The following is a 120,871-nucleotide window of genomic DNA, read 5'->3' as shown; positions in this document are numbered from 1 at the left end:
ACTTCTTTATAAGTTATGTAGAACTTTAAGTTAAGTTAACTTAAAGGACAACTCCGGTGTAAAATTGACTTTTGTTGTAGTAAAACATGATAAAAAGTTCTTACTTTTGATGAACATCACACCTCTGTTCTCCTACAGCGTTCAGAGATCCAGAAATTTTAATAGTTTGTCTAAACACCCTTCAGACTGGGAAACGCGGGGCATAATTTGCTGAAGCTAGCGTTATGGGATGTAAACAGTGGTTTGTAATAAGCTTCTTGTGCACTTTTTAAGTTATTAATGCCTTGTTTTAAATGTCAGGGCCCTCTTTAGATTCTAGCAAGGAGGTGTGGAGCTACTTTGAGCTGGATAACGGTGGAAAAAGTGATTAATCAGAGCAAATTATTTCACGTGTCCCCCAGTCTGAAGGGTGTTTTGGACAAACTGTTAAAATTTCTGGATCTCAGAACGCTGTGGGAGAACGGAGGTGTGTTATTTATCAAAGATAATAAATTTTATCATGTTTTACTACAACAAAATTCCATTTTACACCAGAGTTCTCCTTTAACCTAAAAGTTATTATTCTGGACCACTCATAACTCTCTAAGACTTTAATGTGCAGTTCCACCTAAAACACAACAGGTGGCGCCAAAGTTCCTTTAATAAATTCAGAGACCGCTGATTCTGAGAAAGGTAATATTACCTTTAAATAAAAAAATACATATAAATAACACAGAACCATTACAGCTTTCACATTTTATACTATACTTTTTGGAAGATATTTTTATTTCTGTTTTGTTTCTTTTTATTTCAAATAATCAATTTGTTCCTTATCAAGATTCCAGAAATGTATTGTAATTGTAACTCTTTCCAACCACAGCTTTTAAACCTTCTATTTCAACCGCACTACCCCCATTCTACATTACACCCACACACTAAAGACTGTACTTTTATACTTTTATTTTATTGTATTTATATGTATATTTATATTTGATCTTTTTGTAACTTTGTGTACTATACATACCTGCTGCTGGATGTCTAGAATTTCCCCTCGGGGATCAATAAAGTATCTATCTATCTGTTTCTATCTATCTATCTACTCAGAATAAAACTCTCACCCTCTCTTCATAAAATTCTGAAGTCTGGTGGATTCAGCACCTTCCTCAGAGTCTTCATGCCTGATGTTAGAAGTCCTTAAAGGTCCTAATTTTAGATTAGTAAACTGAGTTAGCACTAACAGCCCAGGCCTCACAGCGCAGGCGACAAACACACAACCGTCTGACTGATCCTGAGTCGAGTCACGAGCTGCTGCATAAATGTGTTTTTATAAAGTGAGAAAAGAGGACAGAGGCCTGATTCTACATTCCTCTGATCCTCCCCTCTCTCCTCCACCGGCTGGAGCTCTTACACTCGTCCTGCAAGTGCAGGAGCACAGGCTGGGGCCTGAGCAGCGCTGGGGGATTATGGGGTCTGTCTGGACTCAGAGCTTCAGAGAGGAGCTGACTGTGAGGAAACTGAAGTTCTCTCTGACCAGACCTGAACTACTGCTGCAGCCACAGGTACCAAAACCAGCGGTGTGGGTAATTACTGATAGATAGATAGATAGATAGATAGATAGATAGATAGATAGATAGATAGATAGATAGATAGATAGATAGATAGATAGATAGATAGATAGATAGATAGATAGATAGATAGATAGATAGATAGATAGATAGATGTGGATGAATGGCTAAATAGATGCAAGGATAGATAAAAGTAAGAAAGGACAGATTGAATATATACTGATAGAGGGATGAACCTATGGAGATACAGATGGATTGATGAATGGAAGGAAGGAAGGACAGATATATAGAAAGAGAATTAGACACAGAAGCCAGACAGACAAAAACACAGACTGATGAATGTATACAGATGAACTGGGAATTAGCAGATATAAATGGCATACACTGACGGATAGATTGAGGCACAGATAGATAGATAGACAGATAGATAGATAGATAGATAGATAGATAGATAGATAGATAGATAGATAGATAGATAAATAATCGCAAAGATAGACAGACAACCAGACAGATAGATATAACAGTGAACTGCACAGATATGGAAGACTACATGGATGCACGAACAAGATAGACACATAGATTTTATTCATTTTATTATTTTAATTATTATTGTACTATTCAGATTTTATCACTGATTTTACTTTCAGTGGAGCATCTCTCCGCGGGTCTGGTTCCTGTACCGGCTCTTCATGCTGCTCTACACGTTCTCCTGGTGTTTATACTCAGCTCTGCTGTTCTCCACACCCAAATGGCTCCTGTTCCTCAGCCACATCGTCTACTGCATTATGGGAATTTATTACCTGCTGGCCTTCTGTAATCTGGTCTGGGCTGCAGTCCAGGTCAGGAGGTTCTACAGAAGCCAGAGCACTGCAAGTGAGGAGGGTGAGTCTGCAGGGCCACTTTACAAACAATGAAACTGAAACACCTGGTTTTAGAGCACAATAATTGATTGTGGTGACGGACAGTTCTGGAGGAAACAGGAGAGTTGAGGTGCACATTAAATTCTGCCGTGATTTGATCAGCCGTGGTTTTATGTTTTTTGGATACAATCCGGGTTAGCACCCGAACATCCCTTTCAGACAGCTTCCTCTCACAGCGTCCACAGTTAATCCTGTTGGATGTGGTTGGTTCTTCTTGGTGGTATGCTGACATTACCCTGGATACCGTGGCTCTTGATGCATCACAAAGACTTGCTGTCTTGGTCACAGATGCTCCAGCAAGACGTGCACCAACAATTTGTCCTCTTTTGAACTCTGGTATGTCACACATAATGTTGTGTGCATTGCAGTATTTAGAGCAGAACTGTGCTCTTACCCTGCTAATTGAACCTTCACACTCTGCTCTTACTGGTGCAATGTGCAGTTAATGAAAATTGGCCACCAGGCTGCTCCAATTTAGCCATGAAACCTCCCACACTAAAATGATGACAGGTGTTTCAGTTTCATTGTCCAACCCCTGTATATTAAAAAAGTAAAAAGGTTTTATGTTTAGGGTTTTTGTAGCAGTACTAAAATTGTGTTTTCTTCCTTTATACCAGTGGGCAGCAGTGGGTACGTAGTCAGGGGAGGATCCGTGGGCCCGTTTCCTTTGCCGCCTCTTCTCTCAGCTGCTTTGAGACTGCAGTGGTGCCTCCATAACCTGGTGGGCAGTTTCTCCGTCACTGTGAGCCTCCTGTACTGGATGTTGGTGTACCCCATAGAGAAGCACCCTCTATCCGCCTTCAACATCAACATGCACGTAGGAAACTCCATCCAGACCCTTCTGGACCTGGTTCTTTCCTCCACGCCCGTCCACCTCGCCCACTACGTCCACCTGTTCCTGGGAGCTTGCTTGTACATAGCCTTCACCCTGCTCTACTGGTTCTCTGGTGGCACCAACCTCAGCAACAAACCCTACATTTATAAGGTGCTGGATTACGGAGGGTGCCCCCTAGTGGCGGCCTTCAGTGTGCTTGGGGTTGTCTGCGTTTGCTTGCCAATTAGCCACTTTCTTGTTTGGAACGTATGTTACCTGAGGAGGTCTGTGGCCACGGGGGCTAGAGGGGGCTCTCTGGGGCTCTGCAGAGAAAGATGGTGGTGGAAAGTGGGTGGAGCTACAGGTGGAGTTGTGTCTCTCACAGGTATCCCTGCATCTATCTTCACACCTGCTTACTCTGGTACCTCGCAGCCTTTATTAGCCTCCAGGAACGGCCTTCAGGGGGCGATGTCTGTCTACCTCTGATGAACAGTGACTAAATTCTGACCACAGAAGGAAAGCAATGTGTAGCAAAATAAAACATAATTTTTTTAAAGGGCTCATATCATGAGAAATTATGAAATTTAAGAGAGTTTGATTTACAGTGTAAACATGGTACGATAAATTAAGTTGTAAAGTAATTAGGGTTGCATTGAAATGTAAATTTAGGCAGAAATAAAAACGAACAAAATGTAATATTTTGCGGCATTTTTTTGCTGCTTTTTCCACTAAAACAACATCTGCACACAGCACGTTACTAATCCTTGTGCAGTAGCTGTTGTGAATTTGTTGGTAAAAGATTGATTTAGCATATCTTGTGCAGTGCTCCATAGGGTCTTATGGGATAATTGTGAATTGATATAAATTTTTTTTAAACTATAATCACTTAGTGATTTTCCTGCTCACAAAATAATTTGGAAAATGTGCAGCAGGCAGGAGAGAGGAGTGAAACAAAACCTTTTTTGGGACAGTCACATGGCTTTTTCGTCTTGATACAGACTTTTAAAATGTAGCAAAACACTGTATTTTAAATGAATTTCAGGTTTGACAGCACTATCAGTCAGGTAGTTTATCTTGTTTCTTGTTAGTATCTGCTTGTGTTTGTTTTCTGTGTTTGGCTTTGTTTTCACTTTATTTTCTATTAAATGTATTAATTGACAGAACTGTCATATTTAAGCACTTGGCTGTCATCATTTTATTGTTAAAATTATTTGAAAGTTTTGGAAAAACCCACAACATTTTAAAGAACAGGTTTATTTTGTTTACTTCTTTTTTATATGCCTTTTATTTAAAAGAGCAACAAAAGAATAACAAAAGAAAAATAAAAGAATAACTCGCTTCCTTCCAGCAGTAAGCTTCTGCCCATCCACAGGCTTCTTTCTGCCCATTCACAGGCTTCTGCCCACTCACAGGCTTCTGCCCATTCACAGACTTCTGCCCAGCCCCAGGCTTATGCCCATCCACAGGCTTCTACACGTCCACAGGCTTCTGCCCATGCAAAAGCTTTTTTCTGCCCATTCACAGACTTCTGCCCATCCACAGGCTTTTGCCCATTTACAGACTTCTTTCTGCCTATTCACATGCTTCTGTCCATCCTCAGGCTTCTGCCCATCCACAGGCTTTTGCACATTCACAGGCTTCTGCCCATCCAAAGGCTTCTGCCCATCCACAGGCTTTTGCCCATTTACAGACTTCTTTCTGCCTATTCACATGCTTCTGTCCATTCACAGGCTTCTGCCCATCCACAGGCTTTTGCACATTCACAGGCTTCTGCCCATCCAAAGGCTTCTGCCCACTCACAGGCTTCTGCCAATCCACAGACTTTTTTTGCCTATTCACAGACTTCTTTTTCCCTATCCACAGGCTTCTTTCTGCCTATCCACAGACTTCTGCCCAGCCACAGGTTTTTGCCCATCCACTTATTTCTTTCAACCTATCTACAGGTTTTTGCCCATCCACAGACTTATTTCTGCCTATTCACAGGCTTCTGCCCATCTTTTACACTTTTATTAGATTTTATTTAGATAGTATATTTCTTGTTTTGTCTAATGAACTTCATTTACTTTACTAATGTACATACATTTCTGCAGTGTGGGACCATGACTTCTTAATGTGTGGGAATAAGATAATTAAGTTGTGGCCACTAAGGTGTGGAAAAATGTATTTTTTTTCCATAGCTAAGAAAGCAAGCAGCCTATTGAGCCTCTAAGGTGACATCCTGTATAAAAAATATAACTTTTGCTGTTATTAAGGCATGGGAACAAGATCCTAATGTTACATTCTGTTTATTTATGCAGGATGTTACCTTAGAGGTTCCGTAGAATAATAGTGAGAATAATAGTGTTGCATTTGGTGATTATCTTTGAAAATTTATCACAAGCCTGCAGAGGTTACATTTAGAAACTCTGAATGCTCAAAATCTTATTTACTGTAAATATAGTTTTATAGTTATGAAGAGTGGGTGATAGTGGGAAATATATACCAAATTCTCACTGCCAGCAGGGGGCGCCATGAACAGGCTTTTTAAGCATGTGGTTGGTTTTTAAAGGCTGGGGAGAGTTCCACAGTGCAGTGCAACTTCTGTAGCATTTTAATAAATTATATTATTCTCTTGTTTCAAATTATGGTGAATTCAGTGCAATTAAGGGCTATATAAATGGCAATGTGGATGGTAACAGGATCGCATATAATTGTGCTTTTCCTAACATAATAGCACATATATTATATTATATTATATTATATTATATTATATTATATTATATTATATTATATTATATTATATTACATTATATTATAATATATTATATTATATGTAACCACTACCCAGTTAATGCACATGGAGGCAGGATAGGTTTGTATCAGGTGAAAATGAGCAGCATTTCAGTGGTTAAATGTACAAATACGATAATAATAAAAAAAACGAGCCTCACTCTTCACTTTATAAATTAGAAATATAAGTCTAAATAAGCCACACTGTATTTTTATGTAAAAAAGCAAATAAGAAAAAAGAAAGATTAACTGGGAAATTTATATATATAAAATATATAAAATATATATATGTATATAGCTTATATATGGCATTTCGAGCCGCACAAATTGTACTTTTCCCGATTTTACAATAGCAAAGACACACTGACACACCTTAAATGAAGCTGCACAATATGTGTTTGATGACTCTCCTATAGATCGCTAAAATAGGGCACTACTGTTTTAAAATAATCTCAATCTAATGTAAATGGAACAAAGTATATCATATACATAGCAGTAATCAAACTTTGACTCTTAACTGACTCATATTTCTGAGGATTAAGTAATGCATGGTTCGGATGGCGGTAATTTTATTTATGGCTATATGGGTAAATATGTTGTATGTAGATATGGTTTATGTTTGGGTAAATATTGGTAATATAGCAGGGATTACAGAATTCTGCACGCTTTCAGTGATCTATTAGAGAATGTGTTGAAAGTGAGAGTCGCTGCATCTTCTTGTGCTCCTGCTTTAGTGTAGCTCAGATCTGGCTGCTGGCTTTCATCTCCTCGCTGTCAGACGCTGCTGTCTTTAAAGAAGGCGGTTTCATGCCCTCGATTAGGCTGATCACACGCTGGTGTTTGTTTCAGGTCCTGTAATCTCAGAGCAGAATAAAGCTGTGTCTCGCTCCTTTCAGGACTGGTTATGTAAGCTGCTCTGGAAACGGGAACACATGGAAATGAGTGATGATGCAATGAGGCCTGCTTTCTTTGACACTTTGGATGACGTTCGCAAGCGAGCGCTGTCTGATGTTGAAGCGAAGTGACAGCAGTAGGCATATTTGCATGTCTCCACCCCCTTACTACTAATGTGGCCATCAGAAAGACCTCCTTTTGTTAATTTAGCTAAATTAGCTAAAGGAAACTTAGCATAGTGCTAACTGCATGTCTGAATCTTCTCATATTGTGGTTTTGATGCTGTGACTCTGTGACTGTTATATACACTCCCATCCAAAAGCATTGAATAATTGAGGCCAAAAACATTGAAAACATTTGGTTTTGACAAAATATCAACATTTCAGCTTCTATTACTAGATATTTACACCTAAATATAATATACAGTTTAGAAGATAGCACCTTCTGTCAGATTCTGTCAATTTTTCTTTCTATGCATTGATTATTGAAACACTCAGTTTCAGATTTGAATTATTTTACCCATGCATTTATAGCGTAAGTGTAACCAATGTGAAAACCAGTACAAATAGTTTTGAATGTCCTGAAGAAGAAAGTCGTCACTGGTGTACTAAGTAACAGATGTCAAACAGGTAGACCAAAAAAATATATATATCAGTGGGAAAAAATAGGAGACCACTTAAAAAGTATGGGTTTCTTTGGTTTTACCAAATTGAAAACCTCTGGAATATAATATATAAGAAGAAGGTGGATGATCACAAGCCATCAAACCAAACTGAACAGCTTGAAATATTGCACCAGGAGTAAAGGCATAAAGTTACCCAAAAGCAGTGTGTAAGACTGGTGGAGGACAACATGATGCCAAAATGCATGAAAACTGTGATTAAAAACCAGGGTTATTTCACCAAATATTGATTACTGGACTCTTAAAACTTTATGAAAATGAACTTGTTTTCTTTGCATTATTTGAGGTCTGAAAGCTCTGCATCTTTTTTTGTTATTTCAGCCATTTCTCATTTTCTGCAAATAAATGCTCTAAATGTTGGTAGTTTATAGAATAAAACAACAATGTTCATTTTACTCAAACATAAACCTTTAAATAGCTAAATCAGAGAAACTGATTCAGAAAGTGAAGCTGTCTCTTAATGTACCGTAAACATGAATTAAAGTCTAGAAAAGTCTGGTTTAAAGACGACTGTTACTACTGAAACACCTGGACTACATCTACATTGAGCTGCAGTTACACTCATAGTTTCTGCAGTAACTGCTCTTGCTAGTTCTTTTAGCAATTAAACACGGTCTGTGCTGACTTTTAATATGCACAAATGCAAAACTGTTGGCCCCAAACCTTTATTTTTTTCATTACTGAAGAGGAAATATGAAGAAGGTGCCTTTTTCATGAAATGGTTGTGAGGGCAGCTGATGACGTGCATGAAATCCCTGAAGAGAGAGAGAAAGAGCTGTCAGGAGCTTTTAAATCACTCTCATCCTCGCTTGGTTTGGGAGGCTGTGTTAGTCATCCATGCTCTCCGTAGAGAAGCTCTAAAGCCTCTCTCTGTCCCTTTCTGAACTGATGTGGAGGAATTAGCAGGTTAGCTGACTCAAATGCCTGACTTAAACCAGCGTGAGTCAGTAAATCAGCTTCTTCTTAATTTACTTCTGTAAATGTTTACGTCATTAATTATTTATACATACATGAATCATGTTAATATTATTATGACTGAAACGACAGCAGTATTTTAACGATAATTAGTGAGAAAAATTATGTCTGATGTAGATTTCATGGTTTCTCATGTCTGCCATCTTAATTCATAATGAGTAAATGCAGTAGAGAACCCCTTTGACTTTATAATGACTCTCAGAGGAGTTCTGGTTGAAATTAGAGGTTCATGTTAGTCGTTCAGAATGAGGCTTTTTACTGTAGGTAAATTCTACTATGATAGGTAGATTCATCTAAGCAAGCTCTCCCATTGGTTTGCTTCAGTTATCTGACACATTTAACACAATTAACTTACAGAGAAAGAAACTGGTTTTATATAGATTTACAGTGATTTGGACAAGTAAAGCAGAGAAAACCAATCACTGTACACTAATAAAGCTACATTATACTAACTATATGTCCCTATACTCCCTATGCTATCCTCTACTATCCTATACTACCCTATACATCCCTATACTCCCTATGCTACCCTCTACTATCCTCTACTACCCTATACATCCCTATACTCCCTATGCTACCCTCTACTTTCCTCTACTACCCTATACATCCCTATACTCCCTATGCTACCCTCTACTTTCCTCTACTACCCGACACATCCCTATACTCCCTATGCTACCCTCTACTATCCTATACTACCCTACACATACTTATACATCCCTATGCTACCCTCTACTATCCTATACTACCCTATACATCCCTATACTCCCTATGCTACCCTCTACTATCCTATACTACCCTATACATCCCTATACTCCCTATGCTACCCTCTACTATCCTATACTACCCTATACATCCCTATACTCCCTATGCTACCCTCTACTATCCTATACTACCCTATACATCCCTATACTCCCTATGCTACCCTCTACTATCCTATACTACCCTATACATCCCTATACTCCCTATGCTACCCTCTACTATCCTATACTACCCTATACATCCCTATACTCCCTATGCTACCCTCTACTATCCTATACTACCCTATACATCCCTATACTCCCTATGCTACCCTCTACTATCCTATACTACCCTATACATCCCTATACTCCCTATGCTACCCTCTACTTTCCTCTACTACCCTATACATCCCTATACTCCCTATGCTACCCTCTACTATCCTATACTACCCTATACATCCCTATACTCCCTATGCTACCCTCTACTTTCCTCTACTACCCTATACATCCCTATACTCCCTATGCTACCCTCTACTATCCTATACTACCCTATACATCCCTATACTCCCTATGCTACCCTCTACTATCCTATACTACCCTATACATCCCTATACTCCCTATGCTACCCTCTACTATCCTATACTACCCTATACATCCCTATACTCCCTATGCTACCCTCTACTTTCCTCTACTACCCTATACATCCCTATACTCCCTATGCTACCCTCTACTATCCTATACTACCCTATACATCCCTATACTCCCTATGCTACCCTCTACTTTCCTCTACTACCCTATACATCCCTATACTCCCTATGCTACCCTCTACTATCCTATACTACCCTATACATCCCTATACTCCCTATGCTACCCTCTACTATCCTATACTACCCTATACATCCCTATACTCCCTATGCTACCCTCTACTTTCCTCTACAACACTATACATCCCTATACTCCCTATGCTACCCTCTACTTTCCTCTACTACCCTATACATCCCTATGCTACCCTCTACTTTCCTCTACTACCCTATACATCCCTATACTCCCTATGCTACCCTCTACTATCCTATACTACCCTATACATCCCAATACTCCCTATGACGCCCTCTACTATCCTATACTACCCTATACATCCCTATATATCCATATATTCCCTTAAACTACCTTAAAACTGTGCCATCACAATTATGTCCACCAAACATCTGGGAGTGCAAATGCACCAGACAGTTTCAGAGACATTTTTCAGAAAAGTTATGGGTTAAATTCTTCAGAATGTCCCCTATACTACCCTATAGTGCCTTAAACTACCATATACTCTCTTATATTACCCTATTCTCCCTTATACTACCCTATAGTGCCTTAAACTATCATATACTACCCTATACATTCCTATACTTCCTATGCTACCCTCTTCTTTTCTACACTTCCTATTCTACCCTCTTGTTCTTTGTACTCATTGCATATAGTACTCTATACTCCCTTAAACTACTCTATGTGGTCCTCTAGTACTTTATACTAAACTCCACATGCTACACTATACTCTCTATACTATGCTATAATACTGTATACTCTCTATACTACCTTATGCTCCACATACTAGCTGGTATAAAGCAATAGAAAATCAGCATCAGTTGGCATGACAGTTTTTACACAAGATTAAGACATTCTGAAAAATTTAAGCCAAAACCTGTCTGAAAAATGACTCTGCACTGCTTCCTCAGAACTGTCTGGTGCATTTGCACTCCCAGATGTTTGGCGGACATCATTGGGATGGCACAGTTTTATTCACTCTCGTTAGGTGGGCTATTCATCCTGCCAAGCAACACCAATAAAAAAGAAGATTTTGCTAAATGAAGCCCAGGTAAATCTCTTTTTTTTCTCTGGTTATAATCCTGGTAGCCTACGTTGCCCATCTAAAGTTGTTTTGTGTAACTGTAGTGGATTGGAACATTATTTCACATATTTTCTTAAGTAACGTTGTAATTGCGTATGTCTTTTGCAAAACATTTGGATGGAAACCTGGTTACTGAAGCCACATGTGCAGATTCTCACTGGGTTTTTCCACTGTTGCATATTTTGGGAAAAGCCCTCAGAAGTCCGGATTACCAAACCCTCTAAATGACCGGTGCTGGTGTGGTCTAAATCAGAGCGTTTGGGCTGTGGTGAGGCCTGTGGCTATCACAAGAACAAAGCAGCAGGAATGAGAAGATGAGTTAAAGATGAAGGAGCTAAAGATGTTAGCCTGTGTGTGGGGGAACAATAATAACAGAAAAGCAACCCTGCGCTCTCCTGTTATTATAAATTACTTTAATAACTGAACAGCCTTTAAACACAATGCTGTCTGCAAGCTATGTGTGTGTGTGTGTGTGTGTGTGTGTGTGTGTGTGTGTGTGTATGTGTGTGTGTGTGTTTGTGGGATCTTTCATTCCAGACAGACTGAGACAAACTGAGCTCAACAATCCCTGTATAAATCATACAGTTTATCCCAGGCAGAAAAAAACTACTAGAAGGGGGATTTTTATATATTTTATATGTTTTTTGTTCTTTTTCTTAGAAAGGTCTGCTTAATTTAGTAGATGAGACAGGCTAGACAGGGATGAGACTTATACAGGTATGTAAAAGAGCATTATTTAGAGAGTCTAAAATAGTAAGAGTCTAAAATAGTAAAAATAGACAGAATTTATAGTATTTATAGTGACTAGAGCAGGTGAAGACATTCAGTACTCTGGGGACCGTTCCCAGAGTTGAATCACATGAACTAGTGTCTGGTGCATTGTGGGTGTTGGAGTCCATTGACAGGAGTTTGCTTCCAGAGGCAGGAGCACGAGACCAGGAGGCTTACAAAGCAACAGGTGTGACAATTTTCCTAGAAATAGTTGCAATAGACAATTTTATAGTAATTTTATGCCACTGCTGAGGATCCTGTATATTCATATATTGTATGATATAATAATAATAATAATAATAATAATAGGATGTAAACTGTCTTTCAAAGTGGGATCAAACCTATGAGGCTATTGTAGCTAAGGATAGTAAATAAAATACTTTCCTCCATCAATTAGCATGATGCTAACCATTAAAAACAGGGTCTTATCTATCACAAACTCTCCACAAATCATGTGGAGGTGTTCAGTAATCTCTAATAGATGTAATTATGTAGTTTCCACAACTCTATAGCCATCTGTTATCTACATACATGAACCAAAGTACATTAGCATCACTAAACACAACACTTTGTGCTTTTTTTACTCAGTTTACTCAATGCTAATGCTAATAGTCATGTAAAATGTGTAGTAGTAATCAGTAATCAGTGACTATTCAGCTGTATGTTCCTTCCAGGTCTCTGAAGGCTTACCTGTAGAGAATATGAGACAGTGCAGGTAAAACAGACTGAGTCACATGAGTGCATTTGATCCCGTTAGCCTTCAGCGCAGATCGATTTACATGAGGGTGAGCTTTAGGCGATCAGGAGGGAGAAGGAACCTCAAGGTTGCAGCTCTTTGGCTGGAGCTGAGGAGGCTAAAGCAGAGGATTTCTGTATTAGCGCTATGCTAAAGATTAATTAATTAACAATTATAATGTAATAAAACAGTATTACTGTGAAAATTATACATTTTTGCGGCAGTTTTAGGTTTTGGGCTATAAACCCAGTGTTAAATGGGGCTGTATAGACCTTTGTCCACATTTTGAAAAACATTTCTCTTTATTAATGGCTAGAGCTTACCTAGATTTCTGATTTTCTCACAATTGCCTCAGTGTTGTTAATGATGATATATATTGTATTTTACAGACTTTTTTTATTTTAAGCACACCGGATTATAAGACGTATTTTAAGCAACACTAGCAAGGAACGAATCTAAGGGAATTGGGAAAACTGTAAAAAACGTGTAACGAGAGAAATCTACACAGTTTTCTCTCCTGAAAACTTAAAAAAAAAAATTAGTTTGAGAAAAGTGCTTCCATTTATCTACAGTAGGCTTAGATTTTCAATATATATGGCTGATATCCGTAATTTTTGGGATTTGGGGGATTTAAGGCTCTCTCTTGTGGCGTGCGTGGGAATCATTTTAAACTGGATCCGATTCCAGGTTATGTTCAGTCAGAGGGAGAGAGAGAGAGAGAGAGAGAGAGATCACTCAGTCTGAAACTTCACTCCTTCATTTATTTGGTTCACCTATGAGTGAATGAGCTACTGAGCTCTGAGTTTCCTCTTCTGAAGTCTCCATTGCTCCACCAGCCGCTCGCGTTCAGTAAAACTGAGCCGGGTTCTCTTTTAGAGGCTGTACGTGTGACGTAAGTATGTAAAGATGTGTGACGCTGACAGAAGAAGAACTCCCACAAAAAGTGACCCGTCACCCTAGTTTAGAATGAATATATTAGCAGGTTTAGCAGGGATGGATGTTTCAGCACACTGCTACCATTAAACACAATATTTTATCTATATACTTCTCCACTCAGAAATGCTTCTGCTTTCAGTTTACAAACAAAATAGTACAGACTGCCACTTTAATTCGGTTTAAATCTATCTATCTATCTAATGCTGAAGCTCCACGTCTCAAACTGACCCTGAGTGACCTGTGCAGCTTCAGGACACTGGCAGTGGTTCAGGAAGAAACGGCTGTAGGCCAGTGCAGGGTGGTGTAGAGTCAACACCAGACAGTGGAACTTTCCTTTTTGTGAGTGTGTGTGTGTGTGTGTGTATATGTGTGTGTGTGTTAAGCTCTTTGTGGGGTCAGATGCCGCCAGGATGCTGAAAACATGAAACATTTGAACACCGCGGGAACATTCGTCGGCTTCGACACAAACTAACAGCTTATATTTTTCTGAATTCTTACATTTCTGCGGTTAAGATGTAAACAAAGCTGGGTTTGGTGTGAAACATTCTGTTCTAGTGAACAGTGCCCTGTAAACATTGTTATTGTTGACATCTGAAGGAAGTTTTATCTCATAGACCCATATTTTATTCACAGTAGAGAAGATAGAACATGTAATGTGTACAATTTCATGTAATATTTTAGGATAAATTTAGATTTTTTGCTGGCAGCAACACATCTTCTTTAATTGCATTTGTTGATTGCATGGTGACAGTAATGATTTAGTTTTTAGTATATTTTAATTTTTAAATCCACGGTTAACTGCTATCTTTTGAGTTGTGTAACTTCTAATTTCACTGGATTTTGTATGATTTAAAGGTTTAAAATTCACTGGACGTGAAGGGCTTAAAGAAGCAGTAACTTCCCTGACTTTTTCTGACTCCACCATCAGCTCAATTTTCTAAAAAAGGCTACAAAATGGGAGGGGTGGAGCTCTGGGTGATGTATGGGTTTAGAGGAAGGGCAGTTGAACCTGAGAGGGCGCTGCAGAGGCGGAAATTACCACAATAAAAGCAATTTTAAAAGGTTAGGAAATGGTTATACACATTTTAAATAAGACCTGTATGTTTAATTACTTTAAAGGAACACATTTCAGCTATTAATGAAAAAATATGGTTTAGGGAAAATCCCTTGCAAAAATTAGATTTTGTAAAACTTTTTAATGCTAGTGTATATACAATTTTTTCATAAAAAAAGTTTACCATAACTTACCATATTTTAAACATACTGTAGGTACCCCCGATATTCCCAGCAGCTTCTGCAAACACAGAGCTGAGTGCAGTGTGTGAATGTGGCCTCAAAGCTGCATTAAAGGAAACTATCTGATGTGTAAATACCAGTGACACGGTTAGTGATGGTGCCAGCTTGGGAATAAAGCCAAAATCTACCCATTTGAAGCCCCTGTTGTAAATAAAGGCCTCATCAGCACTGGGTTCAGGATTTCTGTACAGCTGTAACTTTACGACTGTAAAACCCGTCTCATATACGACTTCAGCATGTCAACTGGACTTTTTTGTCCTTTTCAAGAGACACACTCAATTCTAGACAGCTAATTTTACACCCTCCTGCCAGTGCGTCTCTTCACCCACAGGTTCACCCAGTTCATTCAGCTCTTCCAGCAATTCCCTGAACTTAATGACCTTTAAATAAACAAGGTTACAGAATTAATTTGTGTAGGATTCAGTGTGGTTTGTTACGCTGAGAACATTTACAGCCTCAAAGTCCAGCCCCCATCCTCCCTCCTCACCCCCCCCACATCGAGGCTAAATAAACCTTTGGCTGTTTACGTTCGGCCTGCGTCACGTCTCTGACCTGTGAGATACATTTGGACTTTTTGGACCAAGAGTCAAGCAGGCAGTACATTGTAATCCATTTAGAAACAAACAAAAAAAATGGACTTACAGTGGGTTTCCATCCAAATTCTTCACATTTATGCGCAACTGTCCAATTTTACCAGAAAAAAGTGAAATAGGTCATGTTTCCATTCACTACAGTAATGTGATGACTCTAAAGATGATGTAGATTACTGTGGTAATTATTATTAGGATGTTAACGACAATCTTTGTAATACGGAGTTTTATGATCGGTCCATGTTTTTTCCAGTCCCCCAACTTCCAACTGAGAAGAGTAGTATAGGCAATGAAGAGAAGTATAGGGTAGTACAGTGTGGTATAGGAAGTATAGAATAGTATAGGGAGTATAGGGTAGCATTGAATAGTGTAGGGAATATATGTTCGTATTTATTTTATTTAATAGTTTATTTAACAGGGACAGTGTACATTAATTAACATTACTGTAAATTCACCAGAATCAGCCTAAAGGCTATTTTTAATCTGTTGTCCCTGGACAGATCTTGAAATTGTCCACCAACAACATGAAGATTACAATGAACAATGCAATTATAAAAGAGCAATAAAAGATATTTTGCAGTGTATAAGTTTGCTCAAATACAGCTGTAGCTGAAAAAACTCTCTGTACTTTTCCCAAGGGGGGGGGGGATGTATATATATATACTACTTCATGGAGTATAGAGTAGCATTGGATAATTTAGGGAATATATGTTAGTACATGGAGTATAGAGGAAGTGTAGAATAGTAAACGTTAGTAAAGATAGTATAGAGTAGTATCGGGGTATATGGTAGAATAAAAATATAGGAAATATAGGATAGAATAGGGGTCATAGGTAATATAAGGAGTACATGGCAAGAAAAGTTAGTAAACTATAGGGGGTATAGAGTATTATAGGGTAGTATAGGGAATATAGAGCAGTATAGCGTAGCATAGGGAGTACAGGAAATTTAGGGTAGTATAGAGAGTACAGGAAATATAGAGTAGTATAGGTTAGTATAGGGAATACAGAGTAGAATAGGGTAGTATAGGGAGTACAGGGAATATAGAGTAGTATAGAGTAGTATAGGAGATATGGAGTAGTAATGGGAATATAGAATAGTATAGTAAGTATATGGAAAATAGAGTAGTATAGGAAATATTGGGTTGTTTAGGAATATAAGGTAGTTTAAGGATCATACAGTAATGTAGGGAGTGTAGGGTGGTAGAGTAGCATCCTCACTTCTTCTCTCTTTTATTTCAGGAGACTAACAGTAGTTTTATAATACAGTTCTTACTCTGTGTCTCTTTTCAGAAACACTATTTTGAGCCTTAAACCTAAAAATACCATAATCCTAGAGGGGAATTGATGAGTAAGGGGTTTGGTTGCCAGGCCAGGCTCTGAATGTCAGCGTGCTCATTACCTACAGTACGCCTACTGTTACCAGACTTTACTTTCCCATCATTTACGTCCAGCCAGAGTCTGAGCTTAAAACAGCTCTGTTACTAACATGGGCGTCAGTACTGAGGGTGGGATGCATGAAAGCATCAGTGTTAAAATTGGCTCATTCAGCTTAGGCTGGTTTCCTGTAGAGGGATTACGTCTAGTCCTGGAACAGCCAAAACATTAAACCCACTGATGGGAAATAACATACTGATCCGGTTCCAAAATTAACTGTAAAGAGGTAGATATACAGTTCTTTAAGTCTGTCATCAGTCATTTTTTGTGTAACTATAAATAAGATGAGTATAATAGCTGTATAATAGGTAGTGTATATAAATAATATAATACATAAGCCCAGGGCTTAAAATAACTGTTTATTTGTTTGATTTATTTCCTTTATTGAGCCTGATAAGTTCATTAGAAACACATTCTCTTGGATATATTGTACAACCATTTCTCAGGACCACCAGCCTGAACATTATTGAACTCTCCCTGTGTGCTGTGAGGTGGGATCAAGCAAAAATGTGGACCGTCTGAGAGACCCCCAAGAACTGCCTTGGGAACCACTGGCCAAAACCCATACCCAAGTTAAAGCATTATTACTGCAGCGGCAGTAAAAATATACAACTCTGGAAATAAAAATGACCACACAAAAATGATGATTTGACCAAATTAAAAAAACTCTGGAATATAATCAGGAGGAAGATGGATGATCACAAGCGATCAAACCACCAAACTGAACTGCTTGAATTTTTGCACCAGGAGTAAAGCAGCATAAAGTTATCCAAAAGCAGTGTGTAAGACTGGTGGAGGAGAACATGCCAAAATGCATGAAAACATTCCTCTCCTGTCTCTCTGTTGCACTCGGTGTGACTTTTGTTTTTGCCTATTCTCGTTTTTCCACCTGTTCTTGGGCTATCTCCTTGTAAGGGCGTTTTTTCCCAGCCGTGTCTCAATTCACTAGCCGGGTCAGCGGTAGTGTTTTGGGCAGCGACCCTGACAACACGGATTCGATCCAGCGTGAGGAACGGTGTGTTTATTTGTGTTTATTTTATTTTTTTTTTCTTCTTGGGTTATACCTGCTTTGAGATCAACTGTTCTGCAATTGGGTTCAACAACCCTCTGGACTGGAGAGCTACTAATCTGTAGCACTACATTCCATTACACTCCATTTTTCGAAAGAGATTTATTTTTTTTTAACTGAAACACCTATCATTTTAGTGTGGGAGGTTTCATGGCCAAATTGGAGCAGCCTGGTGGCCAATCTTCATTAATTGCACATTGCACCAGTAAGAGCAGAGTGTGAAGGTTCAATTAGCGGGGTAAGAGCACAGTTTTACTCAAAATATTACAATGCACACAACATTATGGGTGACATACCAGAGTTCAAAAGAGGACAAATTGTTGGTGCACGTCTTGCTGGAGCATCTGTGACCAAGACAGCAAGCGTTTGTGATGTATCAAGAGCCACGGTATCCAGGGTAATGTCAGCATACCACCAACAAGGACCAACCACATCCAACAGGATTAACTGTGGATGCTGTAAGAGGAAGCTGTCTGAAAGGGATGTTCGGGTGCTAACCCGGATTGTATCCAAAAAACATAAAACCACGGCTGCTCAAATCACGGCAGAATTCAATGTGCACCTCAACTCTCCTGTTTCCACCAGAGCTGTCTGTCACCACAGGGCACACCTGTAATCATTTACATATCTGCCTGAGACCTAACTGCCTGCTGAGATTTAAAGCGATCTTTGAGACCGAAGCCCATCTGTTGAAGCACAGTTTGTATTAACTGTCCATTATCATACAGAGTATTTGTATTTCTTGCTATAGAAGGTCAGTGTCACAGAGTCAGTTCCTCCAGATTCTTCATCTTTACTCTCTCTGAACTCATTCAACTCCCTCCCGTCTATTCCAGTCTGTATAAACACTAGCAGGCCATCTATAGTGTCCCCCCGTCCCCGTCCCCCAGCTGCTGCACATGAAGTGCTGTACCATTCCTGCTCTTTCTTTAAACCTGTGTGTTCTTGAGGAACATCTTGAGGAACATGGGATGTTTTCATGTCCTGTTTGTGTGTTTTGTCCTGGAGAGCCTCCATAATCCTTTGAATTCAGAGTTATAAAAGTTTTCATTTGTGCTCCGTTTCAATCGAATTCCGCGACGTACTCTCTGGGGGCCCCCGGGGGCCCTCCTCCACATGTGTAATCCCAGACGGAGGAGCACCTGGCCGGCCTGCGGAATTCCTCTCACAGGGTGGAACAATGCTCCGCGGTTCTTTGTTCCTGGTGGTGCATTTGAAGACTGTGGCGTGGCCGGTGTGAAAACTCAGCGAAGGGTCAAGAACTGTCTGTGTGTTACTCTCAGTCTGAGGGTTCATATGTGTGTGAACATGCAAAACATAAGGTTGTATGTAATTCATACTGGATACGTTATTTAAACTTAGTTTAGCATATTACTACTTCATCCTGGATATTAATGTTGTATTAATAGAAATGTCATTACAACTAATATCAATATCAGCAGTGAATAGTAATGCTGCTAAAACCTCATACTGGATATTTATGGACTTTGGTGTTTTATTCATACTGGATATTAATGATATACTATTTTTATTCTATATCTATGAAGTCTAAGTATAACTTCATACTGGATATTTATAATACATGATCTTGATTTAGAATATCTACAAAGTCTAATTATAACTTCATACTGGATATTTATAATACTTGATCTTGATTTAGAATACCTATAAAGTCTAATTATAACTTCATACTGGATATTAATAATACTTGATCTTGATTTAGAATATCTATAAAGTCTAATTATAACTTCATACTGGATATTTATAATACTTGACCTTGATTTAGAATATATATGAAGTCTAAGTATTACTTCATACTGGATATTTATAATACTTGACCTTGATTTAGAATACCTATAAAGTCTAATTATAACTTCATACTGGATATTTATAATACCTGATCTTGACTCAAAATATCTATAAATTGTATTTAATACTTTATACTGGATATTCTGGATGCTATAGATTCATTCATAATATATTTAAAGTATAATAATAACTTCATACTGGATATAAATGATAATTTCGCTTTATTCTAAATATATATAAAGTGTAATTATAGCTTCAAAGCAGATATTAATGATACTTGATCTTGATTTAGAATATCTATGAAGTCTAATTATAACTTCATACTGGATATTAATGATACTTGATCTTGATTTCAAAAAAACTATAAAGTGTAATTCATACTGTATAATAATGATACTTGAGCTTTATTCTAAATATCTATAAACTTTAATTATAACTTCGTTCTAGATGTTAAAGATACTTGAGCTTTATTCTATATAACTATAATGTGGAATTATAACTTCATACTGGATATTAATGATACTTGATCTTAATTCAAAATGACTGTAAAATGTAATTATAACTTCATAGTGGATATTAATGATACTTGAGCATTATTCATAGTATCTACAAAGTTTAATTATAACTTCATACTGGATGTTAATGTTATTTTAACTCTATTATGGACATTAGTGTTACTAGAATTTTACACTGAATACTTAGAACATAAGTTTGTTATTATAGATAGAACATTGTACTGGATATTAATGATACTGTGTGTGTGTGTGTGTGTACAGTAGGGGTCAGAGGCGGGGGCTGCTCTCTGAACTCTTTCTGTGAAATTGTTGTCTGATGCTGAACGTGTGGAGAAGAACAACAAACAGCACTTCTGTACTGAGACAGATGTCCGGTGTTGATAATCCATCAAAGCACAGCCCGCTCTCCCCGCGGCATTATGTAATGTTTACAGTCAGCACACCTTCTCCTGCTGCCTCTGCGCCAGTTATTAGTCTGTTTAACCCAGACTCAGACCCAGACATCAGTGAGGAACTGGGGCTTCACACTGCCTGGAAACCCCGCCCTTGTAGCTCCACCTTGCTGGAGTACTGCTGGAGACTCCTGATCTCTTCCACTGGATATTTTTGGATGGTGGATGTTCTCGAAACCTAGCAGAGACACTGACTCTAGGAAAAAGGCCAAAGAGTGGAAGCAGAAGGTCAGGGGCTTTCAATAAAGTGGCCAGTAAAAGAAAGCACAAGGTGTATGTGTTTCTAATAAAGTGGCCACTGGTGAGTGAGTCAAATCTTAAGGTAGATAAGTGTTTTATCTAATAAACTTCTAAGCAACTAAAGGCCTTTCTCACATTGGCTAATGCTAATGTTCACCATCAGGAGAACACTTAACAACAGTGATGTATATGGCAGGGCTGCAAGGACAAAGCGTAATCCCATCTGTGAAACAGGGTGGTGGTAGTATCATGGTAGGTGTTTCACTGGCAAGTGAGTAGAAGCACAAATTGTAGTAGGTGTTTCTAATAAAGTGGCCAGAGAGTAGTAGAACAATGTGTATCAGGTGTTTCTGATAAAGTGGCCAGAGAGTGGAAGTACAAGATGAAGTAGGTGTTTCTAATATAGTGGCCAGAGAGTGGAAGTACAAGAGGTAGAAGGTGTTTCTAATAAAGTGGCCAGAGAGTGGAAGCACAAGTTTTGTAGGTGTTTCTAATAAAGTGGCCAGTGTGTGAAAGCACAGGGCAGGTGTAGGTGCTTCTGATAAAGAGGTGAGAGAGAGTGGAAGCACAATGTGTAGTAGGTGTTTCCAATAAAGTGGCCACTGGCTGGTGAGTGGAGGCACAGTATGTAGGTGTTTCTAAGAAATTGCCCATTCAGTGGACGCGATAGGTAGGCGTTTCTATTAAAGTGTCCAGAGAGTGAAAGCTCAATGTGTAGCAGGTGTTTCTGATAAAGTGGCCTGTGAGTAGAAGCACAAGGTCCATAAGTATTTCTGATAAATTGGCCAGTGAGTGGAAGCACAAATTGTAGCAGGTGTTTCTTATAAATGAGCGAGTGGAAGCACGGAATGTAGGTGTTTCTAATAAAGTGGCCAGTGAGTGAAAGTAATAGGTAGGTGTTTCTAATAAAGTGTCCAGTGAGTGTAAAGGTTTGTAATTGAGGAGCTGGTAGTGAGCTCTGCTGGTGTCAGGCTGTATGTAGTTTTTCTCTGCTTGCCCGAGGCTTCTACAGGCTCTCAGTGTGAGCAGCAACACAGTCTACAGCCTAGCCACTTAAAAATACAAGTACAGCTAACAGGCTAACGAATGAGGGCTAACAAGACATGGAAGCCAGCAGTTAGCAGAATTAATATTGATCTCAGATCGCAATATTGCATTAAATAAAAAAAAAAATTACATGTATCCCACTCCATCAGACCATGTGCTGCAGTGTATACTGTAGTATCAAAAAATAGTAAAAAACGACAGAACTGGTTGACTAGAGAATATCTGGTCAGTGTAAAGTTTAGTAGTTAAATTTTTTATTTCAAGCTAAATTAAAATAGAAAATAAAAAATTTGGTATAAAACTTAATAATTACTTTTTTCCATTTAGTAAAGTGAAGAAAAAGTGGGTTTTTATTCAATTTTTTTATTATTTTGTTTTACATTTCAGCCTTTGGCAAACAGAATAAAAAAAAAAAGAAAAGCTGAATCTTCTCTCGATTTTCAGATTTGTTCATTTTGTATCTCGTAACACAAATTTGATGGTATAATCCAACTTGCAAAATGCAAAAATGGAACAATCAAGATTATTTTTCCCCAAAACTTCCCAAAATTACGATTGTGAGGGGTAGAGATGAAAAAAATAAAAGTGGAAAAATTATGAAAACTTATTTTTTGTACATTGCAATACATTGCAAAAAAATAAAAAAAATAAAAAAATAAATGAGTTTTTACATCCAATTGTCTATTTTTGCGTTAAGCCTCAAATATATTAACAAACGTTAGACTGACCCTATTCCATTACTTTTTTTTTTCTTTTTAGCATTTCAGTGTATTTCTACCCTTTGACAGGTGCCATTATAACCAGGTTGGCGTTATTTATTTCACCTGGCAGTGGTTTTTATGTTACGGCAGTTCTAATAACATCACATGTTCAGTTTTAATGTGCGTTAATTTGAGTGTGAAATTCGATCTTGCGTTCCATCACTGCTTCATTCTTAAAACTGCACTCACGCTGAGATATCAGCAGGGTTTAGGCCAAACACAGTGACTGCTGATATTACGCAATCTCCTAGAGTTCACATAATTAACATTTCTCCCCCTTAAATTCACTACCGGACAGGTTTCTCCTGCGAGGTCAGCGTCTGCGTACACTGAGTTCTTATTGGACACAAAGGTTGAGTGGCAGCGTGGCAAAGTTCCCTCCCCCCAGCAGAAATTCGAGTGGCCCTTGAAAAGGTGACCTTAATTGAGTGTGATGGTTACATCTTACCACAGTGACTAGCAGAACACGTTCAATGGAGTTAATTATCCATAAGGAAACGGCCTCTGTCTGGCTCTGCTCATTAGGAGCTGAAGAGCTATGACCAGGCATCACACCGAGCACAGCCAGCTCTGGATCAGGCTGCCAGAACCGGCTGACAGCGGTTCAGTGGGATTTAGGGGTTTGGGAGATGCACCAGTCTGTTGGAACTTTCCGAGAGTGACGTCTGAAGCCCCCACCTTCCCAGAATCATCGGGAATCTGTCAGACTCCTCTGTGCTTCCAGCTGAATCCTGAAATAAACAGATCAGACACCTTAAAAATACAAAAAAGTACCAGTCAAAAGGTATTTTTCCACCCAAATTTACATTTTCTGAGGCTGAAAACTCTAATAAACTTATTCTGTGCAACAGAGGAAGCTCAGGTCTTCCTTTTATGGGATGGTCCTAATGAGAGCCAGTTTCATCATAACATTTGAATGGTCTTTTTCTTTGCACAACATTAAAACATTTTAAATATATTTTCTTAATCATATTTGAATCATGTTTTATTCATGCTTTAGTCTTATTTTATTTTTATTTCCAATTTCATGTTATTCTTTTACAGTACATGTTTTTAATTTGACTTCTCTTTGTTTTAATCGTGTTTGAATCATTCATGCTTTATTCTTATTTCATTTTTTTATTTCAATTTTTATTGTTATTCTTTTTAATTTGACTTCTTTGTATTTTCTAATTTGTAAAGCACTTTGAATGACTGTTGTGTATGAAAGGTTCTACATAAATAAACTTACCTTGCCTTGTCTTGTCTTGCCTTGTGGGTTCTTTTAAAGTTCTTTAAAATTTTCAGATTTATTGACCTTCATTTCTCCAGCACTAAGGCTAGGTGCATCAGCATTTAGCATTAGCATTAGCCGCTAACCACAGAGCTAGCTCTTTTGGCGTTCAGAGGTGAGTATATTGGAATGTGGTCTGCTGGTTCGCCACGTTAAAACAAGCTACGTGGGATAAACCGCTAGCTGATAGCTGATGGGTTACCAGAACACTCATGGAACATGCATTATGCAGCAGAATAAATATATCAGATTCCCCTTACATTCCTTTTATTACTGTTACAGTAGATATGGAAATCATTAGCATGCTAAGGGGAGTTGAATTTTAGCACAACGCTACTTCTGGAGATCTGTTAAACATGTTTTTTACACTACAACTCTCTCATACTGGCTACTGGATATTCAATATGGCACTTCATGGCAAATAACTCTCTGTGGATGTGAGAAATTGAATTGTTGCTCTCCACAAAGATGGACTATTGTAATAGATATGTATATATAGTGAAATTGTGTTTATATTCCAGCCTTTATGTACAATATGTGGGTGTACAAAAATGCTGCTGCTCATTTTTAGACATACTTTACTAAAAGTCCTACTTTCATGAGGACGGAGTCTCTAGAGAACATCCAGGCATATCTACTGCAGCTCTACATTTAATTAATTTCTGATTAAGTCTGGAGCTGCATGATTCTGCCAGCTCTCCTCTTCTAATTTGCTTCAAAATCCCAGCACTGAGCCTTTCAAAGATATATATTTCCTGAATCATGATCAGCACAGAGACCCTGGGACGCTTCATTGGGGTTCTCAGATGTGTGCTGACTCCTGGATCCTGCAGGATTTAATGTTCTCCATTTCCAGAGAACTACTGGATGTTTCAAGATATCTTCTTTCTTCTGCACTGCGTCAATAACAGTCTTTTAAAAGAACCACATGAGCAAGGAATTACTTTGTACTTTGGGCAAATGTTTGTATACAGCCTCTACAATACAGAGTGGCATTCATTAATACTGCTTAAAACTTTACTGTGCAAAAAAGAAGCCTTGTTTTAACCATGTCTGGAAGAAAATTGGATATTTTTAAAGAATACTCAACTATTTTGAGGTAGTTGAACTTTTGTGGGCAGACAAACTGTGATCTTTGAGTTGAACCAACTTATAATAACTGAGTTTAGTCGTTTGCCATTAACAGCTTCTTTTCTATTGGCTTCTGTCACAATCTATTTGCATACTGGGTGTGTCTAACAGTTTATGACAGACACACACCATCAGTGTGTAGTGATTCCCCCTGGGCTACCTCAGAAATAAATCAACTTTCCCTTTAGTTGTAATAACTTGATGTTTTAATTTATGCTAACTCAAGTTTTCATTCCTCATTACTTTGAGCAAAAATTTGAGCAAATCGGCTGACTTGTAGAGTACTAAAGAAGAAATCTACAAGATGCCTCCTTGTGTGGGTTCAGAGCACCTGTGCTGCCAGAACTGCTACAATCTTCTCCAGAGAATGACTGTTTTGGAAACAAATTTTCGGTCCTTGTTATCGGAGTTTAAGGACCGGCATTTCTGCGCCGTTCGAGGACCATCGGAGTGTGGGAGTGCTGCCAGCAGACAACGGGCAGGGATTTAAACAGAGCAGCGAGCAGTGGAGACGAACAGAACTGGACCAGCAGTTCATGTGGACATCCCTAATGTGAGTACAGCTGAAAGATATGGGCAAAACCAGCAATGGGTTCGCATTGGAGCTAAACCCAAACGGCATGTTGTAAAGTAACATATGACATTGCATTGCAAAAATGTCTTAATTTTAAAATGTTTTAAACTGTTGTCTCGCAGTTTTTACAAAAAACAGCTCACGTGACATTCGTTCATACTAGAGACCACAACTAGACATTTTAAAATGAATGAAAAACAATGGAATGAGACATTTAAACTCACGTGGGCCACAGTTTCAACTCCCTACTACCAAAAGCTCCACAGTAAAGTTAGAACAGGCGGTGAATATAGAAACATGGACTGGATTAATGTCCAGGGCTCTGGAGATCCCTTCCTTAAACTTTGCCCCAGTGCCTGAACATGGCCCAATGGGAACATGTGCACGGCTGGGACGGCCACAGCTGTAGCGGGACATCTGTGGGCAGTTCAGCAGGACCCTCAGGCCGGAGAGGCCTTCTCCTTTAAAACCCAGACTCCTCACGGGTTCAGCACCGGGTGATTTCTCAAACATGCTTTGAAGTTCTCAGGTTGTCGGGTTCTGCGGGCTGTAGTGTGTCTTTGTACTCGGGCTGGCAGGCGGATCACAGATCACACTTCGGGGTAAAATCAGGGGTGTCCGAAGGCTTTCCCTCCAAAAAGCAGCTGATTCAACTCGTCAGCTAATTATGAAGGGTTTTGTAATTTGGATCAGATGTCTGAGCAGAGGGGAACTCTAAATCCCACCACGATATCGAGGCCCTGGTTAACCCTTTAACTTCTGCTCGACCGTTTAGTAGAGCACATACTGTAGAAACCACTATATCTTATTAAAGATGGCATTGAACTTAACTCAACCTGATTGGGCCATCTCTACCAATCAAAAGAGGTGATAGAGGTGTATTTCTGTGTGTGGTCTTTACAAAGAAACAAACACTAATCATATATATTACTTTCCTAAATGAAAAATTTAATAATTATAAAAAATTAAAACCAAAAGACCATAAAATAATCTGATATAGAAATGAATAAAATAAAACTAAATTAATATAAAAATAACAGTAAAACAAATCAATATAAATAAATTAAATATATATAAAATAATATTGTATAAAATATATAAAAAATAATATTCACTTCATGTATTAATACACATCTCTTTCTGCATTTCAGACTTTCTACACATTAAAATTAGAGCACTTTAGGGCTAATAATGAGGTAAAAACAAACAGTTTACATAGATAACAGTTAACAGGTTTAGAGACAGAATAGTACTAATAATTACTAATAAACCTTTATTAAGAACTGCAATACAGAGATACATTGAGTAATATCTCTTATAACTGTACTTATCCTGCAGAACAGGAGCATTATATATTACCCATGTCTAAAGGTGGTGTAGATTTCTTTGGGCTCGGAAGAAATCCAGGATGGAACACCACACACAGTAGAAATGTGTATTGAGGTCAGTATATATAAATATATATTTATAGAGTGCTTTGGGTTAATATGTGTACTGCAGCCAGCCACCAGAGGGCGTAATCCCTGTTGTCCAGTACACTCTTGATAGTGTAGGGACCAGTGAGTCACCTGCAGAATAAGGCTGTATTCGGAATGGCATACTACATACTACTCGCGTACTAAATCTGCCTAAAGCCAGTATGCAGTACACAGTATGTGACCAAACTGAGGATCTGTAGTGCACTACAGGTACCCGGATGGTGTACTACTCCGCTCCGATTCCGCAGTGTGCATGGAGAGCTATCTTCGCGGTGTACTGCATCCCAACATGCATTGCGACTGGCTTCTCCAGCTCGCTTCAGAAAAAAACAAGATGGAGGCGAGTGCGAGAGATTTTTAAATTGTATAAATAAATATATTTTTAAATTAAGGGAATTATTTTGGAAAGTATTGGCTCACCGCTGTCGAGCCCCCTCCGCTGCCGCGGCCGAGCGCTGTCCGCCGCCGGGACTCTCCGCTGCCGCGCGTTCTCCGCGAGTGGGGACCCTCCGCTGCCGCGGCCGCGCGTTCTCCGCGGCGGGGACCCACCGCTGCCGCGACCGAGCGCTTTCCGCGGCCGGGACCCACCGCTGCCGCGACCGCGCGTTCTCCGCGGCGGGGACCCACCGCTGCCGCGACCGAGCGCTTTCCGCGGCCGGGACAGCGGAGGGTCTCGACAGCGGTGAGCCATTACTTTCCTTGATGCAGTAAATTATTCCCTCAGTTTTAATAAATTATTCTGTTATTTTAATAAATGATTCCCTCAGTTTTTAAAAATGATTCCCTCAGTTTTAATAAATTATTCTGTTATTTTAATAAATGATTCCCTCAGTTTTTAAAAATGATTCCCTCAGTTTTAATAAATTATTCTGTTATTTTAATAAATGATTCCCTCAGTTTTAATAAATTATTCTGTTACTTTAATAAAAAAATTCCCTCAGTTTTAATAAATCGTTCTGTTGATTTAATAAATAATTCCCTGTGTTTAAATACATATTTTTCTTTTAAATAAGGGAATTATTTGAATACAAATTAATAAAATTGTTTGATTTGTGTTGAGATTGTGTAAATATGAATGAGAGTTTGTTTAAATGTTTTCTTCTTGTTGGTACTTACATAGATGAAAATAGTAATCTACTAAAATAAATAGAAAAACATATTTAAATATAACTGGAACATACTTGGGTTGTGGGGGCTGCTGCTAATTGGTTGTTAGAATTGGGTTAGCTGCTAAACTCTAAAATAAAAGCAGCAATTGCTGTTCTGGACAGTATGCAGATCTCATTAGTTTTAATAATGAAAAGGTAGGACATTTTTCATGTTCTTTCTGTTTACAACTCACTCTAAGGAATTCGGAGCACTACAGAGCACTGACTGGTGTGTCACAGCAGGACCGCGTAGGGTACTACAATCAAAAGTGTTACAGTACCGAATACTAGATACTGGGCAGCGTGTAGTATGCAGTACATACTAGTGCAGTATGCAGTACGCAGTATAGTAGTATGCCATTCCGAATACAGCCAAAGGCTTACTAATGGTAAACATTCGTTAAACCTAACTGAGCAGTTCATTAAAATAGAACTGAATGAAAATTGCATTCGTTCCTTGTTAGCTTTAGTGTTTAGTGTTCACTGATGCATCATGTAATTATTTTCCTGAAAAAGCCAAAAGGTTCTGTCTGCTTCGAGTAATGAACAGTTAAACAACAGTGTGTGTAAATGAGTGTGTGTGTGTGTGTGTAAAAGGTGGTCTTTACTGGGTCCGCTGTTATTTATAGCACTATCATTAACTTCGTCACACCTCTTTTAGCCTCATTTAGCCCAAGCAACTGTGGAAAGTCACTGGTCTGAGACAGACTCAGGTGACAGGTGGAAGTGTAATACACCTGTTCCCCTTCTCAAATCACCTTTAAACTGCACGTACACACACACACACACACACACACTCACGAGCACACACACATAAGCACAGGCACACGTGCACATGCCGTCATGCATGCACATCGTTCACCAGCTGCCCGGCTAAGACTCCTGCAGGGAAGTGTCCCAGTGTCTCAATTAGCACCGGATGCTGCTCTTGCTGATTCATCGCTAAAGCTGCTTTAGATACAGAGATGCTTTTTGAAACAAAGGCACTGATTATGAATGGATAACACATTTATTAATACACCTTAATTCTGTACTCTCTTAATTCTGTAATCTCCCAACCAAAAAAAAAATACAAAGACAAATCAAATAAAGACAATTTCCTACATTTACTATGACTTTTATTTGATTGCATATACATTTTATTTAGTCTAATTAACTTAACTAAGAACTCTTACGCCGGCCGCACAATATTTTCATGTGATTTTCATTGTGTTGCTGCTGTCTGACCTGTGTGGGACTTTGGGGAGCTTCATTAATGCCAATAATGTTTTTGATGTGGTTGATTCTGTCCTCCCATCTGTGTTCAGGTGATTTGCATCTGACGTTAGTGATAGAGAGTACGATATTTTATGGGTGTTTATTATCTGATGTTGGTGTTTGTGTGTTTAAATCAGGTACTCACATGTCTCAGGAATGGGTGGACCAAAGACCAAGTTCCCAGCAGCAATATTTTTTTTTTTGTGAAGACATTACCTGTTAAGGATTATCTGATTTTACAATCACTTTTCTGTTTTTTTATAGGATCATCCATGGTGCATTTTTTATTTTATGTGTTGTTGTATGTTAAAAAAATTAAAGAAGGGTTCCAAAACTTATCCTACAGTGTATACCCAACGTTAGTGATGCTGTTACTAATTTTAACGTTAGTGTTCTATGGTAAATATGTTAATATACATCCATTCTTTCATTCATTAGTTCAGCCCTGTAATCCCTCAGTCTCACTGTATCAGGAACCATCATTTAACAATAGTTGATAGAACCATGTGAACAAGAGATTATTTTACACAGCTTTATCACCAACAAGCTCTACAATACAGAGTTACTATATTCACTAATACCACTTAAAACGTTACTGTATACAACACAAGCCTTATGTTCAGAATCTCTGGGATGATTCATTACCCAGTTGAAACTCAGTGTATTGTGGTGAAAGTAATCAGTATTTCAGACTGGTTTGAAGGGGGGGGGGGGGGGGGGGTAATGACAGTCAATTCTACAGAGTAATGATAGTGAATTCTTTTCACACTTTTGTTGTGAGGTAATTTAATAACACAGATACACAGAAGAATGTCTATCGCTCTTTGTTATTTCGAATATAAAGGTGGATCACGTTCAGTTCCACTGTTACATCTCCAGCCCCTCCACGTGCTGCACAGATAACTGAGACACTTCCGGCGTGCTGACATCACACGTCCTTCGTCACGAACGAATCCCGCCAAAATGACCCAGAAACACACAGGCACATACTCTCTCTCTCTCTCTCTCTCTCTCTCTCTCTCTCTCTTTCTCTCTCTCGCTCTCTCCCCCCTCTCCTTCACTCTCTCTCTCGCTCTCTCATTTTTCTTTGTCTCCTTTTTCTCGTACCCTCAGCCAGTGCTTCACCCCCTCCCTTTCTCTCTCTCTCTCTCTCTCTCTCTCTCTCTCTCTCTCTCTCTCTCTCTCTCTCTCTCTCTCTCTCTCTTCTTGAAGGACCAGCAATGACAATAATCATTGCTACTTTATTATAAATAAATGTCTTAAAATCCTGTGAGAATCTGTATATTTATACAGTATTTCACTATTACATATTATTCACATATATATTATTAAAATGTTGTGTTTACATTTTTAGTATGTTCTCTTTTTCAGTTTGTTTTAAAAGAACTAATATATAGATATTTGTATTTTTTAATTATTTATTTTTTGCGTTTATTTTTTTATCTTTTCTTTCTTTAATTTTTATTTTGCATTTCCTATTATTATTATTATTATTATTATTATTATTATTATTATTATTATTATTATTATCTATTTTCTCTTTCTAATAATGATATATATTTTTTTTACTTTATTTGTTTTTATATTCCTCTAGTTTATTTCTTTGTGCATTTCTGTTTGTCATTTTTTTTTTACATTTTTATTATTTTCTATTTTCTCTTTCTAATAATTATATACATTTTTATTTTATTTTTATATTCCTCTAGTTTTGTTTTTTATGCATTTCTGTTTGTCATTTTTTGTTTTAGTTTTTTTTGTTTTGCATTTTTTGTTTGTTTTCTATTTTCTCTTTCTAATAATCATATTATTATTATATTTGTTTTTATTTTTATTGTTTTTATATATTATTTTCTATTTTGTCTTTATATGAATTTTATTTTAATTTATTTATTTCTATATATCTTTCTAGTTTTTTTCCCCTTCCCCTTCTATTATAACCATACTCTCTCCTGTATAGTAAAGGTGAGTGTCCTCAGCGGCGCGCACAAACCGCGCTGCCCGCCTGGAGCGCTCGGGCCGCGGGGACGGGGGCTGGGGAGAGCCGGTGATTGGAGGGTTTGGGCGGAGGGGGGCGGTAGAGGGCGGGGGTAGCTGCATGGGAACGGGCTCATCATTTCGACCCAGTTTAAAATCGCGGGGCAGAACCGGAGAGAGAGATACAGAGAGAGAGAGAGAAAGGAGGAGAGAGTGAGTGAGAGAGAGAGAGAGAGAGAGAGATAAAAGAGAAGAGAGAGAGGGAGACAAAACGCGCGCGCGCCTGAGAGCTGTGTGAGGACATCTCTGATTAGTGCTTCAGCAGCGCGCGCTGTGTGCAGAGGGTGAGTCTTTATTCTCTATTATTCTGTGCTTTTTGTGTTTGGTGCGGTTCGTGTCTCGGTCTCGAGCCTCGTTAAGCTCCGTTTTCTCGGTAGCGCACGGCGCGCGAGCCTCCGTTACACGAGGCACGGGAGACACTCGGTTGGTTGGGGGGGAGTAGTGGTTGTTGGTTTGAGGGCTAGCTCGTGCTCGGTGCTGTGTCTGATGTGTGATGTGATGAAACACCTGGATGGCAGAAGCGCGCGCAGGTGCATGTCCAAAAGTATGCGGACACGCATTCTAAAAGGTGCATGCATTAATTTGCGCGTGCACGCATGTTTGTATTATTTGCATCATCTCTATAAAACGGCTTTGAGTAAGAATATGAGATGCTCAGAAGCAGCCGTGATCAAACCAGCCTACAGCATGTGAAGAGGGGGGTCAAGGGGGTGTATAGCCTCCCAGCACTAGGAGGTGAAACAGTGGAGCTGCGTTCCCTGTAGTGATGGAGCTCCATCCAGTACCATTGGAAAAATGGCTGTTTGTTTTTATAGTTTGTTTCCATATATATTTCATTTATAATCTGTATAGCATCAAACTAGTGTGCATTAAGGGTAATTTAGTGCTGTTTCTGAGCTTTCTGGCCATTAATGAAACAAAATAGCCAAACTGACAAGATAAAGAAAGAGAGAATTATTGAGGGAGAGAGGGGAGAAGCAGAGAGTGTCCATATTTAATCCATATTTCAATATAAATAAATTGTTATCATACTTCTGAACTTCTAAGCAGTAGCGACACCTTATTTGCATCACTAGAAACTGCTTTAAAAATAGGAAAACCACCAGGAACTGTAAAAAGACTGAATTGCCTAATGAACTAATATACAGTTTTAAAAGTTTGGAAACGTCTCTTCTCATTAAATTTTAACAAAACAATGAAAAAATATTAATTTTTATTTAAAGAATATACTACTGCAACAATATAAATATTAGACAAGTTTAATTTTATACAGGTATAGCAGATTCAGGTTCAAAACAATATTTTTGTCTATTTTTTAAATGACCAAAACTCTAATGATCAAAATACAATTGCTGGACATTAAAATCATGATATTATTGTGTAATGTATGTTATAATGTCTATGGAACAATATACCACACCTCTAACATGAATATGATATAATATGAGCCATATAGCCACCAGTAGACCCTAATTGGAAAGCAAATAAAGTGTCTACAAACTTTTGGACACATAGTTGAGCTTGTCCGTGTGCATGTGATAGCACGGGCCCTCTAATAAAAAGTGCACCCATTCATTCCTGCAGTCACAGTTGGTATAATCTCTATAATAAAGCACTGAGCAATATAATGGATGGGAGCATCTGAAGCCTGAACAGATTTATAGATTTACTGTCCTCTGAAAATAACTCAACACAGCAATTAATGTCTAAATATCTGGCAACACAAGTGAGTGGACCTCACAGTGAACATGTCCAAATTGTGCCCAGTTATGTCAGTGTCCCTCCCTGGTGTCGCTAATGTGATTTATTAGGATATTTAACAGGAATTCTCATGGCAAAGAACTCTCAGAGGATGCAAGAAATAGAATTATTGCTTTTTTGTTATAATTTCTAGAATAAAGCACTAAGCACTGGTAGTATGAGTGGACTAGAGGGGTGTCGGTGTAGTGCCGGACAGTGGAACTGCATTCTCTGGAGTAATGGAGCTCCATGCAGTACATGTGATGGCATGTGCATTTCTAATATGTGGCACTCGTTCATTTGTGGATTTACAGCTTGCATAATCTTTGAAGAAAAGCGTTGAGCAATAGAATGGGAGGATCTGAAGCCTGAGCTTAAGGTGCCCAATAGCAGGAGTGGACTAGAGGGGTGTACATCTTAGTTTCCATATATGAGAGCTATGTGCACATATAAATAACTGATGCTATATGTATTTTATTATTATGTGTATTTTTATGTATTTAAAAGGTGTGTACAGTCTTCCTTCACTCTACTGTGGTCCTAAACTCTGATACTGATACTCTTGTGCAAAACTAAATGCAATCAAATTCTTATCACAGCAGTGTTGAAATGAGCAGATCTGTAAAAAAACACAAAATGACATGGAAAAAGTCAATAATTATTTTTTCAGCCACTTTTTATTGTTTCTATTACTGTGCTTTAAGATTTTATTTTTACATTTAATGTAAAATGATTTAGAACATTTAATGTAGTAAAACACTCCTTATAACTTCTATGTTTTGTGAGTGGGCGGGGCTACACTGCTGTAGGCTGAATAGGAAGAAAATATTTTTTGATTTTGATCACAAAAACTATAAATGGGATTTTTGTGGCTTAGATTCTATATATGGACTGTATATACATATTGGTATAATGATTTAATAAATAATATTTTATTTCACATATGAAGCCATTTAATACCCTTAATTTTTTAATAACCACTGAATGAGCAGGAGTCTACAAACATTTGCACCTTACATATGGTGTTCCCATGTGCTTTGGCAAATTAAGATTATATAACAAATGTAAATGCATAAATATACAGTATCTTCAAGAAGTGAGTGAACCTTTTACATTTCTGCAAATATTTGACAGTATCTTTTCATGGGAAAACAGTATAGAATTGAAACTTGGATTTAACTCAAGTAGTCAGTGTGCAGCTTGTATAGCAGTATAGATTTACTGTCTTCTGAAAACAACTTAAAGCTATTAAAGTGTAACTAAATATCTGGCAACACAGGTCTGTGAACATGTCCAAATCGTGCACAATTTGGTGGCTTGTGTGACACATTAGTAGGGGTGTCACGATCTCGATATTTTATCGAAATCGAATCGAAATGAGGTCACGATCTCGAGTATCGAAGTCAAAAAGAGGATCGACGATCCCTCCCGCGCGCGCTACGCAAATAGCGCAGCGCGCTACGCAAATGGCGCGGCACCAACACAGCGCATCCTATTCATTTAAATAGAGAGCCACTGCATGAGCGCAGTCGGCGGGAGTGTGATCACCGTTTTTATCTGTCCAACGGGGGAGGGGGGGCGGGGGTTGGGCGCGCAGGTTTTGTATCTGTATCTAACGGAGGGGTGGGTGCGCGCAGGTGAGAGCGTGTGAACTCGCTGAAATGCGTGTGTCAGTGTGACTTGAGAACACTGACTATAGATCACAGTGAGGTGGATTAAAAATCTTAAACTTATAATTGACTACACCTGTTGCTTTCCATTGAATTAAAAAAACATCTTTCTCTCAGATAAAGTAAACACAAGCGTGTTTCTGACTAAAATAAAAGCTTTTCAGGAGAGATATAAGTTATGTGTAAATATTTATAAGACAATACCTGACAAAATCTGTTTTAATGACGTTAATAAACATCACTTATCTAACCAGCCTGTACTGATTTCTGCCCCCCAATAATGCTTTCAATAACCTCTAATAGCCTTTAATAGTCTTCAGTAGCCTTTAAAAGACTTACCCGGCGGCCGTGGTGTGTCCACTAAACTCCATAGTTATAAACATCCTGAGGTTAGCAGCGCGCTAACTGACCTGTTTATAATGTAATCCGAGCAGTGCCTCCGTGTCGGCTGTTCTAACCTGCTGCTGTTAGCTGCTTGGGCTGAAAGATGAACTGTAGTGAGCTGTATTATCCGGTTAGTGGGGTTAAAACCTTTATTTGTTTACAGAAACAGTAAAAACGGACTGGCTGAGCTCTGTAGCCCGTGGCTGGGCTGTACTGAAGTAGTGACTGAGTGAAGAGAGCGGGGTGCTGCTGCTGCTAGTGGTTGGATGAAGAACTGCAGCTTCATGTAATGAGCAGTTTCACCAGCCATCCACACACAGCTCTGATAAACTGCTTGTTTTAATAGTGCACACTGTTGCTACCAAAAAAAGTCACTAGATGGCATTACCATATATATCTTAATAAATAATAATAATAATAATAATAATATTTATAATATTTATAATAATAATAATAATAATAATAAATATATTATTTAAATTTTATGAGGCATAAAATAATAACAAGAAAAAAAAACAAGAAAATCGAGAATCGAATCGAATCGTGACCCTCAAATCGAAAATGAAATCGAATCGAGGATTTAGAGAATCGTGACACCCCTACACATTAGAGTTAAAAGATGTGAATGGGGAGCAAGGCTGTTAAATTAATTGTTTTGGGTAAAGGTTGCTTATACTAGCACTGGATATTCAGCATGGCGCCTCATGGCAAAGAACTCTCTGAGGATGTGAGAAATAGAATTGTTGCTCTCCACAAAGATGGCTTGTCTGTGCCCTTATGCCACTGTTAATAGGGGTAACAATTGATGAGGCTAAGGGTTGCCAGGGGGCTACAAACCCAGTAAATACTGCCCTTGATTATTGGATGTGTCTATAATTTTCACACAAATGAAATGGGCTAAGATACAGCTCTGGAAAAAAATAAGAGACCACTTAAAAATAATGAGTTTCTTTGATTTTACCAAATTGAAAAACTCTGGAATATAATCAAGAGGAAGATGGATGATCACAAGCCATCAAACCAAACTGAACTGAACTTATCCAAAAGCAGTGTGTAAGACTGGTGGAGGAGAACATGATGCCAAGATGCAAGAAAACTGTGATTAAAAACCAGAGTTATTCCACCAAATATTGATTTCATTTGCATTGTTTGAGATCTGAAAGCTCTGCATCTTCTTTTGTTATTTCATCCATTTCTCATTTTCTACAGATAAATGCTATAAATAACAATATTTTTATTTGGAATTTGGGAGAAATGTTGTCCATAGTTTATAGAATAAAATAATGATGTTCATTTTACACAAACATAAACCTACAAATAGCAAAATCAGAGAAACTGATTTTTTCAGAGCTATATTCATTTCCAAATGTAAGTGAACTCTCAGACAGAGCCCGCAGTGTTGATGTAATATACTGTGCAATATTTAATTCATGTGGAAATGTTGGACACTTTTCCCAGTGCCAGGTCTCCTGCAGCGTCAGTCGTTCAGCAGACTCTGTGTGGAGGAGACTGAGGAAAACTGAGGTGCTGTGATCATTCAGTATTGGTTACGGACTCTCTCTCTCTGTGAGGCAGGTGGTCTGGTTAAGTGCTGGGAGGAGTGAGAGTAAAAAACACTGAATCCAGGCTTAGTCGGTGAGTCATACGGTAGCTTTCAGCTGGTGGGATGGTGGTTGGTGACACTGAATCACTGGGATAAATATAGGCAGTCCGTTCTGCACTGGTTATAGTGAACTATTGTTTTAACTGCTGGTGGTCTTTAATGTGGTGCTTACTGTCATGCTTAGTGCCAGAACTCATGGTATATCAGTAATTATCACAGTAAGGTGATCTTAAAGCATTACCTCAGGGGGTGACTTGGGAAATCCCACATCTGCAGAAGTTGTGAGGTGCTACCTTGTTAGTGCTGCTAAACACTGATAGCATAGTGCTAAATTTCTCAATCCACAGTGTCACTTGTGTACTGGGAATATACAGCTCTGGAAAAAGTAAGAGACCACTTAAAAGGAGTGAAGGCATAAAGTTATCCAAAAGCAGTGTGCAAGACTGGTGGAGGAGAACATGTGAAAACTGTGATTCAAAACCAGGTTTATTCCACATTATTTCTGAGCTCTTAAAACTGTATGAATATGAACTTGATTTCTTTGCATTATTTGAGGTCTGAAAGCTCTGCATATTTTTTGCTTTTTTGTTATTTCAGCCATTTCTAATTTTCTGCAAATAAATGCTCTTAATGACAATATTTTTATTTGTAATTTGGGAGAAATTTGTCCATAGTTAAGTATAGAAAAAAACAAAAATGAACAATGTTCATTTTACTCAAACATATACCTATTTTTTGTTCCAGAGCTGTATCATAGAAAGTTTTTAGATCTGTTTTTTATATTGACAATACACAGAAAATATTTAATGCAGGAAACACCACCCACAATATTCCACAGGTCAGTGCAGCTCTTTCTTTGGCTTTTAAGGGACATGCCATAATAAATGTCAGAACTTTCCACATTGAATCACCTTCTGTGATGCTTAAATGGAATTTAAATTCGATATTTAGCTCTTTATTTTTTATTTTAAAGCTACAGAGCGCATGGCAGAAATATGTATAAATAGCTAATCAGAAAAATAATCATCAGATTAATCACCTACCAAAACATTCAGTAGTTGCAGTTCTAATGTACAGAGCAGCTGTAGGGTTCAAGCAGAGGCTAAAAGCTAAAAATGGTCAGAAATGAAGATGAAGATGATTTTCATTGGACGGTAATGGACTGTAACAGCATTGCTGGGGATTTGTAGCTCTTTCATAAATTGTGGACAGTCTGTTTGGATGCAGACTGACCCGGGCGGTCACACAGCGTCCTCACGGTCCCGCCAGCACCTGCGTCCCACTGGTGTGCAGGGTACTGCGCCTGCGCTGCAGGTGGCACAGGGGGACGAGTGGCCCAGTTACAGCTGCAGCAGCAGCAGCGCATTTCTGAAAGGCTTTTCTGACCGACACTGAGCTCCTGCCCACCGCACTGATCACTGAACCGACAGCAAGAACCGCGCTGGAAATCAGTGATTTGGGAATTAGAACTGTGAGCATGCACACTGTGTGTGTGTGTGTTTGTGTGTGTGTGTGCTGATCCTGCCAACTAAAGCAGGGTTGTTTGTGTACAAAATGTTTTTTTTCTGTCTTTCCATTTTCTGGAAGGGAAAGCTACAGGCGTCATGCTGACATTTTGGACTGTACTGGAGTAATATAATAATTTCCACTCGCCTGAACTCATATTTAACCCTTTAAGGTGTAAAGTTATGACTGTATTGCTCTGTTTGGCAATCGAGTATTCTTAAAAACTTAATAGTATTCTTAAAAATTAAATAGTATTCTTAAAAATGTAATATTTTGGGTGTTATGTTTGGTCTCAGTTGTACTTTTTATACACATGTTAAAGCTCTAATAACATATAACATATAATTCAGATAACAATTTTTTTAATAGAACATTTTCCAAACGTCAAAGTTAACATTCTTAGAATGTTCAATATTTTAATTTTCAGGATGTTCTTAGAACATTTTTAGCTGCAAACACGATAGATAGATAGATAGATAGATAGATAGATAGTAGGCCTGTAACGGTATAATGTATTCGTACCGAACCGTACCGAACAGACCTTCGGTACGGTACAGTGCTGTACCGAACGAATACAGTCAGTTTATATGTTCTACACAGCGCCTGTTCTACCCTAGGTCTGTGGCTGTCGCGACATGCGGCTATCTAATATTCATTAGATGCCAGTACGTGATTGTAGTAGTAAAGGGGAGGTTCTTTGATATGTTTAAAGCAACTCTTTCGTGATTCGTGCTCTTGTGACCATGTGGGGGCGACGTCGCACGGCGAACCAATCAGTCGAGCCTTTCCTAACCACTCTTCAAAACACATTTGCGAGGTGCACGCGTCTGCTGTATCAGAGAATGGTGGAGACTATTTTGACATTATGGCAGAAGCTAGCGACCAAACGGAGATAGAAAATCCTCCCCTGTCTTTAAAATCTCCCGTTTGGGAGCACTGCGGTTTCCCAGTGAAAACCTGCGACGGAAAAAGACAAGTGGATAAAACGAAAGCGGTATGTCGTTATTGTTTTGCTGAGGTCGGCTATGTTTCGGGCAACACTTCAAACATGCTAAGTCATCTGAGACAGAGCCACCCAAGTGCTAAAATTACCGCGACAAAAAAGAAGATCCCTGTGGTGCAAACACCATTGATATCTGCGTTCAGGCATCATTACAATCACAATTCAGATCGGGCTAAAGCCATTACAGCATCCATTGGGGCTTTTATAGCATCGAGGGTATATAGAGGGTATTTTCAAGCGCTGGGGACGTTATAACTGCCAGCAGATCTGCCCTCACTGCTGACAATGTGGACAAACTGATTTTCTTGGCAAAACATATGAAGATTGAGTAAAAATGAATACTGTAACACTAGAATTCTGGAACTGAGTGCTGCACTTTACATGTGGAAAGTTTTGTTTACTGTTTAAAGGGAATTCAATTTATTATTTTTAATTTTATTTTGTTTAATTTTTAACATTGGTTAATCATTTGAGAATATTTCATTTAAGTCAAGTCAAGTAGTTGTCAATACTGCATATGTACAGGACATACAGAGAATTGAAATTACGTTACTCTCCTTCCCAATTTTACAGCAAGTACAGATAATAGATATAATAAAAGAGAATGGGAGACACTATGAGTACAATACAGCAGGGACACAATAGACATACATTAGACAAAAACAAGGTGCAGTAGTGTGGGGAGAAATAGATATATAAATATAAGTAAAAAAAGAAAAAGATATATAATATAATAGAGTGGGAGACACTATATGTACAAAACAACAAGACACAATAAACATACGTAAGACAATAGTGCAATATTGATGGTGATTGAGATGGAATGACAGTATAAATAGTATATATCAGTAGTGCAAATATGGTATATAGCTTAAGGCTGGTAACTTAATGGTACCAAGCAGCACTTTATATTTATTTACTGTTTCAGTTTGTATATTGCCAATTTTTTGGTTAAATAAACAACATGCTGTGGAAGAAAATGGTTCTGCATTTTGTTCCTATACTGTACCGAAAATGTACCGAACCGTGACCCCAAAACCGAGGTACGTACCGAACCGTGATTTTTGCATACCGTTACACCCCTAATAGATAGATAGATAGATAGATAGATAGATAGATAGATAGATAGATAAACAGGAGAGTTGAGGTGCACATTGAATTCTGCCGTGATTTGTTCATCCGTGGTTTTATCTTTTTTGGATACAATCCGGTTAGAACCCGAACATTCCTTTCAGACAGCTTCCTCTTACAGTGTCCACAGTTAATCCTGTTGGATTTGGTTGGTCCTTCTTGGTGGTATGCTGACATTACCCTGGATACCGTGGCTCTTGATGCATCACAAAGACTTGCTGTCTTGGTCACAGATGCTCCAGCAAGACGTGCACCAACAATTTGTCCTCTTTTGAACTCTGGTGTGTCACCCATAATGTTGTGTGCATTGCAATATTTTGAGGAAAACTGTGCTCTTAACCCGCTAATTGAACCTTCACACTCTGATTGGCCACCGGGCTGCTCCAATTTAGCCATGAAACCTTCCACACTAAAATGACAGGTGTTTCAGTTTCATTGTCCAACCCCTGTAGATAGATAGATAGATAGATAGATAAGCTTCTGATAATTAATTTCTGTGGTATTGTAAATGTAATTCCTCACCTCTGAACTACAATTTTTCATATCTTTAATCATTTCACCTCAAGTTAACAAGTGCTTTCAAGACATGGGAGGAATGGATGGAAGCTGTTCTTGAGGACAGTAATCTAATATCAGTGGTGTCCGATGATCACAGGTCAGCCACAAAGCACCAACATCCTTCTAATTAGGTATAAGAGCATGCACCACAATAGACTTCACTTCTAGGTGATAATAACTTACCAATCCAATTCCAGCACTGTTATAAGCCAGCTTTTCATTCCTAGTGACCCATTTAGCAGAAAGCAGACCCATTTATTCATTTGGTTGAAGCAGATGGAGTAGACTACCTGTACATAGAATTGGGTATTTTGGGATGTTTCTTGATTCATGGGGGTGTGTGTGTGGGGGGGGTGTTCATTACTTTTAAGCATGTCCCAATCTCAGAAACCAGTCCATGCTAATAAATATCATCAAAGGATGCCCTCAGGGTGTCTCTCAGACAGTTTGGAAAACAGAAATGAACAGGAAATGCTGCTGGCAAGTGCCCACCTTAATCCAGGGTCTGGTCTGTAAGGTGATCGCTCTCTTATAATATACAGAATTCAATTTCGCATTACCACAGACCACTCTGATGGTCCACTGCTTCAATCTCTCCTGGATTTATTGGATCAAAGCTTTCATTCGTGTGTAATGTTCATGTCTGCTGCCCTCAGGTCTGATTTTTTTTACCTGATCAGAAATGAAAAGCAAACATGGCCGACTTGAGGCGGCTTAAAATGTATGAAAGGCAGATTCCAGTGAGATCCTGCTCCCAGTGATTGGATATTTGTTTGGGTAAAGAGAGTAAGAGTAAGAGTGGGCATTGGATATGGAGTTCCTCTGCAGGTTTCTAATGGCATTCTGGACTGGACTTAGCTGCCTAGAACACAGGGGTGGGACAATATGTAGATATTGTGATGTATCAAATCATATTGTATCGATAAATGGCAGCAAATATAGATTTATTTTTTAAACATAGGAGCTCTAAAACGCTCTAAATGCCCTAAAGTACCCGATGCCGTAGCTCGACGCTCACCTATTTTGGCGATAATATTATTCTTGGTGATTTATTTATTTAGTATGAATCTATAAAGATTTTAAAGATATTAACTTGTATGATGCGATATGGCACGTAACTAGTGGACAAAACAGTTGGGGTGGTAATGATCGTGGCTGGCAGCATTTGGCTAGAATTGTCCATGTGAAATTACACCAACATTTAATGCATATTATGGAGAGCAGTACAGCATTCTTTAGCTTGAATGACTTAAATGTCTTAAATTAAGGTCTTAAATTGTCTTAAATTTACTGTAAATTTGCTGTACTACACTAACCTTAGTGTTAGAGTTAGCTACGTTATCATCGAGGGAACTAAGGTTAGCAGTAAGCTAGCTAACGTTAGCAGTGAGCTAGCTAATGTTACAGAGGAGAGAACTAACGTTAGCAGTGAGCTAGCTAACATTAGCGGCATGCTAGCTAAATTTACTGGCGAGAGAACTAAGGTTAGTGTAGAGCTAGCTAACTTTAGCAGTAAGTTAGCTAAAGTAAACGAGGAGAGTACTGAGATTAGCAGAAAGCTAGCTTTTGTTAGCAGTGAGCTAGCTAAAGTTACCGGGAAGAGAACGAAGGTTAGCGGAGAGCTAGCTAACATTAGCAGTGAGCTAGCTAAGGTTACCGAGGAGAGAACTAAGGTTAGCGGAGAGCTAGCTAACATTAGCAGTGAGCTAGCTAACATTACTGAGGAGAGTACTAAGGTTAGTGGAAAGCTAGCTATTGTTAACAGTGAGCTAGCTAACATTACTGGGGAGAGAAATAAGGTTAGCGGAGAGCTAGCTAATGTTAGCAGCGTGCTAGCTAACATTACCGAGGAGAGAACTAAGATTAGCTGAAAGCTAGCTAACTTTATGTCGACTCTGTTCCGCATCACAATAGAACAAAATTGAAAAAAATTATAGCAAATGGGAAGCGTTATGTTTTAATTTCCAACACAATAAATTATTTTCTACCAAAGAAATTATGACTTTATTTATTGAGGCATTAAATTTTACTTTTAAAATGGTGCAAGAACCCTGAAAAGTCATGGAACCTGATTTTAACCGTCTTTCTTAATTAAGCCTGTTGTTTTGAGCTCATATTTCAGTAGATGTGTTTTAGCACCCGTTCATCAAAGGAAATAATCAGTAAAAAAACACTAATTGACAGAACGGAGCTCTCTAACTCTAGATGGAACCTGATTGGATGAGAGTGGATGGAGAGAAGGTTCTCTGGACTCGTCTGCAGACACAGTCGGGTACCGGGGAGAACACCAGCCTGATGTTTGGGTTTGCTGGTGTTTGCTGGAGAACGGTGAGTCGATGTGTTATTGACTTACCAGTGAATGAAGGCCAGTGTGGGCCACAGCCGTGACATCATGGCTCCAGGACATTACTGGACATGCTATTGCTTCTGTGTATTGTTCAACAGTTAGCTGGTTATTGTTTGCTATTGTTCAGCTGAACTGTTTTGGTAAGGGTCTCGCTTAGACTCATGATGACACACTGTCTGTAGTAAATAAAGGAAGGGCAGAGACCTCGGCTAATTGGCACAAAATATATCTCAAATATATCTTCAATGAATTGTTCTAATTACGGCCCAGCTGTTTTTTTTTTTCATTTTAGCAAACATTACTTCTAATAGTGATTTTTAAGTCTAACAATTTTGAAAATTGGATTAAAAAAGTAATCTTGATGAATGAATCTTACTTTTTCGTCTCCTTCAGACTATTATATATACTGAGATATACTGAGGATAAACTAAGAAAAAACACAAACCAAACAGTCGGAAAAACATACAAGAACCGACAAAGGAAACGCTAGGGTATAAATACACTTGGTGAGAACAGGAAACAGGTAACACCTGGGAATAGGTTATAAGGGGGAGGAGCTACAAATGAACACAGGTGGGAGCACTGAAGACATGGGTGGACACGAGGAGAACACAGAGAGCGCCATGTGCTAAGAAAGGTATATAAACTAACAGGAGTGCAGGAAAAACACAGAGACAGACATGAGCGACACAGAAGAGAACGAGAATGAAACAGTCGCTTAAAAATATGAAAGTGTTAATAAAAACAATATTCTCTGATTTAATCTTGACTCACTGTTTTAATTCCCAGTACTTCCCTGTATTTTTTGGAGGAGGACCAACATAATATTAGTGTAGTGTTTTTTAGGTCTGGCAGACTAATGTGTTTTTACAGTATTATAATATATAATATCTCAGAATAGTTTTTGAATGAAAACATTGTAATGTGCTGAGTTACTGAGCTTAACTGAGAGCTTTAATGGAGGAAATAAATGCTAGTGTAGCTCCATATTCCACATTTCGCAGCTTGGAATAAGCAAATGTACCATAAGCTAAATAATAAGTAATCTACCTTTTGAAATTGACAGTAAGCAAAGCTGTGTTATATTACTAAATATAATTGGTAATGCATTACCAGACTCTGTAAACTCTGTAAACACATGATTAATTTGTTCATTTAAAATAAAATACCAGTAAAAAGTTTCCGGTTTAATCACATGTATTAATATGTTATGGTTAGCTAATACCGGTTTTTGTGCTAATTTTGCTTTTAATGGGCTAACAATTAATAACAAAAAATATTAATCAAATCTGGCTACCCATCCTCAATAGCAATAGTGCAATAATATTCCATTAAAGGCTTTTTACTATGTAATACAGCCACTAATAGTGAGTAGGAAGACTCGACCTCAACAAGACCTCAAAAATGGTCAGTCCCGGGCCCTAATCCATCACAAACCATTAGCAATAATGCGCAGTTTGTGTGTTAGCCTAGCCCTCAGTGGGGTTGTTCAGTGTCATGAGGAGTGGGCAGTGAGTAATGCCTGGACTTCCAGTGCAGCTGACACAAAACAAAACCCACTCAAGGATATGTCCTTTCCCTGGTTAGACTTTACAAGCCTTTCTAGTGGGAGTTGTGTGCTGCCTTTCATTGAGATTTAGAGGTTTATTGTTAGCGCTCAGAGATCGTAAAATAGCAGGAAAGCTATCGGCGGCCCTTCGCATGACCCTAAACCGAGGCAGTGACACTGCGATTCGCTCAGTACTGGGAAATATACACTCATCTTCAAAGAGATATAATAAATATAGGGCTGTTTTTTCAAATAATAATAAATAAAATAAGTACACATTTTAAATAAACACGTTTTATATAAATTAATAAGATATACAGCTCTGGAAAAAAATAAGAGAGCAGTTCAGTTTCTGAATCAGTTTCTCTGATTTTGCTATTTATAGGTTTATGTTTGAGTAAAATTAACATTTTTGTTTTATTTAATGAAGTACGGACAACATTTCTCCCAAATTCCAAAGAAAAATATTGTCAATTAGAGCATTTATTTGAGAAATGGCTGAAATAACAAAAAAGATGCAGAGCTTCTTCAAACCTCAAATGACGCATAAAGTTTTAAAAGTTCAGAAATCAATATTTGGTGGAATAACCCTGGTTTTTAATCACAGTTTTCATGCGTCTTGGCAACATGTTGTCCTCCACCAGTCTTACACACTGCTTTTGGTTAACTTTATGCCTTTACTCCTGATGCAAAAATTCAAGCAGTTCAGTTTGGTGGTTTGATGGCTTGTGATCATCCATCTTCCTCTTGATTATATTCCAGAGGTTTTCAATTAGGTAAAATTAAAGAAAATCATCATTTTAAGTGCTCTCTTATTTTTTCCAGAGCTGTATATATGAAAATGAACACAACAAGTAAAGAATTTAGACCTGAGGCAGAACCAGTGTCTCAGTCTGTATTCGTTGGTTTGTAACTCCTGCTGTGAGTCATGTGCTGTCTCAGGACTGGATAAAGTAAAAGGTCAGGCTATACTGATTTCTGCATGGTATGTTGTCTTGTCCCATGGCGTGTTGGTGCATCCCTTGATCGTTGACCGAGTTAAAGAACAGTTTCCATCAAAGAATCAATTTTTTCAAACTTACCCTTTGTTAATATTATGTCTGTTTCTTGGATAAATACCTTTATTTATCAGCGGATTAATGGATAACAAAATTTCTGAGGCTAAAGTGGATTAAAACCCATTTCGCAATCCAAGCCGTCACTTTGGAAAAGCTCAAGTGTGGGTCACAAGTTAAGTCATTTGTTCAGTATTACCCAGAAGAGCTGTTTTAGCCTGGTGGGGAAAATTCCACTGCTGGCCTCAGTCTCATGGGCAGAAGGACGTTTATGGATGGAGGTCACGCTGGGTCCAGCGCCGCTAGATTATTGGCAGTAATCTGTGTAGCAGGCTGGTGCAGAACTAGGCCAGAGACCAGCTACTATATCGGTGTCATCTCGGGATTTTAGTGCGAGTGAATGAGGCAATATCATGAGCAAATCAGCGCGGGTTTCGGAAATGCGGCTGTCTGAATCTGACTGGCCGGCTGAAAGGACAGAAATCCTCAAGTTCTAAGTGTAAAAAAGAGACTAAAAAGTGTAAAAAGTATGACTTCCTTGAAAACCTCTGGAATATAATCAAGAGAAAGATGGATGATCACAACCATCAAACCAAACTGAACTACTTGAATTTTTGCACCAGGAGTAAAGGCATACAGTTATCCAAAAGCAGTGTGTAAGACTGGTGGAGGAGAACATGCCAATATGCGTGAAATCTGTAATTAAAAACCAGGGTTATTCCACCAAATATTGATTTCTGAACTCTTAAAACTTTATGAATATGAACTTGTTTTCTTTGCATTATTTGAGGTCTGAAAGCTCTGCATCTTTTTTAATTCAGCCATTTCTCATTTTCGTTTAAAGCAAATAAATGCTTTAAACGACAATATTTTTATTTGGAATTTGGGAGAAATGTTGTCTGTAGTTTATAGAATAAAACAACAATGTTAATTTTACTTAAACATAAACCTATAAATAGATGGCTCTCTTTCCCCTCATCACTCCTAGGGTGATGTCGATCAGCACAAGGCTGCGTCTGTGAGCTGATGTATCGGAACCTAGTCGCTGCGCTTTCCTCCGAGCGTTAGTGCTGTGACGATACTCGGCAATGCTGCATCAGCAGCAGTTTAAAAAGAGGAGGTGTCTGACTGGTGTTGTGGCATCACTATGGGTGAGATGGGTGATATACAATATATAACACATATATAAGACATTCTTACATGTTTACCCTATTCATTTTATTTAGCAACACCATGTGGAGTATTGAGTAGTAGCAGTAACTTTAGTTAGTCAAATAAATATAAATATTTGATGTCATAAAATTAATGCTAATGTATCACAAACAATACAATATATATCATGTTATGATATATATGATATTTTGTCCCAATGCCAATCATTATGTCTGTGGTGTAAAATTGTCTCATGTCAAATGACATTAGTATAGTTTATTCAATATTGGATATTGTGGCAGAATTAGTCTGATCAGTACATTTTTTACATTTTTACCTTTACGTTTAAATTTTGATAAGAATAGGCCACTCCAGTTAAATGGCCTAACAAGTGTTAACACAGAGGAAGTCAGTGCAGCAGTGTCTCAGCAAGCTCACCCTGTAGCACCATTGTCTTTGGGGAAATTAATTCAGGCTATCACTTCTCTCTCGTGACCTCAGTGCATTTTAATTGGTTATCTCCTGATGCCGCCGGCTGCGTGATTGGTCAGTCGAGTTCCTCTGCGGATCATGAGTAGAGTAATGTTTCCAGCTGGCCGGCGCTGCGCTCTGTTCCCATGATGCCATGTGACAGTGTGGAAGCTAGTTGCGGGGGACACCGGAGAAGTTGTCTCTTTGTTTTAGGGACGGGTCCAGCTCGGAAATGGCACCGAGTGGCTTGGTGGTGGGCGGAGGGCTGGGTGGAGAGGGCACAGAGGGCACAGAGGCGTTTGTTTGGTCACGAGTCACACTCTGCTTTTGATCCTGCTGGCGTTCCAACATCTGGAGGCTTTCCTCCATCATCAGTAGCGGAGCACCTGACCCGCCCGCCCTTTCTCGCCCTCAATATCTCCCTTTATGCTGTGAACCCAACACCAGATCTGTTCTCACACGACACGGAAACACAAAGAGCACCAGAGGAACCATGAAGTGCTCTCGAGGCTTCTGGAATTCCACCAAATTCTCTGCATTTTTACATGAATAAATAGTTGTAGTCGTAGTAAAGTGTAGCCCTTTTATCCTTTTATTGTGGGACCTTGTGAGATACAGGGGTTGGACAATGAAACTGAAACACCTGTCATTTTAGTGTGGGAAACCAGTAAGAGCAGAGTGTGAAGGTTCAATTAGCAGGGTAAGAGCACAGTTATGCTCAAATATTGCAATGCACACAACATTACGGGTGACAAACCAGAGTTCAAAAGAGGACAAATTGTTGGTGCACGTCTTGCTGGCGCATCTGTGAACAAGACAGCAAGTCTTTGTGATGCATCAAGAGCCACGGAATCCAGGGTAATGTCAGCATACCATCAAGAAGGACCAACCACATCCAACAGGATTTACTGTGGACGCGGTAAGAGGAAGCTGTCTGAAAGGGATGCTCGGGTGCTAACCCCTGTATATGTGTAGGGTCTCCTGCGTTGAATGTGGATGTGATCCCTGTGATCTGTTCACATGAACAGTTCTAGCCAGAACTGACCAGTCACCATCATTACCACCCAGTTTGCTGAATCGAGGAATGCTAAATGCCCACACAACTTTGGAAATGTAATGTAATGTCCCATTCATCTGACACCCCTATCACTATCAGGCCTAGCTTAAAATCAATCATTCACTAATTCATGGCACCTTGCCTTGCTGGCCACTCACAGGATAACACCTCATCACCTACACAAATATGGCCATTCCCAAGCCGTTCCCTTAGTTAAGACTATCGCTTCATTATTGCTTCATGATTTACATGTTACTGCTATCCCATGTCTTCTGGCTGAAACCTACGTAAAAAAAAAGTTATGCATATCCCACCTTAACCCCTACAGAGTAAATAAAATTAGCATAAAATCTGCAGCAGCTGGTGAGTTAGAGGGAGGTGTGATCAGTATGGAGCTCCACGCTCAGGTCAGGTCACACATATCCTTCAGAGAGGTCACCTGACTCACTACTGCCCACTGTGCCCTCAGCCTCTGTCTCTCTACAGGACCTGTGATGGAAAAGGCTCCTACTGTGTGTGTGGGTGTGTGTGTGGAACCTGAGCGGCCGTGACGGAATTGGGAGCACGGCTCTATAAATAAATCACATCACCACTGACTCACTCTACACACACCTCCGAACCATAGAGAGAGAGAGAGAGAGAGAGAGAGAGAGAGAGAGTAAAAAAAGGGTGACAAGTAAGTAAAGGACAAAAAGAGACAAACTCCATGTGAGAGATTTAGAGCGAGTCAAAATACATATCTATACTCGTCCTTTCCCATACCTGTCCATACCTATATCCATCTATTAACATACACTAACCCATCTATACCCATACCTGTTCATATCCATACCTTTACAAACAGATACCCATCTATTTCAGTATCCATACCCATCTATACTTATATCCATTAAGCTCCATAATCACAAATATCCATAATCATAGCCATACCCATCTATACCATCAATATCCAAAGCTATACTCATCAATATCCATTAATATCCACACTCATAATTGTCCATACCCATCAATATCCCTATTTATACCCATCCATTCTTATCCATACCCATACCCATCTATAATCATCTATATCCATCCTTAATCATACCCATACCCATCAATACTCATAACCAAAAATATTCAAAATCATACCCATACCAATCTATGTCCACCTTATTCATACCAATCTATACCATTAATATCCAAAGCTATACTCATCCATACCCATTAATATCCATACCTATACTAGGGCTGTCCCTAACGATTATTTTTTAAACGATTATTCTAACGATTATTTTTTTCGATTAGTCGACTAATCTATTCATTGAGAAACATATTTAAATAATTATTTTACGTTTTAAAGCAAACGATAAATTACTATATTTATATATAATAACAACAACAACAACAACACAAGCCTACTAAACCAAACCCCACACTTATAATCACTTACATGTACAGCACGTTGTTTAGATCTATAACGCTAAAAATGGATAAGCTCCCATACACCACAACCGTGTGTTGCACTGTTTTCTGTGACCGCTAGATTTTGTGACCACTGGCAAGTAGTTCTCAGCAGACCGGTGCACTGGCCGATTCGAAACGTGTTCGTTTCTAATGTTTACCCCGACTGGCCAAAACGGTTCAGTTTAGGGCTGAGGGTAAGGTGTAGGTATAGAAAGCTTCCGTTTTGCCAATGAACGCTCATAACCGTGAGCACTGGTCACAAAATTCCGACGGTGACAGAAAACGGTGTAACACCGCAGCGCCGACGGCGCTAGCTAAAATAACTTAAGGCAGCTAGCTTAGCTAAACACCTGAACTTATGAATAATGCTACTGTTTCTGGAAACTGCGAAATGCCATGCACAAATATAAACCAAAACTGTATCATTTCTGCCTGTGGCAGGTTTAAAACCTTTGGTAGACAGCCTTAAGTCTTTTTAAGGACACCCGCGGAGACCCTGATGTAAACGGTAACTTACTGTGTGACCCTGTTGACATAGTGCTCCTAGATGTTTGCGCTTCAAGTGCTCCTTTTGCACGTATGGCAGAGGACCACATTGTTGCCCTTTTGCGTGAAATGCTCCCAAACTTTAGATGCCCGCTGGCGTTTTTTTGTAGCTGGAGATTGCTCTCCGGAGTCCAAGCTCTCTAGAGCTTAGATTCTCTGCCCGAACCCGACATGACCCGAGGCCCGCCCGTAAATCCGACCCGGGCTCCAGAAAATAGTCCGAGATGTAGGCGTCTGTTTTTTAATTATATTTTTATTTTAAAAAAAAATAACGAAAACTGAAAGTGAAACTAAACTAATTTATTTATAAGCGCTGTTTTCACTACCGCAGTTCTACAGCGGGGGTGTTGTGCCGATTCTGTCCGCGAAGCGGGAGTCAGATTCAGCAGAGAGTCGGATTCGGCACAAACGCGGCGGCACCCCGCGGTCCGCGGTGTCAGTTGTAAGCGCTCGCGCTAGCCGCAAAATACGGCAGAAAACACTGAGGGAGCTGCAGAATTATGAATGGAGCTCTCACCAGAAAAAGCAAATCTCTCTCTCTCTCTCTCTCTCTCTCTCTCTCTCTGTCTCTCTCTGTGTCTCTCGCACGTGAACTCCTCCGCGTTTGACTTGCAGAACTGTGTTTAGCTGTTCTTAAAAATCATTTTAATTAAATAATAGTTCTATGCTTCTATGTTACCGTGTTAATTAACATAATTCTGATCATATTTCGCTCATTAAAACAGCCCGAAAACAGCCAGTTGGAATTTTTGGGCCCGATCTAACCTCTAATGCTCTCCACAGGCGCCGCCATGTTTACGACGCGCCGACGCACGTTATGCAAATCGATGTATTTTTGTAATCGATGACGTCGATTATGTCGACGCGTCGCCCCAGCCCTAACCTATACCCAACCCTATCCATTAATATCCAAAGCTATACTCATCCATACCCATCAGTATCCATAACTATATTTGTCCATACTATCAATATCCATACCTATAATCATCTTATACATACTCATACCCATCTATAACCATACTTGTCTATACCCATCAATTTCCATACCCATACTTGTCCATACTCCTCCATATTCGTCCATACCCATCCTTTCCAACCCATCAATATCTATACCCATCAATATCCATACCCATCCTTATCTATACCCATCAATATCCATACCCATCCTTATCCATACCCATTAATATCTGTACTGATTCATATCCATACCCATCCATCCTTATCCATACCCATTCCCATCTATAACCGTACTCGTCTATACCCATCAATACCCACAACCATCGATATCCATACCCATCAATATCCATACCCATCCTTATCCATCCCATCAATATCCATACCCTTCAATATCCATACCCATCCTTATCCATCCCATCAATATCCATACCCTTCAATATCCATACCCATCCTTATCCATCCCATCAATAACCATACCCTTCAATATCCATACCCTTCAATATCCATACCCATCCTTATCCATACCCATCATTATCCATACTCATCCGATCAAAATGTATATCCCTTTTATCCATACTTACATCCATAAATTACCATACTTATCTATATCAGTACATGAACTCATCCAAACCCAAACCTATTAATATCTATACTAATACTCACCCATACCTATTCATACTCAGCTACACCCCTACCCATCAAACGTATACCCATCTATACCCACACCCATTTCCATACCAATTTATACCCATACCCATCCCTATCTATGACCATACCCAACCGTAATACTTCATAAACAAACCTATACCCATCCATTTCCACATCATCCCTATCCATACTCATACTCACCCACACCCACTTTTATCTATACTCATACCCACCCACCCATACTATTCTATACACATCAGACACATCAGTATCCATACTGATGATTACCCGTCCATACTCATACCTGTCCATTCCATACCAAATCTGTACTCATGGAAAAGTTAGACAAACAAACACTGTGCTAAGTTTGTAGTCTGGATTCTGAATTATTTTGTTTGTGTTATTGGGGTCATGGTTAGAGAGTGAAGGCCTTTACAGTGCAGAACTGAAACTGTGAGACGTCTGTAAAACTGATCTACAGCCCTTCTGTCTGACAAGGCCGTCTCCCGGTGCCACAGCGCTTCTCATCCATCTCACGTCAAGCCTGCATAAAAAGAGAGAGAGAGACTGAGAGAGAGAGAGAGAGACTGAGAGAGAGAGAGAGAGAGAGACTGAGAGAGAGAGAGAGACTGAGAGAGAGAGAGACTGAGAGAGAGAGAGAGAGAGAGACTGAGAGAGAGAGAGAGAGAGAGAGACTGAGAGAGAGAGACTGAGAGAGAGAGAGAGAGAGAGAGAGTGAGCTTGACTAGAATAAATAAGGCATTCTTGAGCTCTTTATTCTTCTCCTGTGCTTGTGATGAGTGTGTGGAGGAAGAGCAGAGGTTTAGCCAGGAGCTCACACTGCTGTCTAAACACACACAAACACACACACACACACACATATACACACACACAGACACACACACACACACACACACACACACACACTCAAACTCTTCTGTTCCAGAGCAGCAGGATGAAGCCTCACTGTGCACATGTACTCGGGGTCACGTGCTCTATGTTACTATGAGAACGTTAAAGCAATTGTTTGACAAAAATATATTTTTATTTTCTTATTATATTTTTGTATATATATTTTTTCCCCACTCTGTAATACATTGAGGGTAACCCTCATTTTTAATGCAGCCGAGCATTTACAAAATTAAAAATTGTAAAATAAGTTTAAATTATAAAAACAAGCAAACGATATAAGATTTAAATAAGAGGAAATAAAATAATTCAGAATAAAAGGATATGCAGACAGGCTAAAATGTAAAGCAATAAAACAAAGAGACAAATAATTAGAATAATAAAATATAAACACAATTAAAGAAATAGAGGACAAAAATAACACCACACTTATAAGTAAAAGTTAAAAAGTGTAAAAAATAAAATAAATAAATAGATTAAATAAAAAGGTAAAAAGCCAAAATAAAAACCATTAATAAAATAAATAAATGGATAAATGAATAAAATAAATAAAATAAAAAGGCTATAAGGTAACATAAAATTAGATAAATAAAAAAGACAAAATAATTAAAATAAAATATATGCATGGTTATTATACCATGATGCTTGCTTGTTACCTGTATTGGTAAAAAAAAAAAAAAAAAAACTAGCAAATAGAAATTCTAGACATTTGCATCTTCTCTCCCTCTTAGGCACACAGCTGAGTAACACACTCAACACAGCTGAGAAACACACATAAACACACACAGCAGAGAAAATGACAAAGTGAGGAGAACAATCACTGAGAATTCCAGGAGAAGTACATTTATGAGTAAGTACAGAAAATATAATACATATTACTCCTTTAGAACTGAGTTTTTTATTGACTTCAATCAGTTGATTCAGTTGAAATTAAGAAGTTCGCACTGAACCGTACAAATCCGCACAAACCTGTGCATTCCTCTACAGCTCTGAATGTGTTTCAGATATTCAGGTTTCAGAAACAGAGCGCAGAACTCCTCGTTTTATAATGCGACTTAGAGGATTATGGCCTGCTGTGTGAAAGTCACACATCTGAAGCTACACTTTCATGCAGCAGCTCACAGTAAATCATTTTAAATTTAGAGTGAGAGTGGAGGAGGACTGAGACAGCTGGCGCTCATGATTACCTCTCTGTTTCTGTTTCTGAGTTCAAGAGTATACAGTAATACAGTATCCTCCAGCTCCAGAGCTCTTGTGTGGGATGGCATGTCTGTTTTTATGCGTACGTGATCTAAAAAAGAATATAACTTCATTTGTGTTGCAGCCAGAGGCATGTTACAGTATGGAAACATCCGGAAAAATCTAAGTAAGGATGATAACCGCTAGCAAACTAGCCCAAACTACTTGATATACTGTATATCTAGACATTTTTTTTACGATACTTCAGAGCACCTGTTCATGTTGAAGAGGATAGAAATTTCCTAAAAAAGTGCTAGCCGGGTTTAGCAGCAGGCAACAGTCCGATAATACTCAATTCTGCATGTCGAAAGAGCTAGCACTTAGTGCGGTTAGCGTCTAATGCTAAAGCTGCTCCAGCAGTGCTAGCCAGGGTTATTAGCAGGCAATAGTCCAATAATACTCACTTCTGAATGTCGAAAGAGCTAGCTTTAGCTTAGCACAGTTAGCAGCTACTGCTAAAGAAATCTTGGTTCAGATCTTCTGCAGACCAAGGTTGTCGTTTACGAACGAAATAATGAAAACTCAACGTGAAAAAAACATTTCCGTTACCTGAAACTACCCTATTCATTTGATTATCGCCACCATGTGAAGTAATAAAGCAGTAGCTTTATATTAAGTTAAATTTAGGGTGAATTTTAGGGAGTTTAGAGCGCCTATTTTCTTTTTTTTTTTTACAAAAAAATGATCCAGCAGCCATACAAAAATGATTATATACTTTTCATAAAAATTATTGTAATATAATTATAATATTGGAACATCCTTTCTATTACATCTGTCTATAGCCCCTTTCACTCCTATACATTTACTAAAGCAAGTTGGGCAGTTGTTAACTAAGTTAAGTAAAGCTAAGTTAAATAAACAAAACAGTAATTCTACACAGACTTATCTATGTTTATTTACAGTAAGCTTCCAGATTTCCACTAAGGCTGGGTGCAGCAGCATTAGCATTAGCTGCCTGACAGCGCTACACTAAGGAACCCTGAGTGTTCCGCCAGTAAGCCAGGGCGATAATAGCTAGCGGTTCGTCTCATGTAGCTTGTTTTAACACGGTAAATGCACAGGTTACAGTCCAATATACTCACCTATTAAAGGGAAAAGAGCTAGAGCTTAGCACGTCTAGCGGCTAATGCTAATACTGCTCCATTCATACACTTATCTATGATTATAAGGCGAACTGACGAATTCAAGCATTTTAATTGCGCCATATAATGTAGTAAACCTATACACACCAAAATGTGCCCCAACAAACAGGATGGAGTAGGAGTAAATATAGTAAATAATAGTAAATATATTAATATGGTTCCGTATTTGAGACCAGACTAAATAGCGCTAATATAAAAAAACCCTTAGACTACAACAAATAACCTTTTATATCCCCTCTGATTTCAACATGCAGTTAGCATCATGCTAACAAGTGACTTTCAAAAACTTACATTGCATGTTAGCTAGCTACATTAGCTTTCTAGCTGATTTTGAGGCTAAATTGATGCCTGGTGGAATTGTTAATTTATTATCTCATGATCTTTTATCATCATTTAAGAACATTTCCTATGATAACACAATGTGTGTGTGTGTGTGTTTAAAATATTAGTGTAGTGGGACACTGGATCTTTTAGCAGCCCTGATTAGAGCTTTCAGCGCAAGTGTGTGTAGGTGTGTGTGAGTGTGTGTAGCTGGTTCTGGTGTGTGGTAGGTGAAGACAGATGGCGTTGTGTGTTTACTGGTGTCTGATGTATAGCGTTGAGCTGCAGCCACGCGCCGCCGGTCACGTGACCGTACGCTGTGAATAGGCTATTTATAGCAGGAGATGGAGAGAGTGTGAAGAAGAGGGGCATCAGTTCAGTCTTTCTCTCTCTCTCTCTTTTCCTGTAGGTCTCTCTCTCATCATCCATCTTTCTCTGTCTCTTTTTTCTTCTTTATACTTTCGTCTCTCTTTTCCATTCTCTATTTATTTTTCTCACCTTCCCATTTCTCTCATCCCTTTTTCTTTTCTCTTGCTTTTTTCTTAATCTGTTTTTTTCTCTCACATTTCATCTCTTTTTCTTTCTCATATTCTCATTATTAATCTGTTTTTTCTCACCTTTCTCCTTTCTTTCCCTCTCTCTTTCTCACTTTCTCACAGTTCCTTTCTTTTCCTACTCATTCTCCTATGATGTCTCTCTTACTCACTCTCTCAGTCTGTTTGTGCACCTTCATTCTCCACTTTCTTTCTCACTCTTTACTCTCTCTCTCTCTCTCTCTCTCTCTCTCTCTGACTTTATGTCTCTTTCATTTATCTCTAGAGAATTATACACCTTTCTTTTTAACCATCTCTCTTTTTCACCCTTCATCTCTTTAGCTTTTCTCTTTAGTCTCCCTTTTCTCATTTGTTCACTCTTACTCAATATAAATCTCATCTTCCTTCATTTCATTGTCATTCATCATTTCTCTCTCTCTCTACATTTTTCTGTCTGTCTTATTCAATCTTTTTTTACTCATTTTTCTCTCTCTTACTCACACAATCTGTCCATGTCCACTCCTTTACTTTCTCCTCTCTTTCTCTCTCTCTCTCTCTCTCTCTCTCTCTCTTTCTAATTTCTTCCTTTTTTTGCATCTTTATCACAATGTCTGTCCATGTCTCACCTTTCATCTCTCTTTTTCTCTCCTCCTCTCTCTTAAACATTCTAGCTGCTTTGTGTCCTTCTATCTCTCTCTCTCTTTCTCTTGTTATATCTCTCTCTCTCTCTCTCTCTTCCTTTGCAATTTGTGTGAGTAGGTCTCTGGAGGCTGTGGTAAACCGCAGAGCGTGCCCTCAGTGTGTGTGAGTGTGTGTGTGTGTGTGTGATAGAGACAGATGTAAATATGGCCTCAGAGATAGTCAATCTCAAGTGATGTTCTTCTTATCTGATCTGAAGCGCTTTAGATTCTGATCTGGTGATTTCTGCTGGAGTCTGCTGCTTAAATCTGTGTTTTATTGCTTTTTTTAATAAAACTGATTAAATGTGCTGCATTTTTTTGCTCTGTGATGAATTGTGTTGGGTTTAAAAGCCAAGGGGTATAAAAAACTCACTATTAAACTGTGGAGCAGTGGATGGAGTTCACTGCCTGGACAAAAAAGTCTCCACCTGGATGTAAGTAGGTAAATGATGTGGAGTTTGTTGATGCTGCAGTTGGTCTGCAGGTTTAGGTTCAGCAGCAGTATGTGATGAAAGAAAGAGGTCAGCTGACCTCAATACCAGAATATACTGAATATAAACCAGATTATTCCATCAATGGATTTTTTATTCCCTGATGACACAAGCATATTCCAAGATAATAATGTCAGGATCCATGGGGCTGGAATTGTGAAAGAGTTCAGGGTTCAGGGAGCACGAGATCATCATTTATCATTTTCACACATGGATTGAGAGAGAGTTCACCACAGAGTCCAGACCTTAACCTCAGTGAGAATCTTTGGGATGTGCTGGATGGAGAAGAGCTGCTTTGTGCAGCGGTCAGACTCTACCATCATCAATGCTGCTGCAAGATCTTGGTGAATAATTAATCCAGCAACACTGGATTTAAATAAACCTTGTGACATTGCAGAAGCTTATTGAAACAATGCTACAGTGAATGTGTGCTGCAATCAAAGATAAAAGCGGACCAACCAAATATTAGAGTTTTTTGGTGGCGACTTTTTTTTTGGCCAGGCAGTGTATTTTATATTGTTCACCTCTCTTATGTATGTTAGAAAAAAATACTGAATGAAACGTTCACACACGCTTCAGATTAGACCCCTAGAAAAGCTTCTCAAACAGGCAAATATGAGAGATTGGAGGAAAATCCCTGGCATGTGATCATACCATATACAAATTCCCTTTATTCAGGGAGTTTTCAGGCTTTTAGCTGTCTGAGTTCAGATTTGGACAAAGAACAATGACTCCACACACACACACACACACACACACACTCACACACACTCACACACACAAAATCTCTTCCACAATACGCCTCTGTAAATATGCTGCTTACTGTACACCTGGCGTAATGAAGCTGAAGCGAGTGGTGCGTGAAATTGTTTTAATGAGAAGCAGCCGGGAATGTTTCCGCCGGAATCTGATGTGTGTGTGTGTGTGAGTGTGTGTGAGGCGGATTAATGCGGATTATATTCTGTGTTCTCTGCGGGTGTGTGGGTGGATGGCTGATGTCTAAATGAGATGCCATGGCTCTTGTATTTTTTTTATGGACAAATTATAAATCCGGTCCGTGTGTGTGTGTGTGTGTTATGGCTAGGGCAGGGCCTGAGGGCTGTGGCTGGGCAGAGTGAACACTAATTGAAAGGCAGGGGAGGAGAGAACACAGGGTGAAAAGGAGGACATTGGAAAGTGAGGGAGGAGTGCAAAATGTCCTTAGACTTCTGAAGTAATTAATTGGTACACAGCTTCTGACTTCTCTAACCTGATGTCAACAATTAGCAGCCATAGGCTCCTCTAAAAAGCTCCAAATAGGAAGACTGCCATAGATAAAACTCTCATTTCAGTTCAGCTTTTTTTGGTTTACTGCCTTTGAAAGACATCCCATTGTAGACTGTGTAATTTGAAGGATGCACAGAGCTTCTGAGTAGGGCTGCACGATATATCGTTTAAGCATTGTCACGATGAGATGTCACTTAAGGCAATTAAACACAATCAAACACGTCATGTTGCAATGGTTTGATTTTTGACACAAGAAGAAGATACACAGCGCTGTCTCTGTGTCTGTGTGAGTGAGGGGCTGCTGCTGCCTGAGAAGCACGAGGGGGGAGGGGGAGCTTAAAGAGGAGTGAACATGAGGTAACTGCATGGCCTCCATCCACATCCACTCCATCCACCTCAGTCCAGCACAGTTTCGCAGCGCAGTTATTTCCAGTTACAGCTGAATTTACTCTTAACTCTTATTTCACTTTTAAAAAGCCATTTAAATGCCTGATTAAAGGGCAGATTACTGTTATTTTGCTGTTTTCCTCTGTTTTTTAGAGACAGCATGGGTGGGGGCGGGGCTGGTGATGTCATGGACCCTGCATTGTTTAACATTGCAAAATATATATATCGCCGAAAAAAGAACATTTGAAATGTAAAATTTAAGCAGGAAATTCGCCATAGAGCGGACTCTCTTATCTTTGCAGTCTACACAGCCTTTGAAGGACATGCTTTTGTAGACTGTACCCTTGAAAGGGTGCATCCCCAGAATTAGGACACAGCTTCTGACTCCTCAAACCTGATATAACCTCAATAATCAGGACCCAAATGCTCTTTTAAGAAGCTCCAAACCATAAATCTGCCATAGATCAGTATGTCTTATTTCAGCCTACATGACCTATTATAGACTGTGTGCTTCAAAGGATGTAGCCCTTGAATTGGGACACAGCCTCTGACTTCTCAAGCCTGATTCCAACAGTCTTCAAACCAGAAATCTGCTGTAGATCAGACCAGTCTTCAGCCTTTGTGGTCTATGCTGTCTTTGAAGAATGCAGCCCTTGAATTAGGACACAGCCTGCATGCCTGAGAGCTGCTATGTGCAGAGCAGGCAGGGACTGTGGGAGAGAGCCATTAAACAGCAAGTTTAAGTTCATTTTTATGCTCTACTCCCATTAATTAAATCAAATAAAGTATTCAACATCACTCAGATTCTGACCTCGTCTCAAACAGCACTGGGGAATGTTCTCAAAAAGTAAATATAGTACAAAATACTATTAAAACAGTGATTTAGAATAAATCAGTCTCATTATTAATAGAGATACCCAGCATTAAAAGACTCTGATTGGATAAGGAGGATATAGAAATTGGAACAGTACATCCCCAGTACTTTTGCTCCATCACCCTCCTCTATGACAGGAGAAGGACTGTGATTAGAGTAGAGAGTGTTTAATTTCACTTCTTTAAGACTTGATTACTCTTCACACTCACTCACACACACACAAACTCACACACACACAAACTCACACACACACACACACACACACACACACACACACACACACCGCACACGCATCTGGCTTGGCCTGAATTAATCACAGTGGAAGGGTGATTGTTGGATCGGAGACTTAAAAGAGCACGACAGGCGTTTAGACACACACACACACACACACTCACACACACAAACACACACACACACACACTCACACACACAAACACACACACACACACACACACTCACATTGACACTTGCAGCACATCTGTGGTAAACAGGGCACTGCTGAGTAAACCTCTGTCTTCAGTGACGTCCGGCAGCAGCTGAACCAACGTCACTGAGAGCATGCAGTTCCTTCAGCTGCTGCACCTCTCTCTCTCTCTCTCTCTCTCTCTCTCTACCTTTATCTATCTTTCTCTCTCTTTCTATGTATACCTCTTTCTCTAACTTTCTCTCCCTAGGTTTATCTATCTTTCTTTCTCACACTATCTATCCATATCTCTCACTTTCTCTCTCTCATTCTCTCTATCTATACCTCCCTCTCTCTCCCTCTATCTTTATCTCAGTCATTCTCTCTATCTTTATCTCTCTCTCATTCTCTCTATCCATAGCTCTCTCCCTCTATCTATCTATATTTTTCTCTCTCACAAACTATTATCTGCATCTCTCTCTCTCTCTCTCTCTCTCTCATTCTCTCTGTCTATACCTCTTTTTCCCCTTTGTCTATCTATGCCCCATTCTTTCTATCTTTTTCTCCCCTAGCTCTGTCTATCTTTCTCTCTATCTCACACTATCTATCTGTATCTCTCTCTGTCTTCTCTCTCTCCTTCATTCTCTCTATCTATACATCTCTATCTTTCTATCTTTCTTTCCCCTAGCTCTATCTATCTATCTATCTATCTATCTATCTATCTATCTATCTATCTATCTATCTATCTATCTATCTATCTATCTATCTATCTCACCCGATTATCTGCATCTTTCTCTTTACCCCTCTCTTTTTACCTTTCTCTTCCCTAGCTCACTTCTCTCTTTCTCTCTCTCACACATTATCTATCTGTATCTCTCTCTCTCTCTCCCATTCTCTCTATCTATACCTCTCTGTCTATCTTTTTGTCCTCTAGCTCTGTCTATATTTCTCTCTCACACACACACTAACTATTTGTATCTCTGTCTCTCTCTCTCTCATTCTCTCTATCCATACTTCTTTCTCTTTCTCTCCCTCTGTCTATCTATACCCTTTCTTTCTATCTTTCTCTACCCTAGATCTATGTCTTTTTCTCTCTTGCATATGTATCTCTCTCACATATCTATTCCTCCCTATATATCTATATTCTTCACTGTAGGTCTATTTGATTAGAACCACCACATGGAGTAATGTAGCAGTAACTTTAATATGTCAGATATTATCGATATCGATCATTTGTCCCACTCTTAGTCACCATCAGTTGAACACCCACCAGAATGCAGATGTTAGGTTTGGTAAATTAGAGTGGGGGGTTCTGTCTTTCTGTGGAAGATGATCAAACTGAGGTGTGTTCAGGTGTGTCAGAGAGAACATCCTGAAACATACGAGACACTGGATAAAGAGATGATGAAGAAGAAGAAGCTCCTCTGACTTTTTTGCTACAGAATGTTCTTGTAGTAAAGCTGATTCTGCAGTTAGATCTTTCCTGTTAGAGAACACTGTGCTTCTTTGTTTATATCACAGATATACAGACGCAGATGCTGCACAGGCTGCTGTTCTCTCTGCTGTCACTGTGATGTGTGTGGATGCACATTTCTGAACAGTAAAGCTTAAGTCATACATAAGCTCCTGGATCCGTTTACACACAGTCACTTCACACCAAAAGTGCCTCTGGATAATCAGACTGAGATCCGGTTGCTTTGTGGGAAGGAATATGCAAATGTACGTGTTGTGCAGAAATTATTACTGGTGATTTGGTTGTTAAATGTCTTTTGGAGAGATGGATGAATGTATTACCATTCTATACAGGGTTTGTACGATCATGAAAAACCTGAAAAAGTCATGGAATTTTAAGATATCAATTTCCTGGCCTGAATAAGTTTTGGAAAAATAAAAATACCCAGAAAAGTTTTGGAAAAGTCATGGAAATTTGCAATCTACTAATTTAGATTGATATATACTAATACTGTTAATTGATCGTGATAGACATTTGTGATTTATGAATGTAGAAATGTATAACTAAAATCACACTGCTGAGGTACATCTATGATTAGAATTGCTTTTTTTTCTATCAATGGAGAACATCTATTTTGAGCTTACAAATACAGTAATTTAGCCCTACACAAGAAACCCCTCACGATTTGACACACATTTTATTATAGAAGATGTGCCAACCCTCCATATCAATGCATAAAGACATACATGGCAATTTTCGAGTAATTAATTCACTTGATCTCAATGTTTTTGGACTGTGGGAGGTAACCGGTAACCCTGGAGGAAATCAAAGTGGACACTTTGCATGTTTTCTGATTAGAGGTGGGCGATATCGGCGGCACTGTGGCTTAGTGGTTAGCACGTTCGTCTCCCAGCACTGGGGTCTTGGGTTCAAGTCCCTATCTGGGTGGAGTTTCCATGTTTTCCCTGTGTCTGCGTGGGTTTCCTCCGGGGACTCCGGTTTCCTCCCACAATCCAAAAACATGGAGATCAGGTAAATTGGAAACTCTAAATTGCACAGAAAAATTTAATACTCTAAAAATTGACCTGTTGTGTTTGTGTAAAGTGTGTGGTATGTATGTAAGTTTGTGTGTGTGTGTGTAAAATGTGTGTGTATGACTGTGCCCAGATATGGATTGGCACTCTGTCCTGGGTAAATGCCGTAGTGCCCGATGCAGTCCTCCAGGTGGACGGTCGTTTCCGGTTGAGAGTACGCTGTGCGCTATTGGCTGCCACTTCTCACTGGTGTGTGGATGAGTGTTAATGTGTAATGTGCTTGTGTGTAAATTGTAAAGCGTCCTTGGGTTTCTAGAAAGGCGCTATATAAGTTGAACTTCATTCATTCATAAAATAATATTCAAAGATTGCATGGTACAGCTGAGTAATATGGTAAAAATAGTATATCACAAACTAGAGTCCCTTAAAAAAGCATATAAAAACTTTACCCAGATAGGGACTTGAAGCTGAGAACCCTGTGCTCAGAAGCAAACCTGAGGCTAACCAAAAGCCATTGTGCTGGCCTGGTTATTTATACAGTAAGGAAAGCACCCCGCAATGTCACAATTCTATAAGCATGTGATATATTGCCATTTGTATGAGACTAATTTAATGTTTTTTTATTACTAACATAGTAAAAACTATTGGATCTAAGAAAAGATGGATGTTGTGTTTTTGAGAATCGATACAATACTGCAAAACAACATTGTGACACTCAGTTCTATCTATATTTTCCTCATATCTGTGTTTCAGATTATCTAAGTGTGTTTGCAAGTATTGTATTCATTGATATCTTTAATGTGTCTGTTTTAGGTACTGTAGTTCTGCTCAGCAACAAGATAGATACTTATGATACTATTTTATTATTATGATATTGTATCTGAACCTGACCTTGGAGGAGGATACTGCTATTTTTCAAAAAGTGCACAAAAACACAAAATGCAGTCAAGTTAAATCCTAATGTTAATATAGGTGGAATTATGACTGTATCTATATTAGGATATACTGCCTGAATGCACTCTGAATTAAAGCATATTTTGACAGAACTAAAGTTCTTCATCAGGTTGAATGGAATTTTTCTCTTTTTCTCCATCTTGTCTGCTGTCTAAATGCAGCATTAATGAGAAATAAACAGCTGCTGAAATCGGTTATTTCTGGAGTCTGTAAAACGCGAGAGCATGCATTTTTAAGTGGAGGCTGATGGTGTGATTACAGCATGTGTAACAGGGCTGGTTTAAGGGCAGACAGAGCTAAATTAGCACCCTGCTCTCGTGAACACAGCGTGGCGACAGCAGTGTGAGGGGTTTAATCATCACTGTGCAGGACAACCATAGATCTGCTGACGGATAGTGATGTGTAAAGGGTGTCATCAGCATCAGTGGGTTTCGTGTGTTTGCATGTTTTCAGTGTGTACATCCTTTATAGCCTTCTTTCTGATATCTCTGTGGTTCTAATTTAGGTTAAAACGACTAAATAAGCGAATACTTATTTTGTGTTTTTGTCAGGAGAACTAATATTATCAAGTTGAGTGAACTTACCGGCCAGTACAACTCAATAAAATGAGTTCAGAGAACTTCAACTTTTAGTTATACTACACGTGTCAATGCTCTTTCCAAAGTGTTGGATCATACAGCTTTCCCATAAGCTACTGGCACCATATATTTCCATATTGGGTGTGGCCTCTCCCTTACTTACCATCTTTGTGTTGTCTGTTGCCCAAAGCTACCTTATCCTAGGCATGTATTAGTGTAATATACATGTGTTGATTGCCAGGCCTCCTGTTGTAGGCTGTAAGAACAAGTTACCTTTATTTATTAGCTACAGATTTATTAGCAGGCAAGAGAGCCAAGAAAGGGCAAGTTTAAGTTCATTTTTAGTCTTTTCTCTGTGATCTGTAATTTAAAGGTTACCTAGCTACATGAGACTTAAGTAACACTGCTTAAGTAAAGATGTGATAAGAATAGAATGGCTAAAGTAAGTTTAGATTGATAGATACATTGAATACATTGATTCTGATGGAAATGTGGGATTTATGAATAGAATGTCGCAACTGAGCTAAATTTATAGCTAACATTGCACTGCTGAGGTACATCTATGATTAGAATTGCATTTTTTGTTAAATTGCTTCTTGCAGTGATAAGCAATAGAACAAATATATTCAGATTGTGTAATTTATTCAATAATAAAAAAGTGCCAAATTTAATGAAAAACCCAAAAAATGGAAAATATGAAGATGGTACTCAGTCAGCTGTTCGAGGTCTGAGGTTTTGTTATGGACATCACTGACCTGCGAGCCCTTGTCCGTGTTTGTGGTTGTGTAGCTGAGAGTTGCAGTGTTTGTGGAGGAGATGCAGCTGGCAGGCGAGCGAGCCAACCCAAAATAAACCCATCCATCCATCTTCACACCCAACTGCACGAGGTCACACCTCCCAGCCTATAAAAGCTCCATTATTACAGCTCTGATTATTCAATTAACAGCCTTCAGACTCACAGTCATCACAAGCCTCCTTACCTTCTATTCACCCACTCATCCATCCATCCATCCATCCATCCATCCATCCATCCATCCATCAATCCATTCACTTACCAGCACATCCAACCACCACTTTGTACTCTGTCCTCCATCCATTTTTCTATCCATTCATCTACCCATTCCCTCAATGTCCCATCCATCCAACCTTCCACCAGTCGTTCCATTCATCCATCCAGTCATTCTAAACCTTTCCCTCTATTCATCCTTTTATCCATCCACTCACCAACCCATTCCATCCATCTCTCTTTCCTTCCATTCATTCTTTCATCTGTCCACTTCCCAACCCATATAACCACATTTCCATCTATCCATCCTTCCTCCATCCATCCATGACTCAATTTTCAATCCATCCATCCTTTAAATTTTTCCGCTCCCCACCCACCCATCCAATCTAATTGCAATCAGTCAATCCACTAATGGACTCAATGTTCCACCCATCTACTGAATCTTTCATCCCCTCTTCTACACAGTCTTCCAAACATTCATCTATCCATCCACCTATCAAATCCCCCATTTAAAAATCCATGCATGCATTCTTCTTTCATAATTTGATCCATCCACCCATCTTACTACCCTTTTATTTATAATTTCATACTTCCCTCCATCCATACATCCGTCCATTTAATCTTCCAGTCTTCCATCTAGATACACATACAGTGATTCAGTTAACTCTTCCAGCAATCCATTTACTTACCAGCCCATCTAGCCATCATTCACTTTATCCCCATCCATCTCTCCATCCGTTCATCTACACATTCACCCCATGTCCCAACATCCATCCAGCCATTCATACACCAATCCATCTATTCATCCTTTTATCCATCCACTCACCAACCCATATAACCATATTTCAGTCTATCCATCCTTCCTCCATCCACCCATGACTCAATTTTCAATCCATCCATCCAAATCTTCCAGCTGCCCACCCACCCATTCAATCTAACAGCAATCAATCAACACACTAATTACCTCAATGTTCCACCCATCCACTGAATCTTTCATCCACCCTTTTACACAAAATCACAAAATTTGATCCATTCTCCCTTCTTACCACCTTTTCATTTAAAATTTCATCCTTTCATCCATTCGCAAACCTACCAACCCATCCTTTAATCCATCACCTAACCAGGCTGTCTTGTCTGTCTGCCTGTCTCTCTACATTCCATACCCATCCATCCATCATCCCTCTGTCTGTCTAATAGTGCTGTGCTGTCTCAGTGATGCAGGCTACAGCAGCGACCTCATTGGCCTCCGTCCCCTGTCTCTCAGCCTATTAGGGCGCAGCGTCATTGAGAGACACTGTGCTGTCTCTGTGATTTGTGGAGCTGATGAATGGCAGCATGGTGCTCCATTCACTCCACTGGGTAGTGTTAGTTTTTGGCACAGGCTACTGCCCCCCCCTCCACTCCACCCCACGGCTCTCTTCACACTTCCATGAGACGATCTGCCGTGGCCACCGCTGCCGAGTCTGTACGGGTTTTACCGTCTTTTCAATTAGACAGCGATGAATTACCTTTTGAGCCCCTCGAGTGCCCCGGGGCCGGTCCGTAGCCAAGGGCCCCCCCGGCGCTCTAATGATGCCCCGGCACAATCGCCCCACTGTTCCCCCCGAGCCGTTCCCAGGAAACCGCACAACATGCACTATTGTGTGTTCCCCGCTTTGCTGCCCGACCACGTTGCTCGGCTTCGTCCAGAGCTGCACGGGGCCGCGAGACGCCGCTTACGCCAGGCCTGGGGCCCCGGGCCCTGGACCTGTAGTGCCAAGAAATGAATGGAGCAACCTGTAGTGACAAATACACTCATTTCACAGGCAAATAAAAGTAAATAATCTACAGTGTTTCATTTATAACCTATTAATAACATATAATAAACTGCACCTCAAAAGATTATACTTCATTATTACCATTTACAGCACACACACAGGAGAGCCGGGGAGTCGAGGGAAGTGCAGGAATGAGTGAAGTGGGTACAGGGGCCACTCGAGGATGCCAGCTAAATCTCTGTGTGGGTAGTGTGGGGAGAGCATGGCTGTTATGTTAATCTCTCACTAATTAAAGAAAAGAGAGAGAGAGGGAAGCACAAAAAGAGGCCGAAACTGGTTCTGAGCTGGTTGTAGCTGGTTCTGCTGCTTTTCATCAAACCCAGCGTGCCTCATCACTTGTGGAACACACACATATACATACATACACACACAAACACATACACACACACACCCACTCATACAGACAGATTGGTTTTAATACCTTGTCAGGACATGGCGTTATACATATGCCTCTAATAATAAGAGAGCACTTCAGTTTCTGAATCAGTTTCTGTGATTTAACTATTTATAGGTTTATGTTTGAGTAAAATGAACATTGTTGTTTTATTCTATAAACTACAAACAACTTTTCTCCCAAATTCCATATAAAAATATGGTCATGTAGAGCGTTTATTTGCAGAAAATGAGAAATGGCTGAAATAACTAAAAAGATACAGACAAGTTCATAATAATAAAGTTCTAAGAGTTCAGAAATCAATATTTGGTGGAATAACCCTGGATTTTAATCGCAGTTTTCATGCATCTTGTCTTGTTCTCCTCCACCAGTCTTACACACTGCTTTTGGATAACTTTATGCTTTACGCTCCTGGTGCAAAAATTCAAGCAGTTCAGTTTGGTTTGATGGCGTTCGATCCCGCGTGAGGAGCGGTGTTTTTATTTATTTATTTATTTTTTCCTTTCATCTTGAGTTTACCTGCTTTGAGATCAACTGTTCCGCAATTGGGTTTAACAACCCTCTGGGCTGGAGAGCTACTATTCTGTAGCACTACATACCATTACACTTTTCCAAAACCCACCATGTAATGACTTGGAAAATATTTGAAAATAACTTAATTGCTGACCCCTGATCTAGAAGAATTGTCAAAAATTCCCATAAACACACTCCTAAACTTTGTGGAAAGCCTTCCCATAAGAGCTGAAACTGTTAAGAGCTTAAACCCTATGGATTAAGACTGGGATGCCACTCAAGTTCATATACATGCACTCTTATCGCTATATGTAATATCTGCGTCTTAAATACGTTGGAAAACTAATATAGACACACACACACACACATTTACACTCACACACACACAGACTGTTTACACACTGTGTGACTAATGAGAGTGTTCCTGGTGTTCCTGTGCTGGAGGCAGGTTTTCAGGGGTAATGGAGACACACATCACCGGTGCTTTCATTGCGGTTTGGACGTCCAGCAGGTTCTCCCCTAAACATCCACAGGGGTCCCTCACACAGGCTACAGGAAGAGAGAGACCCCCACAATAGCAGCTATAGAGACATCAGGGGCTGTCAGGGGCCGTGGATTAAGAGCTGGAGGACAGGCAAGAATAACAGCCGTCAGCTGAGCTGATGAAGTGACGGCTTAGAGGGGATATTCGGGCGAATCGAGCTAAGTTGTGCTGAAGTTTTCACACATCGCACATGCTAAACCAGAATCACCACGAATGGAATTCTGACTTCTTGGAATGAATAGCTGGAAAGATAGTTTGTAAGATAATTATAGAAAACTAAATGTCAGGGTTCCTGCATGTATATAAAATATATTATATATAAATGCATCAAGAAAGAGTTGTTGGAATGATGTAAACCATTATATGTGTGAATGTAATGATGATACAGCTTTGGAAAAAATATAAGAGAGCACTTAAAAATATGAGTTTCTTTAATTTTACCAAACTGAAAAACTCTGGAATATAATCAAGAGGAAGATGGATGATCACAAGCCATCAAACCACCAAACTGAACTGCTTGAATTTCTTCACCAGGAGTAAAGCAGCATAAAGTTATCCAGAAGCAGTGTGTACGACTGGTGGAGGAGAACATGATGACAAGATGCATGAAAACTGTGATTAAAAACCTGGGTTATTCCACCAAATATTGATTTCGGAACACTATACTTTATAACTTTCGTATTATAAAGTTCAGAACTTCATAATTTGAGCTTTGTTTTGTTTGTTTTTGAGGTCTGAAAGCTCTGCATCTTTTTGGTTATTTCATAAATGAAAATATAGCAGAAAATGAGAAATGCTATAAATTAGAATATTTTTATTTGGAATTTGGGAGAAATGTTGTCAGTAGTTTATAGAATAAAACATCATTCATTTTACTCAAACATAAACCTATAAATAGCCAAATCAGAGCAACTGATTCAGAAACTGAAGTTTTTCCAGAACTGTATATGTAAGTGATTAATATGTAGTGATATAGGAATGAAACGATAAGCTCATTTGTGGAAACTGTACAATCAAAAAGAAGGCTGTAGTTTGGAAACATTATCCTGCTAAAAATGTCGATTAGAAGCCCTAAAAAAATTCTAGATAGCAAGCAGTTGTCTGAGGGTGCATCATAGAAGCATGTCTAGCAGTCAACAGCCTCTCACTAAGAGGTACACTACCCAACAGTAGAACAAAGCTCGAAAATTACCTTAAGTGTAGATTTTGTGCATTCAAAAAAGCAAAAAAGCAATCATTCTACAGGTCTCTGATTTTCCATGAAGATTACCATATATAAGGTGTACGTGCATGTCAACAGCAGATGGTAAAGATATGTGTGTTTTGTCCGCCCTCACCGAGTGTATGGTGATCATATTACAGTTACAGGTTTTCATTATATACTAAGAATACTCTGTGTGTTTTCTTTGTTTTCCAGGGTGATTAATGCACCAATTTTTATGTTCTCCTTCTTTGTGATTTCATTATCATACAGTGGCACTAAAATAATAATCAAATTAGTGCAAAGGTTTGTCAAAACTGGTGATTATTTGTAGTTTTCTCTGAGAAGGATGGACAAAAAGCAGAATAAAATTACAGAATAGCTTCTGTAAAAGAGGAATTACACATTTTAATTCACATTAAAGAGTGAATAATGTGACGATTTCTATTTTCTTCTACAGAAACAAGCAGAAGAAGAACTTTCTTCAGGATTTCTGGGGAATTTCTGTTGGTGGAATCTCTGTGTTGTAGCTGCTAGAACAGTCCGTGTGAAGGCATGGATCCGGCACCAGCCGAGATGAACGCCATTCCCAATGGGAAAGGCCATGAAGCAGCTGAAGAGGCTCCCGCCACCACGCTCACGCCCACCAAAACCCAATCAGGAGACACGGCTCAGTGAGTGAACACTATCTTTTCACATTTATTTAATGTAAAAGTCTAGTTGGGTGTCACACAAGACATGTTTGGTGTCTGAATTCTTGCTCTTTAGTTCTGCATTGGAGCTACAAAGCTAATATAGCTAATAGGCTACATTAGCATAGCTAAAAACAATAGCAGCCTGAATTGTCTCCATGTTTATTAATGAAAGTGACTCTTAAGCCCTATCCAAATGGGATTAGTTTCTCAGGGGGACGCCTGTGAAAAAATTTTAACTCTTCCACTCGGTGATAAAACTCTTGCATCCAGACTGCAATTAAAAAAACAGGAGGACTAGTGAGTTTTTTAAGGCTTTCTTGGTCACATGACATCGGGTTCAGTAGCTCCTCCATTTCCACTCACTGTTGTGTTTTTACGTGGAACTTCATGGAAATGGAGCGTGCGAAGCAGTGGACAAATAGCTATTTTTATTAAACGCGATGAGACGAAACTCAGATGTCTGTCTGGACAGGACTAAAATTATCGGAGGTCCACGAAAAACGAGTTCAGCAAAAAAACAGTAGATAATTTCGTCTTGTAATTTACGTAGATGGATTCTGGATGAGAATAAAATTACAGAGGACCCCCCATAAAAGAGAAACTTACCCCAGGACCCCCTGTGAAACTAATACCATTTGAATAGGGCTTTTAATAAACACCTCTACCTCTAAAATAAGCTAAATTAACCCATTAGCTCCAGTGATAAACTGAAAAATAATAATAATAAATAAATAATAAATAAAAATAAACAGCTATCAAAAACCTATTAAAATAGTTTTCTTCCTGTTATTAATACCTGAATACTATTAACTTAGGGATTAAGTGTGTTAAATAGAGACTAAAAAAATCACTGTATGTGTTTTATGTGTCACATACAATTATAACATGTTTCTCATGTTATTTAGACCCATTATTAAGAAACACATATCATGGACAAATAGAATTAATTTAATTATAATATAATTAACCCTTTAAACCATGCATGTTGACCCACACTTAAAATAGGGGCCTTGAAATAGAACCCTGTGGCACTTCACCAAATCTGGTAAACAAAATAACTATCAAATAACACACAACAGCTCCCCCTCCCTCAGTATTAATAACTTAATATCATTAACCCCGGGATTTATGGGTTAATAGGAATTCCGATTTAAATATACACGGCACGCCCCTTTCAGTAAAAGGGTTTCAGTGGAGTTGGCACTGGCTTTCACACACGGGCCATTCATATTCAATACCATTTCTATTTTGAGGGGTCTTTGTCCACTTGCCATCGTAGCGTAGCTGTCCAGTGCTGTGATTAGTATGCCTGTAGGAGACTCCAGGGCCTGGCTGTGAGACACATACAGGAGAGAAACCGGTAAAGGGTGACCAAAAAATAAGAAAACACACTCAAAATGGCAACACTTTATTTAAAAGGTAACTACAAATGGTGCTTTATAACACATCCATAAGCACTGCATAATGTATTTAAATAAAGTAAAATAATATTTATTAATAGCTCATTCCTGTGCTCTAAACATGACATACGATTATAAAATTATAAATTATAAAATAAGTGAGAATGTAGCTGAGTATATTGAGTAGCAGTAAGACTGGCGAGTGACAGTCATATATCTAAATGGTAATAAATGAGATTAAAACAGTAAAACTACATGTAATTTTCTCAGGGGAGGAGCGATAAAGACATTCTTAATGGCCATCCTGTAAAATCATAAATTAGCTGCTGTAAAAGAGAAAATGCTTATTTATAATAAGCAGAATATTAGAAATGTAGTGCTATAGCATTGCCACACTATCCACCTTATTCTACCTTACCCACATTCAAACAATCAGTTCTTCGTTATTTGTATTAGAATATCCCATCAGTTCATATTAAATGGTTTATGTCATATCATATTTAAAGGGAAACGTCCTCAGCAGTAGCTACTTCAGACTGCACTGTTCATAAAATAGCTAGCTTAACTATGCTAAACCAGAATTTCAAAAGGCTATTATATATTAAATATATTTAAGCAAAATTCTCCTCATGTATTAATTACTTTGACTCTCTTTAGCTAGCTAAGCATATTGTATTACCATATACATAAGCCACACTGTTAAAGAACGTCTATTTTCTGGTCTGTTTCCATACATAAGGTGCGCCAAATTATAAAACGCCTAAAAAAAACCCCAACATTTTCTTTTAAAGTCAAATGAGTGTGTCTACACAGATTTTTTTCATGTTTATTTGTGTGAGAAAAAGCACTTCCATTTATTTACAATAAGCTATGATTTCCAATATTTTCAACAGCACGGTTAGCTATAGCGCTAGCCGTTGTTAGCAGCGCTTAGTGCTATTAAACAGCACTCGACAGCGCTACACTGAGGAACCCTGAGTAGTCTGGTAAGCCAGGGCACTATCAGCTAGTTGTTCGTCCCATGTAGCTTGTTTTTTTTTTACAAACAGTCTAATAGTACTATATACTTACATCTGAATGGTGAAAGAACTAGTGCTTAGCGCCCTTAGCGGCTAATGCTAATGCTGCTCCAGCCTTAGTGCTGGAGAAACTTCACTGAAACTCCTTTATTACGCTGTACTTCAGCGGAGTGGCTTTATTGCCTCTTACAACCTAACCTGACTAGTAGAATTCATACATAAGGTTATTATAAGGTGCACTGTCGATTAAAAAAAAGTAAAAGGATTTTAGGCTTGGTTTATAGTCTGAAACATATGCTACTTATTCTGTATGTCTATAATCGTTGTGCGTGTAACCTACTTTATATCAAAGGGTCAAACATGTCAACACACAAAATAAGGTGTATACCCACTGCACTGCTAGCTTTGTTAGCCTCGTTAGCCATTTTAGCATCTTAGCGTAGTTGAGTTAAGTACTGTAACTTTTACTCTGCGCAGTGTGTGAACGCCGCTCTGTGTTTGTGGTGTCTTGCAGCTAGCGTTACAGTGTCCAGCCTTGCCCTCTGAATAAGGTGAAATGTAATATGCGTCTGGCAGATGGCCTTGAATGTCACGTCACACGTCACGGCTCGTTGAACGCTGCGCACAAAGCACAAACCTCAAACCTCACGGCTTTTGTCGACAGGTCAAAGTCAGCGTGAAGTGTGCGTCGGATTGCGTTGCGTTGCGTGTGTGTGTATGCGTGTGTTTATTGGGGGGGTTTGCGAGAACATGTTAAGTGTACGCATGTTTGCAACATCCCACCCGTATCTCCCTGATTCAACACTGCTGCTAACCCTTGGCCCCGTCCCAGCATGCTGAGGTTTACCTGTGCAGAGAGAGAGAGCACGGTTCAGATAGACCGGACCCCTCACTCACGTGCCGCACAGAGAGCCAGCCTGTCTGCTCCACGTTCACTCAGATCTCCTGATTTGTGTTTTTCTTCTCCTGTGCTGTCGATGGATGCCCAACCGTCTGTCTGTGCGCTGCCTTGTAGGGAGCTCGTACCAAATAGTACAGAAAATGCCAGGTATGTAACCCCGGCTGATCAGACTCTGTGGTGCTTGTGATGCTTTAATGTGCTTTTGAATGTGTAGCATCTCATTGTGCATTGATTTTGGAATGCTGGATCAGCCATAACATTAAAACCACTGTGGGATGAATTGAATATTAGTGATAATCTGGTTCCATTGGCATCCAGTGATCATTAGTTACATACTGTACATTACATTACATTACATTACATTACATTACATTTGGAAGACACTTTTGTCCAAAGTGATTTACAATAGTGAAGTACAAAAGTAATAGAAGTTTAAAGGTTAAAACATCTTTAGACAGGGCTTAAAGGAGGTCGAAGGGAAATAAGGGGATAGAGGAGTGAAGGAGGGGAAGAAGGAAATGAGGTTAGAAGTAGTTTGTTAGAGGTGTTAAGAGAGTAAGTGCACTTTGAAGAGCTCTGTCTGTATTTATACTAGTGCATCTCAAAAAATTTGAATATCATTGAAAAATTACTTTATTTCAGTAATTCAGTTGAAAATGTGAAACTCATATATTATATAGATGTATTAAACACAGAGTAATCTATTTTAAGTGTTTATTTCTTTTATTGTTTATGATAATTATGGCTCTCAGCCAATGAAAACCCAAAAATCGGTGTCTCAGAAAATTAGAATATTATATAAGACCAACTGGTACTTTTGGCAGTGTGGGAAATGTTCCAAGTCCTGCTGGAAAATGAAATCCACATCTCTATAAAAGTTGTCAGTAGCAGAGGGAAGCATGAAAGATGCTGCAAGATCTTTCGGGAAAACTCAACCGCACTGACTTTGGGCTTGATAATAGAACACAGTGGATCAACACCAGCAGATGTTGCACATGTCTCTCCAAACCATCACTGATTGGTGGAAACTTCACACTAGACCTCGAGCAGTTTGGACTGTGTGTCTCTACACTGTTCCTCCAGACTCTGCTCCCTTGATGTACAAATAAAATGTAAAATTTACTGATGATCAGTGATGGTTTGGAGAGACATGTGCAACATCTGCTGGTGTTGGTCCACTGTGTTTTATTATCAAGTATGGTATTGGGACGCATGTTCATTCTGTTTTCTCCTGCTAATGAAGAGTTTAAAAAGACATACAATATAATAGGCAAGTGGTCTTAATGTTATGGCTGATCAGACTAGTTTCTCCTGTCATTCAGAATATTGAGATTTTTAAATGCATGTAAATGTTTCCCAAAAAGTCACAACCTTGATTTCCATTAATTAAAGGATGAACATTACATAAACATACATAATTTTGTGATTTTTGTGAAGATATCTTTATCATGCTCTCATTCATTTCTCCAAACACATTGTCGTGACCTTGCTGATGATCTGTATGTCCTGTGTGTCACTGTACATTACTACATTACATTGCATTACATTACATTTAATACAGTCAAAAGTCAAAAGTAATGTATTGTATCCATGTTTTATGTTATTATATTAAAATATAATTTGTTCATTGTTGTGTCTGCTGGGTATTTTTTTTAAATAATCAAACAAAATAAATTGCACTGAAATCTGAGATTCCACAATATTTTGAATTATGTACTTAAAAAAATTACTTAAAAAAATCAAATTAAAGTCAGATGGTCTGATTCTGAGGACAGAGTATTACTGACCCAGTTGTTATTTATCTGTGTTAGTCTCGTGCCTGTTATCAGTCCGTGCTCAAACAGACACTTTGAACACCCTGTGACCTTTCTGCTGACCTTCTGTTCCATGAGGCCTGTACAATTCCAGTAACTTAGTTGAGTACACATTATGTACACATGAAAGCCACATTGTAAAATGGATATTCTTGAATGTAGTGGAATGTTATTACTGTTACAATTCTGATTTTATCTGCTTTCTGATAACAAAAAAAATACATTTTATGTGCTTCTTTTATGATTGTTTAAATCTAGAAGAGATTCTTTAAAATGTTTCATAATTTTACGATGAACAAACCAATAGAAATGCTCTTAAATGAGAGTAAAAAGAAATCTAATATAACTTTAAACAAGGCTCCTTTATAAAGGGTTTATAAATAGTTTGTAAACATTTGAGGTTTAAGATAATTATTGTTATTATTTTTAAAGGAGATTATTATTATACTGTTAAACCTCAGATTCTAATAGATACTTGTCTTACTTTGTCTTTTCCATTATTTATCATTAACATTTCTGTTAATAACTTTATTTATTTAATATTAAATGATTAAACTGACCTTCTATATTATTTTATTAGATATGTTAAAAAGATTTTGTCACTTTTCCTTTTTCTATTTGTGTTATAAGTGCTATCTATCTATTTAGAGAAACTCAAATTATAGGCACTAAGTACTGGGCATTATTTATAAGAAAAAAATAAAATTATATTATATCGAAACAATTTAATATTTTTTTCCAACCTACTTGGCCTACCATATATTTTAAATGTAGCATTTGTTAAATATAAAAATATATTTTAATTTAGGTGTGCAGTTCCTCTTTTATAACAACAACGTTGACGTTAATGACGTTAAAACAAAATTTTCTTGTTGTCAGTTACTATAGTAACTAATAAAGTAACTTGTAATCCAAATTTCTTAATCCAAATAAGTTACTTTTCAAAGAAGAAATTAGTAAACAGATTACTTTTTAAAGGTAACTGTGCCACTATTACTGCTTGTGGCCCAACTAACCCTCCACAAAACCTTCCACAACCCACATGAAAATAAAATTGACTATTTAAAAACTAAACAAATTCAACATAACAATCAATGCAGACTATTAAATTGATTAATAAGCTTTTCTTAAGAAGCTTTTGCATTTATAAGAATTTGCATTTATTGTGAAAGACCCTGTTTTTACCCATGTTGGGGTAAATGTTGGTCATGTGACTGTTCTATCTGTACAATGCGAGACCAATCAACGAGCTTCATCTAAATACTGTATGTATAATATCATATAGCTTTAATATCAGTGAATCATCAGAAATCTGTGACGTGTTAGTATGTGTGTGTTTTAGTGTGTGTGTGTTTTAGTGTGTGTGTGTTTTAGTGTGTGTGTTTTAGTGTGTGGTTCACAGCCTGTTAAACCTGTTTAACCTTGTTAGCTGACTCATCCAGCTCATCGGATATTTCTTTAAAGATAAGAATCAGAAGTTTCCATGTTCATATTTTCGGGTCGTAATAAAAACAAATGATCATATTACCACAACTCAGGGTTTTTAATCTCTCATCAGCTGTGTGACCCTAACCTGAGTCACGAAACCTATTTTCTCCACACTTTGTTTGAAATCTAATTATTATTGTTAATTAAGTCTGTTTACTGTAATATTTAATATTTCTACTGTGAGTTAGGTGAACCTTTACTGCCACATATACTTTTGAGAGGGATGTTTCAGTTGAGTTTATTTTTGTTGACATTGGCAGCTTCTTTTCTATTGGCTGCTGACACCATCTTTTTGCAAATTGAGTGCACCCCCCAGTATCTGATGTTCACCGTTAGTGTGTAGTCACCCCCAAACAGGCTGAAGATAAACTTGTAGATCATACATCCAGAGAGTATTCACAGTGCTGTTCTTTTGTTTGGCACCTTTGGCAGCCATTACAGCCTCAGTCTTAAGCCCTATCCGGATGGGATTAGTTTCTCAGGGGGACGTCTGTGAAAAATATTTCACACTTCTACACACTTCTGATAAAACTCCTGCATCCGGACTGCAATTGAAAAAACAGGAGGACCAGTGAGTTTTTTAGGGCTTTCTCGGTCACATGACATCACGTTCAGTAGCTCCTCCATTTCCACTCGCTGTTGTGTTTTTACATGGATCTCCATGGAAACGTGCCCAATATGTAATTACAAATATGTAATAACAAATAGCTATTTTATGAAACACGAAGGTGATTAAACTTTTCTCAGAGAATGACTGAGAAAAACACGTACATGGTCAATCATAGAGGACAAGAATTAAAAAAAAAATGCAATTTTAACACTGTTAAATCCACTTTCTGTAAGTATATTTCCACTATCATCCCTCAAAAAACGATTTGAAGAACTGTAATAAAATATTTTATTTTTAACTCAAGTTTATTGAAGAAACGTTGCCTATAAGACAAACTCATACTCTCACATCAAACCTGCTGTATGTATTTAATGTTACTTGGTCTCTAAGCTGTTCTGTGTGTTTTCAGTCCCAACAGAGCTGCGGGAGATGCGGAGGCAAACCTGGCCGAAAGTTCAGAATTTCTCTCCAATGCTGACGACAAGAAAGCACCGCGCTTCACAGACGTGAGTCCAGAGGCTGTTATACACTGACATGCCAAAAGTCATGGGATAAACTGGTAGTTTGTAAACTGATCGCAAAATGTCATGGGTCTCTCTAAACTCTACTGGTGTTAATCTAATCTGAAGCTACATGAAGTTTGGAGGTGTGTAGTGATGAACTAATCTGAAGCTACATGAAGTTTGGAGGTGTGTAGTGATGAACTAATCTGAAGCTACATGAAGTTTGGAGGTGTGTAGTGATGAACTAATCTGAAGCTACATGAAGTTTGGAGGTGTGTAGTGATGAACTCTGAAGCTACATGAAGTTTGGAGTTGTGTAGTGATGAACTCTGAAGCTACATGAAGTTTGGAGTTGTGTAGTGATGAACTCTGAAGCTACATGAAGTTTGGAGTTGTGTAGTGATGAACTCTGAAGCTACATGAAGTTTGGGGGTGTGTAGTGATGAACTCTGAAGCTACATGAAGTTTGGAGTTGTGTAGTGATGAACTCTGAAGCTACATGAAGTTTGGGGGTGTGTAGTGATGATGAACTCTGAAGCTACATGAAGTTTGGAGGTGTGTAGTGATGAACTAATCTGAAGCTACATGAAGTTTGGAGGGGTGTAGTGATGAACTAATCTGAAGCTACATGAAGTTTGGAGGTGTGTAGTGATGAACTCTGAAGCTACATGAAGTTTGGAGGTGTGTAGTGATGAACTAATCTGAAGCTACATGAAGTTTGGAGGTGTGTAGTGATGATGAACTCTGTAGCTACATGAAGTTTGGAGGTGTGTAGTGAGGAACTCTGAAGCTACATGAAGTTTGGAGGTGTGTAGTGATGATGAACTCTGAAGCTGCATGAAGTTTGGGGGTGTGTAGTGATGATGAACTCTGAAGCTACATGAAGTTTGGAGGTGTGTAGTGATGAACTCTGACGCTACATGACTGGACTTGTTGCACAGGTGCTTCATCCTATCACTGTACCACAGTGCTGGAGTTCACTGAGCTCCTGAGAACCTGAGACACATTCATTCACTAATGTTTATAGAAGCAGTCCCAGCATGCTTAGCTGCTGCTTTTATTATTATACACCTGTTAGCACACCTGAGTTCAGTGATTTGAATGGGTGAGCGAATACATACATACAGAATAGTACTGTCCCATGACTTTTGCCATTGGTAACCTGTGGATCTCACAAACTTCCAAACTGTTTATGTATATTTTTAATGGAAAACTATATTTATTTGTACATTTGTTTGATTTTTATCTTCAGTTTGAGGGGAAAACCTCTTTTGGGATGTCTGTCTTTAACCTGGGAAATGCCATCATGGGCTCTGGAATTCTGGGACTGGCATACGCCATGGCGAACACCGGCATCGTCCTGTTTCTGTGAGTTATCACTCTCCATCCTTTCACTGTAACCCAGAAGTTGTTTAACATAAAATTGGATATTTCTAAAAAAATACTCAACTATTTTGAGTAAGTTGAAGATATTTGTGAGCACATGTACTGTACTATTCAAACTGAGATCTTTGAGTTGAACCAACTTATAATAACTGAGTTTAGTCTGTTCCCGTTAACAGCTTATTTTCTATTGGCTTCTGTCACAATCTATTTGCATACTGGGTGTGTCCAACAGTTTCTGACTTACACTCACCATCAGTGTGTAGTGATTCCCCCAGGGCTACTTTAGAAATAAATCAACTTCCCCTTTAGTTGTAATAATGTGATGTTTTAAATTATGCTAACTCAAGTTTTCATTTTCATTTACTTTCATTTTTTAAGGCAACCGGTTTCCTCAAGTTTTTGAAGTAAATTCAACTAAAAAATGTAATCAACCCGGCTTGCTTAAAAAAGTAAACTCAACTTGTCCGGTCTTACAGTATAATAAAAGTAAAAAAGTTAAATCAGCTTCCCCTTTAGTTGTAATAACTTGATGTTCTAAGTTATGCTAACTTAAGCTTTCATTAGCCATTACTTAACTTATTTAAGGCAACCAGTTTCCTCAATTTTTTTAAAAGTAAATTCAACTTATCAGAGCTTACAGTGTATATGCTTAATGCAGATTAATTAAAAACTGAATAGACAGATGGCTGCTTACCCACACATACATTTAAACAATCAGAATACTCTTCATCAGCCTGTTATTTTCAGACGGTGATGAGGAACGCTGTCTTGTTAGCGTGTGGATTATGATATAGTGTTGTTTGTTGTTTGTTACGGTCCTGATGATTCTAACGCTGCACAGATCGCTGGTTTTATTATTTATTAATTTTATTGCTCTGTCAGAGTGAACAGGGCTGGAGGCTGCGCTGCAGTTTAATATTCATAATAATAAACGAATGGTGAAGTGCTCTAATAAATATTGTAATAACACTGTTGCCGCTCTGCTATAGGGGCAATGCAATTATGTTGATGGAGCCTCATGAAGAAGCCTCTTCATCCTGGTCTTTATGGAGGCAATCCAGCTGCAACTGATTTATTTAGACTTTACTCAGACAAAAGTAATGGGACACATGCTCATTCAATCCTTCATTCATTTCTATTGAAATTAAAGGTATTAAAAAGGAGTTTATCCTGCTTTTGTTGGAGTAACTGTCTCTACTGTCCAACAAAAAGGCTAGATATTAGATTTTGGAGGAGCATTGCTGAAATGGTTTAGTTCCTCAACAGGTTCTTGAACATTAAATGAATTTAGCAAATGTAGGATTTCCAACTAGAGCCCTATTTTGGTGATTATTAACCGTGCACCATACTGCTTGATTTAGGGCATGTCAGTGTGTCTTTGCTATCGCAACGACGGGAAAAGCTTGAAACATGCAGATGCATTGTACTAGCAGGTATTTACAGCTCTGGAAAAAAAAAATTGAGACCACTTCAGTTTCTGAATCAGTTTCTCTGATTCTGCTATTTATAGGTTTATGTTTGAGTAAAATTAATATTGTTGTTTCATTCTTAAACTACAGACAACATTTCTCCCAAATTCCAAATAAAAATATTGTCATTTAGAGCATTTATTTGCAGAAAATGAGAAATGGCTGAAATAACAAAAAAAATATGCAGAGCTTTTAGACCTCAAATAATGCAAAGAAAACAAGTTCATATTCATAACGTTTTAAGAGTTCAGAAATCAATATTTGGTGGAATAACCCTGGTTTTTAATCACAGTTTTCATGCATCTTGGCATCATGTTCTCCTCCACCAGTCTTGCACACTGCTTTTGGATAACTTTATGCCTTAACTCCTGGTGCAAAAATTCAAGCAGTTCAGATCTTTATTATATTCTAGAGGTTTCTTAGTTAGGTAAAATCAAAGAAACTCATTATTTTAAGTTTTCTCTTATTTTTTTCCTGAGGTGTATATATATAGTGTATTTATAGAGTATCCAGAGTTTCCATTACATCAACTTTTCACAGACTCAGAAATTCAAAAATATTTGGCTTTCCACCACAGATAAGAATTTAGGCCACTTTTAGCTCATAGCCATACTTATTTTCCAAGAACTGTCACTGATTGGTCAAAATTTTCTTATCTGAAACTTTTTATTTGTCCAAAACAAATGTTGTGGACATTTCCAGAGAAAGCCAGCAAGGACAACCAAATGATTAGCGTGGAAACCCTGCTGAGCATCTGTGCTGACAATAAAATATCAAAAGACGTTGGACAGCTTCAAATAAACTAGGTATATTGGGAATTCAGCACCTGTCAAAACAAGGCTGATAAAATCTTGGTGGGGTGGTTGCTTCTGAAAATTTGATCTTCAATTTGATCATTTTTAGTGATATATTTATTAAATACTGGTAACAGACTATCAAGCTCAGGTATCAAAGCAGTGTTTTTAATTAGATTATGCAATATATTTGGTAACTTACAGTAACAGGGTTGCGAGTAACAGGGTTGCAAATCTAGGCTAAGTTGTGGTTTACCCCAGAAACAGATGCTAACTGTATAATTTAGCTATGTATACAAGATCAAGGACAAACATGGTTATATAAGTATATAAAGTAAATTTTGACTCTACTCATTATTAGTCTTACAATATGAGTAACAGGGTTGAGTTCACTGAGTGACACACACAACTTGGACAAACATATTTGGAAAAAAACTTGAAAAATGTTAGAGCACTTACTCTTGGTCTTGCCATGTGGGCAGAAAATGTCCTTGTGATGTCACTTCCTTTGTGCCAGTAGACAAATATTTTTAACTCTTTCTCTGCAGGTAAAATTCCTTATGGTAACAGGGTTGAGCGCATGTTGTGGGACACGACTTAATAGCATAAAAACTGTAACATGCAAAACAATGTAGACCAAAGCAGTTGTTTTCATAAGTAAAGGAGATGCATATCAACAATATACAAGAGGAAGTCATTTATTTAGAGCTTATTTTAATTGTTAAATTTGCCAAATGAGTTGGTCACCCAATGTGTGGGACAAGAGAAAACGGCCATTTTTTGAGGTGGTCCAAATATATTCGGTCTTTTGAATAATAGCTAAGGAGCTTATTTTTCCACCAAATTTTACAGTTTGTCTTATAACAAGTACATTTTTCACAAAAAATAGTCATTTAGATATTTTGGATATGTACATTTGAAATTTAAGTGGTGGGACAGGAAATGTACCAAAATCCTGGAATGTCCCCCATACTCATACAGTGTAGTCTCAGAATGTAGTTCCTCAAAATCTTGAAATTAAAGCAGCAGTCCTAAAGATTTTTATTTAAATTTGAAAGCAGTAGTCAGGAATGGACAACATGTTCATTGACAACATTTTTGTCATTCAGAGCATATATTTTCAGAAAATGAGAAATTTCTGACATAACAAAAAAAGATTTAGTGCTTTCAGACCTCAAATAATGCAAAAAGTTATCATTCATCTTTTCAGTTTGGTAAAATCAAAGAAACTCATCATTTTTAAGTGGTCTTTTATTTTTTTCCAGAGCTGTATAGTGTTTCTGCTATGTTCTGAAAGCGTGTTAGTTCTGTGCTGGTAGTGTAAAAAGGCTGAGCCTCCTGTGGTGTTTTCACTACAGCGCTGGTATAATCTACAGCGTGATTATAATGTCACGAGAAGGAGCTCACCACACAGTGCAGGATTAGAATGAAGAGGTTATATAACCGCACACTGGGGCTGCCCTACAATCACAGAATTTTAATTACATTGTAATTCATCATGTTTGATCAAATCCACGGGTTGTTTCTGGTGTACTAGAGTCCCACACTGTGTTTTACCTCACTGCGGTTTACTGCTGTAGTGCAGCGATTCAAAGGTTTGCTGGGAGAGTTGGGATGGAGGAAACATCTACTGAGCATTTACAGCATTTATCAAAGGGATTGAAAACATTTAAAAAGAAATTTAAAATAATAAGGAATAAAATAGTAAAAAAAATATTAAATCAACATTTTAAAATGTATGAATACAATATATATGTAAAATTGAAAATAAATTGTAAAAAAATATTTTTTAATAAAATATACAATAAATAAAAAGATAGTAAAAATAAAGTAAAATGATAAGAAAGATAAGAAATGATAAAATGAATAATAATGAACTACTAAAAAATATAAATAAAAGAATTAAACATTAGAATAAAAAAATAAAAGTATTAATAAATAAATAGAAAAAAAATAAAATATATTGAAAATTAAAATAATAAGAAAAAGATGAACTGATTAAAAAATATGATAAGACAACTGAAGTCTGAAATGTCATTTTATTGTATATATATATATATTTTTTTAAATGTTCGGAAATTAAAATAAACACGCTACTGTTGTAAAAAATGGGTTTATTGTATTATTAGTTTTAAAAGAAATAGTAAATATTATTTAATATAATTATATACAACTTATAACAAAAAAAAACAACAAAAAAAACAGTTTTTGAAGGTATTTGAAGGTTCAGACTTTATAGAGTTAAAAATATATTTGGTTTAAATTCTCAGGTTTTACTGAAACGAGCCTTTCAGCTTTATTGATCAGAGAACTAAAGGCCGTGACCCTCAGATCTGGTCGAGTGCTGCTGCTGCTGCTGCTGCTGGGATTTAATGTGATTATACTGTAGTTTAGTAAATACCTGAGTTCACTGGGAGCGTTTACCCAAAGTGACTCATAGTTTCCAGCTTTACTGGAACACGAGGTTCTTCAAAGCAAGCGTTCCTCGTGAAAGTATGGAACCAGCAGCTCACTTCCACACCAGCACTCGCACCCCGACCCTCCTGACTTCAGGCATTTGGGTCAAGACGTGCTCTAGAATGCGTCCTGCAGGCAGTAAGCCACCGCTAATTCTGCTTTTATTAGGAAATTCACATGGCTGCTGGGATTTGTGTGTTTTTCCAACTGACCTTGAGCAGAATTACACAAACTGTACCAGCCGGCCACGTTCGGGGCGCTGTATCCGTGCCAGCTTGCGTAATCCGGAAGGTACCGGCCTGCTTACGCTGTTTTGGTTAAAGGTAATCTTTGTAATTTTGTAATAACACATGATCGACTAGAAAAAACAGAGAGAAAAGGTCAAATATGCATTGTATGTTTATGTTTGCCCATATATACCTGTATATACAGCTCTGTAAAACAATAAGAGACCACTTAAAATGATGAGTTTCTGTGATTTTATTAAATTGAAAACCTCTGGAATATAATCAAGAGGAAGATGGATGATTACAAGCCATCAAACCACCAAACTGAACTGCTTGAATTTTTGCACCAGGAGTAAAGCAGCATAAAGTTATCCAAAAGCAGTGTGTAAGACTGGTGGAGGAGAACATACAAAATTTTGTATTTTGTAATATATTGAGCTCTACAACTTTTTTGTTATTTCAGCCATTTCTCATTTTCTGCTAATAAATGCTCTAAATAACAATATTTTAATTTGGAATTTGGGAGAAATGTTGTCTGTAGTTTATAGAATAAAACAACAATGTTCATTTTGCTCAAACATAAACCTATAAATAGCAAAATCAAAGAAACTGATAAAAAAAAACAAAATCCTTGAATCTCTACTTTTGCTTTATTCACTTACAGAAAAATAAAATCTAAGCTTACAGTTGTTTTTTTTCTACACTGTGTCCAAATTTCTTGATAAGCTGACCAGTAAAAATGCTGCAAAATGACTTGAAATTGACTTTTATCCTGTTTCCCCCCCATTTTTTAATGGCCAATTACACAACCCACTCATCAGGACTTAACCCTAACCCTATCACTAGTATTCTTGCATGTGGATTGTATCCTAAAAGATAGACCCCCTCACCCTGTTTCTTTTCTTATTTATTTCTGAAATAAAACAGTATCCTGTGACTTTTGACTTTCCCTGTACAACATTTGGATAAGTGTAAATTATTTATAAACGGGATTACAAGTTTCTTTGCTTTAAATCATAAAAAAACACTCTAATACTTACTTATAATATAAGTAATAATACATTATAATATAATCTGCAGACTTTTTATTTGTATTACAGGTAAATTATAATTCTTACACAATTTCAGAATGCACTTATTACAACTTGTTATAACTTCAGCTGTTAATATTGTTAATATGTTTTGTAATTCCTGACAAATCTGTATTATAAACAGTTATGAATCTGTGGTTCTGTGGAGATCTGCAGGCAGAGATTGGCGGCCCCTTTAAACGCAGCATTGCCTGATAGCGTCCTCTCACTCAAATTATTTATTTCCTGCAGAACTGAAACACCAGATTATCTCTAATATTAATCCACAGCAGATTTTTCCTGGATATCTAAATTTAACTTCAGCTAAAAAAAAGAATCTGCAGCGTGCGTTTCAGAGCATTATCTGTGCAAAAAAAAATGCTGAATAATTGCATCTTTTAGAGTGGATACATAATAATTCATAATGGATATTGGATAATTCATTATAACGGATTTACACAATAACTCACAGCAGATACTGAACAATTCAGATACGATACTCAATAATTCATAATAGTTAGTTAATAAATAACTAAATAGTAATTACTGCATATAACAGTGTAGAGAATATGTTTAGAGTTACTGAATGATTCATAGCGGATTTGTAGCGGATACTGAATAATTTATAGCAGCTACTGAATGTTTATGGTAATTACTAAATATTTCACAGTAGTATCTAAGTAATTAATTGTGTATACTAAATATTTCACAGTAGTATCTAAGTAATTAATTGTGGATACTGAATATTTCACAGTAGTATCTAAGTAATTAATTGTGGATACTGAGTATTTCACAGTAGTATCTAAGTAATTAATTGTGGATACTGAGTATTTCACAGTAGTATCTAAGTAATTAATTGTGGATACTGAATATTTCACAGTAGTATCTAAGTAATTAATTGTGGATACTGAGTATTTCACAGTAGTATCTAAGTAATTAATTGTGGATACTGAGTATTTCACAGTAGTATCTAAGTAATTAATTGTGGATACTGAATATTTCACAGTAGTATCTAAGTAATTAATTGTGGATACTGAGTATTTCACAGTAGTATCTAAGTAATTAATTGTGGATACTGAATATTTCACAGTAGTATCTAAGTAATTAATTGTGGATACTGAATATTTCACAGTAGTATCTAAGTAATTCATAGTGGATACTCAATAATTCACAGTTGTATCTAAATAACTAATTGTGGATACTGAATATGTCACAGTAGTATCTAAGTAATTAATTGTGGATACTAAATATTTCAAAGTAGTATTTAAGTAATTAATTGTGGATACTGAATATTTCACAGTAGTATCTAAGTAATTAATTGTGGATACTGAATATGTCAAAGTAGTATTTAAGTAATTAATTGTGTATACTAAATATTTCACAGTAGTATCTAAGTAATTAATTGTGGATACTGAATATTTCACAGTAGTATCTAAATAACTAATTGTGGGTACTGAATATTTCACAGTAGTATCTAAATAACTAATTGTGGGTACTGAATATTTCACAGTAGTATCTAAGTAATTAATTGTGGATACTGAGTATTTCACAGTAGTATCTAAGTAATTAATTGTGGATACTGAATATTTCACAGTAGTATCTAAGTAATTAATTGTGGATACTGAGTATTTCACAGTAGTATTTAAGTAATTAATTGTGTATACTGAATATGTCAAAGTAGTATTTAAGTAATTAATTGTGTATACTAAATATTTCACAGTAGTATCTAAGTAATTAATTGTGGATACTGAATATTTCACAGTAGTATCTAAATAACTAATTGTGGGTACTGAATATTTCACAGTAGTATCTAAGTAATTAATTGTGGATACTGAATATTTCACAGTAGTATCTAAATAACTAATTGTGGGTACTGAATATTTCACAGTAGTATCTAAGTAATTAATTGTGGATACTGAATATTTCACAGTAGTATCTAAGTAATTAATTGTGGATACTAAATATTTCAAAGTAGTATTTAAGTAATTAATTGTGGATACTGAATATTTCACAGTAGTATCTAAATAATTAATTGTGGATACTCAATAATTCACAGTTGTATCTAAACGCCCGGCGGGGGGAGGCTTTCCTTGGCATTTCACTGATCTGGGGGCGTCCTGAATTATTCAGGGCCAGGATGGTGTTTGTTACTGATTGGCACGAAGATAAAGGGTGAGAAAAGCATGTAGAGGAGGTATGAAAAAAGACAAGAAAAAAGAAGCGAGAGCGAAAATAAGGGGTGAGGAATAAGGAGATGTTTGGGCACTGTTTTCTGAGCTTTTTTCGGCAGTGTGTGTGTGTGTGTGTGTGTGTGTGTGTTTGGCTTCGTGTGTCAGGCTGAATCTAAGCAGTCTTCCCCAGAGGCAACAGGGGACCTACATACAGCATTACTGAACCACAGGCACAATAAATACACTCCCAAATATACAATTCCACACTGCATATTAGGGGTGTGCGATATGGCTCTAAAATAATATCACGATATTTCAGGGTATTTTTGCGATAACGATATACTTGGCGATATAGGAAAACTAAAATAATTAATTCATTTCAGGAATATAGTATAATAGTATAACAGTATAATCATAATGTGGCAAAATAAATAATATAGCATAAAATAATATAATGCAGCAAATAATATTGCAGAATATTTAGTGCATGCATATAAACTGCAAACTAAACCAATTATACAATAAATACACCTAAAGCTTCACAGTAAATAATGGACTACTTTTAAGACAGAACAGCCCTATTATCACAATATGGATTTTTAATATCATTATATTTCTGTGTCACAATATATACAATATAATATTGCCCACCCCTACTGTATATGCACACTGTCTGCTCATAACACCTTTATACCAATTAAACCGTGCTGTAGTTTCTGCTATGGAGGAGTTTTAAATATGGAATTTTAATTTTAATGCATGCTTAGGTTATAAAATCATATCCCAAGCTGTGAGCATCCCAAGGAGAACTGTCCAATGCATCATCCTAAAAATAGAAAAAGTATTCCACACCTATAAACCTACCAAGTCATGACCATTCACACAAAGTGAAAGATCGAGGAGGAAGAGCGCTGGTTAGATAAGCAGCCAAGAGGCCCATGGTCACTCTGGAGGAGCTGCAGAGATCCACAACTCTATGTATACAGGACAACTATCAAAAGTCATGCACTCCACAAATACAGTCATATGAAAAAGTTTGGGCACCGCTATTAATCTTAATCATTTTTAATTCTAAATATGTGGGTGTTTGCAACAGCCATTTCAGTTTGATATATCTAATAACTGAAGCAGAAAAAAGACGGAAAGAAAAGAAAAACGTGAGAGAGCGAGGGTGAAGTCGGGGTGAGAGACGTGCCTGGCAGAAAGTGAGTCTGAGTTCTGCTGAAGTCACCGATCTGTAACTAAATAAAGTAAGAGGGAGAGAGAGAGAGAGAGAGAAAGAGACAATGTGAGAGAGAGACACATAAAGCAAGAGAGAGACAGACAGATAGACATAGGACAAGAGAGAGAGATGGAGAAAGAAAGAGAGAGAGAAACAGTGTAAGACAGAGAGACATAGACCAAGATAGAGAGAGATAAACATTGTGAGAGATAGAGAGCAAGAGAGAGTGTGAGAGAGACAGACACATATAGCAAGAGAGAGGCAGACAGATAGACATAGGGCAAGTGAGAGAGAGCAAGAAAGAGAGAGAGACAGAAAAATTGTGAGAGAGAGATAGAGAGCAAGAGAGAGACAGAGAAACGGTGTGAGAGAGAGACACATATAGTGAGACAAAGAGAGACTAACAGTGTAATAGAAATAGAGGAAGAAATATTGTGTGAGAGACAGAAACAGAGCTAGAGAGATAGAGTGAGAGATGGTGTGAATGGTGTGATAGAGATTTTGAAGAGCAATTTGTGGGGAAGAGAGACACATCTGTACCAGCACTGGGTGCAACTTAGAGGGGAGAGAGAGAGAGATAGAGAGAGACAATGTGAGAGAGATGCACATAGAGCAAGAGAGAGACAGACAGAAAGACATAGGGCGAGAGAGAGAGAGAGAGAGAGATAGAGAGAAACAGTGTGAGAGTGACAGACATATAGAGCAAGAGAGAGACATACAGATAGACATAGGGTGAAAGTGAGAGAGAGAGAGATAGAGAGAGACAATGTGAGAGACATGCACATAGAGCAAGAGAGAGACAGACAGATAGACATAGGGCGAGAGAGAGAGAGAGAGAGAGAGAGAGAGAGAGATAGAGAGAAACAGTGTGAGAGTGACAGACTTATAGAGCAAGAGAGAGACAGACAGATAGACATAGGGCGAGAGTGAGAGAGCGAAAGAGAGACAGAGAAACAGTGTGTGAGAGAGAGAGAGAGACAGAGATAGAGAGCAAGACAGAGAGAGAGGTGTGAGAAAGACAGAGAGATAGGCCATTCGTGGGGAAGAGAGACCTTCTGTTAGAGTGTGAGACAGAGAGAGACAGACAGTGAGAGAGAGAGTGTGAACTTCTGAACAGGATCATGGTTCCTCAGCGCTGCTGTGTGTCCAGATGTGGGCAGCTGGAGGCTGGTGTGGTATTTTGGGGAGATGGAGGAGCTCCTCCACACTGAGGCCCTGACCTCAGCCTGCTGGACTTTCCTTTAATAGAAATTTGTTAGATGCTTTTCCTAACACTCTATTTTTACTGCATTAAAGTCTTAGTCACTTACAGCGTGTTAAAATTATCTGTCATGATATGAGTGACAGAAACTACAGTGGAAGTATTTACACCAGATAAAGTTACAGCTCAATGATGTTAAATCAGGTGAGCTGGTGATGGAATAGAACTAATGCAGTCAAAATAAACACAAAACTAGTTTTTTATCATCATTTTACCAAGTGTGGTCTTAACTTCCTGCCATAAATCACACTTTTTACTGATCGTGATGTATTATTGTTTTTTTTCAGTATCTAGCGATGTAAACATGTCATTGTTACTGCTAAATTCAGTATATGTGTATATATATATATATATATATATATATATATATATATTAATGGCAAAAATAACCATAATAAAAAAAAACAATATTAACAGAAATAATATTAATATTAATATTAGAGATCACAAACTGCACTTTTTCCACCTTAAACCAGAGAGGGGGGGCGGAGCCTTTTAATGAGCGATATATATATATATATATATATATATATATATATATATATATATATATATATATATATATATATATATTTATATATATATACTTTTTATTTATATTAAAATATGGATTAAATAACACTCACTCTGTTAAATTTAAATGCTTAGTGATTAAACGTTTCTGTGTAAAAATAATGTTTTGAACAGAGAAATCTGATATAAATGCTAAGATTTCTGGGTGCTGACCTCAGCTCTCACCCAGAACCCCCTGCTGTCTCCTTGGTCCAAACACTGAACCACAGGATAAAAATCAGAGAGAAACTACAGATTGTGTGATTATTTCGTTTTTATTAATTGTTTTCAATTTACTATAGTGTACGATGTTTACTTTTTATTTTATTTAAACTTATCCACTGTATAATAATAAAAATGCTTGTGTTTTTTTACTGTATTTATGTCTACCTGCGTCTGTTCTAAAGGGAACTGATGTTTTTTATAGTAAAACTGTAGCTTTATTGTGCTGGAGAGGTGTTTCAGTGTGAGATAATGAGATAATTATGTTTTTATTTAGCTCTTTGCTGACTCTGTGGAGATAATTATGTTTATTTGTATCTTTTTATATCCTAGAATCGTCAAATTATGCCTTTATTTTGTGTTTCTTGTCTACTACAGACTCATTTTTATGATGCTTGATGAGTTATGAGTGATTAAATGAATGTGTGTGTGTGTGTGTGTGTGTGTGTGTGTGTCAGCAGGAATGTTTTTAATTATACTGTATCACTGACATTAACTTGTCTTGTCTGTTTGGTTTTTGTCCTGTTGTGTCTCAGGTTTCTCCTCACAGCCGTGGCGTGTCTCTCAGCTTACTCCATCCACTTGCTGCTCAAATCCTCAGGCATTGTTGGTGAGTCACGTGCATGCATGACACCTGGTCATAGTGAAAGAGTAGGTGATCGCTGGTCGAATCCTTGTCATGCAGCTTGCCATCAGCTGCCGGAGCCCTGAGAGAGCACATTTGGCCTTGCTCTCTCTGGGTGGGTACAGTAGATGGCTCTCTTTCCCCTCATCACTCCTAAGGGTGATGGTGATCAGCACAAGGCTGCATCTGTGAGCTGATGTATCAAAACTGATTTTACCAAATTGAAAACCTCTGGAATATAATCAAGAGGAAGATGGATGATCACAAGCCATCAAACCAAGCTGAACTGCTGGAAGTTTTGCACCAGGAGTAAAGCAGCATTAAGTTATCCAAAAGCAGTGTGTAAGACTGGTGGAGGAGAACATGATGCCAAGATGCATGAAAACTGTGATTAAAAACCAGGGTTATTCCACCAAATATTGATTTCTGAACTCTTAAAACTTCATGAATATGAACTTGCTTGTTTCTTTGCATTATTTGAAATCTTTTTTGTTATTCCAGTCATTTCTCATTTTCTGTAAATAAATGCTCTAAATTACAATATTTTTATTTGGAATTTGGGGGAAATGTTGTCTGTAGTTTATAGAATTAATTAAATTAAAATTAATTTATTCAAACATATACCTATAAATAGCAAAATCAGAGAAACTGATTCAGAAATGGAAGTAGCTGAATGGGTGGGACAACTTTACAGTATAAATACTTACAAAAAACATCTGTTTAAAGTGATAAAAGTGATAAAACTGTAAAACGTTCATCATTATCATGATTATTTTCATTATTACTATCAATTCATCCCACAGTAATGATGTCAGGATGAGATGGGCAGACACAGTGTGTGATGCAGTGCACACAGGCTGCTATTTTTAGCCTTTTGCTCCTGCATTAATATGCTGCCATCTAAAAGGACAACTAAAATCTGTCCCAGGGGTCCAGAGGGGCACACAGAGTGTGAGCGATCTGTCCATTCGGCTAACGTTGTTAGCGTGATGGCTTTCTACAGTCTACAGTATTTCTCTATTACCTGCTGACCTCATGATTCATCCAATCTTTCTCTCTGATTAGCTTATCTATGAACAGCCACCTTTACTCGCATCATTGGGCTGTTTGCAGTAGAACTTAAACTACAATATATGTTAAAAATGATAAGTTTCTTTGATTTTACCAAATTGAAATCCTCTGCAATATAATCAAGAGGAAGAAGGATGATCAAAAGCCATAAAACCAAACTGAACTGCTTGAATTTTTGCACCAGGAGTAAAGCAGCATAAAGTTATCCAAAAGCAGTATATAAGACTGGTGGAGGAGAACAAGCCAAGATGCATGAAAACTGTGATTAAAAACCAGGGTTATTCCACCGAATATTGATCTCTGAACTCTTAAAACTTTATGAATATGAACTTGTTTTTTTTGCATTATTGCAAAAGTTCTGCATCTTCAAGCCATTTCTCATTTTCTTGCAAATAGATGCTCTAAATGAAGGACAGTATGTGATAATTCAGACCTGCATAGAGTTGTGCTAACTGTTGTATATATTATATGCATATGCATTAGCCTCATAGCTCCAGTTCAGTCGTCCCAAGTCTCTAGAAGGAGTGTCCCAAGAGTGAGCTCCCCTTGTGTGCATATTCATTAAGAGCATGCAAAACAGAGAGGGTTCTGATTGGCCTGTTCTCTGCAATGAGTCTGTGAGTTAGCCAATCAGTTTTAAGTGTGGGCGAGCAGTGTTTTTTTTCCCTTCTGAATGGGATGCATTCAAGAGCATCATGGCTCCCATCAAAGCTCATTTCACCTCAGACTACTCTAAAGTATATCCATGTCTGGTAAAAGAAATAAGCAATGAAAGTCTTGTCGCTGCCCAGGGGGGACTAAATGATTGCAAAAGGCATGTTGAGGTGAATTTGATTTCTTGCTTATTAATGCTGTGTGTGTTCTTTAGGAATCAGGGCTTATGAGCAGCTGGGATATCGGGCCTTCGGAACACCGGGAAAAATGGCGGCGGGAATCGCAATCACACTGCAGAATATTGGAGGTGAGACTGCAAAATCACACACAGGGTGTCACAGGGGAGCTGCTCACAATACACAATGTAGAGCAATAACACTGACAAGGGCAATGCATGCACGCACACACTCACACACACACACACACACACACGCAGCCTTTTGAAGAGCGATTTTATCTAAAGTGCTGAAGATAAACAGTAAAAGAGTGAGGCCTTTCATCATTCAGATGGCCTTCATTTATCCTCTCGCTCCTCTCGTCTAGGTATTCTCTCTCTCTCATTTTATTAAATATTTTATGACAAAATAAAAGTCCTGTACCATTATCAAATAAAATAATAGTATAGTGTATTTATTAGATCAGATAATTCAGATCAATCTTTACTTTTTGGTTGGCTTTGTTACCACAACCTGTTTGGCCTTCACTATGTTGCTTCCTTATATTAGTAATTTATGATTTATTTATTTTTTTTTGTTTGTTTTCACGTTTTCTATAGATTTAATTCTTGTCATTTTATGTAATATATTTTTACCTCAGATTTTACTTTGTGTTTGGATATTCAAACCATCAATCATTTAAAATAGGAATGCACAGTGATTTTTATATATTTATTTATTATTTATTATTTAAGATGCTTCTAATCTCACCTGCTATACCTATATATTTAGACACTTATACTAGAGTTGCTATGTCCATAAATTTGACTCCAAGACTTTAAGATCAATTTTTTGGTTAGTCAAATGTTACAGGAATGTTTAAAAATGTACAATTTTGGTTCTTACAACATTCAATCTGTAAAGGACTTTCCTAGAACATTTTAATTACAATTATATGTTTGTTCTTACATTTATATAGACATATATATTAAAAGCTGATGTCCGTAAGTTTGGGGATTTAGGGGTTTACGGCCCTCTCTGGTGAGAAAGGGTAATTGTACAGAGCATACGGAAGAATCATTTTAAATGGGAGGGTGTGATGCGGTCTCCTTTAAGAGCGGATGAATCCGATTCCAGGTTATGTTCAGTCAGAGAAAAAGAGAAAGAGAGAGAGAGAGAGAGAGAGAGAGAGGGCTTAGTCAGAAACTTCACTCCTTTGTTTCTTTGATTTTACTATGAGTGAATGAGCTACTGAGCTCTGAGTTTCCCCTTCTGAAGTCTCCATTGCTCCACCAGCCACTCGCATTCAGTAAAACTGAGCCGGATCCTCTTTTAGAGGCTGAACGTGTGACGTAAGTGCGTGAAGAGGCGTGACGTGGGCAGAGGAGGAAAAAGAGACCCAACACCCCAGTTTTTAGAATTAATATATTATCAGGCTTAGCAGGGAGGGTCGTTCCAGAACACTGTTACCATTATACAAAATTTTATCCATATTCTTCTTTTCCACTCAGAAATGCTTCTGCTTTCAGTTTAGATACAAATTAATACAAACTGCCACTTAACATACATATTATGATGCATTTGATTTTGGTCATACTGGTCAAATAGCTTGTTAATGCTTGTAGACCAGCTAAACCATTATCGTAACCTGTGCTGGTTAAACTAAGCTAAGCTAAGCTTAAGCAAGGTTGCCATATCTTTTCTCTCTGTACCACTACTGCTGTTCTATACAGAACCTGTTGTTTGAGGTTTAACAGCTGGCCCAGTTTCTTTGATAAACTCTTTTCATGTCTGAATTGTTTCTGAGAAGTCGAGACAATCTCAAAGAAGTGGGTTTTCTCTCTTATCAAAGGGAGAAATCCCACCGCAGAAGCCGCACTTGTCTGTGTGAACATCAGCGTCTCCTGAGTTACTGTTTTTATTTCTGTTGTTATTTTGTCTTTCCTTCAATTGTTCTTTTAAGGAACTTTATCAGCGGTTTAATCCACAATGAGATGAAACGGCTCGCAGCTGCGGTGGGATTTGTTTGTGTTTGGGGGGATAAATATAGAACTGTGATTCTCTTTATAGTCACATTTGCTTCCAGCATAATAATCATAATCCCTTGACACTGCAGATTGGAGACTTTCCTCTATGTATTTGTATATAGGGTCCAAATGCTCATTACTGATCTTAAATAGTTGGGACCACCACAGAGCAGCTATTAATATTATTATTTGGTTGTTGGGTCATTATTATTCTCAGCACTTCAGTGATAAGCATGGTATCGGGGTGTTAATAGAGTGTGTTTTGTGCTGGTGGTACAGTGAGTGGATCAGATACTGCAGCAGTGCTGCTGGAGTTTTTAAACACTGCGTTTAATCTCTCACTGTCCACTGTCTACTATATTACACATTTCTACCTACAGCTGAAACACCATCCTCTAGTCCTGCATCAGTGCTCACAGGATGCTGTTTGCTGTATAACTGAGGTGTTTAAAAACTCCAGCAGCACTGCTGTTGTATCTGATCCACGCACTGTACCAGCAGCAAAACACACACTAACACCTCATACACCACCACCACCATGCTAATCAGTGCTAATCGCTGCAGTGCTGAGAATAATAATGACCCACCACCCAAATAATAATAATAATATTACTTATAGCTGTTATGTGGTGGTTTTCTTTACTGTGGGTTCTGAATATTGAAGAACATGAAAGAACGTGAAAAGGAGTGTGGAAACAAAGAGGTGGTCATAATATTCTGGCTGAACTCTTATATCTGTCCTCTCTCTGTTCTCTCACAGCCATGTCCAGCTATCTGTATATAGTGAAGTATGAATTTCCTCTGGTGATCCAGGCCTTTCTCAAAGTGGACAAACCATCTAGGTAAGTGTGTGTTTGAGTGTGTGTGTGTGTGTGTGTGTGTGTGCGTGTGTGAATGTCACCAGTGTGTGGCATTTAAAACTTCCACCCGACCTGTTTTTGGCTCAGATGTTGCATTACTCTCTCTAGGCAACACTCCACCATGAGAAATCAGTGCATATGAACACACTGCTGCTAAAGCCAGCTGAAGCTCACACTCACTGCTACACACACACACACAGACACAGCATCCACAACCATCTGCACTCACTAAACACATTGACAGTGTTATAACTAGTCTATTATTCATTTTTTATGGTATAAGACATTTAATCAGGTATTTGAAAACTAATAAAATGTATATATTTTGTATGTATGTGGTGTTTTCTAACTGATCTTTCAGTGAAATACATTAAAAACAACATTTCTCTGAAACATACTGCTGGGCTTAGAGTCTAAATTAACCTGATTAACCATCTGTTTAATACTAAATGATTCACAGACGAACAGACAGACAGTCAGACAGACAGACAGACAGAAAGACAGAAATCGATATACATGCATTTAGAAAAATATATAGACAGACAGAGAGACACAGAAACTTAGACAGAAAAAGAAACAGATGGACAGACAAGCAGAGAGGTGTACAGAGAGATAGACACACAGACAGGCCAACAGAAAGAGACACAGACAGACAGACAGACAGACAGAAAGGGAGATAGACCCAGACAGACACAAAGAAAGACAGTCAGACTTATGTAAAGACAGACAGACACACAGATAGATTGACAGACAGTCAGAGAGAGAGATACCCAGAGACTGACATGCAGATAGAAATGCAGATAGACAGACATACCAGCAGTCAGTCAGAGAGAGAGAGAAAGACAGACAGAGACTGACATGCAGAGAGAAATGAGGACAGACAGACCAGAACAGTCTCGTCAGAGAGACAGACATGCAAAGAGACCGACTTGCAAAGAGAAATGCAGACAGACAGACCAGCAATCAGTTAGAGAGAGAAAGACAGACAGAGACTGACATGCAGAGAGAAATGAGGACAGACAGACCAGAACAGCCTCGTCAGAGAGACAGACATGCAGAGAGACCGACTTGCAAAGAGAAATGCAGACAGACAGATCAGCAGTCAGTCAGAGAGAGAGAGACAGACAGAGAGACCGAAATGCAGAGAGAAATGCAGACAGACAAACCAGCAATCAGTCAGAGAGAGAGAGACAGACAGAGAGACTGACATGCAGAGAGAAATGCAGACAGACAGACCAGAACAGTTTCGTCAGAGAGACAGACATGCAGAGAGACCAACTTGCAAAGAGAAATGCAGACAGACAGATCAGCAGTCAGTCAGAGTGAGAGAGAGAGAGAGAGAGACAGACAGAGAGACCGAAATGCAGAGAGAAATGCAGACACACAGACCAGTAGTCAGACAGGCAGATAGACAGGTGGGAGAGTGAGGTTATAGCTGACCACAGGCTGAGTGGTTTTGAGTTGTGGTGAGTCGTTTAGACAAAGTGAATTTGATCTATGATTGAGCACACAAATATAGACCACAGGATGCCTGGAGGGATTCATAGATCAAAGGGTTATGGCAAGACACTGCGTGTGTGTGAGTGTGTGTGTGTGTGTAAGTGTGATAGTGTGTGTGTGAGTGGGTATTTCTTATTAATCTTTAATTATGAGTGTGTTTTACAGTGTTGGTCAGTGTTAATTCTGGATGCCTGGTTCACTCAGTCTTCGTCTAATTACTGTGTGTGTGTGTAATCGTGTGTGTGTGTGTGTGTGTGTGTGTGTGTGTGTGTGTGTGTGTGTGTGAGAAATTGCGAGCTGTTCACAGTTTCTCTCAGATCAATGGTTCCCTCAGGCTTTCTGAGTCAGGCACACAGATCTTAATGATGTGTGTGTGTGTGTGTGTGTGTGTGTGTAAGTTTGCTTGTTTGTGTGTGTGTGTGTGTGTTCTGAAGGTCAGATCTCAGCAGGTAGTAAGGGTGCAGCTTAGAAAGAGTGTGTGTATGGATGCATAGATATAAATAGGTGTGTGTGTGTGTGTTTATGTGTGTGAAAGCTGGCAGATAGTAGATGCGCTCAGGTTGACTCTGAGACATTGTGGGTCAACTCAGAATGACCATGAAAATGACCTTCAGCTGTCTGCAGTATACAGAGAGATAGACACACAGACAGACCAACAGAAAGAGACACAGACAGACAGACAGACAGAAAGGGAGATAGACCCAGACAGACACAAAGAAAGACAGACAGACTTATGTAAAGACAGACAGACACACAGATAGATTGACAGACAGTCAGAGAGAGAGATACCCAGAGACTGACATGCAGAAAGAAATGCAGATAGACAGACATACCAGCAGTCAGTCAGAGAGAGAGAGAAAGACAGACAGAGACTGACATGCAGAGAGAAATGAGGACAGACAGACCAGAACAGTCTCGTCAGAGAGACAGACATGCAAAGAGACCGACTTGCAAAGAGAAATGCAGACAGACAGATCAGCAATCAGTTAGAGAGAGAAAGACAGACAGAGACTGACATGCAGAGAGAAATTAGGACAGACAGACCAGAACAGTCTCGTCAGAGAGACAGACATGCAGAGAGACCGACTTGCAAAGAGAAATGCAGACAGACAGATCAGCAGTCAGTCAGAGATAGAGAGACAGACAGAGAGACCGAAATGCAGAGAGAAATGCAGACAGACAAACCAGCAATCAGTAAGAGAGAGAGAGACAGACAGAGAGACTGACATGCAGAGAGAAATGCAGACAGACAGATCAGCAGTCAGTCAGAGAGAGAGAGACAGACAGAGAGACCGAAATGCAGAGAGAAATGCAGACAGACAAACCAGCAATCAGTCAGAGAGAGAGAGACAGTCAGAGAGACAGACATGCAGAGAGACCGACTTGCAAAGAGAAATGCAGACAGACAGATCAGCAGTCAGTCAGAGTGAGAGAGAGAGACAGACAGTGAGACCGAAATGCAGAGAGAAATGCAGACACACAGACCAGTAGTCAGACAGGCAGATAGACAGGTGGGAGAGTGAGGTTATAGCTGACCACAGGCTGAGTGGTTTTGAGTTGTGGTGAGTCGTTTAGACAAAGTGAATTTGATCTATGATTGAGCACACAAATATAGACCACAGGATGCCTGGAGGGATTCATAGATCAAAGGGTTATGGCAAGACACTGCGTGTGTGTGAGTGTGTAAGTGTGTGTGTGAGTGTGATAGTGTGTGTGTGAGTGGGTATTTCTTATTAATCTTTAATTATGAGTGTGTTTTACAGTGTTGGTCAGTGTTAATTCTGGATGCCTGGTTCACTCAGTCTTCGTCTAATTACTGTGTGTGTGTGTAATCGTGTGTGTGTGTGTGTGTGTGTGTGTGTGTGAGAAATTGCGAGCTGTTCACAGTTTCTCTCAGATCAATGGTTCCCTCAGGCTTTCTGAGTCAGGCACACAGATCTTAATGATGTGTGTGTGTGTGTAAGTTTGTTTGTTTGTGTGTGTGTTCTGAAGGTCAGATCTCAGCAGGTAGTAAGGGTGCAGCTTAGAAAGAGTGTGTGTATGGATGCATAGATATAAATAGGTGTGTGTGTGTGTGTGTTTATGTGTGTGAAAGCTGGCAGATAGTAGATGCGCTCAGGTTGACTCTGAGACATTGTGGGTCAACTCAGAATGACCATGAAAATGACCTTCAGCTGTCTGCAGCCTGTTTACATTCACCCCCACCTGGACTAAGGCTAACACAGAGACTGTAAAAAAGATGGACGCCGTGTCGCCGTTTCCATTCATTCAATAAAAATGAGACCAAAATCTTCCACCATGTTGGCGATCCTGAAACCCGAGTCTGTAGAGCGCAGTAGAGTCCAGAGGAGGGAGAAAGACTGTGGAGAGACCGCCTACTCATTTAAATAACCCCGCCCCCTGAGGGCTGCCTCCACAGAGCTATTCACAGTCTATGGTCCCACCCATACTGTCATTGGTCCCACCCTGGCTAGGTGTAACCCAGCCCTTTTACAATAACCACACCTTTTTGAATAGAGCTGAATAACGTTTTAATAAACGAATTCTGTGGGGATATAAAAAATTGACAATATAAGCAGAGGTTAAACTAGCTGTTACATTTAAATAATGAAGGTAGAATTACAGTATATTGAAAGTTGTTCTGTTTTGCCATTGAAACCTATGGGGATGGGTGGGGTTACACAGCTTTCTGAAACCGAACAGCAGGGGGCGCCCGACCTGTGGTGACTTCACTTTTGAGAGACGATGCTCTGTCCAGCTATATACAGTCTACAGGCTAACAGGACAGTAGAAGATGAAGAGGAAGATGACCAATAAATCTGTGTGTGGATGCAAGATCAACTGTTTGTTCCCATTTAGAAGGCCTGGTGTCATGGTGTGGAGTGCAATTATGTACAATTCCAGATCACCTTTGGGCTTCATTACAGGCACTTTGGCAGCGTAACATTGTGTTAATGAGATCCTGCAATCAGTGGCCCAAACTCCAGTGAGCTATTCCAACAGGACGATGCTTGTCCTCATATTGCTGCCATCTCTACTATGCTAAGCTACTATGCCAAGACCTATCCCTGATTAAAATAGGATAAATATGACCATGAGTTTCCCATATCAGTCTTATTGTTTTCTTTCATTCTTTTACATGTTTTTTTATTTGACTTCTCTTTGTTTTAATCATGTTTGAATTCATCATGCTTTTTTGTTCCTATTTTAGTTTTGATTTCCATTTTTATTGTTATTCTTTTACATGTTTTTTAATTTGACTTTTCTTTGTATTTTCTAATTTAATAAGCCCTTTGAATGACCGTTGTGTATGAAAAGTGCTATATAAATGAACTTGCCTTGCCTTGTAAGCCTTTATAAGGTGTAGCACAATGGTACAGTCCTGTCAGTATGTGTGTGTGTGTCAAGGGGTGTTGGGGTCATTTATCTCACTGTCTGACTCATCCTCCCTTACCCTTGAGACTGGGTTGTGTAAGGACATGGCTACACTTTCTCTGACACACACACGTATACACACACACACACACACACACATATGTGTGTGTGTGAAGCTGGGTTCCTTAGTTTAATTATAAAGCCTCATTTTCACCTCATTTCCAAACAACTGAGAACCATCTTTCTTCACTTACTCATTTGCCACCTCATGTTGATGAACTGTGTGTGTTTGTGTGTGTGTATATAAGTGTGTGTGTGTTCTCTGAGCTCTCTCAGACCACTGGCCAAAAGAGACAAAGAAAAAAAAAGGCAGAAATAAAGAAAAGGTTGCCGTGAAACAGGTCCAGATTTCAGGATTTCCATTTTCAGTGCTTTTTTTCCACAGCAGGATTTGCTCTTTTTTATCTCCCTTTATCTCTGCATCACGATTTCCCCCGTTCCTGGTCATGATGCGGATGTATCTTCTCTTCTTCTTTTTTTCCACATAGAGCGTTTTCTCATTCCAGGTCGTGATGCTGCAGGATTTTCTCTCTTTCCCTTTTTTTATTTATTTATTCCACGCTTCCTGCTCCAGGTCGTGATGTGGCAGGTCAGGAAGGATTTGCTTTCTCTTTTGGCGTGCTGTCTGGGAGAGCCCGGACTTAATAAGGGGAAGAATAACCAGCTTAAAAGCTTTAGAGAAAGAGAGAGAGAGAGCGAGAGAGTGTGAAAGAGTTTTGTGATAACCCTCCTTACTCTCCCATCCAGAGCTCCGGCCACCGGTGGAAAGCAGATCCGCTCGCTGGAGGAGCGGCCAAAAGAGTTCCGGTTCACCATCATTAAAATTCAAACCCGAGCGTAGTCAGTCACCTGTGGCATGTTGGGTGTCTGAACTCTGTGTCTTTAGTTTTATAATGGAGCTACGAGGCTAATGAAGCTAGCTATCAATGAAAGCTTTGACTTAGCATTGACATAGACAGATCTAAATCATCACACAAGACAAGTCAGCAAGACAATGCAAAACCAAATACTGCACACACTTCAAAACAATCTCTTCAAACTGTATGCACACTAAGAAAAGGAAGTACAGATTTGTACTTTAAGTAGTACAAAGCTTGTCGCTGGGGCTGTACCTTATATTGAGGTACAAAAAAGTACTTTTCTTTTTTGTACCCATGGTTTTTGTGCCAGTAAAGATTATAAACATTATAAACTTTATCAGCAACTAAATATGTGTCAAGAGCTTGATCTAAAATTATGTGGCTTTCAAATAAAGAAAAATGCAATTAATATTTATATAGTTTATTAGTACCATGATAGAGAATACTGAATGTACCTTTTGGCTGCAGGTTAAATGGTACAAATCTGTACTTATTGCTGTTAGAAATTACTTTGTACTTCAGAGGGAACAAATCTGACCCTGTAAAGACCAATATTGTTCCTTTGAGGGTACAATTATGAAGAGTGTACCTTTGAGTACAAAAAAGTACTCATATCGTACCTATGTTTTTTAGAGTTTGGCGGGGTTTATTGTTCTCGAATGACTCTCTGTTATCCCTGTTAACATGAAAGAAAGTACATTAGCATTTACTTTGAACTTTTTTTTTGATTGCAGACAGTATGAACCATATGGGCTCTATTTTTTGCATCACATATCATAAAGGGGAAAAAATATGATTTTTGTGTCTCAAAACATGCAAAATTCACATACTAATTATCTTAATTAATCATGGATGTGGTAATTTTGGGAATCAGTGTGCCAGTTATCATTTGTTTTAAGAGCCAGGTGCGCCCTGACTTTGGCGCGTTTGTATCTTAACAGCGCTATGCTTTGTGCATCTCAGAAGAGGACACTGACCTGCGCATTCATACTCATTTAAGGAAAGTGTAAACTTGTTATTTTATTCTTTATCCTGTTTGTTTTTTAGTTAAAAGTCGGGTTTGTGCTCTGCAATGCTTCCATGTGTGTGTTTAATGATTTTAATGATTGTGGGTGTTTAAGGCGCTGGGAGCACCTACAGGAATAGACTTTGATGATTGACTGTTGTCAGGGTTTTAATCAGTCAGTGGCGCACTGACTAGGGTTGTTTTCTGCCGCTAAAATAGGAACACACCAGAAATTGACCTCACTTCCAGACCACCACACCCATCAGTGTAGACTTATTCCTAAACTCCAACGCAATTATGGCACGGGAAAGTAGACGGTTATCGGGGTGTTAGATATGCAAATCCACATGCTGCACACGCTGCAAAAGCATGGCCGTGGAATAAAAGCGTACAGATACTCAGCTGGCCTTCCTGCAGTCCCAGTATGTCCTTAATAGAGACTGTGTGGAGAATTGTTTAATGAAATAAAAAAAAAATGCAATTACAAACCTGTACTGATTCAGACCATTATAAAGTTTTTTTTAAAGGTATTGCAGGCCTGGATTGTTGGAATGGATGAATATTAACAAATTAAATATAGCTGAGCAGATTAAACATGAAATATTATGGGATCATACTGTTTGTAATGAAGAAACAATGCATTTATTCTTTCATTATTTGCATTTTCATATTTTTATTTCCACTTTTTTTATTTGGGCTTGTATTTTAAAGCTTGTATTTTAAAGATGTTGGAAAAAAGAACAATATCCAGTAATTATGTTTTTTTAGATGATTGGTGGGTTTATACAGATTTTCTTTCCATTCAACACCATGTAATTTAAAAAATATATTTTGTGTCATGTCATATTAGTGAGTAATAAAACAGACATGCAGCTAGCACCATGCTAATTGGCTAATTTGTAGAATTCAAGCTTCCATTCTACTTGTTCACCACATTAACCTTGAAGCTCCATTGTAAAATTAAAGAAGCCGAATTTCAAACACCAAATCTGTCTTGGCTGATTGATTCGATTTGGCCGGGGTGTATATAAAATTTTCAGTCGATCCATATTCATTGATATTTGTGTTTGTGTTGTTTCTCCTTATTTCAGCGAGTGGTATTTTGACGGTAATTACCTGGTGATCATCGTCTCCATCTGTATTATTCTTCCTCTGGCTCTGATGAAGCAGCTGGGTGAGTCGTGATCCTCCTCAGGCTGTTTTTTTCTTCGCAAACATCCAAATACTGCTTATCCCTCCCCTAATTAATCCCTCTGACTTTGAGAGATCTGATGAAGCTGTAAACATGTGAAACTTTAATCAGAGTTCTTGAGGAGAATCTTTTTCGCTGTATTTTGGTTTTCTTGCTGTAGATATGAAGCATCTGATTCTGGAATTAGGTAAATAAGTAGGCCAGGCTCACATATTCGAACGCTGACTAATTTACTGATATTTTATTTGAAATAAAATTTATAAGCATGTTTGGAATGACATCTGTTTTTTTGGATGTTGTCTAAATATTAAGAAGGCCCGGTTTTATTATTCTATTGAAAATAAAAGCTGATTTGTGATCATGAGAACCAATGATTGCAGTGTCTCTCAGGTAAAGCAATCCTCTAAACTGTCTTTACATCTCAAGTGACTAATTTTAGCAGTTAAAAATAATTAATCATGCAGTTATTGGTCATGTGATGTAATTGTATGCATTTGATTTAATTAACAGACATTTATTTGAAGGTCTTTGCAGTTTTATTCAGTAAATCTAAAAATTTTAGTGTAAAATAGGCAGTTTAATGTTCCGTTTTTTTTGCGACTATAAGGCGCACTTAAATTCCTTTAATTTTCCTAAAAATCTTCAGTGCGCCTTTAATCTGATGCACCTTATATCAGTAAAGCCACTCCGCTGAAGTACAGCATTATAAGGGGGAGTTTTCTGTGAAGTTTCTCCAGCAGTAAGGCTGGGTGCAGCAGCATTAGCATTAGCCGCTAACCACAGTGCTAGCTCTTTCACCGTACATAGGACTGTAGTCTGAGTAAATCGGACTGTAGTCTGCAAGTTTGCCATGATAAAACGGGCTACGTGGGATGAACCGCTATAGCTGATAGCCTCCTGGGTTACCAAAACACTAGCGTTGCGGATAGCGGCTAATGCTAATTCTGCTGCACCCAGCCTTAGTGCTGGAAAAACATAGACAAAATACTTCAAATCTAAGCTTAGTGTAAATAAACGGAAGCACTTTACTCACCCAAAGTTTTCAGGAGAGAAATCTGTGTAGATTAACATCCAGCACTTGTTTGACTTGGCTGAAAGGAAATCTTTTTTTAAGAATTACAGTTTTGTTTACTTTGGCGCTTCCCCATTAGAAGGGAAACATGGCGACACACTTACTCACTTCGATGTAGGCATCCTTGCTAATGTGGCTTAATTCACCCTATAATCCGGTGTGCCTTATATATGAAAGTAGACCAGAAAATAGACATTCATTAATAGTGCACCTTACGGTCTGAAAAATACGGTTATATGTTTTTTAGACATAAGTGTAGTTAAATTTTCTGGTCTGTGAGTGAAGTACAAGTTAATTATTTTTTAAATAAAGTGTCCAGTGAGTAGAAGCACAGAAGAGCTTTTTAATTTCATTTATGTTTCATTATTATTATAATTATTATTTTTTTTACTATTATTATTAGTAGTAGTAGAAGTAGTTTTAGTAGTAGTAGTAGTAAAAGTATTAGTAGCAGTAGTAATATTGACAATAGATTTAAAAAAAAAATCGTTTCTTACTGCCGTGTGTGTGTGTGTGTGTGTGCGTGTGTGTGTGTGTGTTTTCCAGGTTATCTGGGCTACACCAGTGGTTTCTCTCTGAGCTGCATGGTCTTCTTCCTTATCTCGGTATGTCCTACTTTCACACGAATCACGTCAGTGTTCCCACGGAAGCTAAATTATTGCAGAACTGAATGAAACACCCACCCACACACACACACACACACCGACTAACAGACAGACACACACACACAGTGCTGACTGAGGGAGAAATACGCTAAGCTTTGATTGGTTGTGCTTTCAATCAGCAGTTTATAATCCTTTTACTCAGCCTGACAATTGAATATTTTCATCTTCCTCTTCACAAGCCTGCGGAGTTTGCCCCCTGTGTGTGTTTGATTTGTGTGTGTGTGTGTGTGTGTGAGTTGGCATGATTCTCAGTGTCTGACTCACTCTATGTGTGTATGTGCACTTTTGTGTGTGTGTGTGTGTTTGGGGGAATTATGGCTTGTTGCTCTTTCTGTCTGACTCACTGTGTGTTTTGTGTGTATATATTAACAAAATGGATTTTCTAAAAATATGAAAATGTATATTACATTGCTTATTTATTGATGAATGTGTGTGTGTGTGTGTGTTTGTGTGTGTGAGCTGCTAACATTGTCATCTCTTCTCAAATAGTCTCATTTCATCTCATTTCTCATCTTCTTGTATTGTATTTTATCTGTCCTCTTCTCATCTTCTCTTTCTTCCTGTCCTGTTCTCTCTCCTCTTCTCATCTCCCTTCGTTTTGTCCTATCCAGTCTCATCTCATGTTGTTCTTTCTTGTTTCATCTCTTTTTTTATTGTCTCATCTTTTTTTGTCTTATCTTGTCTTGTCTCATCTCTTTTCATCTTTACATCCGTCTCACCTTGTCTTGATTCTTCTCATCTCTTATCATATCATCTTATCTTTTGTCATCTCGTTTCATCTATTTTTATCTATTCTTGTCTTTGCATCTCATCTTTTTTCATCTTGTGCTGTCTTGTCATGTCTTATCTTGTCTCACGTCATCTCGTCTCATCTATTCATCTATTATCATCTCTACGTCTTTTTTCATCTCATCTCATCTCTTTATATCTCGCCTCCTTTTGTCTCATCTCATCTCCTCCCTTTTTATCTTGTGTTGTCTTGTCTTGTTTTATGTCTCATCTCTTCTACTCTCACATTATTTTCTTCTCATCTTGTCTCAACTCATCTTATCTTTCGTCTCATCTCCTCTGTCTCTTTTCATCTCATCTCTTCATATCTCGCCTCCGTTTGTCTCATCTCATTTTATCTTTTTTTATCTTATGTTGTCTTGTTTTATCTTGTCTCACGTCCTCTCATCTATTCTGCTCACGTCATCTCGTCTCATCTATTCATCTATTCTCGTCTCTGTGTCTTTTTTCATCTCGTCTCTTTATATCTCGCCTCCGTTTGTCTCATCTCATCTCATCCTTTTTTATCTTATGTTGTCTTGTCTTATCTTGTCTCACGTCATCTCATCTATTCTGCTCACGTCATCTCGTCTCATCTATTCATCTATTCTCGTCTCTGTGTCTTTTTTCATCTCATCTCTTCATATCTCGCCTCCGTTTGTCTCGTCTTATCTTATTCTTTTTTATCTTATGTTGTCTTATTTTATCTTGTCTCACATCATCTCATCTCTTCTGCTCACGTCTTCTCGTCTCATCTATTCATCTATTCTCGCCTCTGCATCGCTTGTCATCTCATCTCATCTCTTCATATCTCGCCTCCGTTTGTCTCGTCTTATCTTATTCTTTTTTATCTTATGTTGTCTTGTTTTATCTTGTCTCACATCATCTCATCTCTTCTGCTCACGTCGTCTCGTCTCATCTATTCATCTGTTCTCGTCTCTGTGTCTTTTTCCTCTCATCTTTTCATATCTCGCCTCTGTTTGTCTCGTCTTATCTCATCTTTTTTCATCTTGTGTTGTCTTGTTTTATCTTGTCTCACTATGTCATCTCTTCTGCTCACGTCACCTCGTCTCATCTATACATCTATTCTCGTCTCTGTGTCTTTTTCCTCTCATCTTTTCATATCTCGCCTCTGTTTGTCTCGTCTTATCTCATCTTTTTTCATCTTGTGTTGTCTTGTTTTATCTTGTCTCACGTCATCTCATCTATTCTGCTCACGTCATCTCGTCTCATCTATTCATCTATTCTCATCTCTGCATCGCTTGTCAACGTATCGCATCTCATCCTTTTTCATCTTGTGTTGTCTTGTCATGTCTTGTCTTGTCTCTTGTTGTCTTATCTCTTTTGCTGTCACATTATTTTCTTCTCATCTTGTCTCTTTTCTTCTCATCTCTTTTTGTCTCTTTTCCTCTCTCGTTTATTAATGCCATTCTGTAACTGACTACTTGCTGAATGGATGAATTAATAAACATATGAATATTTTTTTTGTGATTTCAGGTGATTTATAAGAAGTTTCAGGTGCCGTGTCCTTTTGTGGACTTTGCCCTAAACCGGACGCTGGATCTGAACATCAGCACTCCCCACGGAGTCACGGTGACCCCTGATGATGATCCATCTTGTGCCCCCAAGATGTTCAACCTCAAGCTTCAGGTGAAAATCAGCTCCAGTGTTTTGTAAAACACCTGTTTGTAAAAGACCTGTTAATGTGACTGATTAGACTGATGAGTCTGATTAGTGAGATCTTCTCGGGAACTTTAACACACTGCAGTTTTAAAGTTCACGGCTGATTGATGAGCTGAATTAGGCAGAGCAGCGGGGGATATGGGAGAGAAGTGGCATTTAGTGGCTGGCTTGTCGATTTCTCTTTCTTTCATTCTTTTTTCTTTCCTTCTTTCCTTTCTTTCCTTCCTTTCTTCGCTGGGTTCACTGAGTGCAGTCTCCAAGATGGATTATTCCAACCGTCTCATTTTCCCCATTTTCTGACCTGTACTTAACAACCACCCACCATTCAAACACTCAGACTGTATAGACCTCAGAGTCTATAGAGTCTATAGTCCATAGACTTTATATTACACACACACACACACACACATACAGACACACATACACACACACCTTTCCTCTAATGTAGATGTATAGATATTAATGTCTGTGTGGGTGTGAGTGTGGGTTATTTAACATTTCACATATTAATATCAATAGCCCAGTAGGGTATGGGTGTGTGTGTGTGTGTGTGTGTGTGTGTTCAGTCTAGTCCAGGTTCACTGTGTTCTCCAGGCCGACCGGACCGGCATCCCTAATCAGCCGGCCCATGGACTCTCTCCAGTTCCAGGCCAACAATTAGTCGCCTAAACAATTATCCCTCTGTGAAGTGTCCCATCTTTAATGGACTATGAAGTGGTAGGATGGTAGTTAAGGAGGCTGTGGTTGAAGCCGTGGTAACCATGGTGATAGGGCATTTTGTGTGTGTTCAGGTTGTGTTTGTTTTTATATATTTGCAAGACAAAAAAATCCAGATTTTTTTTAGAAAAATCTAAAAGAAACATGCTGACCTACAATTTTAGCAACATCATCCTGATTAACTACAGTGTTTTAATTAAATGTTCATATTAAATGGTTTCGGAATACAATTCTTATACAAACTATATGCTTTTATCTTTATAATTTATATAGGACATATTTTCAGAACATTATATGTAGTTATTGTTATCAGTATTAATGTAATACCTGTATATAATGTATATGAGACATTGCTTTAGGATATATATATACTTATTTGTTTATGTATTTATAATACAATTTTGCATATTGAGTCTATATAGCTACTATATAAAATTCAATAGCAAATCATACATTTCATTGTACGAGGAAACTTGTTTCTTACTGTGCACATGACAATAAACTCTTTGATAAATTGATACATACAGGATGCAAATCATACATCATTACTATGCCATAAAGGCACTTTCATATGTAACACATAAGAAATAATATTATTCCATATCAGTAGTTACATATGTATGAAACAAATGGAATTTGATATTATTTCATATATGTGCTTACATACATATTGGATATATTAATGTTCAGTATAGGTACTTAAAATGTAATAATACTATGGGATATGACATTTTAATACAGATACTTGGATATATGATTTTTCCACATATCATCACTGTCCAGTGAAAAAATTAATATCTCCGAAACAGCAGTTGTACAGGACAGAGATAAAACGTAACTTTTAAATTAAGTCATTGTAAAAAAGAGTTTATTTTATGTAATTTGGGAAATTTGGACACAGTGAAATGGACAGTTTGTGTATTAAAATTAATTTGTATTAATATGTTCTTATGTCTTAAAAAGGCTTGTGTGCTCTCTTTTTCTCTGTCTTTATTTAAAATCATATTTATATATGAGTTTAATCTATATATATTGACGTGGGCATGTTCTGCCATTGAATAAAATAACAATGTGTGCAATGTGTGTGTGTGTGTGTGTGTGTGTGTGTGTTTGCAGACAGCCTACACTATTCCCATCCTGGCCTTTGCGTTTGTGTGCCACCCGGAGGTTTTGCCAATTTACACAGAACTGCGCAAGTAAGTGCCTCGATCTCGACCGTTTGCTACTGGTCTGAGATCTGTCGTGACTAGGGGTGCAAAACAAATACATTATTTATTTACTTAATTTATATATAAAAAAAATCTATCAATTTGAGGATTTTAACTACTTTTTCTTAATTTTGTTCCATTGGCCTGCAGCTAACAATAATGTTAACAATAATACTTTTTTACTGTATTTTTCTGCACAGTTCTTTGTTTTAGATTAGTCAGATTTGTGAGTTACTTCTGAAGTGTATTAACTTAAATGGATCACACTGAATCATATTCTGGTGAATCTGACTGGTGATGAGTTCAGAGATCTGCACCCCTTTAGTCACGACTCTGTGCCTCTGTGATGTGAATGTGTCTGCCGTGTGATTGGCTGTTCTGGGGTCAGCTGTGAGTAATGCTGTGGATGGTATGATGTGAATGCCGCTGCATTGTGCCTGGCTTGCCATTTCAGTCGCCCTCACGCTGCACAGTGACATGAGCTTAACGCAGAATGCAGCCAGCATGCCATGACTCATATGCAGCTACAGGGCTACAGCAGACACGTGACTCTCCCAGTGCTCCCAGTGCTGGCGTTATCACTCCTCTGCATATTTCAGCAGGGTTCCTGCTCTAGCACACAGGAGTCAAAGTCATCAGACCATTTAAAAACTGTTTTAGGAGTTAAAATGTCCTCTGTGAGGGGATTACATGAGCGAAACGTGCATTTTTTACTGACATCCCACCTGTCACGGAAGTTCAGGGAGTCTCCCTAATACCTACAGATTATATACAATATCCCAGACATTATTCTTTTAGAGCAAGAGCATACATAAGCAATAAAACACACATGTAAGAAAGTGACGAATAAAGAAGATAAACATGAAAAGTGGGAGCTCACTGTATCTAAGGAGCAGGTAATGCAACAGGGAGGACGCTAGGCGGACGTAAACGCAGGGTAATTTATTAACAAAACTAAACTCAAAACAAGATACATGAACAGACAGGACTACTAGAATAAACAAGAAATAAACTACATAGAACATGCAGTAGACCCGACAACCTAATACTGAAAATACAGGGGCTTTAAATACACATGGAGGGAACAGGCAACAGGGAACACCTAGGGACAGGTAATGAAGGGGCGGAGCTATTAATGAACACATGAGGGAGAACTGAAGACATGAGAAGAGACACAGAAAGCCATGTGCTAATAACAAACAAAGGACTGGAAAAAAAAAACATGGAGGCTGACAAGAAACCCCCAGGTGGGGGAAAAACCAAAAAGCCCACAATAGTTGTGAGTTTAGCTCCATGCTAAGTTCAAATAAAATAGAGACCAAACAAACCTGAATAATGATTATGCAAATTTTGCTACTCCTAGTGCTATTTTGAAATTTTATTTTGTAGTTTGAAATATTTATAAAAATCATGTGTTTATAATCAGTGCAGTTAAGACAAAAATCTTCTTTATTTAATTTTACAACCATATTTCTCATTCATATTATTTTGCTCAGTCAGTATACTCAATTTTAGTAAATTATTATCATAATTGTCTGGAGCTGTCCAGTCAGGTTACCCAGGACGTTGAGGCCTAATACAGAGCAAATGTGTGTGTTTGAGTAAGTGTGTGTAAATTAAGTAAGTGTGTGTGTGTGTGTGTGTGTGTGTAAATGTGTGAGTGAGTGTGAGTGTGTGATCACATCCCGATATTCTCTGATTTCAGCCCCACCAAGAAAAAGATGCAGCATGTGTCCAACATCTCCATCGCTGTCATGTACATCATGTACTTCCTGGCTGCGCTGTTTGGATATCTGACCTTCTACGGTGAGGCGCGGGCAGCGGCCGGGTCATTCCACTCCTTCTTTATTCCTGCCTTTCTTTCCTTTCTTTTCCTTTCTTTTCTTTCTGTAAAAGTGGGGGAACGGTGGACGTAAGGTACCAAAGGTAAACTGAGGTGCATGAAGTGACTGAATGTGCATGAGTTACTGAGACTCTGCAAACTGAGCACAACTCAAACTCAAACTGGAACACTTTATTGATTATATATATATGATTTGAATGGAAAATACATTAGATAACCATACACACAGCTAGTCTAGTGCCTGCAGAGATATACTGCCAGCAGTGATGTCAGTAACGCGTTACTCTAATCTGACCCTTTTTTTCAGTAACGAGTAATCTAACGCGTTACTATTTCCAATCCAGTAATCAGATTAAAGTTACTTATTTAAGTCACTGTGCGTTACTCTCTCTCTCTCTCTCCACCTCATCTCCTCCACACACACACACACACACACACCGCTCCCTTACCCATTCCCCCTCCGCTCTTCCCCAATCACACGCGTCTCGCTTTCTCCCCTGTCTCTCTCTCTCGCGCTCGGCGTGTCTTTAGTTTCCGCCCGTTTTCGTTTTTCGCCAGTTCTCGGCGCCCTATCTCTTTATTAAAGCGTTTTTTTTTTGCGGCCGCGTCCCAATTCACTAGCCAGGGCAGCGGTCTGCCACAAATTTGATTGGCAGAGGAGAGCATTTAAAGATTTTACACCACACGTTCGCTGTGGCGCAGAGCGCACAATACCGTAAAGACAAGAAAAGTTCCGGTGCTTTAAATGAACACTGTCAGAATTAAATCCTTCTCAGTAGTTGGGTCCGGTATGGGTCCGTATTGGACAACGTCTGGGTCCGGACCCGGACCGCAGTCTGCAAATATGTGATCCCTGGTCTAGACCATATACACGGTTCTGTTTTATAAAACCACTCCTTGCTGCCCTGCAGAGAACAACAAGTTCAATGTTCAGTTTTACAGTGTTAAATATGTCAGGTCAAGAAAGACTTTCTTTATTTTATATATTTTTTATAAAAACAAGTATTTATGTTTAGTAAAATCAAGAAAGACCATATTTTATTTTTTTATAAAAAAAATATTTATGTTAATTTTTTTATTTTTATAAAAAAAAAACTTATTTTTTTAGGAAATAGTTCAACTTAATAGAGATAAATTGTTGATGTTAAAAATGCATTTTCCAATAAAGGGAGTATTGGCAAAACTGGTTATAATGTTTATGTTAAGGCGGCGGGAGGTGATGTCTGCAGCTGCTGAAAGTAACTAACAAAGTAACTTGTAAAGTAACTTAGTTACTTTTAAAATCAAGTAATCCATAAAGTAACTAAGTTACTTTTTAAAGGAGTAATCAATAATCAGTAATCGGATTACTTTTTCAAAGTAACTATACCATCACTGACTGCCAGTAGAAAAGGTGCACTGGGGATGAGGTGGGTTGTCTTGTTTCTGAATGCAATAAAATGAAAATAAATGTCTCCCTCTAGTGATCAGTAGTTAACATGACACTCAGTGATGCATAACTACATCTCTGGAAAAAAAAACTAAGAGAGCACTTCAGTTTCTGAATCAGTTTCTCAGATTTTGCTATTTATAGGTTTATGTTTGAGTAAAATGAACATTGTTGTTTTATTCTATAAACTACAGACAACATTTCTCCCAAATTCCGAATAAAAATATTGTCATTTAGAGCATTTATTTACAGAAAATGAGAAATGGCTGAAACAACTAAAAAGATGCAGACAAGTTCATAATACAAGTTCATATTCATAAAGTTCAGAAAGAGTTCAGAAATCAATATTTGGTGGAATAACCCTGGATTTTAATCACAGTTTTCATTCTTGGCATCATGTTCTCCTCCACCATTCTTACACACTGCTTTTGGATAACTTTGATGGCTTGTTAATTATCCGCCTTCCTCTTGATTATATTCCTTGATTATATTTTAAATTTAGTAAAATCAAGGAAAAGCATCATCATTCAGTGTTCACATTTTGTGATCATTAGGGTTATATACACCATACCTGTCAAGTCTTCAGTTTTGACCGTGAAACTACTGTATTTTTCCTCTCTTTCCCATCGTCCTCCAGTATTATATAGTAATAATAATAAAAAAAAAAACGTTCCTGTGCTTCTTCAAACTGAAATCCTGGAACAACCAATCAGAGAGATGGATGGATGTAAGGAGAAAGAGAGAGGGCATTCCTGCCAAAAAATATTTGTACAATATTGTACATACTCCTTCTGGCCTTAGAAAAAAGACGCCTTTAACTGAGAAAATAATTCACGGTCAGTTTAAATCCTGCTGTCCCATGACTTTTGGCATGTCTGCATATTTTTTTTACAGTTTATATTTTATAGTTACTTGACTCTACTGTAATAATATCACACAGCTTTTCTGCTTTTGTTGTAACTCTTTCTGTGTGTGTGTGTGTGTGTGTGTGTAGATAGGGTGGAGGCTGAGCTGCTGCACACCTACAGTAAGATCGACCCCTATGATACACTGATCCTGTGTGTGCGTCTGGCTGTACTGACCGCTGTGACACTCACCGTACCCATCGTACTCTTCCCAGTGAGTTTAAAGTCACACACACACATGATATTTTTCTTAGCAAGGAAACAGTGGAATACTTTTATATTTATTTTTTATTTATATAGGATATTACATTACAGGATTATATTCCAGTCCCAATATCTCTTAATATACAACCTCTTAAAACCCTGCATCCCCATATGGGGACATTCCTAGTACATTTCTGCTTATCTGCATCATGATACTTCATTTTTTTTTTAATGTTGACCTTTTGGCCTCATATAAAGACGCTGTCTGTACCATCTAGTGGTCATATGACAACATTACACTCAATTGAATGAAAACAAGGGTCAGGAAACCCAGTCAAAAGTTTCTACAGCCATTTCAGACAGAAACATGGACCTGGTAAATATGTTCAGCTAATTTTATGTTTGAAACTAGTTTATTTACTTACTGTAGAAGCTAAAATGTACATTTGGACCTTTGATTTTGGTCCTTCTGATCCCAAATGGTAAATTGGGTCAAATTGACCCGTTTTAAAGTTTGAAGATAAATAGTTAAAATAGTTAAAGTATTTTTTCAGTATGAAACTTCTTCTGTTTGCTTTAATTAGTGTAATCAACATATAATATGAAAATGGTTTGTCTCACATATTTGCAACCACTCCCTGCAAAAACAACAACTAAAACAACATTGCAATGTTATGTTTTAATGTTATGTAAATCTATTGTGTTTTACCTGTTGGTCTTTCAAAAGTAACGAAGTAGTCAAACATTAAAAAAAGTTTGAACATGTAATTTTTTAATAGAAAATTAGTAAATTATGCTCATTGAAGCATTACCTTATAGAGGTAAGAAACACTATTGCACTGAATATTCATATAGTAATTAGTAATGGAGTTATTAATGAAATATTCACACTTGTTAGGATTTTGGATAATTAAACATGCACCGGGTCAAATTAACAGAGGAACACCATTGTTGTTCCTGACAAATTAACATAACAGGAAGGTTACATGTTAAAATAAACTAATGTCCCCATATGAGGACATTGTTTTATGCAAAAAAACAACTTCCTGTACACTTCCTGTAGACAATGTTTAGTTTTATACATGTTAGGTCTTACAAATCCCAAATAGCTAGGAGGAAATTGAAAATATAAAATAACAGGAATCTTATGAGGTTAAAGGTTCATTGCTCTTAAAAAATGGTTTAATTGCAATTTTATGCTGTTATATTGTCATATTATAGGCATAAAGGCATAAATTTGCCTTAAAATGAGAAAAAAATTAGTTTAACACAATCCATTCTTTGGACCAATAAATTTGAGCATACAGTGAAAAAATATGCGTAAAATTTACTTTTAAAAAGTTTCCCAACTTTTTGCATTTCCTTTTTTTTAAGTAAATTTAATTTCAGATAAATTTAAGTAACTTCGGTTTAAACTTTACTTATTTTTTAAATTTGTTTTTATATTTAATTTTTTTATTTTGTAAACAGATCAAGTCTCGCTGTCTCAACACATGGATGGCATATAATAATAAGAATGTAATAAAAAGAATGTATTCCATGCCATCCATGTGTTGAGACAGCGAGACTTGGTCTGTTTACAAAATAAAAAAAAATAAATGTAAAAAAATTAAATATAAAAAAAAATAATATAAAAAAAATTAATATAAAAAAATAAATGAAGTAAAGTTTACTAAAAAAAAGGATTGACTGAAGTTCAGTTCACTTATTTACTCTATGTAACATTTAATCTTGAAACCGAGTTGAAGTTACTTAAATTTATCTGAAATTAAATTTACCTAAAAAAAAGCTTTTTTAAAGTAAATTTTAAGTAAATTTTATTTTTTTCAGTGTATACAAACACTTAGTGTAAGGTTTAGGTTTAGTGTGAGTCTCTGATTTGGACGTTTGGTGATGTTCTGTGCTCTGCAGGTGAGGAGAGCCATCCAGCAGCTTTTCTTTCCCAATAAAACCTTCTGGTGGCCGAGGCACATCGCCATCGCCATCACTCTCCTCACCACCATCAACCTGCTCGTCATCTTCGCCCCCAACATCCTCGGCATCTTCGGAGTCATCGGTCAGTTACAGCACATGCTCTACAGACTGCTGGCAAAAAAAATAATAATTCAGCCCGTTAAGAGCTTGTGTTTGTTGCTTTGTATTTGCCAGGTGCTACATCGGCCCCGTGTCTCATCTTCATCTTCCCGGCCGTCTTCTACATCCGGATCGTTCCCAAAGAGGAAGAGCCCATGCGCTCGGCTCCAAAAATCCTGGTGAGAGCTCACATTCACACTCCTGTCTTTTATTCACAAAAATTAACAAACACTTAGCAACACTTAGGGGATACAGAGCAACGCTTAGCAACATCTAGCACCACAGAAACCACATATTAACCACCTTGAATAGCATAGCATCCAATTAGCAACCCTTAGCAACACTCTAGCAAATGTTAAATACTATACAACAAAGCAGTTGTTTTTTGGCACCTTACTAACCATCTTTCACCATCTATCACCAGCAACATTATACCTACAGCATAGCCACCACCTAAGATACCATTGGCTACGTTCACATTATCAGGCTGAAGTGACTCAATTTAGATTTTTTGCTTAATGTGGCTCAGATTAGCTCTTTTCATGGCTGTGTGAACATGCCAAATCATTATATGATTATTTTTTTAATCAGATTTGAGTCACTTTCATATGTGTTCCTAAATCGGATACCTATCCGATCCATGGACATGCGACATGAATGTGAACGGTCAAATCTGAATTCGTGTGTCTTTTTGCTTTTATGCATTAGCATTAGCGCTACGTGCTTCTCTCTCGTACCCACACATGTCTTGGTGCAGCTGTGCAGCTATAGCTGCAAAAAACAGCAAAAGCAAACTGCCTGACCTTTTTTCTCCTCTTCGACCTGAGCATTTATGGAGACGTTTATACAGGTATCAATGTGCAGCATGTGAGGCGTTTCAGGAACAGATTCGTTCACATTACACACAGATACAGATCACTTACATTTATGAATGTGAATCTTCAAGATCAGATTCGAAAAAATCGGATTTGAGCAATGTGGCTTGTAATGTGAACGTAGCCTTAGTAACCTTTTAGCATCTGTATAGCAACTACTTAGCTACTGCCTAGAAACCCCATAGCAAGCCCCTAAACATTGCTTTATCTAGAGTATCAACCACATAGCAACCTCCTAGCAATGCTCTAGCATACCTCACATCCTGTTTTGGATAGCAACTGGTTATTGGCACCCTGCTAACCATCTAACAATCCCCTAGCAACCACCAATCACACATTTCTAGTTGCTTTCATGAAATTACAAAAAAACAACCACAATTGCGAAAAAGCCCACTTAACCATTTACCGCTACCAAACCGTCTCCCAGCATACTAGCAATCTGCTGGAATACCACAGCAACCACCTAACAATTATGTATATTTAGCAACCCCATCAAAATGCAATTTTGCACTTGTTTTTGTGCTACTGAGTTACAAAATCCAGCACATTGAGTTAGGCAGAGTGTTGCACGCACAAGATAGAATAGTAGTTCTATACGGAGCTCATTTGCATGTATCAGGGCACAATAACAGAACTCTCTCTCTCTCTCTCTCTCTCTCTCTCTCAGGCTGCCTGTTTTGCCGGGCTGGGTGTATTGTTTATGATAATGAGCCTGAGCTTCATCATCATTGATTGGACATCGGGGAGCAGCAACGCAAGCAGTGGACACTAGGCCACGCCCACTTTTTATTTCTTTCTTTTCGTTTTTTTTTTTTTTTTTTAATAATAGTTGCTGTTGTGTGTATTTTTTATGTTGTGTATAGTCGTCAGGGTCGGGGGCCGTAGAGTTTGCATAATCTCTCCGTGTGACGTCAGTGTGACAGACTCAGGATCATCAGGCCTGCAGGTCCACCTTCTTCAGCACAGGAAACACAGTGCAGGGCTGTAGAGTAGTGATGGTATGTATTCTACTGTACGCTTTCCTAAAACCGTCCAGAAACGTTTCCACATATAACTTCCACAAACTGTCCAGCGGCTTATTATAAACCGAACGGGCCACAGTGGGGAGAATGCATTCTCAGCAAACTTCGCAGCCAACCCTCCAACCAATCCAATACCTCCAACCCCTTTAATCCCACCCGTCCTTTTTTTTATCAATTAATTTCCCACTATTATTTGAATTTGACCTCTTTGACTCCAAGCTGGCAAAATTAAAACAGGGTATTTTTTAGGAGGCAGGGCCTTTATATGCACTTTCATAATTGGAAAACAGCAGTTATCACATTAAATAAGAAATCATGTAAACAGCATACTCTGATTCTAATTCTAAAATCAGATTAAGTAAACTAATTAAAAGAGCTGGATTTTAGCTCAGTAATCATATGTATCAGTTTATGTATTCTGTGCAGTAATCAGATTATGAAGTGCATGTTACTGCACTTAGGGCTCCACTCACAAAAGTTTGTTCACACCTGCTGTTGCTTGGTTTGACAGGCTTTCGAGAACACTGGCTAAAATCTTATTTAGTTAATAAGAGAAAAGAAAATTGAAGAATTGATATTGATTCATTTATTTCAAATGATATAGCATGGACTTGTCAATATCGACCTTGTGGGTAAAAAAAAAAAACTTTATAGGAGAATGCTAACTGCTAATTCTGTTAGCTTAGCTAATAATAATAATAAAAAAAATGGTGGCTTGTATTGCATTCAGTCAGGTAAGATTAAACGAGGGAACAACTATGGATGACAGGCAGGGCTTAGACTGTTGCGCCACCCTATATAGAACAGTTTCCATAGTTCATAGTAAAGAACCATTAAAGCTCTTTTTTTTTTTATTTACTGATGCAGCTAAGAGCAACACATTGTAGAATTTTGTTTTCAGCATAACATTGATGTATGTTGGTAAATATAATATAAATATTAAGTTTTACATCGTGTTATTATATACAGTCTCTTGATAGATGCCCCCTTTTCCCACTTATTAAATCAGGAAAGCACCTGATTTATATGCTAGTGTTTTTAGTTTAATGGGAATAAATGGGATTTCTGCCAGTGTTTTTTTGAAAGCATATCCAACATAGCAACAGTTGCTGTTGAACAACCCATTTGTGGGCGGAGTGTAAACAGGCCAGTTAAAGCCAGTTACCTCTCCCTGAGGGGCGGGGCTCGTGGTTGGTGTGTAAATGAAGGTGCCTGTGGTACCTAAGTCCCACTCTGATGAATTACACTCAATCCTCCTATCTCCCTCCATAGACAATGCAATAATCTCTGCGTCGGCCCAGAGACCCCCTGCTCTCTCTGCCGGCTGCTGTTGTAGCGAATAGCACAGTCTATAGCACAGTCCACATGTGACACATATGCAAACTGTACATACGGTGAGTTCAAATACGTGCGT

At 38.2% G+C, this 120,871-nt stretch overlaps 1 protein-coding gene across 3 annotated transcripts; it reads left to right on the top strand.

Moving 5' to 3' along the window:
• Positions 1 to 31,905: 31,905 nt before the first annotated feature.
• Positions 31,906 to 120,427, top strand: slc38a3a (solute carrier family 38 member 3a). 3 transcript variants are annotated; one of them, XM_049471590.1, is made up of 17 exons: positions 31,906 to 32,069; positions 70,808 to 71,021; positions 74,477 to 74,509; positions 78,684 to 78,780; positions 80,030 to 80,145; positions 92,145 to 92,218; positions 94,173 to 94,265; positions 96,901 to 96,982; positions 104,893 to 104,975; positions 106,612 to 106,670; positions 108,996 to 109,148; positions 111,015 to 111,094; positions 112,812 to 112,912; positions 115,373 to 115,497; positions 117,399 to 117,543; positions 117,636 to 117,739; positions 119,103 to 120,427. In XM_049471590.1, exons 2-17 carry the CDS (start codon positions 70,903 to 70,905, stop codon positions 119,205 to 119,207), a joined length of 1,569 nt encoding a protein of 522 aa, XP_049327547.1. In that variant the 5' UTR covers positions 31,906 to 32,069; positions 70,808 to 70,902; the 3' UTR covers positions 119,208 to 120,427. The 3 variants fall into 3 exon arrangements, with proteins under 3 accessions (XP_049327547.1, XP_049327548.1, XP_049327546.1); XM_049471591.1 differs by lacking the exon at positions 74,477 to 74,509 and having other exon boundaries at positions 31,907 to 32,069; XM_049471589.1 differs by lacking the exons at positions 31,906 to 32,069; positions 70,808 to 71,021 and having other exon boundaries at positions 74,195 to 74,509.
• Positions 120,428 to 120,871: the final 444 nt, after the last annotated feature.

The sequence above is a fragment of the Astyanax mexicanus genome, chromosome 24, assembly GCF_023375975.1.
Source record: "Astyanax mexicanus isolate ESR-SI-001 chromosome 24, AstMex3_surface, whole genome shotgun sequence".
Classification (NCBI taxonomy): Eukaryota; Metazoa; Chordata; class Actinopteri; order Characiformes; family Acestrorhamphidae; genus Astyanax; species Astyanax mexicanus.
This window is presented reverse-complemented; position numbering and strand designations above follow the sequence as displayed.

What these genes read in the sequence shown, in the direction of transcription:
- slc38a3a (XM_049471589.1), top strand. Translation starts at nt 74,295, where the DNA reads ATGCTGAGGTTTACCTGTGCAGAGAGAGAGAGCACGGTTCAGATAGAC. An exon ending in CACACTGCAGAATATTGGAG is followed by an intron (nt 94,266 to 96,900) that starts GTGAGACTGCAA and finishes GTTCTCTCACAG; the next exon opens with CCATGTCCAGCTATCTGTAT. An exon ending in CGGCATCTTCGGAGTCATCG is followed by an intron (nt 117,544 to 117,635) that starts GTCAGTTACAGC and finishes TGTATTTGCCAG; the next exon opens with GTGCTACATCGGCCCCGTGT.